Genomic DNA, 144,179 nt, shown 5'->3' with positions numbered 1-144,179 from the left:
AAATTGATCTATAGTAATGGGTGGTAGGTGGTATCACATTGTTGTTTTGACTTGGATTTCCTGTATAGCTAATGACCTGGACGTTTCCTCATCTATTTATTAACCTTTCAAGCCTCATGCCTTTGTGAATTGTCCATTCAGGTCTTTTGTTCACCTTCACAGAGAGCTATGAGTTTTTTCTCTTGTTCTAAGTTTGTAAAATTCTGTAAATCTTACTAATTAGTCCTTTTTCTGTTATATCATTACTAAATATCTTTTACCAATCTGTGAACTCTCTTTTTACTCTTTTAATAAAGCCTTTTGATGTACACAAGTGTTTTATTTTAAATAGGTCCCAATCATCTATTTTTTTCTTCTGCGGAGTGTGTTTCCTTTGTTAATTCTGCTAGCCCATGTATTCCCTGCACTAGGGCTCTGAGATCTGCCCCAATTTTCTCATTGATGATCCTGATCGCTCTGTGTTTTGCATCTAGGTTTTTAATCCACCATGAGTTTGTTTTTGTGCATGGAGTGGGATATTGGCCTAGTTTCATTCTTCTACACATGGATATCCAGCTTTTCCCTCACCATTTATTGAAGGGGCATCTGCTTCCCATTTAATGTTTTGGGGGCCTTTGTCAAAAATCAATCATCTGTGTGCAGGTGTTTTTATTTCTGGGTTTTCTGTCTTGATCCATCAAACTAAGAATGTGTCACTATACCAGTACTGGGCCATTTTGGCAAGTGTGCCTATATAGTAGGCGTTGTGGTCAGATAGTGTAAGGCCACTTACTTTGTTTTTCTTGAGCAGTTCTTTGTCTATCCTGGGTTTCTTCCCTTTCCTATGAAGTTGATAATTCGTTTTTCCATTTCCTGGAAGAATGATGCTGGGATTTGGATTGGGATTGCATTGAATTTGTTGCATTTTCACAACACTGTCTCCCAATCCACGGACATGGAATATGCTCTCGTTTCTGTAAACACCTTTTGGTTGGTTGTAGTAATGTTCTGTAGTTTTATTCATTAGCTCTTTTGTTTTAAGCAAAGGGGAAGAAATTTATTGGAGCCCATATGGAAACCCTATAGGAGTCCAACATACCCTACTGTGTAGGCATGCACAGCAAAGGGTCACACCATTCACGATACCCCCATGTCCCAGAGGGACTCTCCTTGAGCTGAGCCCCAAAGCATATAGGTCTTTTGCTTGTTTGTTTGTTAAGTTTATTCCTAGGTAGTTCAGCTTTTGCTTAGCTATTGTGAATAGTACTAATTCCTTGATATCTTTTTATGTATTCCTAGCACTGATATATAAGAATCCAATTATTAATCGTGTATATTGCTACTCTACTAAACATTTCTATTGTTTCCAGCAATCCTATCATAATAGGATTCTCAATATATAAATTCATATTGTCTATAGATAGTGAAAGTTTCACTTCTTCTTTACCTAATTATACACCCTTGATATCTTGCCATTTCCTTATGGCATTGGCTAGAACTTTCAGCAGTGTTGACCAGAAGTAGGGATAAAGTCACATCCTTGTTGGGTTCCCTTGTTCAGTGGAAATGTTTTCACCTTTCTCTATTGAACAATGTTATTTATTAGTTTTTAGTATATAGGTTTTATTGTGTTTAGGATTTCCCTTCAAATTAAATTTCTTGAGAGTCTTTCTTAGGAATGGGTGTTGGATGTTATCAAATGTTTTTTTCTTTATCAACTGATATGATCAAATGGTTCTTGTCCTTTTTCTTGTTCATGTGGTGGTTTACAATAATTGTTTTTCTAATGTTGAACCATCACCGGTATGAATCCCACTTGGTCATGATGTATTTTTTTATATGTTGTTGGATTTTATTGGCCAGGACTTTGTTGAGAATTTTTCTATCTATGTTCATGAGAGCTATCGATCTACAGTTCTCTATCTTTATGGAGCTTTGGTATCAGGGTTATGTTGGCTACCTAGTTTGAGTTTGGGAGTTTGCCTTCCTTTCTATGTTCTGGAAGAGTTTTGTGTACCATTTGGTGTCAGCCTTTCTCTGAATGCTTGGTAGAATTCTCCTGTGAAGCCATCTGGGCCAGTACTTCTTTTAGTTGAAAGTCTCTTGATGCCCTTTTTTATTTCTGCTTTTGCTATGGTTCTGTTCAAATTCACAATGTCCATATTTGTTAAATTGGAGAGAGTAATTTTTCATGTATTTGTCCATGTCCTCCAAATAATTGAATTTGTGGAAATACAGTTTTTTATAGTACTGTCTAATTAATCTTTTAATTTCATTTGAATCTGTTGTGACTTCCCCTGTCTTATCCCTAATTCTAAATATTGACCTCTGGTCCTTCCTTTCCTTTGTTAATTTTGCTATCAGTTTGTCAAGTTTTGCTGATCTTTTTTCAAAGATCCAAATTTTTACTTTTTTGATTATTTTGCTTTCCAGATCATTTATCTTCACTCTAATTTTTTATGATTTATTTTCTTTTACTCTTAAAAGGATTGTGCTGTTGTTCTGTTCTACCTGCTGGTGCTGAGTGAAGGCATGGCCATATTTATCTTCTCTTTTTTCGTGTCTGCATTTATTGAAATAAAGTTACCTCTGATAACTGCCTTTGCTGTGTCCCATAGGTATTGGTATATTGTATTATTGTTCTCATTGGTTTCTAGTAACTTCCTTTTTTCTCTCTAATTTGGACAAATACCTCTTGGTTTTTTAGAAGTGTGTTATTAAGTCTCCAAGTATTTGTCAATTTGCTGTTGTTGTTCTTTCTATTGTTAATTTACAACTTTATGAAGCTGTGGTCAGAAAAGTTGGTCTGAATAACCTCTATGTGTTTGAATTTTCTCAAGTTTGTGGTCTATTTTCAAGTAAAAGGCATGTACATTGCAGAAGAATATGTATATTTTTATGTTGATTAGAGAGCTCTAAAAATGTGTATTAGGTTGAGTGGTTTGATTGTGTTGTTCAGCTCTTCAGTTTCTTTATTGAGTTTCTTATCTGTTGGTCTATCTTTCTTTGACAGTGGTGTACTGAAATCACCTACTATAATTGTTGATCTGATGATTTCTCTTTCCAGTTCTTTGAGAATTTGGTAGATGGATTTTGAGGGTTCTCAGTGGGCACAAATATGTGTGCTACGTTTACGAGTTCTTGGTCTACTGGTCCCTTGAGCATTACGTATTGCCCATTCTTATCTCTTGTTATGTCATGTAGCATGAGGTCTATTTTAGCTGATGCATCACATCTTGGGTGAGCTGATGATGGAGTTAAATCTTCTGGAATGTGTAGGGGCTGCCTCTTTAGGTTAGGGGAGTATCAGAAAGGTGCTGGGAAATGTACTATGTGTAGAAGAGGAAGTGGTGTTAGTTGGGTGAGAAGGATGATCAGAGTTTGGGTGCTCTGGAGTGGGTTTTAAGTTGTGGTATTATTTATAGGAAACCTTCCTTAGGTGTAGCAATGTTTAATGAGTTGGAGAAGCAGGTCATGGGAGATGTGATTTTACTTGGTAAGTTAAAGAAAGTTGTGTGTTGCCAAGGTGGAGGGAATAGTTTCCAGAGGTTACCGCGGTTGGGGTAAGGGAGGGCTCCCTTATCAACCCTGTGTATTATCTATGGAGAGTACACTACTTTGTTATTGTGCCTATATCAGTGATTCCTGTTCATCTCAGAACTATCTGCTCCTTATGATTGGTCCAAGGGTGTCAATGGGCTATTACAGTGGATTCCCCAGGGAGGAGGATCTTTAAATCAGAGGGGGATCTGCTAGTGTCTGTGGGCATTAGTTCTGAAGGCTACCTAGACTATCACAGAAAAGCTTCTGGGAAACCATTCAATGCAGGGTTCTGTTTCTTCTGGTAGGGTGAGGAATTTTGTGTTCATTTCTCAAAATAGTAACTTTTACCGACCTCTTAAAATCCACTACATTGTGGATTCCTCTGTTTCCCTTGTGCTCAAACTCCTTCCAACTGGCTGGAGTTATTTATCTGTAGGATGAAACTGGGCCTTGGCTAAGGATTATCATCAATGGGAACTCTCTGCCATAGACCGCTGTGGTTTTTTGTGTCCTAGACCTCCAAACATGAGTATGAGCATCAGTGAATTTCTCTGAGGTATAGACTTCCCTGTGCTGGCAAACCATCAAAAAGGGAGGGTGGGGTTTGGGAGACAGAAGAAAAGGAAAAAAAGCTAGGAGTTGCTGCCACATCAGCAAGGTATGCAAAGCCCGGGAGGGCCTGTGAAAGGTACCACAAGCATGACAAGCACGGCTGCACGTTCTGTGGGTGACCCGATCAAAGAGAACACTGTGGTCCAGTGAGCCCTCCACCTCATCTCATGTCCAGGTCTGCCAACATGGGCACCTTACCTGAAAAACTGGTGATTCCACAGTGAGTTGTTCGGGTGGGTGATCCCACATCAGTGCCATCTTCCTAGAACTCTAAGTTATATATTTCTTTCTTGCATTTTAAAAATCTTTTATTTTCTCTTTTCATGTTCTTGATGACATCCTGTAACTCATCAAGTCTTCAGTTATCAGTGGGCAATACATCAAATCTGTTCTTAAGATTAACATCTTTTAATTTTCTTCATCTTCAACCGGAACTTGCATACAAGCAATTTTTCCTTTGTTCCACAGTTTCATCTGATCTTGCTTTGGCTGAAGAGTTACCAAACACTTAACTGTTCTCATTTGGAACTTAAACATGGACAAGAAGCAACCCTACAAATAAAACAATGGATAAGATTTGGAGGAAAGTTTATTAACAGCCTTCATTTTACAAATGATACAACCTTGTTTGTTGAAAGTGAAGAGAACTTGAAGCACTAGATGATGATGCTTAGACTGCAGCCTTCAATAGGAATTTCTCTATCTAAAGAAAACATAAATCCTTACAACTGGAATAATAGTTAGCATCAGGATAAATAGTAAAAAGATCAAAGTTGTCAATAGTATTTTGCTTGGATTCACATTCAATACTCATGAAATTGTTAGGCAGATAGGCAGGGATGGGATGTCATTGACGCATGCCCAATGTTAGGCAGATAGGCAGGGATGGGATGTCCATTGACGCATGCCCAGTAGAGCCAAGCATAGAACAAAAGCCTAGGTTTTCCCGCCAGTGGGCACGGATGGGCGTTAAACCTGGATCAGCCCACCTGGGCCAAGTGATTGCAATTCAACCAGTGGGATCGACCTGGGGTTGTTCACCACGCCTCCCATGAGAATCCTTGAAAAAGCAGGAGCCAGGGGGAAAGAGGGAGGAGAAGCTGGAGGAACTGGGCAATGAACTTGAGAGAGAACTTGAGATAGTCTTTCTTTTTTGGAGGTAAACTTGGGTGAGAGATCTTTGTGTGACCCCGAGCAGTCTCTGCCAGACTGCATGGTGGAAAGGAATCCTTTGGGTGCCACATAAAATATGAAGCTTCTTTTAACTTCTTTTAACTCATTAAATTCACTTGGATCACGAGCCAGGCTTTGGCATGAATTCTTTCTCGTGTGGAGCCAAGGACCGAGGTGTAACTCTAGCCCAGAGAGAGAGATCTTACAGAATCAGAAATCAAGAAATCAAATGATGCATTAGACAAATGTGCAGCACAAGACCATTTTCAAGAGCAGGGATGTCACTTGACTCAAATCATGATATTTTTAACTGCTTCATGTGAAAGTTGCATAATGAAGAAGAAAGGCTACATGTGAATTGATGCATTTGACTTATGGTGTTGACAAGAATATTGAAAGCATTGGGGACTACCAGTAGGAGAAACACGTGTTTCTTGGAAGAAAGTAGAGCCACAATACTCTATGGACATGCTAGTAAGAGAGATTAGCTCTTGAAAAAGGACATGCTTAGTAAATTAGAGGGTCAGCAAAAAATAAAAGAGGAAAACTATCAAAGTTATGGTTTGATACAATGGCTGCAACAGTGGGCTTAAAACATAACAATTTTGAGGTTGGTGCATGTTCAGGCAATGTTTGTTTGTTATACACAGGATTACTATGAGTCACAATCAACCAAATGGCTCCTGACAACAATGAGCTTTTCATTCATCTCTTCCAATGCATAGAGTCATTTGATACAGTTGTTGTTAGTGTCCTTGAAAAAAAAAGTTGTTTGCAATGTAGAAATCAATTGTTTAGCATTTCTATCTCCAAGTCCATATTTTCCACTTGATGATTCCTCCTCCTGACCTCCAACTTTTGCATTCTAAACTCCAGTAAATCTTAATACATTTGATTGTATACTTCATCAATCAGACTGAAAATATGGTTGCTATTGGATATCTTCAAGTTGGCATCAATTCATAAGGTAGCAACTTAATTGGAAGTGAGAAGGTTTGGATTTGAGTCATTAAGTGGGTTCTATGCAATCAAGAGAAGGAGCCCTGGTGGTTCAGTAGTTACAAGTTGGGCTGTGATCTGCATGGCTGTCAGTTCAAAACCACCGGTAGCTCCTCAGGAGAGACTGGGCTTTCTACTCTGGTAATCAGTTACAGTCTCAGAAACTCAAAAGAGGTCAATATGAGTCATTATTGACTCTATGGTAGGCAGTTTGATGTTATTGTTATGTAACCAAGAGAGATATACTGATTCATAGAAATACAGACACCATTTGGGGGTTGGCATGACAATGACTAGTAAAGTTGAGAGTGCCTTTGCATAGCTATGTAAGAGATAACTCCTTTGGTATCCATACTCAATAAAAGCTCTCACTCTCAGCACCTAGCTCTTCAGTTGACTTACATACAGCCAGTAGTTCAAACTAATAAGTTTGTGAACAAATAGATATCCGTGGGATGCCTCTTGAGGTCCCTGGGCTCAGGTCTCCCTGAGGGCTTTTAAGTATCTGCTAATGTGCATTGAGGATGTCTAAGGGTATAATGGTTACTCATTAGGTTGCCACACTCAAGGTTGAAAGTTCAAAACCACCTGTCACTCTGTGAGAGAAAAATGAAACTTTCTATTTGTAGAGAGTTAATCTCAGTAACTCACAGCAGCAGTTCTATCCTGTTCTATAAGGTAATGATGAGTTGGTGTTGACTCTTTGTAAGTGAGTGTAAATATTTGGTTTGATCTTCACTGAAATGGAATACTTTTCCTAAGCGCCTAGGTAAGTGGTGCTAGGTCCATCAGATGCCATTGGTCTCATTTCTGCCTAAATCAGCCAGAAAGCAGAGCTGGATCTGAAAGCCAACGTTCCCTAAGGAGAATATGAGATCTCCATTCGGTGCCACTCTGGGGGAGGATGGATCAGTGCAAAGACTCACTCTTTTTAGGCTAAGTAGAGCCCTCAGAAATTGGCCCTGGTGGCAGAGTGGTTGCTCATTGACCAATGATAAGCACGGTGAACAGTTCAAGAGCACCAGCTTCACCAAAGGAGAAAGAAGAGATTTTTAATTCCCATCAAGAATTACAGTCTCAATTTTGGGTTGGGCCTAGATGGTGTCCAGGTAGAATTACCTGCTTAGGGTTCCTGCTGCCAGACCAGAAAATTAAGAGGTAAGGAGGCCAAGACTGAGAGGCTGAGTGCTAAAAATAGATTCAGTGTTCAAGGATCTGACTCAGATACCACCCTCTTTTGATTTTCGCCCACGAGGCAAATCGAGAACACACTGAAACGCTCTTGGTGTGTTGCATCTGCTGGTGGTTTCCACTGGCCCAGTGCTAAGTCTGGAAGGATGGCCTCAGGAACCTCTTTTGGCACCATAGCCCTGCAGCAAGCAGCGATTACCCCAGACTACTATCTAAAAGTGGTCATAATCCCAGGCTGACAGAAGTCTCTGAGAGCTAGCCACAACACCCCACATTGGAGTTCCCAGTGCTGCTAGTCACCCTGCATGTTCAGTCTAGTAGTTGGCGGATCCCTTCCCCATCCCGGAACAGCGATAGTACATCAGACATCCCCTCCCACCTCTCCCAGCCAGTGTGGTTAGAGATAGATAGTTGGGCAATAGTTTGCAGCCATGGAACAACAACAAGGATATTTACTTGCATCAGATCGCAGTTCTTCAAATGGATTGTCAATAGCCAGGGGAGAATTCAGTTCTAGTGAGCCCAGATTAAAAACAAAAAACCAGACCTCTAATTTGTTTGTCCTCCTTCCCTGGGGGTCAGTGTGACAAAGCCCTGAAACCAGGGCACCCTATAAGCCCAATATAAAAAGGGGAAACATATTTTCTTGGTAAAAGTATCCAATTCCAGGTTGTGACTTTTTGTGTAACTTTGAATGCAAGCCTTCAGAACTCTGCCCTTTAACATATATTAACATACCAAAGAAGACCAGAGCTAAGGTAGCCAGGGGAATCTCCAGAGCCTAGTCCAGGGGCTTTCAATATAGCAAAAAGCCACTGGTGCAATTACCAGTTTCAGAATGAAGTTCCACAGAGCACAAATGGATAGTCCATATCAGTGGGGAATGGGAATTTAGTTCCAGTCAGCTGTAAAAAACAAACAAAACCCACAAGCTAGACCCCTTCCCCTGGGGCCAGCGCAACACAGTCCCAATACCAGGACACCTCACAACCCCAATAATAAAAGGGAAAAATAATTTTTTCTTGGTAAAATTTTCAATTTCAAGCTGTGCTCCATTGTGTAACTTTGAATATAAGCCTGCAGGATCGTTTCCTTTAGCATCCATTAACATAACAAGGTGGGTGACCAGGTAGTCAGCTCAGGCTGGGAGCTCCTTGAAGATCACTGAGTTAGGAGATCTGGGGGCCGAGTAGGGGTTCCAAGACTGTTGGTTAATTCCGACAGTTCAGGACAACTCCTTGAACCAGGAACCAAGTCCTCTCCCATCTCCTGTACCTGCAGGAACTGATTCAACACCAGTTTCTGTGCTGCTGCAGAATCCCACATCTTGGCCAGCCGCAGTGCCCCAGCATCTGCCACCCAGCAGCAGTATGTGCAGCTGAAGCTTAATATCCCAAACAGCACAAGGCTATTCCACTGCCTGTTGTCAGATCCTTCTTCCAAGACTAGTACTTTCTTTCCTATCTTTTCCCGCCCCTCTAACAGACAGTCTGGACCCTATTTCCTGCCAATTCGTCTTTCCATAGTACCCTATTATGGAGCAAGGGATCCCCAACCCCACCTCATCCCCACTCCCAGAGCTATGTGCTATTGCACCAGGGCCAGCACATTCCTTCAGAACTCAACATGCACAGCAACAAAGGACCCATACAGAGGTCAAAGTGTTGATCGAGCAGATGCAGGCTGACCTCAGAGCCTGAATACTGACAGGGCCATCCAACCTTCCCTCTAAACAATAGATTCCAGATAGAATAGGGTGAGAGGGAATCTTCAGTGGAACAAAAGTGAAATTCAACCCCTCGGGGCAGTTGGTTGCTGTCAGCCTACAGAAGCAGTAATACCAACCTCCCAAAGACCCTAGGGCTCTTTGTCTCCTGGGAAAAATGGCACCTAGTTCCTCTAAATCATCCCAGAAAGAGCTAGCTGCCTCAGTCTCAACAAGAAAAAAAAATCCAATATCAAAGGATGACCTGGACTTAATAGCAGTTATAGAAGAGGCCGATGTTTACCTGGCATAGAAAAAAAAATCTTCAGAATTCTGCTTAGAGTCATACAGGATATAAGGGAAACAATACAGGAAAAGGAAGAAATGATAGCGGAGATAAAGTGCATGCACCAAAGGGAAATACATGAGCTAAGGGAAGAGATAGCAAAAACCAGTAACAAATTCACAGACTTAACCAACAGAATGTAGGATGCAGAGAATTGCACAAGTGGCCTAGAGGATAACCAGGCAGACTTCAATAAATAATAAAAGAGTCAAATGAGATAATTAGAGAAACTTAAGAAAACCTGAGAGCCATTTCTGATACTATGAAGAAGAACAACATGAAAATAATTGGATTATCAGAACAAGACATAAAGAACTCAATGGCAAAAAAGGTGAGGGAATTGTTAGAGGAAAACTTCCCCAGCTTAATGAATGATAACCAGACAGCCATTCATTAGGTCACAAGAACACCAGCTAGGCTACATCCCAAGAAGAAGTCATCAAGGCATATAAGAGTTATTTGAGGAAAGGATAAAATTGACCTCAAGGTACAAGCCACAACAAGAGATAAGGAGGGGCACTATGTAATGTTCAAGGGAATAGTAGACCAAGAACCAGTGAACATAATAAATATATAGGTGCCCAATGAGAGACCCATGAAATTCTTCAATCAATTGCTCCTAAAGATGAAAGACAAAATCACAGGCTCAACAATTATAATAGGTGATTTTAATACACCACTCTCTGAGAAAGATAGATCACGGGGTGGGGGGGGGGGAAGCTCAACAAGGAGGCTACACATCTAAACATTACAATTAGACAACCTGACCTGATAGATATTTTCAGAGCTCTCCACCCAAATGCAAAAATTTCATTCTTTTGAAGTCCACGAGGCACTTATTTGATGATAGACCACATGCTGGGATACAAGACAAATCTGTTTAATTTCAAGCACATAGAGATCATATATCCTTCTCTCGCTGACCACTATGCAATAAGGCTGGAAATGAAAAAAAAAAGGATGATTAAGAAAATAAGGGCATCAGAGATAAGATTAGGACATTTCTGGAAATCAATGAGAATGAGAATATGACTACCCAAACCTTTGGGACACAGCAAAGGCAATTATCAGAGGAGATTTGATAGCAATACACATACACATAAAAAAGAAAGAGAGATATATGGTTGATGTGCTGGCACAAACTTTACAGCAATTTGAGCAGAGTCAATAGGACAATCCTACTAATAGCAAAAGAAAAGAAGTAATAAAAATCAGGGCCAGATTCACAAGAGGGAAAATAAGAAAACTATGGAAAAAAATAATGCTGCTAAAAGTTGGTTCTTTGAATGGATTAATAGAATCAACAGATGGTTGGCAAACCTAACCCAAGAAAGGAAGTGACAAATTTCAGTAGCCAGTACGAGGGATGAAACAGGGACATTACAGTGGACCCTAATGAAACAAAAAGGATAATTACACAGTACTAGGAAGGCTTTTACTCCAATGAATCCAACATCTTGGAATACATGGATAAATCCTTGGTAAAACAATCCCTCCTTAGACTATACCAGATGGATATCAAGAATCTCAACAGACCCATAGTAATAAAGAAATAGACAAGGTTATTAAGGGATTACCAACTAAAAATCCCCCAGACCAGATGTACTCACAGGAGAATTCTACCAAGCATTCAGGAAAGAACTGAGACCAATCCTACCTACACAAACTCTTTCAGAACATAAAAAAAAGATGGAAAATTTATGAACTCTTTCTATGAACTATTATAACTGTGATACATAAAGTGGTCAAGGATCCCACAAGAACGGAGAACTGCAGACCAATATCCCCAATGAACACCGATGCAAAAAATTCTTAATATACTAGCCAATAGAACACAAAAGTATATAAAATAAATAACTCACTGACCAATTGGGATTTATACCAGGGATGCAGGGATGGTTCAACATATGAAAGATGATTAGTATTATTCGCCATATTGACATGGAACGTTACACAAACCACAAGATAATACAATGGATGTGGAAAAAGCATTTAACAACGTCCAACACTCATTCCTATTTAAGACACTCAAGAAGATAGAAATGGAAGGAAATTTTCTTAATACAATATAAGCTATATATTAACAACCAACAGCCAACTTGGTAGTCAATGAAGAAAAGATGAATACAATCCCTCTGAACAAGGGGAACAAACAAGGATACCCCTTTTCCCCACTTCTATTTAACATCGTACTGGAGGTCCTAAGTAACAAAATAAGGCAAAGAATAGACATCAAAGGTATTTGTCCGGGGAAGGAAGAGGTGAAACTATAATTATTGTCTGATGATTTTATATAGAGAAAATCCCAAAAGCTTCACAAGGGGAGTGCTGGAAGCAATAGAGGAGCATGGCAGAGTTGCAGGATACAAGATCAACAAACAGAAGTCAATTGGACTGCTATACACATTGGTCAAGGTTATAGAAGAGGGCATCATAAAGATAGTACCCATCACATGATCCAAACATAAAATGAATTATCTAGGGATATACCTGACTAAAAAAAAACCACACACACAAAAATATTTGTATGATGAAAACTACAGAATACTATTATAAGAAACCAATAGTAACCTTAACAAAAGGAAGAATATCCCATGTTCATGGATTTGAAGACTCAATATAGTAAAGATGTCATTTCTGCTTAAGGAACTACATAAGTTTAATGAAGTCCCTATACAAATACCATCATCTTTCCTCAAAGAAGTGGAGAAATTTATTACCAACTTCATATGGACAGAGAAGAAGCCCAGAATTAGCAGAGAACTCCACAAGGACAAAGTTGAGGGCTTTTTTTTACCTGACTTTAACACACATTTCACAGCCACGGTGGTAAAAACAGTGTGGTGCCAGTATAATAACAGCTATTCGGACCAATGGAAAAGAACTGAACCCCCAGAAATAAAATCATCAGCATACAGACAGCTGATCTGCAACAAGAGCCCCCAAAATATCGCCTGGGATCTGTAGGTCCTCTTCAGCTCATGGTCCTGGAAAAAATGGATGTCTACCTGTAGAAAATGAAGCAAGACCCTTACCTAATTCCATGCATGAGAATAAATTCAAGGTGGATCATAGACCTTGAGGTAAAACCCCAAACTATCAGGACCATCAATGAGGGAATTGAGACAAACCTGAGAACTTTGGCTCCAGGAATACATAGGCTATCAGAAATAGGGAAGAACACAAACACAGAGGAGGCAAAAATTGACGTTTGGGATACACTGAAGATAAAACACTTGTGTTCATTGAAAGAATTCACTGAGAGTAATAAGGGAGCCCACAAATTAGGAAAATATCTTTAGCAATGACTTATCAGACAAAAGCCTTATTACTAACATCTAGAATACCCTGCAAACTTACAATAAGAAAAAAAAACCCTAATTGCCAACTGAGGAAGGGGTCAAAGGACATAACAGAAGTTTCACAAGGGCAGAAATCCAAATGGTCAGTAAACATCTGAGAAAATGTTCCCAATCATTAGCCATAAGAGAAATGCAAATTGGAACAATTTTGAGATACCATCTAACACCCTCAAAGATAGTCCAATTCAAAAAACCAGAAACTAACAAGTATTGGAAAGATTGTGGTGGGATAGGTACTCTTGTCCACTGCTGGTGGACCTGTAGGTATGTACAGCCACTATGGAAATTGATTTGGTGATATCTAAAACAGATGGAAATCGACCTACCATATGACCCATTAATCACCCGACTGGGCATATACCCAGAAGAGGCAAGAAACATACTGTGGCTTAACATCTGTGCTCCAATGTTCATTGTGGCACCGTTCACAATCTCAAAGACTTGGAACCAACCCAAATGTCCATTAACAGACGAATGGATTAAAAAACTGTGGTAATACATACAATGGAGTACTAGGCACCCCTAAAGAGCAGAGATGAACATCTGAAGGATATCACCGCATGGGAAGAATTGGAGGAAAATATGCTAAGTGAAGCAAGGCAAGCACAAAAGGACAAGTACAGCATGAATCCATTGAGGTAAGCTTAGAAAATGCAAAAGGGGCATCGGGGAAAATCTACTATATGCACATATTCCTGGGACAAGGTTCAGATACTGTGACAAGGGCCTGACTTAATTCAGGGATACGTATGGCAGCCAACTTTAAAGGAGGAGAAAAGCAAGAGGGGAAAACAAAAGACACGGGTAGCTGGGGAACAGGGCATTGACCCATCCTAGTGGGGAGAGTACTGCTGGTGTCTCCACAGGAGAGAGGGGGAGGGACCAGACTTCAACCTGGTGCTAAGACCTGAATGCAACATACCAGCAGGAAGCAGTGACTTAGCAGAGAGGTCTGTGGGGTTAGCCCCAATCCCAGGTACTTGGACTCCCCCTCCCCTTAGAAGAATGCACTTCAGAGGAAAGCAAGGAAGCTTCAGCTCTGGGAGAGGGGTGCTTCTGATCAAGAGCAAATGAAGAGGGAACGAGAGAGAGTGTGGAATACTTCCTGGCCCATCTGTTCCCAAGGATGATATTCTGCTTCAGAGCAGCCAATGCACAGACAGGACCATGTGGTTGGCCCCAGCAGGAGACATGACATCCTGACTGACCCATAGCACTATGGGGGACAACACTGGAGGCACAGTGTGGGAATTGTGCCAGATCTGACCCCACCACACTGGGGCGAAACACTAAGGGCGTGCAACAGAGCTGCAAGTGGAGAAAGCAATGTAGTTCCAGGGGATTACCAAAATATAGATTTTGGGGCCAGAGCCTAGCACCCCATCAGACTCAACAGACTAGAAAACATTCTTAGGAGTCAACAAACAGACCTAGAACTATTTATAGCCTTTTTCCCATTGTTTTTTGTTTGTTTTCTTTTACTGCTTTGCTCTGTCTTGATTTTGTACTTATTATTGTCTCTGCATGCCTATTTAGATAAGATAGGCGGGATAAACAATCTAGAGAAGGAAACAACAGGACCAAGAGTTCCAGGGGGAAATGGGAGAGGAGGAGGCAGGGGAAAGCAAGGGCAGTATCAACCAACCCAAGGACAAAGGAGAAACAAGTGATATAAAATTGATCACAAAGAGTTTGTAGAAATGCTGGTAGGGCTTGATCATTGGCAATGTAGCTGAGAGGAAATACTGAAATCCAAATGAAGGCTGACCATGATAGTGGAACAAGAGGAAAGTAAAAGAAAATAGAGGAAAGAACTAGGAGGCAAAGGACATTTATAGAGGTCTAAATACATGCATGTGCATATGTAAATACATTTATATTAGATCAATGTACATATATGTATATATTAAGTATTAAGGTAACAGGCAGACATTGGGCCTCTACTCAAGCACTCCCTCAATGTAAGAACACTTTTTTCTAATAACCTGTCATTCTGTGATACTCACTTTCCGGACATGATCGCTGAAAACAAAGTGGGTGCATAAGCAAATGTAGTTAAGAAAGCTTATGGTTCCCAGCTATTAAAAGATATAGCATCTAGGATTTTGAAGGCTTGAAGGTAAACAAATAGCCATCTAACTGAAAAGCAATTAAGCCCACATGGAAGAGGCACACCAGCCTGAGTGATGATGAGGTGTCAATAAGATCAGGTATCAAGTATCAAAGACCCAGAACAAAAAAATCATATCGATGTGAATGAGGGGGAGTGTAAGCAGAGCCCCAAAGCCCATCAGTAGACAATCGGACATCCCCCTACCGAAGTGTCACAAGGAAGAGATAAGACAGTCAGGTTGCAGTATACCGCTGATGAAACATACAACTTTCCCCTAATTCTTTTATGCTTTCTCCTCCCCACTATCATGACCCCAATTCTACCTTAAAAATACAGCTGGTACAGATAAGAGCTTGAAACAGGGGGAATCCAGGACAGATAAACCTTTCCGAACTAATAATGAGAGTAGTTATACCAGGAGAGTAAGTGGAAGGTATGGGGAGAAAGGAGGAACCCCATTCACAATTAGCTACATATAACCCTTTCACAGGTGGATGAACAACAGAAAAGTGTGGGTGAAGGGACAGACTGTGGCTGGGGTAATACATTAAAAAATTATAAATTATCAAGGCTCTATGAGGGAGGGATGGTGAGGGAAGAAGGGGAAAAATGAGGAGCTGATACCAAGGGCTCAAGTAGAAAGAAAATGTTTTGCAAATGATGATATCAACATATGTACAAATGTTCTTGACACAATTCCTATATGTATGGATTGTGCTAAGAGTTGTATGAATCCCCAATAACATGATTTTAAAAAAAAGTAGCCTCATAACCTCCCAGGGGAAGTTCTACTCTGTCCTGTAGGGTTACTATGGGACAACATGGACTCGATGACAAGTCCATGTACTTTTTTGTTGTTTGTTTGTTTGTTTTTGATTGTTTATTAGGACCCTTAGATAGCCAATCTGTTGTGAAGCCTTTTCTGGGGGGAGGGGCTGGGGGAAATTCAAAAGATGCTAGAGCCCTGTGTCTGTGATTTATTAAATGTCATTTCCTCACTCCAGCCATTGGGCTCTGTATACTCTGTGCACAGTTGGGCTTGGGATTTCTTGTGGAGAATCGAAAGTTATCTTGAAAGTAAACTGCATTTCGCCCTGGAAGCAGTCCTGAGGTTTCACCACCATACGTAGAAAGAACAAGGTTTGCGTTTACGCCGGACATGGAAGAAGCAACTCTCCGTGTCTCTTCCCCCAATGACTTCCAATCCTTTTTCCTGTTTCTGTAAAATCACTATGTATTTGTGCTGTATGTTACATGATTCATATTGTTTAAAACTTGTGAGCTTTTCACCTACTCCCAACCCACCTCCACTCTTGCCTCCTCTTGAGTTTTCAGCGCATGTTTAAAGTGTTTAGGTATAAAAACGCTCATTATTAAAATAGTTATTGCATTTTAATATGTGCTTTCAAAGATTTTTGTCCATGAAGAGAAATCTGGACTTTCGGGTTATCTCATTTCTTCTGAATTTAAATATTTTATTTTAAGAAAACCCTGGAGAAAAACTGAGACGAGAACATTCTACTCTGATACAGTAGAATTAATAATTTGCGAAGAGTTATTAAAAATATAGCAAAAAATAGAAATAGAGGAGTTAAAGAAAGGCACTTACTTGTAAGTGAAGTCACTGAGGGACACTATGAATGGCCAACCAGGAGGAAGCACAAGGTCTGTCCCTGTTTCAAGAATTGAATAGGCATTTTCAAAAAAGAGAAGGCCTTTGTAATAACATTTTAAATAACATGAAAACAGCCACAATAGGCTTTTATCACTGAAGCCAGGAGGCTAAAAGTCTGCAGGTCTTGGGTCACAGCAATAGAAAACAAAACAAATATACTCAATATCTTCTTTTTAGGATATATTCTTGAGAACTGGTGAAATTTTAAATACAAGTTCATGACCCAAACAAAACCATAAAAGATTATGGTTTATAATGAAGTATAACCGCAATATGTTTGGGGGTCAGGAGAGATATTGCCTGTTAATAAAACTTTGAATTATACCACCATTGTACAATTAGTCTAGTTTTGCTACACCGGGCAACGTGAGATGAAATTCCTTAGGTTTAGGCTTAGATATATCACTATAGCAGAACAAGGCAGTTAACAAAAATTCTATTATAGCAAATAAACCTAAACAGAAAGCAGCCAGTTTTATCTGATTCATCTAACGGCAAAGACCTACCTCTTCCCTTGGACGGCAGCAGAAACCTCAAAGCCTTACCCTGTATGGGCATAGGGGATGGTACCAGTCAGACCCTCACCAGCCCAGGGCCTTCATTGCTGACCCTGGCCCCTGAGACTCCTCCAGAAGCAAAGATCCAAGGTCCTGAAGCCACCATCTCTGACAGTACCTGAAGGCCTGAGAAGGAACTCAACTCTGGAAGCCAGCGTCGACTGGGTAGAGCAATTCCCTGTAAGTGAGATGCCAACTTGTTTCAATGACGATGGATGAGCCCAAGGGGCTGCGTTTGTTCACATCTCTTTCTCTGCCTTGGGTGTGTGTCGTCGGAAAAAGGATGGAAAGCAAGAACTCTGATGAAATAGCATCGTGGCAAAAAGGAAGTAAAAAGTGAAATGGTTTCCTGACGGGAAAAAAGGCTGTAGCTTGGTAAATGGGGTAGTCCCTCCCTCTCAGAACTTAAGAAAACTGAGAAAATGTTTATGAAGAGCTCGATTCTGCCTCTCGGATATTACAGAAAACTGAGACATTTTGTAAGACTAGCTGACTTTTGCCAAGTGAAAATAACACCGTTTTAGGAGTGATTTTGAGGTCCCTTTCAGACGCTCTCAAAGAGGGGGAATCAACCTCCTAAGAATGAAATCCCACTTGAAAAAGGGGCAGTTAGCACACTGCCATCAAGTCAATTATGACTCATAGAAACCCTGTAGAGCACCGTAGAAAGGCCTTTTGGGTTTCCGTGGTTGCGCATCTTTACACGATCAGAAAATCTTATGTTTCAACCACAAAGAAATTGGCAAGTTTGAACAGCTTCTCCTTCAGCCCTAAAAATAAGTCATTAACTGCCCATACCTTGAATTTGCCTGATACCCAGAAATCCTCAGATGGATGTATATAGTAAGGGAAGGGCAGTGGGCTGGAAGCCCTCACTGCAGACTTGGTGTGCATCCAGGTCTGGAACTTACTTCTTAGGCAGCTTGATGGCACTGCTTAGAGATGACTGGCCTGTTTAAGCTCCAGGCAGTAGCCACTCTTAAAGGGTTACAGTCATGGTTATGTCCAGATAATTGAAGAAGGTTATGACAGCAGGCCATACATAACGGATAGCACCCCCCCAAACCCTCAATGTACTGATCATTACAGTGAAAGTGGCTGCGTGGATCAGGAACGTGGCAAACTGGGGTATCAATGGCAATGCTGACTGGGATTTTGGAGGTTTCTTCCTTGTTCTTCCTCTGGGACTGCAGGCCAATAAGCTGAGTTGGTGGCCCAGGCAAAAGCCCTCCTTCTAGGAAAGGTCAGCATATTTTTGTTTTTGTACCACAGGCAGACGGCGACACTTAGAGGCAGAGAAGGCTGCGGAGAGCAACCCAGCATGAAATAAAGCACACTGCAGAGATCTGGCAGCTATTGGATTCAGTCCAGGGGCTTCTAGCTGTTATATTCTCCCCAAGGTGCCAGAAAACCATGATTTGGGAGACCCAGTGACACACTAAGCCAAACTGACAGCCAAGACGACCACCAAATCTAGTTTGCAAGCCTTGACTTTGGTTCTTTATTTAGGAAACGGGGTGTACCTTTGAGGACCTAAAAGGGGTGTTAAGTGAAACCTCTGCCCACCAGAATTAGGAGAATGACTTCAAAACACAGGAGAAGATGTCCCACTTGCCTTCAGAATAACCCAAGACCACTCCTCTCTTACAGGGCTGGGTCAAACACAGAGGGATGCCTAGCAGTGTGATTAGCAAGCAGACTTCATAGTGAGACCCAGGGGTAGCTGGGCATGCGGAACTTAAAAAGCTGTCAGTATTAATAGATACTATCACTACAGGCGTACCCTTGCAGATATAAAACAGCCAGCTGAATGCCCAAAGAGCTCCCCACAGAGGTGATTCCCAGGTTTGAGCATTATACTTCCATGCAGTTTTGTGTTACCCCTCTGTACACTTTTGAGCCAGAAGACAAGGTCCTGTGAAAGATCTGGAAAATCCTGTACTCCAGAGCTCAAATGGCATCCAAGTAGACCAGTCTCTTTGATGGCCCCCCACCACTCTCTCCTCATTGAAGTTAGCTGAAGTAATTTCCAGAGGACATTCTTCCCAGAGGAAGGGGACTTACCCCCTGTGGCAGTTAGATTCTTATGCCAATGTGTGTTTGTGCAGGGTAGGGTCCACCCTGGCAATCAGGTGGCAGGCTGATGACATCTCCTAGGAGATGTGATCCTTTTATAGCGAGACCCTGGGGATCCCTCCCCTGCTTCTCTGCTTCTCTTCTTCCTTAGAGGAGAGTTTGTGACTGCCTCCAGGGGAAGCCTCATGTGGGCCACTTGACTCTGGGAGCTGTTGTGAGTGCACTGCCTTGCTTCCACACTACTCCGTGCCTATGGGTTGTGATCCTCCAGCACCCCATTTCACCTTTCTGCATCATCAGGCTGCAGCTAAATGAGTCTAAGATGGCTAGGATCAGATTTCCACATCTGAGTTGGATCGGACTGGAAGACCTTCATGATGTAAAGTTACTTCTCGATATATAGTTCTTTCTTCTACATGTATGAGGAGCACTGGGTTTGTTTCTCTAGACAACTCAACCTAGCATAACCCCTACGATCGCAACACGCGAGAGCTCCTTTTACTCCTGTACACTAACAGAGTAGCCTGAAGTATTTCTTTAAAGAAATCAGTCTTGGGTGTGAGATGATTCCTACCTTTATATCTCTATTTGGTCTTGCACATAGCCATTACCCAAAGAGCGTCCACCAAGCCTCCACTAAGCAAGCACGAAGCTCATTCTAACAGTTGGAGGTACCCCAGCTTTACTCTGTGCGGGTCAAGCACTCACCAAGTTGGATGTGTCATTTGGATAGTGTGGAAACCACTCGGCCTCCAAGAGTTTGTTTATAATGAAAGACAATGCCCTCTGTGAGAATCATCCTTATGGCAAATAGCAGTCGAGGAACCTGGCAGTTCCATGTTAAACACTCTGGTAACACTTTCTGATGCAGGGCATACTTTTGTGTAAAATATCAAAAACTTACCACATATGTATAGAAATCAGCCACAAGAAGGGAATTTGGAGCTCTAGACTTGGAAATCAAGAGCCCATCCACCTACCTGATGATGGGACGTCTTCAAATAGCCTGGCTTCCATGTCCCAAGCAATAGGAGCAGGAGAAATCAAGGCAACTGCTGGGTTTGCCACCACCTGCTCCAATGTTGGTCAATGTAAGTCCTGAGATAACCCCAATGTTGGATCATCGTCCCACCATCCCTGATTGCTCCTGAGTGTATCAAGACCCATGGGGCCCAACATGTTTCTCATTGGTCTGATACCCTTTATTTGTCCCGTGTTTTCTACTCACAAGGCTTCATAATTCCACCAGCAAAGATAGTGAGTGGCACATACATTCATAGAGCGAGAAGCACAAGCTTTCCAGGTTTCCCCCTCTTGTAATTGGTCCTTAAACCATAATAGTACAGCTAGTCCTAATGGCAATCTGTGGGCTGTGCTGGTATACCTTTTATATGTGGAGGGAAACCATACCCAGTAACCTCAACTGTGAGCACAGAAGCAGGCCCTATCCCTAGCCTGTGTGGGGGTTAATGGCAATCAACTTAAAGGCTCAGGCACTCATGGATTTTCCTTTCCACTCTATTACACTAGAGAACAGCTTCTTAACATTCAGAATGTGAATGGTACTTTCTGTAAGTCCATCATCCATTTTTTAAACTGGAGACAAATGGAATTGGCTATTTAGAACCTTTCTAACACTATCCACTTAATCACACTAGGCACAAAGAAATCCTTCAAAGACCAGTAGACTTCTTGTAGAAGCAGTCCTTAAACTGGAATTACCTCGAACTGTTTTGAGTCAAATCTGGAGGTGTTTCCTTACTCATCAATAACAGCTGATTGCCTAGGTGGTGTAGTGGTTACACAAGGGCAGTGGTTAAAACCAATAGATGCTCTACTGGAGAAAGAGAGAACTTTCTAATTCCATAAAGTGTTACAGCCTTGACAACTCACAAGGCCGTTCTATACTGTCCTACAGGGGTCCTATAAGTTGGAATTGACTAACGGCGGTAAGCTTCATATATATATATATATATATTTGTTGTTGTTGTCCAGATCAACATCACTGGAGCAGAGTTGAGATTACAAACCATTTACTACGCGTCGTGTCTCAGTGCACCTAGCCCTGATCACAAGAAGGTGAGACAGGAAGATGGATCAGGTTTGGCAACATTTTCCCCACAATAGGGTGGTGGTTGACCTCTTGAATCACTACAGGATTATCTCCCCTTTAATTTGTATGTGTGATAATATTTAATAATTAATTATTATGCAAGGTGAACCAAAGAACACAGATGCAGGAAATATTTTAACACTCACTGAAAACAGTACACTATCTTCGGGGATTAATGATGTTTCTTGTTTAATTCATTAGAGTGTTGCCAACTTTGATCTAAGCAATGTCCTTTTGTTTATTCTGTTTAAGGATTCTCAGGCATCCTCTTTGAGACAAGTTGTATCCCAATGGTCATGATACTCTGTTTCCCAAGAATGGGAATCCTCAAAAAAAGAGGAGAGTGAGGGATGTGATGTCACACCAATCCTCAGTGAATTGCTGTTTTCCTGAGTTTTGCACACCTTTAGTCTCAGTTTTATAATCCTGTTGGGATTCATGGTAAAATTAATTTACCTTTGTTGTTTTCCTTTGGAAGTCAAGATTTAACCTATCCAGGAGTCTGTTGAAACAATACGAACTACTAATACCTGGAGCCAAAATGTTACAGAGCCCCCCAAGTGAGAAAACAGCCCCAAAATCAGATAGTTTGCATCAAGTTTGCAGTGACTACACCAATTTATTCATTGTTCCAGGAAACGCCATCCCTTGATTACAAAACCCTATAAAAACTTTACAGAAAGACTTTCAACTTGCTGCTCAGAGGCCGTTTTTTGTAAAGTAGGTCTGCTTTGTCTCCTTGCACATTGATAACAAAGGCTCTGGCTCTTTTCCTCGGCCCCTGTCTCCCCAGTTGGCTTACTCACAGCAAGTGGCTCAAACCACCACATTTTCCAAACAGAATCTTCCCGATGAAGACAGACATTTTTATCTGAAGAACAAAGACATTTTCTATCTGAGTAGCGTTTATCCAACATCTATAAAAATAAGCTCTTCTAATCCGGGCAGTGATTAAAAATCCCAGGTATATTGGTATCTCGAGATGAGCTTTATTAAGTAAGAAGTTGGACAGACAATATTATAATCAGGAGGTTATCAGAATGAAGACGGGATGTAGTTGTGCCCTCAGTTTCTGGTCTAGGAGAGAAGAGATTAAAGAGATTGAAAGCCAGTGACTCCATGTGCCCAGAAGTTTAATATTGTTGCCCACAGTATATAAAATGAGTTGAGATAGTTCTTTGTATATACAGATGTGAAGGTAGTTGATTCATAAGCGGGCTGTATGTTTCCCTCATGGATTTCTCCAATTCTCAGATTAATTTGTCCTAGAATAGAAAATGGGTAAATTAGATGGTAGACACTCAGGAAAACTGTAGAGATGTGAACAGTGCAGTTATAGATGTGCCAAGAAAAAAAATAACAAACAAAGAACCCTTTAGGCTCCTGCATCTACTAAGAACTCACAGCCTTAAAAATGATTCACGTTTTATCCAACAAATGTTTTCTTTCATCTGGTACCCACTAGTTATTAAAAAGAAAGCATTGCTAAATCATATTTCATTGTTGAAGTGGATACAAAAATCTACATGGCTCAACTCTGCTCTTAAGAACATGTGATTCTTCCAGTAGCCCAAAGAGATATGTGGCATTGCATCATTTCCAATATGAGGAAATTGAGTATTAAAGAAAGTTTAGTGACTTGCCCCAGCCTCACGCGTTGACATTTCTCTAATGCCATTGCTTCCTCTGTCACATTTGATGCCATTAGAATATTGCCAGTTGTCTTCCTTGCCTGACTCACGGATGTAGTCATGAAATCAATATTAAATCTTTTTTTTTAAGTGGGGGAAAAGACCTCACTAAAAAGTCTTATCTTGTTTTTTTAAGTGGAGGAGAGGATATGATGGAACAGTGTTATCATTTTAAACATTTCCATTCTTAAATCAAGTTTGAGATTTCTCTAGGCAGGGTGGCTATGTTTAGCTCAATCCCTGACTATTTTGTCTTGAAATAACTAAGTCATTTTTTGTTTTATAGAGTAATATTGCTATTTTCATTAATATGAGAATTTCTTTCTAAGATAGCAATCTTTTCAATTTATACTATACATCTTTAGAGTATCTGGTTTTCAGAAGTTCCTGGAAAATAAGCAATAATTAAAGAATGTAAGAAATAAACTTGGAAGATTGACATGAGCCCCTAGGTCTAGTACTAAAAACCTTCAGTAAACCATATTATTTCCTCATGACATATTGTCTTTGTATTGGGGAAGATATTGATCCTTCCTTAAGCAGTACTCACGCACTACTTTGAAGATATAATGAGAACACATGCATAAAACAGTTACATAAATTGTAGTCATATTTTAATACCTGTTTTAAATTAGAAAGTTCCATTCTAAATAGTAAGGAAAATGCTCTAGAATCCCTGATCGACTTTTCCAGGAGAGTAGTTAATGCTTATCCATCAGTTCTATCCTTTGAGTTACAGACACTTTAAGAATCTTCTACCTAATAATAAAGTCCAGCTTCTCACCCTTGGGTTACCAACTGAGAACAGACAATAGAGCTAAACCAGGCCAGTCCCTCCTGCAGCATCTGCACCCAAGGTCACCTCACTGGCATACAGAAGAATTGAAAATGTCACTTTTCTGCTCCATTCTCTTGTTCTATTGCTTTGCTTCATTAGAGTATTATCACAAAGAATCGCTTTAATTAGTGCTGTCGGCTACATGATTCTAGGTAAAGGAAAATATCCAAAAGTCAAAAAGAGAAACTTCCTCACAAAAATCTTCATGCTGTACCCTAGAAAGATTTTTCATGATATGATTAAATATATCTTATTTTATGACTCTGTGCCATGTTCCTTATAAGCTAGTTTATGTGTGTGTGTGTGTGTGTGTGTGTGTCTGTGTAGTTTTGCCTAAGAGCAAGAGGATTACAAATAGGGGCGGGGGGAGCTGTAGGATTTGCACAGGGATTTTTTAGGTTATAATTCTACCCTCCCTGTTGTGAACTGTATATAGCCAGGTGTGTTTGTGAAGAGGCAGACTAGCATATTCTACCCATAACACAAAGAGAAAACTATCCTGTTGAATAACAGGAGAGTAACACTGTTCTATTAGGACTAGAACTCTTAAACCGTCTCTTTTCAGGACTGTATAAAGCTGCAGGAAGCTCAGCCGGGATAGTGTTTACAAGTTGGGCTATGATCCACAAAGTCAACAGATGCAAACAACCAACTTCTGTGTGGGAGACAGGACTTTCTGTTCCTGTAAACTGTGCTGGGAACTCACAAGGGAAGTTCTGTCCTCTTCTACAGGGTTCAATTGAACTGGCATAGACTCAGTGGCATTGAGTTTGGAGAAGGTTTTAAAAATTATTATTATTTAATACAGACCCAGGGGTAGGGAGATAATTTGTTAAACTCACAGAAGAAAAATATGGTCTCTTGATTTCATCACAGTATTCTGCCTACGTGCCTTTGAGCTGCTAACGTGAAAACCCAAACACCTTAATATCCTGAGCCTTCGTGTTCAAGCCTTCCCCTAAAGCCTTCTTGAATAGTTCTTTGGATCTAGTCCAGTGTACTTAACCAAGATCACTGTATCGCATAGAATTGTCTTCAATTCCATGATTGTCAAAACCTTTGTGATCATGGAATGGAGTAAAGCTGCTACTAAATTAACCACAGATATCATAATGTCAAGGTATGTCAGCCCTGGAAAGAAACAGTTCACATTCTTCATTTTGGAAAATGGTAACTCAATGAGTAAGAGTCATCAATCTAATTTGTTGTAATCATGCTATATCAGTTAATATGATATTCTAGGTTTTTCAGTAGAAAATGAATATATTGTGTCAGATTTTTTCTATAACTTCAGACTTGGGTCACTTCTATTTTCATAAATGTATACTTTGTTGTCTTAGGCAGAATAGTAATACTGATTATAATAAAGATGACAATTAACGAGGGACTGTACTAAATGCCTAAAATTCAGTGACTACTGAATATTTTCAATAACTCAATTAAGATTTGACTTACAATGTTTAAGAAATTCTCAAAGTTCTCATACCTAATAAATGTAACAATCTGGAAATTTTAAACTAGCTATATCTGATCATCCATGCAAAGAAAAGTCTTTCTTGAAAAATTCTATTATTTTTTTCCCAAATTACATACCACCTGACATGAAAAAGAGATGTCTTAAATTCAATCATCAGGGACCTAGTGATGTGTATTTGAAGCATTCTTTTAATGGTTTCAATGAATTAAGGCAACTTTTCAACTTGAGAAACAGCTTAGTGCTGCTTTAATCTAGCTGTCACTTATCTGGCCTCTAGGTATGCCTCATCGTTTGTATAGATCAGAAATACTGTAGTGTTTCAGCCTATAAAAGTATTAGAATATTAGAGAAATGGCTCATCAAAATCTATTGAACTTATGCAATGAGAATTCTATTTTAAAATGTTAACGCCTATGTTAATAACCCTCCATCTACCAGAGAATTGATTATCTTCAACATGAAAATGGAACCAAATCGGGAGTCACGTGACCTGCATCGTGCGACCGACCCTTCCAGAGACATGCTCATCAGCCAGAGTCAAATAAGAAGTAGGACCCACTTGTTCTAATAGCATTTCCAGGAATGTCGGTGTACTCACAGGCGTCGGCACGCTCACAGGTTGTGTGGCTGGTATGTTCATCTCCTCACACTTGCCCGCACTGCGTATGTGTACATTAGTTTGGCGAATCCTAAAGCAGAACAGAGAACTTTTCAAAAGTGAGAAAATACACACTTATCCACAGAACAACGCGGGTGCCATTTGGACATCAGGCCAGAAGGGAAATCTGGATGAGTGTCTTGGCCTTACCCAGCAGGTCTCATCCAGGTTCACTTTCTCTTAATTTAGTTCCAGGACTGCGCCCTAACCCTAAAGCTACTGTACCACATTTCACTCACTTCCATTTTCATAAAAATACTGAGTAGTAGAAATAATTTGCTACGTGTTAGAAAGGAATCAATTCCAATAATTATTGTTTGGGGAGAGTTGGGCAGGTGAGAGAGGTTTCTCTGTATTAACTATTATATGTCGATGGGTTGAACTTCAAGTGGAACATTACTAGCTATTGTGGGTTTTAATGTCTTTTTAAAAAGTTATGAATCAAGCCTCTACTTGTGCTCAAGTTAAAATTGTGGTGGGTTTTGCATTGGGTTGTCAAGTGCCATGGAAACCATTCGCTCCCCGGTGGCGACAGGAAGATAAGGCTTTCTGTTTTCATAAAGATTCACAGGCTTAGAAACCCACAGGCACAGTTGACTCTGAATGTAAGGGCACTAGGAGTCAGAATTAACTTTATGGAAATGAATTTGTTTGTTTATTTGGTTGGTTTATCCTCCTCTAAGGTCACCATTAATATTGCTCCTTCTTGTGTGGGACAGTATAAATATTCTCTTCTCTAAATTATATACTCCCAGTTACTTTAGCTAAACAACCCACCCTGAAATATTCCTTATTAATCTCCTTATAATTTGAGCTACTGGATCCAAAGCTTCTTTAAATAGAAAATCATTTATTAAGAATAGCTAGAGAATCACTCATTTATATATGTTTTTATAACTAGATATGTATCTATGCCTATGAAAAAAACCTTCTAAAATGTTATCATTTCGGTCCCTATATTTATGATAAAGAGTAATGGAAGGAGCTAGGGGCTGAAGATAAGAGGCATCCAAAAAAGTCTCAGAAAAATGAAATTAGCAGATAATTGAATTTTCCACAAAAATTTCAAGCCCACTCTTAGTAATTGAATTACTGGAAGGTGTTTTTCATTTCTTAAATAAAGATTTCTTAACCCTCAATCTCAATAAGAACCAAGGATAGGTTTCAAGTGTTTCTTGAATGCTTATATACTATGCACATAAATTGTTACCTTTACATTTATTTCCTTTTTTTGAATTGGTAGCTTTATTTATATTATTAAAGAAATGTCAGTCCCCAAATATTTAAGTAACTACTGCCTGGTAAAGTAAGGAAAGAAAACAATTGTATTCCGACCCAGATGAACAGCGCTAAAATCCTGGTTGTGATATGCAGACTTCCTGGACTCTCTGGTACTCAGATTCATTCTTTACACAGAGGAGGTGCTACTTATTTCATAGCAGATTGCAAGGATTTAGTGAAAGAGCACATTTGTTTTCCCCACAGATACATTGTCTTCAGGTGCCATTGAGGTGCTTCATATCCACAGAGACCCTATAGCTCCTATGCTGAGCCCATCTTTGCAGCCACAGTGTCTGTCCAGCTCAGTGAGGATCTTCCACTTTTTGCTGCCCGGCCACTTTACAAAGCACGATGTCCTCCTCCAGGCACTGGACTCTCTTTACAATATGTCCAAAATACGTAAGAGGAAGTCTCGTCATCCTTGCCTCTAGCTGGACTTCTTCCGAGAAAGAGAATTTGGTTTTCATTTTAGCAGTCTGTAATAATTTCAATAAGCTTCTCCAGCACCATGATTCACATGCATGGCTTCTTCTTCGGCCCTTCTTACTCAATGGCCAACTTTCACATGTATATAAGCAATGGAAAAAACACAGTTTGGGTCAGGCACTTCTTAGTCCTCAAAGTAACAGCCTTGCTTTTCAATATTCTAAAGAGTACTCAATACTCTAAAGAGGTCTTGTGCGCCCCTTATTTTTATCTCTTGACAGCTGCTGCTTCCATGAACATTGATTGTTTATCCAAGCAAAACAAAATCCTCACAGCTTCAGCCTTTTCTCCATTTATCCTGATGTTACCTATTGGTTCGGTGGTGAGGATTTCGGTCTTCTCCACAGTGGGTCAGAATCCACACTGAAGGCTGCCATCCCTGATCTTCTTCGACAAGTGCTTCAAGTCCTCCTCACTTTCAGCAACCAAGGGTTCTTCATCTGCATCTTGCAGGTTGTTACTAAGACTTCCTCCAATCTTAATGCCGCATTCTGTCTGCTTCATAGAAGCCAACTTATTTGGTTATTTGGTCAGAACACACGTTGAACAAGTATGGTGAGAGCATGCAACTTTAATACACATCGTGCTTGATTTTAGATCATGCAGGATGGCCTGCTTCTGTTCACACACCTCTTGATCCATATACTAGTTCCATAGGAACAAAGCAATGTGTTCTGGAATGCCCATTCATCTAAAGGCTTCCCATGGTTTGTTTGGTTCACAGATTCAAATACCTTTGCATATGCAATAAACATAAGTAAACATCTTGCTGGTATTCTCTGCTTTCAGCCAAGATCCACTTGACACCAACAATGATAAGCCTTGTTCCATGTCCTCTTCTGAACCTGGCCTGAACTACTAACAATTCCCTGTCAGTGTGCTGCTGCAGATTTTGTTGGATGACCTTCAGAAAAAGTTACTTACATGTAATATCAATGGTATTCTTCAGTAGGATTCTGTTCGGTCATCTTTCTTTGGATCTCTTCCTGTCAGTTGGTTAAGTAGCTGTCTTTCCAATTTCCTGGCATAGATGAGTGAGTGGTTTAGTGCTTCATCAGCTTGCTGAAACCTTTCAATTGGTATTCCATCAATTCCTGGAGACTTGGTCTTGGCTAATGCATTCAGTGCAGTTTTCATTTCTTCCTCCAGCATCATTTGTTCTATTTACAGGCTTCCTCCTGAAATGGTGAGCTGTCCACAGGTCTGTTTCGTACAGTGACTCCGGGTACTCTTTGCATCTTCTTCTGATGCTTCCTGCATCACTGAACACTTTTCCACAGTAGAATATTTCAAAATTACAGCCCAGGGCTTGAATTTTTTCAATTCTTTCGGTTTCTGATATGGTGGGCATGTTCTTCCTTTTCGGTTTTCTAATTCTACATCTTTTCACATTTCATAATGATAATATTTGACTGTCTTCTTGAGCTGCCTTGGAGATGTTCTGTTCAGTCCTTTGACTTTATCCTTTCTTCCATTTGCTTTAGCTTCTCGACAGTTAACAACGAGTTTAAGAGTCTCTTAGGACATCCACTTTGATATTTTCTTTCTTTCTCCTTTTTGATGACCTTTTGCTTTGTTCATGAGTGATGGTCTTGCTGTCCTCCAACAAGTCATCAATCCTTCAGGTTTTAGGTTACTGGAGTTCGGTGCATCAAATCTGTTCTTGAGGTGTCCTCACTACTCATGTGGGGTACAACCAAGCTCATAGTTGGGCTCCTGTGAATTTCTTTTAGTTTTCTTCAGCTTTATTCTAAACTGACAAGTGAGAAATTCATGGTCTGTTCCACAGTAAGCCCCTACTGGATTTTAACTGATCTTAAGCCTGTCCATTTGTCTTCCCACATATGTAGTCAATTTGATTTCTGTGTATTCCATCTAGGCAAGTTGTGTATAGACAATTTTTGTTGTTGTTGAAAATAGGTATTTGCTATGAACAAGTTGTTGCTTCCGCAAAATTCTGTTATGCAATCTCCAGTTTCATTCTATCACCAAGCCCATATTTCCAACTGATGTTCCCTTTTCTTTGTTTCCAACTTTTTTTGCATTTCATCTGCCAACAATTATCAGTGCATCCTGATTGTGCATGTGATCCATTTCAGACTGATGTTGTGATATTATTCTTCCATTTCTTCCTCAGTAGCTTTTGTGGTCGGTACATAAATTTGAATAATAGTTGTATTGACTGGATGTCCTTGAAGGTGGGTAGCTGTCATCCTAGTACAGACAGCATTGTTCTCCAGGATGATTTTGCAACGTCCTTTTGATAATGCATACCACAGTATTCTTCTTGATTTTATTTTGCCTGGCTCAGTAAGCCATGGGATTGCTTTATTCAAATTGTCCTGTTCCAGTCCATTGCAGCTCACTAATACCTAGGATATTGATCTTTCTGTGTTCCATTTCATTTTTGATGACTTCCAATTTTCCTAGATTCACACTTCGAACATTCCAAGTCCCAATCATTAGTAGATGTTTGCCGCTGTTTCTCCTTACCTTGAGTCCATGGCCCATCAGCAAACGAAGGTCCTGAAGGCTCCATTCCCACAGGCTTTACCAGACTCACATCACCATGGTCGACTTCACTCTGAGAAAGCAGCTTCTCCTTAGCCACAATTGGAGTGCCCTCGGACTCGAGGGGCTCATCCTCCGGCACGATCTCCAACAGTTTTCTGCTTACATTCATGATGCCTTCAGTGTCTGACAATGTTTCAAAGCCATGCATAAGATTTTCAGCAGTTCCTTCCTTTGAAGAGGGGAGCCAAGTCCTTCTTTGTTTTCTGATCTTATTCTAGAAGTTCCGCTGAAACTTATTCACTTTGGATGAGCCTGCTGGCATTTGAAATACCAGTGATATAGCTTCCAGCATCACAGTAACATATGACAAGCTGACAGACAAGTGGTAGACCCACATATATCAGAATGCATAAATCATTCATATTTCAATTTTATTATTTTAGGTCTAGAAGTTGAGTATGTATACTACACAACTTTGGTATAAAACTTGCTCTTCCTAAAATTGCCTTTAAAGATAATAAATATGAATTCAACATTTCATTTAGGATTTCAGAGAAGGGTATTGAGTGAGTTCCATTCTTCCTGCTTATTGAATATTTTGAAGGATTGGTCCTGTACTGCTAAGTAAGTTGAGGTGGAGTGGGGTGGAAAGTTAAGATTTGTCACTGTGCTCTCATGTCTAGATAAATGGAGGCTGGAAGGAGCGAGGCATATGTGTAGAGGTGAGAAAAATTTATTATCAAAAGCAGGTATCATAAAAAAGTAGGTGTCATTTGAGCATAAAAAAGTAAGAAACCTCCAAACAATATGTAAAATATTAAAATCAATCTTTTTTTTACGTAGGTTAAAGTAAAACTGAAATATTTTTATGCTTAACAATCCTTCTAAATATCCTTGTGAGATCATTTGGTTCAGAAAGTATCTCTACTTTTCTTATAAAGAAATTGTGTCTCATACTGTTGAGCAAATATGTCTGCAGATACCCAGATATGAATATATCGAAGAAGAGGTGCCAGATCCACCGATTGTTCCATCCCACTTTATCTTTGGAATGATATCACTTTTTCCACTAAGCAGAAGTCTTAGAGAGAATAGACCACCAATGGCTATCTTGTAGCCATAGGACATACTACTGGTCTAAGGCTGAGCTGAGTGTACATAACAGTGATTATCAATTAATTTTTTTTGCTACAAATAGGAAAGTTGAACTTCACATCATCCCCTTTAATGTATACAGGTTTATGGAAATTTTATGTAATTCTTTGTAGCTCTACCATGTTCATCTTTCTCTGCTACTCCCCAAAAGTATCTAACAATGTAGGTAAACAACATATTGAAAGCATAACTTTAACTCATCTCTATTTTATATATGCATATAATATTATATATATTATTAAAGGGAGAGTCTTATATCATCTCTATTAGGGAGTTTCAAAAAGTACATGGAAAAATATCCATTATATTTTAATTCCATTTTCCTACAAACGTTAGAAGGCTCCTCATATTGGATATCAAAACAAGATCATTCACACATTAAAAATGTTTAAGTACTGTGATTACTAAAGGATTCCTGGTGGCATACTGTGTTACATACTGGGCTGCTAAGCAAAAGGTCAGCAGTTTGAAACTACCAGCTGCTCTGAGAGAGAGAGAGAGAGAGAGAGAGAGAGAGAGAGAGAAGGCTTTTGACTCCCGTTATGCATTACATTTTGGAATCAAACAGGGGCAGGTCTATAGGGTCGGTCTGAGTCGGAATTGACATGATGGCAGTGGATTGCTATGAGTTGGAATGTACTTGCTGGTTTGGTTTTGGTGATTATTAAATTACTTGTAACATACACTAAATTAATATCAGTACACTACTTGGATCAATATGAATGGAGAACCCCGAACAGAAGATGCATTGGTGTGACTTGTGTACTTACAGGTTTTCATGACAGAGCATGCAGGGATTGTTGTATGTCTGGCCATCGCTCCCACAGACGGGCTGCAGATCCTTTGGACAAAGGTAGCCCATCTTAGGAAAAACTCGGTACTGTTTGCACATATCAGAATCCTGCACAAGTAAAAAAAGCACACAAACAGCAGATTTACTCAATGACCCTCAAGGCCAAAGATTAGCTTGAGATGGAACACTGTAGTTTCTACAGTCATATTTTAGTCAATGTTCATTATAGCACTATTCAAAAGAGTGAAGGAGTGGAAACAACCCAAATGTCCGTGTCACCTGATGAAAGGCTTTTAACATTTCGGTAGGTGCATAAAACAGATCTTCAGTAATCCTTACAAAGGAAACAAGGAGCTGTGGTGGCGTAGTGATTACATATGAGCTGCTAACCAAAAGGTAAGCAGTTTGAAACCATCACCTGATCATAGGCAGAAAGGTGAGATTTTCTACTCCCATGAAGAGTTAGAGTCTTGGAAACCGACAGGAGCAGATCTGAAGGGTCACGTTGGGTCAGAATGGTCCCATAGGGTTTCCAAGACCGTATTTTTAATGGATATTGATGGTTACATCTGAAAGCTGTAACTTTTCTGTTAGCAGCCATTGTACCATCTAATCTCCTCATGAAATACCCCGTGGAATGAATGTGGCTTCCTTCATAGAAATGAAATATGGATTGGTGTTTGTCAGAGGCTGAGAGGTGAGATGGGGGAGTAACGAGGGAACTGCTGGAAGAACAAAGAAGCCTGTTTCGGAAGAAGGACAAGTACAATAATTCTGAGAAGAGAGGATGGCAAGACTTTATCTCACATAATTTGGACCCATTATCAGGAGAAATCAGTCCCTAGAAAAGAATGTCATACTTGCTAAGTAGAGGGTCAGGGAAAAAGAATAAGACCCTCAAGGGAATATATTGGCCCAGGGATGGCAACGATGGGATCAAACACAACACTAATAGTGAGGATGGAGCAGGAGAAGGGAGTGCTTCATTCTGTTGTACATAGGGTTTCTATGAATTGGAAGAGATTTGCATGGATCTAATAGCAACAAAGTTAATGGCTACAGAATTTTATTTTACTTTAGATAAATGAAAATGTATAAAGGAAAAATTGAACATGTGATCGCACAACATTTTGAATGTACTGGATACTGAATTGCTCACTTTAAAATGGCCAATTTAATCTCAGGTGAATTTCATCTCAAAAATAAAAATACATAAAGAAAATATAAATTTTAAATATAGTACAATGTACACACTTAATTGGAAATTTAAACATAGCTATTTTCATAATTGATAGAATAGCAAATAAATCTAGATACAGAATACTTGATAAACAGCCTAATTTTTATAATATTTAAAGAACTCTGCAAACAACAACTGAAAATCATACAATCTTTTTACTGATGCCCAATCAGACTGTATTTTGTAGAAAAAAGTTATAATTCCTATGAATTGCTGCTTGGTGGAATTGTACAAGTTGAGCAAGCTAATAATAGTCTCAAGATTGGGGGAAAATAAATTGTTGGGGAGAAAGAATGTATAGTGAAGACGGAGGTATGAGAAGTATTTCTGGTCTCCTGAAATGATAAAACCAAGATATCTGAGTAACTAAGCTAACTACCTTAGCTATTTATTTGCCCACTCATCCCACACAATTACTTCAACTTCACAATATACTAAGTGGACTTAGAAAAAGGGCTCACGATTTCAAAGAGCCGAGATTAAAGCTCTGCTGGCTGCAGTGAATGTATGACGGCCCGCCCCGGCCCTCTCCATGGAATTGGAGTTTGTGGGGCAAGTTGCAACTGGCCTCCCACCAAAACGAAACAGAACAACCCCCTGAGTCAATTGATAGCTTTAGAAACATTGTCAGTCTTACTAGAGAAGAGTCTGGGCTCTCTTCTGAAGCTTCAGTGGGAGTTGGCTTTTCTGCAGTTCTGGCCTTGGCCAACGCTTCTCTCTTACTAGAGAAGGAAACAAAACAACACCAAAAATGTCATGGCATTCATAAGAACGAGCTCCTTATATCTGTTGGAAGTTAAGCAATGCTAATAACCATAACACAGACATAAAACATTCTACCAGAGAGTGACCAGAACCCAAAGCAACAAAGCTTAGATAACTAGGAGTTGATTTAGAGATTTCATCCCTTCATCATTTTTGCCTTAATATATCAAACCTTCTCAAGCCTTGATTCCCCAGCATGCCAGATGATAACACTAATTCTTGTCTGAAAGAGCATGCCGTGAAGCACTACAAATCATAGACCGTTATTGCTGTGTTCACTGTTACTGGGTTTGTGACCACCATTATCAGAACTATCCCCATCATATTCATTGTCAACCATTCTATCTTATCTGTTTGTTCTCAGATATCTTCGTCAAAATAACCTGAAGATCGTCATTAAAAAATAGATTCTACAGCACAGAGGTTCTGCTTCAATGTGTTTGTGGATATAAAAATCTCTAATTTTTTATTTTTTCTTGAGTCTGATGGCTTAATGTAATTGCAGAACAAAGATCCAGGATAATTTTTATCACTGTGACCTTAAGAGCTGAAGGGGACTTGTTTTATGGTTTTAAGTGACTCAACTAGTAAGTATCAGAGTTAGAACTTAGATTCAGGTTTCCTGTTTCCAAGTCCAAGAGTACTTTGTACAATGTTGAGTTCTCAGCTTTAGCGTCTTGATTCTACAGACAAAATTCAAGGTCGCTGTGGACTCACAAGTCCACCTACTTGTTCTATCAGCGGTTTCTACAAATGCAGTCTCCCGGTTAGCTGGAAGAGATGAGACCTCTTACTCACAGGATTTCTCTGCACATGAAGCACTTGTTTTTATGTAACTTTCCATCAGCATCACGCACAGGGTCATTCTCTCGGGTGCAGATGAGCTGGTCATACCCAGAATACTCCCGGAAGTTACTGCAGTCATCCTGAAAAATGGGGAAGGAAATGTTAAATCGTCTTTTGGCCTTAAGTATTTTTTCTCAAATTTAATTTTAAGAACACCCTTTTTTAGACTCAGACTCACTGCACTCCTGGCAATGGAGGCCAAGGGACGTCTAGACTCTGTAGGATTTCTATTTGGCCCTTCATTCGCATCCTCCAGGCACTGATCCTGGGAATGCAAGGAAAACACAAACTAGCACTTGATAGACTCTCTTGTCTCCTCCCTCATTTAGCCTTCCCTTCCCCCCACTTCCCACAGGAGGTGGGTGCTCTTGACTAAGGAACAATCTCATGGAAAGCACCATTAAAGGACTGAAGATTTCAGTCAAAAGCAAAGAGAAAAGGCAGCATCACGCATTTAGACTATTAATTCACTGATGTTGAAAAACTAATCTGGAGAAAACAGACATCATTGAGGAAAGAAGCTTAAAGGGACGACTTGCTATTACTCAAGTCATTAAAATTATTATCAACAAGTTACATGAAGCCTCATTTCATATTTAGTCTTGGAGGCAAGTATATTGCTGAGGTGGTAAAGAGCTCTACCCTCTATTTTTCAATCAACATTTTTTCCCAAAGAGAAGAGACTAAAGCAATAAGTGAGACACACTCTAGGAAAATTTCAGTGAAAATCTAGCAAGGCATCACACCTCAAAGTCAGAAATAAGTAAATATTCTTTGAAGTGAATAGGTTAGCACCTTTAGCATTCAAAAACTGGACAAGCATTAAGGATGAAAAGTAAGTTACTTTGTTATATTTTAAGAAATAACCTTTGAGTCATTTGATGGTTTGGCACGTGATTTTTCTTCATCATTCTTTTTTCTTTCACTAGCTTCTCGTTCACTGAAGAAAAATAGCAGGGGTGTTTTCTCTGGTTATTTTAAAATTTTACTTAAATAAGCATGGTTCTAATTTTAAACATTATTTAAGCATTATTTTGTCTCAAAAATCTAAAAAAAAAAAGTTTGCTGAAATTTTCATATATGCACCCAAACCATGAAACCTTAAGAATTCAATTAGTAAATATGATCCAGAATGGTATAATCCTAAAAGATTATTTACTTTTCCTTCATTAAATATATAAAAACTTCTCACATAGAAAGTTGCGTTTTTGTTTCTTTGACTTAGTAAATTGAATTATATCAAAATATTACTATTAGTCAAATACCTAGTTATAGGGTTTTGATAGTTGTAAACTTTTATAAATATTATTTCCTTTAATCTCCAAAAATCTGTACAGTGTTGGTTATATAAAAACCAATCTAGGATCTCACAATTATTCCTACGCTTTTGTGACATTAGAGAGAAGTTTGATGGGTTGACACCACGGCTGCAACAATGGGCGCAAGAAGAGGGACAACCACCGCGAGCATGGCGCAGGGCCCAGGATTACTTACTTCTGTGCTGCATAGGGCCACTACCATCAGACCCAACTCAATGGCACCTACCAACAACATCTATAATGCCCACGACCATTTTAGCAAATTTTTGAACTGCGGAAGCTTGCATATTGCTATGATACTGGAAGCTATGTCAACGGTACTTAAATATTAGTAAGGTCACCTCATGGTGAACAGATATCAATAATGGATCCAGGCTAAGCCAGACTAGGAGAGAAAATTTGGCGATGCATTTCCAAAAATGAAAACTATGGATCAGAAAAGAATCTTGCTTAACTGGACACAAACATGACAGTGATTGTGCTGTGCAGATGACACAAGATCAAGCAATATCTCTGTCTCTTGTCATGTGGTTGCCATGAGTTTGAGGCAATTTGATGACAGTGGGTAGTAACCACAGATACAACATTGTTATAGGGAATTGAGGCTCTGCAAAGTGAACTGAATGTCACTCAAGCTGACAAGTCAGTGACTTAAATTCAATGATTTTGCTGCTAAATACTACCTCTTTTGTGTCCCATTGGCTCCAGGTATGCCACTACTTATCAAAGTTAAAATGCTTTGTGAAAGTGCTTTGGAACCACATTGCCCTTTGTAAAAGTAAGGAGTGGTTTATTCCATTGTTGAAATGTGATACCGTGTGAAAAAGAGGAAGGCCCTCAACGTGATGGGTTGACCCCGTAGCTGAAACCATGGGCTCAAGTATAGAATGATCATGAGGAGAGATTAGGCCCGGGCAGTGTTTCCTTCTGTTGTGACAGCGTTTCTATGGGTTGGAACCAACTTGGTGGCAACTAACAATAACAAAGTCAAGTAGCTTAGGTTTGAAATTTAGAGGAACCATTTTCCAACAACTTGGCACATTATATGTCATTGAGAAATAAATTTCTACACGTACAAGATGCTCTGACACATAGCACATTTGTTGACGTGCATCTTGCCACGTGGGCCTCGAACAGGGTCATTTTCTCTGGTGCAGATAAGCTTGCCTTCTCTCACCTGGCTCCGGAATTCATAACACTGATCCTGCCAATAGGAGCAAAAAGAGGTTATTAACATAGTAGGAACCTTTGCAACTTTAAAATATGGTAGGTTAATGTGAGAGAACCTATAAAAGAAAAAAATTTAGAGAAAATAAAATCCAAGGGCTCGCATCATAGTACAGGAAGGAGTTCATTCAGATCACAGGAGCCCTAGTGGCATAGTGGATTACTCTTTGGACCATTAACCGCAGGCTTGGCAGTTTGAACTCATCGCTGATACGCAGGAGAAATTTAAGGCTTTCTGCTCCCATCAACATTCAGTCTGGGGATCCCACAAAGGCAGTTCTACTCGGTCCTGTAGGGTCACCAATAGTAGGGAGCAACCCAATGGCACTGAGTTTTGTTTGGTGCGGTGCATACATAGATTTAGTTAAGAAGTTTGAATTCTCTCAGCAGAATCCATCTAAATAAGGGTGTACTCCAATGGAATTTTACTAGCAGTTAAGACAAATGATTCTATTTTTAGATAGTTTCCTATCAGACAATTGTGTGCTTGACTCCACCCATGAAGGGTCAGATTAAAGAATCCTGGAACAAAGGGCAAGACTCTTCTGGAAAAACGTAGCAACATGTAAATTTAATCTTTGCTCCTGAATATGTTTTTTTATTGTAAAGTGTATATTATATGTCAAACACTTGTGTGCTCTAAGCAATGCCCATTTATTTCTAGGAAAACCTCATAAGATTGCCACAAAATTATCCCTTTTTTATAGATGAGAAAACTGAGTTTCAGAGAGATTCAGTAGTTAAGTCAATGTGGTGTTCATTACTTAAGCCCTGAGAATAACCAAGACATACTGCTTTTCTTATTCCCATTGGTTTTTACATGACAGGAAGGAAAGTCCCCATCCATTTGCACATATACAGAGTTGGCTGTTTTGTTAGCTGGAGAATGTTGTTGCTGTTAAATGGCCTCAAGCCAGTGTGGACTCTTGTGACTCTATGTCCTGCCCAGTCCAGCGCCAGCCTCACACGTGTTGCTGTGTTTGAGCTCGTTGTTGCAGCCAGTGTCCGCCATCTTGTTGCAAGTCGTTGTTTTTTTAATTTCCATTCTACTTCACCGAGCATGAGGTCCTTCTCCAGGTATTGATCTGTCCTGACAATTTGTCCAAAGCACATGAGGCTAGATTTCTCCATCCTTACTTCAATGGAGCGTTCTAACTGAACTTCTTCCAAGACCGATGTCGTTGTTCCTCTGACAGCCCATACTTTCTTCATTCTCTGCCAGCACTGTAACTCAAATGCATTGATTTTTCTTCAGGCTTCCTTATTCAATATGCAATATTCAAATGCATATGTTGGATTGACCCTGGCTTGGGTCAGGCACACTTTGGCTGTCTGAGTAACCTTCATGCTTTTCATCCCCATAAGGAGGTCTTGCGCCACAAATTTACCCAGTGCAATGTGTCTTTTGATCTCTTGACGGGTACCTTCCACAAACATAGATTGTGGATCCAAGTGAGACAAAATTTTTGACGACTTCAAACTTTCTGTCATTTATCATGATGCTACCTACTGGTCAAGTTATGAGAATTTGGGTCTTTACGTTGAGTTGTAATCTGTACTGAAAGCTGCAATTCTTGATCTTCATCACCAAGTGCTCTAAGTCCTCCTCACTTTCAACAAGCAAGTTTGTATCATTTGCATACCACAGGTTGTTACTAACCCTTCCTCTAATCTGAATTCTTCATATAGTCCAACTTCTTGCATTACCTGTTCAGCATACAGAGTGACTAGCTAAGGTGAAATATACAACACTAACACATACATTTCATGTTATGCCCTTGTTCTCCTTAAATGACTCTTTCTTGGTGTGTGTACAGGTTCCACATAATCACAATGAGTGGTTCTTTCTTCTCAATATTATTTATAGTTTTATGATCCATACCATCAACAATCAATAAAACAAAATTAAACATCTTTATGGTATTCTCTCCTTTCATCCAAAATCCTTCTGATGTCAACAATGATAACCTTCATTTCACATGCTCTCGTGAATCTGGCTTGAATTCCTGGCAGCTCCCTGTCAATGTAATGCTGTAACTGTTGCTGAATGATCACCAATAAAGTTTAACTTACCTGTGATATTAAAGATGGTGTTCAAGTCTTTAAGACCCCAAACCCTATATATTTTGATAACCTTGCAGGTAAACAAGTGGCCAAAAAGCTGAGAAACTACAAAGCCCACATGGAAGAAGGACATCAGCCTGTGTGATCACGAGGTGCCGAAGGGATCAGTTATCATGCAACAATGAACAAAAAAATCATATCATTGTGTGCTCACCTCCCAGATACTATCACTGAAGACAAATGGGTGCAAAAACAAATGTGGTGAAGAAAGCTGATAGTACCTGATATCAAAAGATATAGCGCCTGGGGTCTTCCTGGTACAAATATGGATCTTTTCCAATAAGTTGGTAAAGTAGTTGCCTTCCAAATGTTTTGCTATAGATAAGCAAGTGCTTCCAGTGCTACATCAGCTTGTCGAAACATTTCCATTGGCATTCCATCAATTTCCGGAGCCTCGTTTTTGGTTAATGCTTTCAGTGCAGCTTGAACTTCTTTCTTCAATGCCATTGACTCTTGATTATATACTACATCTTGAAATGGTTAAATGTTGACTAGTTTGGGTCCAGTGACTGTGCATTCTTCCTTCTTTGTGTGTGTGTGTGTGTTGCATCTAGAAGAAGATTTATCAAGAAATGGCTTGTAGAGTTGAGAAATAGGTAAGTCTAGTCTAGTTCAAATCAGGCTTCTACTGACACATGATGGTGGTGAATAGGAAGCAGCAGGAGACTGAGGCTTCCTGCATCATTCAATAGTTTGTCATATAGTCTTTCAGTGAGGTTTGGTTTCTTTTTAGTTCTTTCAGTTTAAGAGATGCTAAATGAATCCTTCCTTTTTGGTTTTCTAGCTCTAGATATTTGCATATTTCATTACAAAATTCCACCAAATCCTACATCCTAGTTTTTGCGGATATCTTCAGTGAAGATTTGATGACTTTCAGTACCGTTGCCTCTTGCTCATATGCTACTTCTAGAAATGCATGAATGCCAACCATTCCTTTCTGCACAGTGATTCTGTGTATTCCTTCCATCTTCCTTTGATAAGTCCTGCATCGTTCAAAATTTTATTATGTAATCACTCAATATTCCAACCAGAGACTTGAATTTTTTCCTTAGTTCTTTCAGCTTGATATGTGCTGAGAGCATTCTTCCTTTTTGCTTTACTAACCCCAGGTCTTTGCATGTTTCATTATAGTACTTTTTACTCTGTCTTCTCAAGCATCCCATTGAAATTCAAAAATTTGTTTTAGAAAATACACTATTTTGCTTCAACCTCTTTTCCATTTGCTTTAAAGACTCTATGATCAAGAACAAGTTTCAGAGTCTTTCTGAAGAACAAAGACCTTAAGAGGAAGCCAAAGGAATTGAGTTCACTGGATTTGATCCCTGTTGGAATCATTTGGAGATTCATGGAACTCTGTCTGCAGCTTCTTTTAAGTCAATGAGCCAAAGTATAAAGGTGGCAAGAGAGCCTTAGCAAATGCCATGAGTGACCTTAATTGTACTCAGCCTTATTTCTATAAAACATTTTATTCATAAACAACCCCAGAATTACTTTTATCTGAAGCATTCAAAATGTTCTTTAGAATTAAATACCTGTCTTTACAATCATCATCTTCTGAAACTACTAGAATTACTACCTTTCAGGGTATCCATGACATTATGTGCATATGATACATATGCTAGAATAGCTCTGCGTTATAATATTTGTTCAAGGCTTCAGTCTCTGGCTCTTCTATTTATTAATTATGTGTACTGCAAAATTAGAACTTTACTATGAATAGTGTGTGAGGAAAATTAAATTTAGTAATGCATTTGATTGTAAGGCTTATTTTAATTTGAATGTGTATATTTACATCTTTTTATCAAAAAATGGATTTTAATGATATATTACTATTTTATACTTTTCTGTTTGAAATTCCTAAAATAGATATCATGAACTTGACTAAGAGTTTAAATAAAATAGATCTTTGATTAAGAATGTAAATAAAATAGATGGAGAGTAGAGATAAGTGGAAACAGCTAAATGATGTCTTTTCTTCAAGTTTTTCATTTACCAAAATGTATACCAGAAATCCTAAGGGTTTTAAAAATAATGATGCTGGCCATTAACGTTGTGCTATATTTTATTATATTATCCCAATGAAAAGTTGCTTTTTTAATATGGAATATTTCCTAAACAAATTCATGGTTTTGCTTTATACATTGGAGTCTATAAACAAATTAGAAGAGCTTGTATTGTGTAACAAGGAGTCATGGTGAAACTGTGGATTAGGCATTGGGCTGTGAGCCTCAACGTTGAGAGGACAAACCCAGCAGTTGCTTCATGGGAGGAAGATGAGACCGTCTTCTCCCATCTGTGGATTTATAACCAAGGAAATTCTCCATAGGGTTTTTCTGAGCTGGAATAAACTTGACGGCAATGGGATTGATTTGAGTTTTTTGATATTGTATAATTTTTTTAAGGTTGGTGCTGCAAAGTTTTGATAAAGCCCTAGATTGAGCCCTCCATGTTAGTGGAGTACTAAGTCAAGATTTTATCATCTGCAGTGCAAATGATACTTACTTTTTCTTAGTTATTTTTTAATGTCTGTTTGCTTGGTTATTTTATTTAAATTTTTAAGAACAAAAATTCATTGGAAACACAGAGAATCCAGGAGAGATGATTCCTTCAGAACCAGTCGTGAGAGTGGCAATACCAGGAGGATGGAGGGAAGGTGGGGTAGAAAGGGGGAACCAATTACAAGGTGGGGTAAAAAAGGGAGAACCAATTACAGAAAAGTGGGTGAAGGGAGACACCAGACCGTGTAAGATAGGACAAAATAATAATAGTTTATAAATTATCAAGGGTTCATGAGGGAGGTGGGAACAGAGAGGGAGGGGGAAATGAAGAGATGATACTAAGGACTCTAGTAGAAAGCAAATGTTTTGAGAATGATGAGGTCAACAAATGTACTTGACACAATGGATGTATGTATGAATTGTGATCACAGTTGTATGAGCCCCCAATAAAATGAGTTTTAAAAATTTATTGAAAGCAATAATATATTGGCAATTATCAGTTTCCAATAAATGTGTCATAATTGTATAACAGATATGCTTAGAGTTTCAATTACTATGGCATTTTCTGTACAATACTGGTCATGCCTTTCTTGCTTACCACTATCTCCACAATGATGGGATTGAATGGCATTCTATAAATAGGCATTGAAGGACCAACTAGAAAAACCAATAAAACGTATTTAAGGTATTAATTTGTCTAACATATGTTACCCCTTTTTGGTTGCTCGTGTCCACCTCTTTCTTCTTCTTTTCAGCTGCTTCTCTTTCCCTGAAATAAAAGATTAAGGGACCATTATTAACTAATGTAAACAAAGAGCTTATTGACTACTACAATGTCTACATTAATATTGTCATCCGTTTCCAAACCGATAACTGATGATTAGTGTGTTTTTAAGACTAAGAAATGCATTAATGTTGAGGATTTAAATATCTCAGGGAAGTTGCTTCAGATCTTTATCCGGCCTGTATGACATTAGAAAGTCTAGAGTCTATGAGAATTGAAATTCTGTCCTGTATTTTCCCTCTTTGGGTCAGAATTAGAGCAATGGTGATGTAATGGTTACGTGGCTGCTAACCACAGGCAGAAGTTCGAAACCACCAGACAGGGTTTTCTACTTCCATAAAGAGTTATGGTATTGGCAACTCAAAGGGAAATTTTACCCTGTCCTATAGATTGACCGTGAGTTGGCACTAACTCAATGACAGTGATTTTTATTGGTTTGGTTTGACCAGGATTAATCTATAGAATATTTTTATCAAAGTGTTCAATAACGGTAACTGGGCAGAATTCAACCCTGGTAACAGGGCAAAGAAGGCAGGGGTTCAAAGAGGCAATTGCCCACATCTTCTATTTCCTTCTCCTCTCCTGACTCCATTGGTCCACGTGAATACAGACCAATTGGTATACCATAGATGATCAGTTACAACCTTTGGGACTCCAGATACTGTGTAATGCATTTGGAGGTAGAATAGAAGCACTATTTGCACTATTAGGCTAATTTATGGGGCTGTCCCATGTGGCCATAAAGGTGCCTTTGAGCATTGTTCTGATTTATGACCTATCTTTATTGGATCAAATTGGCAACAGCAGCTCAAAATATTAGATAAATAATTTGATGGCAGCCACTCTATGCTAATAATGAAATAACTTAGAGAAAGAGAGTGAGGTTGCTTCCATTTCTCAAGAACATAATCAACGTTACTTTATTAGACATATGGAAATTATTGAATCGGTGTATGCTCTGTGTGTATATTGTCAACAATAAAATAAAATAGATTCTATTTTTTTAAATCTTTCACAAAATACTCACAGTGGTTCTTTACACATAGCACACTTATTGCCATGTGTCTTGCCATCTGGACCCCGAACAGGGTCACTCTCCCGAGTACAGATTAGCTTTCCATTTTTCATGTGACCTCTAAATTCATCACACATATCCTGAAAAGGAGAGAATTCATTGTAAATGCCATGGTCACATGGTATTTTATTAGATTTGAGAATTAGAATATTTTGATTGGAGAATTAGAAAAGTTGGTAGTGCCTTAAGCTTGTTATAGACATAATAATGGCCCAATGAAAATGTCCATATTCCACTTCTGAACTTTATGAATATGTTACCTTACATGACAAGGAGGAACTAAAGTTGAAGCGGTGAGTATGCTTACTAATCACTTGTTCTTGGGATGTGATTGTTCTGCAGTATGCGAATGAGCCCAATGTGAGCATGGGTGTCTATAAGGGAAAACTCAAACGCACTGCCATCAAGTTGGCGCTGAGGCACAGCGCCCCTGTAGGACAGGGTAGACCTGCCCCTGTGAGTTTCTGACACTGGATCCCTTAATGGGAGCAGAAAGGCCTGTTTCTTTCTGTGTGATTGCTGGTGGTTTTGAATTGATGCTCTGCAGATCTCAGCCTAATATGTAAACACTCTGCCCCCAGACAAAATTCAGAAAGATATAGAATGATAAATACTTGGGGCATTTATGGTGTGGAATATGGAAGAAGCATGAGCCAAAGAGAGTAGACAACTTCTAGAATCTAGGAAGGGTAAGAAAATGTATGTTATTCCTTATAAACAAAGAAATGAATCCCTACTGACTCTCTGATTTTATCTCAGTGAGATCTAAAATTTTACCTTAGTCAGATTAGCAAACCTGACTGTGTGTGCCTAAGGTCACCATATTTCCAGCAGTTTGTAATAGTAGCATAAAGGATCTGAATATCATTTAACTGCCTATCAAAAAACCACCTATCATTTCACCTGGCTTTTGAGAGTTAAATAAAGAGCTGTTTATAAAAGTGCTTCCTAAGTGTTAGACTAAAGCATTTCCATTTGCTGTAAGATTTTCACATGGACTGAGCTGCTGAAAGGTCTTGTTGTCTAATCAGTTCTTCCTCCATGGATTTCAGTGAAATTGTTCCTCAGAGTATTCAAAGGTTATCTTATTATAGAAACGATCACCAGGCCTTTCTTCTGTGGCACAGCTGGGTGGATCAAAACCTAAAACCTTTCGGTTTGTAGTCAAGCATGACCGTTCTTGCCAACCAGTGATTTTAATCATGACTTCTGATCATTTAAGGGGAAGATCGTAATTGGCCACAATGACATTTTCTTTCCATAGTTTTGATGGCCAAGCATGGATTACAGAAATACTATTTTGACATTCTTGACAAAACAAGCAAATCACTTACCATTATGGATGCTGATTCAGTTCCATTTGATCTAAAGTCAGATTTTTTTTCATCTGCTTCTTTTTGACTAGAAAAGAGCCAACAGACAACGTGTTAATACATACTCAGAGTTGGACAGAGTAGTAGAGTTGATGTATTCTAAACCATCTCCTACAAAAGGACTTCTCTGTATGTCCCAGGGATGGGTAGTCAGCTCAGGAATGACGACCTTTATGCAAGAAGCTGCCTCATCACAATGTATACATTCTAGGTAGAGCAATCCCAGTATCACAAACTCCCCACTCTATACCAGCTTTCTTCAAATGCCCAGCCTTCCCTTGAACATCAGTCATCCCTTTCAGCTGCCTTACATTGTCACATGGTTTTTAGTCCTGCCTTATCCGGCCCTGGTGGTGTGACGATTATGTGCCAAATGTGAGGTCAGTGGTTTGAAACCAACTGCCACTCTGTGAGAAAGATGAGGCTTTCAGGGGAAATAGATCTATGTGTCTATATTTATAGGTTTAGTATTAAGGTGGCAGAAGGACCTTGGGCCTCTACTCAAACACTCCCTCAATGCACGAATACTTTCTTTTATTAAATTGGAACTCTATGATGCTCACTCTCCCGACACAACTGCTGGAGCCAAAGTGGTTGAACAAGTAAATGTGGTGAAGAAAGCTGATGGTGCCCGGCTATCAAAAGAGATAGTGACTGGGGTCTTAAAGGCTTGAAGATAAACAAGCAGCCATCTAGCTCAGAAGCATCAAAGCCCACATGGAAGAACACACCAGCCTGTGTGATCGAGTGGTCCCGAAGGGATCAGTTATCAGGCATCAAAGAACAAAAAATCATATCATTGACTGCACACCTCCATGATAGGATCACTGAAGACAAATGGGTGAATAAGCAAATGTGGTGAAGAAAGCTGATGGTGCCCGGCTAGCAAAAGAGATAGTGTCTGGGGTCTTAAAGGCTTGAAGGTGAACAAGCGGCCATCTAGCTCAGAAGCAGAAAAGCCCACATGGAAGAAGCACACTGGCCAGTGCGATCACGAGGTGCCAAGGGACCAGGTATAAGGCATCATGCAAAAAAAAAAAAAGATATATGTGTGTATATGTATATATATGTATATATATATATATATATATATATATATATATATATATATATATACCATATTAAATGAAGGGGGAAGTGCAGAGTGGAGACCCAAGGCCCAAGTGTCGACCAATGGAGATCCCCTCATAGAGGGGTTTAGGAGAGTAGATGGGTTAATTAGGGTGCGAGGTAGTACCAATGAAGAACACAGCTTTCCCCCAGATCCTGGATGCTTCATCTCCCCAACTGCCATGATCCGAATTCTACCTTGCAGGGCTGGATAGGGCAGAGGCCGTACACTGGTACATATGAGGGCTGGAGGCACAGGGAATCCAAGGTGGATGATACCTTCAGGACCAAGGGTGTGAGGGGTGATGCTGGGAGAGTGGGTTGGAAAGGGGGAACTGATTACAAGGATCCATATGTAACCTCTTCCCTGGGAGAGGGACAGCAGAGAATGGGGGGAAGGGAGGCTCCGGATAGGGCAAGATATGACAAAATAACGATGTATAAATTACCAAGGGCACATGAGGGAGGGGGGAGAGGGGAAGGAGGGGGAAAAAAAAGAGGACCTGATGCAAAGGGCTTAAGTGGAGAGCAAATGTTTTGAGAATGATTGGGGCAGGGAATGTATGGATGTGCTTTTTACAATTGATGTATGTATATGTATGGATTGTGATAAGTGTTGTGTGAGTCCCTAATAAAATGTAAAAAAAGAAAAGAGGAGAAAAAAATGATTAGGACAAAGAATGTACAGATGTGCTTTATACAATTGATGTATGTATATGTATGAACTGTGATAAGAGTTGTATGAGCCCCTAATAAATTGTTAAAAAAAAGAAAAAAAAAAGATGAGACTTTCTACCCCTATAGACTTACAGTCTCAGAAGCCCACAGGGTCAGTTCCATCCTGTCCTATAGAGTCTTTATGAGTCAACATTGACTTGATGGTAGAGGGCCTTTTTGGTTTTGAAATCTTTTATTACATATCTGCTTATCTGTCTTTTACCTGTGTTCTATTACATTATATCATAGTTTCAACATGGGAGGAATATTGCCTTACTCATTTTTGCATTTTCTGTACCTCAGCGACTGTTTTCCACATAATAAAACAGTCAAATAGCATAGATAAAAAATGTTAAATGAGAAAAAGTTTACCATATTTTTCTATGTCTGAGAATCATGTTATTCTGCCACAAAATTATCTACTAGTGTGTAAGACAGAAAAAATAAAAGGCATGAAGAAATATCTAAATTATTTTCATCATAATATTTTTGTGCAAATGTTATATTGTTGTTAAAGCACCATAATATTAGTCATCCAGTAGTAGTATTAATGACAATGTCAAATGTCACTGAATGAACCAAATATAACCAGAAGGAACCTTAGAAAGAAGAATGGTGATCTCCATCTCAAGTACTTTGGACATGTTATTAGGAGAGATCTGGAAAAGGACATCAGACTTGGTAGAATGTCAGCAAAAAAACCCAAGATACTCGAAAAGATGGATTGACATGGTGGCTGTGACCAAGGGCTCCAACACTTGTGAGGCTGACACAGGACTGGGAAATGTTTCTGTCTGTGGTCGCTTTGAGTCAGAACCGACCCAGTGACACCTAGCAATAACAACAACAGTAACTATTTGACTGAATACTAATGTTATCGATAGTGACAGCTCCTATTCTCTATGTACTTAATTTGTGTAAGGCATGGTGCTAACAGTTTCACATACTTCATCTCTTTTCTCTCTCAAACAAAACACCACATGGCAATGTTCACTGAAATCAACCACCTAACTTCCAGCGTGTTGAAGTCTAAGGGGGGGAAATGACTTGCCCAAGAACATGGAGCTGTAGCTATCAGATGCCCACTATGGCATTGCTCCACTCTGACATCTGGCTTCTCTTGAAGGATCTTTCAGATGCAAATACTAGACTAATAACTGGATTTCATTTTCAACTCTGAAGTTTACACCCCATGAGATCTTTAGACTACCAAGTATTCCAATCCTCAGGGTTTTTTTCCACCTGTACATTGCATCACATTTAGATTCTATTTATACACAAGAGCTTTGCTGTGATTGTCTATATTTTTTCCTTCCATCCTTCCTTCTTGCTTGCTTCTCTCCTTCCTTCTTCCTTGCCTCCCTCATCCCACCTCCTCTCTCTCTGTCATTGTCTCTTCAGCTTTCTTAATGGGAGGGAGGGTAGTAAAGAAGAGGTACTGGGAGAAGAGTATTAAGACCATGTCTAATTGATGTCATTGTAATGGAGCTGTTGAGTTTTTGAATTACCAGTATCCTTCAAGGTCACTTAGAAAACTTCCTCCATTTACAAATGAGACTAAGACAGTATGTTACTTAAGGTAAGTAAATCAGAGGTCATTGAGCTGTATCAGAAAACTTTTTGATTCCCTGCCACTTATCAGGGGAATAAAGAGAAGAAGTAGGCCCTAGAATATGCAACACATGAGTTCATATGATGAAAGTTTGTGGGAAAATTACATTATCAAGTAATCCCATCTGTCCATGAACCTTTTCAAGTCCCTTGAACATATCACACACACACAACCAAAATAACTGGTCTTTACAATTTTGCTGGTCAACAATTCAAAAAGGTATTCTAAGGAACAACTATCTACCGTAATGGTAGTTTGAGGTCAGTTATGATGGAAAATAAAACAGAATCAGTCACTTGATCAGTTTTCATTGATGAATTAACAAAAAAATTATAGGAGTAATAAAAAATGAGAATTAGACTTTAATAAGTATGTGATTATCTTTAAAACATGGTGGCTGGTTTCCAAACTTACAGGATCTGTTTGCACATAGTGCACTTATTGTTGTATGATTTCCCATCAGCTCCTCGCACAGGATCTCTTTCCCGAGTACAGGTGAGTTTTCCATCCTTTGCTTTTTCCCGAAACTCAGCACATTGATCCTGGAACGGGAGAAGAGAGAAAGTCTCCTGGGTTACTTAGCTGACCGAAGTCTAAAATTTGTTCAACTGAAGTGAAAATCTTCTCTACCTCCACTACAAGGAGCATCACTTCTAAGGTTGCTCCCATGAAAATAATATTAGATAGAAAAATTCATATTTTAATTATAAGTTAGTTGAGCTTACTACTAACCAAGCTTTTAAGTTTCTACACTGGAATATTATAAATTTGGCTGAGATGTAATAGTGTAAAATAAGGATCAGCAAAGTATGCCAAATATACCCAGAGACCACATTTGGCCCACGGTCTCCGATAAATATGGATATCATGTTATAGGACACAGACTCGCCTGCTCGCTCACTATGGCTGCTTTCACACAGCAACGGCGGCATTGCCTACTTGCAATAGAGACTTGATGGGCCTAAAAGCCTAACACATTTACTACCCGACCAATTGGAGAAAAAATTTCCTGATATATTCTGTAGCTTAAAAGAGGAGATTACAGTGAGAAGCATAAAATTATAAAAAGGAGGTGGGAAGGAAGACATACAATCTTTTTAAGAGTTTGATTGGCATATAATTCACATACCACACAATTAAATGATTTAAAACATTAAAAAGAATTGAGCAATCACCACCAAAATAATTTAAAACATTTTCTTCATTCTTGTATTCGTTATGATTGGCTTACCATTACTCCCCAAACTCACTTTCCATAACCCTAAGGAACTATTATTTTAGTAACTGACTATAAATTACCTATCCTGGGTATAATATTAGTAAAATCATACCACAACCACCACCACCCTCCAACAGGGTCAGTAAAATAGAACACACATACACAAACTCACACGCACAATCCAAGAGAAAACAGAAGATAACAGAAAATAGAACATACTATGGAACCCCCAAATCCATTTGCGTGATCCCCGCATGAATTAGGCCTCTGGTGAATCTCCCCTGAACCTAGTCTAGGCATGTGAATCTCCGTACTATCAGATGGAGAGCATTGTAAAATCAATTAATGAAGATGTTTCCATTTTAATATTTTCTGCTTTCTTTTTAATGGAAGTTTTTCTCTGTTTTGTATAGTCATTGTTGTTGGGTTTCTTTGATTGATTGCTTCCTGCTGTGTTTTGTATGTTTTCTGTATATAAAATTTAGGATCGGAAAAATCTACAGAGACAATAACAGATTAATAATTACCTAGGGCCATTGCAGTGCAGAATGGGGGAGGGGAATGGGGAGCTAACAACACGGGGTATGAGAAGAAAATGTTCTGAAGTTGATTCTGATGATGACTGTGCAACTCTTCTTAATATGATGAAATGATTAAATTGGGTCATATTTGAAGTATATGTCATTAGAATTATATATTTTTCAAAGAGGGAATAATAAAAGGGAAAACAAGTGCTAAAATGTTGAATTTTAACCTCGCATGTTTGGAATATTTTCCAGTGCTGTCTCAGGGTTGACTACACACTTTCCTAGTCAGTGATCTGCAGGAGTTCAATGGCGGCTTAGTCTGCATGGAACCCTTCAAATGGACTTGGAGTTTCACTGTCATCATAGCCTTCTGTCAACTGGGTGCTCAGAAGTTGAACTTTAATACCATTCCCTTCTCTGATCTTGGGTTTTATTATTTACAATTCTTTGATGACAAGGGCTGATGTGTTCCTTCCATGTGAACGTAGCTGGCACTTCACTTAAATGACTGCTTGTTTTAAAACAAGCCTTTAAACCACCATACAATGTTCTTTCTGCTAGCCAGGCACCATCTGATTTCTTCACCACACCTTGCTAGAGCACCAAATCTGCAGTGATGACATCATGAGAGCAAGCATAGAGCAGCGCCCCATATGAAGGACTAACTGTCCTTAGGTTTAACAGATGTTGCCTTTGAGAGTGAGAATTAAGCCCCTTAAAGCAAGGAAGATGGAAAACAGAACAATCAGAGTTTATCAAGGGTAAATGTGTGGTATATGTCAGATCTGGCAAGAGAGATGTTTGAAATCCCAACATCATAAGAAGTGAAATAAGATGTATTACATAGGTGTATTAAATAGTGATCACACTACTAGGGAGTGAGCTCACCGAGAATGAGGCCATGCTGACACTGAAAATGGTCTCAGGAAATAGTTTAAGAACTTGCCTCACTTTTAGTTTATAGTTATAATACACTACTGCCTTAGATCAATAGAAATAATGCCTCCTAAAGGTGATTGCATTCAGTGCAAAGAATAATAATGGGAACAAATGAAGGGCCTGTAGTGCTGATGAGATCATTTACGGACGTGAAGGACAGGTTGCTATTAAGAGTGGTGAGAAGACTAGGATAGTCACCCTGCTTCTAAATATCTCCATACTTAAAGAAAATGAAAGGGACCCAAGAGAGGCCAAAAATCCCAGATAGTCCCCAATTTACACCATATTCAAATTATGGTGAACTGCACTTACTATAGTGCATGTTTTGTTTAATCTCTTGTCCATCTTTTCAGCAATATGTAGTGCATACAATATTAAAGCACATAATTTGCTGTTATTCTCATGTATGTTTTCAATGTCAAAAAACAAAGATCAGATTTATAAAAGTACTGTTAATAAAAGATCGTAATCATGAAAACTAAGAATAAGAAAGCAAAGATTTTCACGTATGCCAGAATGAACATGTCCTCAGAACAGAGCAGTCCTCAGAACTGAAGCTCATTCAAGGTTGAGAACCACCTGTTGATCTTACCTACAGTATCACTAGTGAAACTCCTCCGATCTTCCAAAGATATTCTTCAATCGAGCACTGTAGACACTTAACTTTTCCCAGTGCCATGTGACTGTCACATCGCCAAGTTCAACCCACTGAGGTGACACCCTCAGAAGTTGCTCTCACCTGAGCCTGACCATCTTCTCCTCCACCATGTCCTGAGGCAAGTCTCTGATCTTCCTCCTCTTTCTTCTTTCTCTCTTCATCTTCTTTCTGACTGGAAATTAGAAAGCAGCAAACAGGAAATAATAAATTGAAGAGGCTGGAATGATTCCTATAATTTTTTAATCATATGAGTATATCAAACTTGTCCAGATTTTGTCAGGCTTTATTGAATATTTATTATGTAGCAGATCCTCGTCTCAGAAGTAAAATAATTAGTTATGTGAACTTCTTTGTATGAAATAACTTCATTCTTTGAAGAAAGTAAAGATCAAGCTACACATGACCAGGTGCAATATAATGGGAACAGTTAATAGCTATTTCAAAAATCTTCACTGGACACCACCTGCACAATTTCTCACAGAACTTCACATTCACAAGGTTCACAAATAATTATCTTCTATTTCAAGTGTATGTTTCCTTCTGAATTTTCTCTTTCAAAGGACAATATTTTTGAGTGATATATAACTGCTTCTAGTCCTTCGGCTCACAGCTGTTGCCACATAACATTGATTTCACCTTTACAATGCCTCCCATATGGTCCATCTACCTCACATCCTCCTTCCCTCCTTCCCAATGCTCCAAATATTTCTCAGTGAATTAATGGCAAACCTCCATAGTGTCAGTAGCATTCTGAGTCTTAGTTCCTTCCTGCATATTACCTTTTTTATAATACTATCTTGTGAATGTTCCTGGAAGAATGACAATTATGCTACTTTCTTCTCCCACCTAAAAAACCTTAGCAGCTTCTCACTGTATATATTTTAGAATTCTTGGTCTTGATGTCAAAGGTAGTAAAGCTACAGAGTTCTAACTAAAGAAAATAATTTTCTCATTTCTGTACTTAGATACAGTTTTCTTAATTTTAGATATTCCACTGATGGTGTTCTCTCCTTCCCAATTCATACTGCACTGCCCTATCACATACTTACCAAATCAAAAGTTTAATTTATTCTCCTCCCATAAAACTTTTCTATCCCTTGATGTACCATATCTCTGTAGACATCAGTTTGCTTTGAGCAATTCTTCCTATGTACTATGTTAGCGTGTGTGCATGTCTAATCTCTGATGGACCACATGATCTCTGATAAGAGTGCTTATCATCTGCATTACAGAGTCTTCATTATACAGATTTTACATTTCAGATGCTCAGAAAAAAATAAACAAAACCATTTCTAAACGATTCTTTTCCTGTAAGGGTGATGGTATCAAAAACGTCGGTAGATTAGCAATAACATATGGTTTTGTTCCCAATTGGAATTCTAACCTGAACCAGAGAATAAATCTTATTTCAAAGCAAAGGATCTAGACTTTTATCCAGAAAGATGCTGTGATCTGTGATTCTCTAACTTTGGAACTCTTGGCGAAGGCAATAGCCTACTTATACAGTATCTTTTCCCTAGAATTGTGAGCCTTGGTCTTTTGAGAGAATTTGTCTAAAAATGCTTTACAGATTATGGTGTTTTATATGTAATGAAATATATTCTTACAGCTCTGACCCCACCCCAACTCTGCTACCCACTGCGGTGGATTCATCTGTGCACTCACAAGACTGCCTTACACATGGCACATTTGTTGCCATGGGTCTTGCCATCTGGGCCACGCACAGGATCATTTTCTCTTGTGCAGAAAAGCATTTTATTTTGCATAAGACTCCGAAATTCACTGCATGTATCCTATAAAAAAAGAAGAAAAGTCAAGTGTTTGGATATTTTCCTGGAAATTATGTTTGCTAGGTTTCTACTATGCTGGAATGAAGTGGGGAGGAAATTTGTAAAATTCCCAACCCCCTACCTCAACAACCGCATCATTCAATTGTTATTAAACATATAGGCATCAAATAGTGTGAAGCGGGGCAGGGCGGGAGATGTGTCTGTGCCTGTTTGTTTCTCTTGAAATTTAACCCCCAAATACAGGCTACGCCTGGATTCACACAGAAGCAAGACTCTTAAACTGCAGTCTCTATGTCGGGCTCAAACAGTACTTGGTTTTATTGTTCAATACTATTACATCAAAATGCCATACAAAAATCAACCAAGCGACCAATGAAACACTTCATGTGTCACAAAATCAAAAGCTTCATGTTTGGATAGAGTCTCTAAATTCATTTTATTTAACTACCTATACTGCATCTTAATCCCTTTACATCATACCTGCCCAGAAATCATTGGCTGTGAAGGGACTACTTTACAAGATAGTCCACACTGAAATAAACTATGCATGCGTGCATGTGTGTGGGGTAAACCAAACAGTTAACATGGTTGACTGCTAATGGAAATACATAGATTCAAAGTACTCAGCAGTGATTCAGGAGACTAATAATAATAATATTTATCAAAATCTGGTGTATCACAGTTCTACTGTGACATACCAATGTTTGGAGTCAACTTGACAGTAACTGCTTAGCCATAGCCCTACATTTGGGAGACCCTGAAAAATAATAGTAAGTCCTATATAGGAGCTACTTTAAGGATAAATGTGTTTCTGACACAAGTCATGGATTTTTCAATCACCTCTCACAAATGTGAAAGTTGGACAAGACATTGGAGGGCTGAAGAATGGAAGTCTCTGAGTTATGCGGTTGCTGAGGAATATTAAATATACCATGGCCTGCAAGCGGAATGGACAAATCTGTTTGAAAACAACTTAGAAGTGAGGTTGGTGTGACTTGATCTCATGCACTTTGGAAATGTTATCAGAAGGAGCCTGTTTCTGGATGGGACATCATGCTGGGTAAAGTAGAAGGCAAAAGAAGAAGAAGGCTCTAAAGATATGGACCGAACAGTGGCGGTACCAATGAGCTAAAAGATATGAACGATCGGGAGAATGCTACAGCATGGAGCAGTGTCTCTTTCTGTTGTACAGAGAACACTGAGTTGGAACCAACTTGATAACATCTAACAACAGCAAAACATAGATTTACTTTTATAAATTGTCCTAGAAAGTAGATCATGTTTCTGTTCTTTCTTTTTTTTTTCTTACTGTGCAAACCTCTTCAGTGCCTTAAGCCCACTGGGTAAATCCAGGCAATGGTTCGGGGTGACACTTTGTTTTAGCATGGGACACTGTGAGAGGCCCGTGGGATCAGACCTGCCACAAATCCAAACCCATGCATGATCATGTTTCTTTAAATCAGTCGATGAAGATGAAGTGTTTCAAAACCTCCCTCAGAGAAACAGGGTATTTATTTTCTTTCATGTGAGACTTTTATCTTTGGTAATATTTTTCTTGGCTTTCTTTGACACCTCCCTTGCTCCGCTCCAGAATCTAAACATTGCCAGATTCTGCAATTACACCATCCGCAAAAAGATTTCACTCTCGTTCTCATTCTGGAATGTTCTCTGTTCTTAAAGACTTTGGAATCTAGTCCACATGGTCAAAATAATATTGATGAATATAAATTAGATAGTCAATATAAGCCCTGAACTCTGGTGAGAATAAGGTGAAATAATATATCAGCAATTTATCACCATGTAGACTACATTTCTACAAAGCACTCCAATTCCCACCGAGTTGATTCTGACTCATAATGACTTTATAAATATATAAAGATGACTTTAGTGAGAGCAACTTAATCACTTAGGATCATAGAAATGATTGAATTTTATCTTCTTTTTCTGAATCTATTAGTTAAAGTTGATAATGTGAACTGCAGTGTGATTCTTTTTCCTAACTCTGATTCAAGGTTCATTACCAGAACTCCTAACTTATCAAATTTAGTGGAAGAAATGTGGTTGGTGAGACAGTTTGTTTTTACTAACTAATGTGAGATTAATAATTGGCCATTACCAGAAAATTTTCTCTTAATATATTGGACTAACATTTGTTCAAACAAGGCACTCATAGTATTTTTATTTCAGATCTGCAATTGGGTAAATACAACCACACAGAACGTGATGTTTCTTTGGAGATCATTTTTTTACTATCAAGAGTCTTTGAAGGTGAAAATAAGTGACCCTAACTCTGGAGTAGTCTACATGGTGTCAGTACTTCTGAACCCAAGAAAATATTATTTAAGGATACCTCTTTTCTTTATTCCCCCCCCCAAAAAAAAACACTGGCACCAAAAGAAAACTAAATATAAAGCATGGCATACGCGGGTTTTGAACAGGTGCGGTCACACCAAACAAAACCGACTCTTAAATGAGAATGAAGCTGGGTTGGATGCCAGGAAGCAAGGGTTTGGATGCATTCTTCCCACTTTTCCCTGGGAGAACTTTGAATTACGAGGATACAGGTTCGAATAGGAATGCTCTATAGTCTCTGAATTTTCTATCTTCTCAGTTGTAAAAACATGAGAGGGGTCATATTGGACTCAGCAAACGGAAGCCTTTGGGGAAAATCCAGGCCATCTTCTGTTTGCATAAAGCTTTATTGGAATACAGCCGCATATTCGTTGACGCACATCTTTGGTTGCTTTGGAGCAACAGCAACAGGGATGAGCAGTGTCTGCACCCAACTCAATGCCCCGAGGCCTGAAATATTTACTCCCTGTAAGAAGCCCTTTCGATCCTTCATAACGGCTGTTGTGAGATGCACCAAGTTGATTTCTTTACTTATGTGAACTCCATGTGACGGAGTTGAACTGCCTTGCCAGGATTTTCCTGGTAACAATCTTACACATGCAGCTTGCCAGGGCTTTCTCCCAAGGAGCCGTTGAGTAGGTTTGGAAAAGTCAGCATCAATAATTCCATGAGTTGTTTTTAGAGAGAGAATGCAAACCTCCTCCTTTCTTTATTTAAAAAACAAGCGTTTTATTGTGAATTGGGTGAAAGTTTACAAGGCAGAAGGTCAGTTATACATTCAACAATCCATGCACAATCCAATGCACCCATTACGATCCCCTCAAGGTACCATCATGCATCCCGCTTCCTCCCTGTGTTTCCTGCTCCCTTTCCTCCTCCTACCCTAACTCTCTAAACTTTGTCCTTGGGGAAATGCTGCTCTTTTGATCTTAGATGGGTGATTACTCTGAACGGGGGTGAGTTCAGGTCCAGAGCTGAGGATGACTAGGAACTACAGTATCAGGAGTTCTACAGTCTCTATCAGAATAGCAAACCTGGTCTCTTTTATTTTTATTTTTCATCCTTTCATCAATTTATCAATATTCCAGGACAACTACCTTATCAGCTTCTCTTTTAACTTTTGTTCTGGAATTAACTTCATTTTCTTTTGCTTCTTGTTGGCTGCAAGAGAGGGAAAATAGATAATTAGTCCTCGTACTCAATGTATTAGAAAGAGGAAACCCTCTCTAGACGGAGACCACCCATTGCTTCTGTACATCTGCCAACTTAGTTTGGAAGTGGGAAGGTGAATGCACACCTTCTCATATTGTTTTAATATGCTTTAGTAATAAGACAAACATGCCATAATACTCCAGAAAGTAAATTTTCACTATTCCTTTTCTCATAGAAATTACAGGTATTCTCCTTTTTGGCCTGGTAGCATAGTGGTTATGTGTTGGGTTGCTAGCCAAAGGTTGGCAATTAGAACCACCTGTCACTCTGGGATAAAAAAGTGGCCTTTTACTTCCACAAAAAGTTACAATCTTGAAAACCCACAAGAGCAGTTCTACGCTGTGGTATAGGGTCACTATGAATTGGAATCAACTTGCTGTCAGTGAGAGGGAGTGTGCTGAAGGACACGGTTTGTTCTCAGCTACAAGATGAAGGATTGGTGCTTGGAAAGGTCTAGAAATCAGCTTTCATAAATATTACAGTCAAGAAAAGTCTGTATAGCCCAATTGTAGTCTGTAAAATATGTGGTCACCATGTCCATGATGGCATTGGACAGAATATATATATATATATATAGTTTTTAGAATCTTTGGTCCTTCTCCTCAGAAAAACATCTGAAATATTAAACATATTGACTGTCCTGTCTAGTTGTTAAAAGATTTCCAACCATTAACATCCAATGAGTAGATTTTTGGATTATCTGTGACGTGACCCACATATGCAGTGACAGAAGTAATTCCATGTCACTGACTAAGGAGAATTAACCCCCAGCAAATAGTCTTCCCTTGATACTGCTTCAAGCACCTATCTGAACAACAAGAATAGTAGGATAAATGTTGTATGAGTTTAATAGAAACTATAGAGAACTCAATAGAAAGACAGTGGTCCTGACCTCTGTCTTAGAGAGAACCTTCGATAGTACTCCTTCACCCCCTCTACGTCTGCCTTCGCATTCTGCCTGCATTCTGTAGCCATGATGGAAGCACTACTCACAAGAAAGCCTCACACATGGAGCAAGTATTGCCATGCATTTTCCCATCAGCACCCTCGATGGGGTCATTCTCTCTGGTACATGGGAGCCTTCCATTCCTTACATAGTTACGATATTCACTGCACAGTTCCTAGCAAATAAAGGGAGGATTCAGGAATCAGAAAAGAAAATGCGAACAATTATGAAATAATGACCCAAATATAATGAACAGATTGAGTACATTTGGAGTCAATATATGTGTATATGAGACACTGTACTGTCACTTAGGAGTGAGTTCCTTGGGTTTTTATAGAAATCATAGACATAACAAGTATAATTATTTTATAAATAAAGAAATGTAGACACACAAAAAATTAACTGCCTGACCTTACTGGGAGGGGACGGGGCCAAGAATGACCCCTAAATCATCTGTCCTAACCATAGATACCCCTGAACAGCATGCTTGGCATGTTCCAGAGGCAACAAGTTGCCCGGCGTGGCTGGCACAAGGGAATAATGGGTAGAATCATAGAAAATAAGGACTGAATGTTGACAAAGTTTAGATTATGTGAGGTGTGATAAGCCATGACATGGACATTGGTTCTTACTGTTGGGCATCTTGATATTCCTATGTGTTTAAATAATTCCTCGAGGCTCATAGCTAAGAATAGACTGTAGGAAGCCAAAATAAGAGTGCAAAGAGGAGACAGGAATAAACTTTTTCAAAATAGGGAAAACCATAGAAGAAATGATTCTGGAAGTAATGAAAACCTGAGACGTGGCCTGAAGAATGTCCCAAGCAGCAGTAGGCACCAATCTAGAGTGCTCCAGAAGCTTTGAAGCCACACTGATGGCTTGGTACTGCTTTCAAACTACTGTTTGCTTCATCATTGTTCTCTGAGCTCTGAGTCATCATCTATACAATGCAGATAATACTACATACTTTGAATAGTTACCGCAAAGATAGTTATAAAGTGTTTACACTATCTGGCATATGACAGTAACTAAATAATCAATAGCTTTCACCATCACCATCATCGGGTGAAAGTTTACAGAAAGGAAATGAAGGGCTCAAAGATTTTCTTAAGCAAGAGTTTGCCAAAATTTCGCAGAATTGTGGTCAAATTGGGACTAAAGCCTAGTTACAACCAAATATGTAGGAAAATCCGAGCACCTCCCTCTATTGGCCTGCCTGCAGACCGCGAGACAGAATCTAGGTCTCGTTCTTAGAGGGGCCAGTGTGTCAATGACTGAGCTCCTCGCTAATGCTTAAGGAACTAGACCAGATTGAAGCCAACAAATTGAAGAACAAGGACCTCATATTGCACACGGTGATGCTCGTTGTCAGTTTACAGAGGCACAAAAGAAGCTGGGGTGAAGAGGAGGAAGTAGGAGCTGTGCAAAGTGAAAGGATGACGGAACATTTGCTAGGTTGTGCTGATCTAAAGCAACTACCTGTATTGCTTCTCTCTTAACTTTTTCAGCCTCAACTGTTCCCTTTTCTTCTTTGTCATTTTTGTTTTTCTCATCTTCTTCAACTTTGCTGTAATAGAAAAGGAAGATACAAACTAAGTATAAATCTCCATTCTTTTTCATAGTATGATTTAAGAAGGAATGAGGATCTTCATTGCATTCCCATTCAGACATACATATTCTATCTACATCAAGATTCAGTCTTAAGTGCACATTATCCAGTCCAAAAGTTCCTATTGCTTTGGCAAATCATGTAGATTATTGGAGATAATTACTGTACAATCTCTCAGCCTTTAAAAATTAAATGAAACGTATAGTGCCTATGATGCTCACTCTTTTTCATGGTATGTAGTGCCCAACTGATATTTTTCTGCAGGTCAGTAATTTTTACATCAGTGATATAAAAGATGTGACAATTATCGTGATTTCATTTATTATAAAACTTTTTTCCCTATCTGAAAAGCTACCATAACAATGATGAAATCAAGGTTTGATAATGATACTACAAAACCAAACTCGTCATAAATCATGTTGAGAAAAATGATATATATCTAAAATATTAATAAAATGAAAATTAAAGTCAAAATTTAAGGTTGGAGCGCAATACGGTTCAACCAATTTTTTTGGAAGTTGATTTTGAGTCTAATATTCTGGCATTCTTACCATGTTGACTATCAGAGCGTGAAAAGTCCTCAGCTTGTATTGTCTAGTTATTTCAGTAACCCCCCAACCCATTGCAGGTTAGTCCAATTCTAACTCATAGCAATGGGCACCCTAAGACAGAGAAGAACTGTCCCATAGCCTCTCTAAGGCCATAAATCTTCACAGAAGCCAACTATTGGGTTCAAACCTAAAGCCTTTTGCTCAACAGCTGAGTTTTTAACCATGCGCTAGCTGGGCTCCCTCACATTTTAACAGCACCAACAAATCTATTAAGCGAATGAATAATCCTTGTTACTTGAATCTCAGGTCACCATATCGTACTATCATAATTATTGCACCATCAAACTCTCTTTTTGCGAAACTAAGAGAAAACTTAAATTTGGACCAAAATATGTGAAAGCTGAGGAGTAAGCGATAGTTAGGTGCCCATTTAATGAGATATTGTTTAAATACATTTCAATACTTATTTTAGGAGGAGACTTGGAGGTCCAGATGGAAATTAAAATGAGAGCGAGCCAGCAGCCATAATAGTAATCAACTTCTGCTCTACTGTCCAATGAGATTGAGTCCTGGCCCCAAGATCATGCCACTGATGGCAGAATGATACGTTTGGTTTCGAATCAATTTGTGCAAATTTATGAGTTGGAACCGTAGTAGCAATATTCTTTTACTTACCTTTATGTGTATATACAAGGGCGCTTCAAAATGTACATGGGAAAGTGGAATTAAAAGGTAATGGAATTTTTCCCTGAAGTTTTGTGTGTATATGTATACTTACATACTTAAGTATACACATACATATAAATAAACATACATACGTATGTGTATGTTTACACTCAGACACATGTATAATATTGCTGTTGTTAGATGCCAACAAGTCAACCCTAGAGAATAGGTTAGAATTATCTCCTAGGGACAGCCTAGGCTGAAGTCTTCGCATAGTGCCTTAGACCTCCCAGCCACTACCTCATACTAGGTTGAACTCTTTTTTATTATTATTAAATCATTTTATTGGGGGATCATTCCGCTCTTATCGCAATCCATACTTCTATCCATTGTGTCAAGCACGTTTGTATATTTGTTGCCATCATCATTTTCAAAACATTTCTTTCTCCTTGAGGACTTGGTATCAGCTCCTCATTTCCCCCCTCCCTATCACACACTTCCTCTCTCATAAACCCTTGATAATTTATACATTGTTTGTATTTTTCATGCCTTACACTGACCTATGTCTACCTTCACCCACTTTTTTTGTTGCCCATCCCATGTAGATCATTGTGATTGGTTTCCTCTTTCTCCCCCCACCTTCCCCTTCCTCTCCTGGTGTTGTTACTCTCATTATTGGTCCTGAGGAGTTTATCTGTCCTGGACTCCCTGTGTTTCCAGCTCTTACCTATACCTATGTACATGCTCTGGACTAGCCGGATATGTAAGGTAGAATTGGGATCATGACCGTGGTGGGGGGCGGGGGTAGCATTAAAGAACTAGAGGAAAGCTGTATGTTTCATCTGTGTTATGTGCACCCTGAACGGCTCATGTTTTCCTTGTGACTCTTCTGTAAGGGGATGGCCAATTGTCTATAGATGGGCTTTGAGTCTCCAGTCTGCACTTCCTTCTCATTCACATTGATATGATTTTTTGAATTGCTAAGACTTTAAGCACTAGTAGTAAAGTAACTTGTGCATTTGGCTGCTAATTGCAAGTTCAGCAATTCAAATTCACCAGTCACTTCCTGGGAGAAACTTGAATCCTGTTGTGTAGTAATTCACAGCCTTGGCAATAGAAGAAGAAAGCTCTATACTGCCCTCTAGGGTCACGAGGCGTCATAACCATCTTGAGGCAGTGGTTTGATTGGCGAGTGTGTTTACTGCAGAGCAGCTGGGAGGGCCCAAAAGGCCATCTTTCAGGTGGCAGCACAGCCATGGCATCCAGAGGGCTTTCTCTCGGGACGTCTCTATGTACTGGCACACGCGGTCTGAGCATACTCATAGAGCAACAAATGTCGGAGATGGAAAACAGACCAAGCAGAATATTTAATCAAACACTAAGCGGTGACCTTCTTGATGAGTTAATTAGCTGACAGAAGGATAATTAAATAGAGAATAGCATTTTTTTATCATTCTATAGGGGCTCATATAACTCTTATCACAATCTATACATGCACCCATTGGGTCGAGCACATTTGTGCATTTGTTGCCATCATTGTTTTCAAAACATTTTCTTTCTACTTGAGTCCTTGGTGTCAGCTCCTCATTTCCCCCCTACTTCCACCCCTCTCCCTCCCTCCCTCCCTCCCTCCCTCCCTCCCTCTCTCCCCCATTAAGTCTTGATAATTTATAATGTATTGATTTCTCATGTCTTACACTGACCGATGTCTCCCTTCACTCACTTTTCTGTTGTCCATGCCCCTGGGAGGGAGTTATATGTGATATTAACATTCTATGTGATTCAATATCACCTAGGTTTTTTCAAACAACTTTTAAGTTGTACTACAAATATCCATGATATACATTTTAGACCTTTCTGAGAAATCTGAGTCTCAGGAATAATAAAGATATTTCGAGGGAGAAAGACACTCACAATATGCTTGCACACAGGGCACACTTGTTTCCATGCATTTTGCCATCGGGGCCACGGATGGGATCATTCTCCCTGGTGCATATGAGCATTCCATTTCTCACTTGATCCCGAAATTCACTGCAAATATCCTAGGGAATAGGAAAATACGTGCTCAGGATGAGTTTCCATATTCCCAGCTTCTTTCCCTCTAATTAGGTAAAACGTAAGCATGGAGAGTAAGTAGTAAGAAGAAAAATACACAGAAAGGATTACCCATACCAGTTGCCTTTTGCATTTTAAGAATGTAAACAGAACAAGATGGAATGAAAACAAATATTGTTCATGGAGACACTGACACATTTCTGGCATTACATTGATATAGTCCGGGCACTGAGGGTGCTGACTTTGAACCAAGAGAGTAACAGTGGGGGGAGGAACTAGAAGATGGTGTCAGGACCATTTAGAAAGCCCAAGCGATTTGGCAATACAGAAAATTCTAATCAAGAACAATTTTTCAGATGAAATGCTTTCTTCACTTCAGGTGTGAAAAGTTGGCAGGAAAAGCTATGTTTGGAATGCTTTTTCGAGGATACTGTGTCTAGGAGGAGCATCAGTATCTGTGTGAAAATTACCTTTGAAACTTCTCTTTTAGGCTTTACTCTCGCTCTTTCTTGCTGTTGACTGTAAGAATAGAGAAAAGGAGGGAAAAGAACTGAGTCATAATGGAGTAGAATCTTCATACTGACAGGTGCACTACTCATCTTTTTAACCATTGTCAGGAAATCTCAAAGCTCACCCATGTTGTTGTGGTTGTTTGTTGTCAAGTCTGTTCTAACTCACAGCAAATTATATATATATATATATATATATATATATACACACTCACAGACACATACACACACACACACACACACATACACACACCCAGGGGCTGCGCCACCCTCACAAGTGCGCCCACGTTTGAGCCCACAGCTGCAAGGACTGAGTCCATCCGTATTGTTGAGGATTTTTTTGTTTTTCTTTGCTCTTCTACTTTACAAAGCAAGACCCCCTTCTCCAGGCACTGGTCTCTCCTGATCACATGTCCCAAGTGCATGAGACCAAGTCTCATCATCCTTGCCTCTGAGGGGCATTCTGCCTGTGTTTCTTCCAAGACAGATTTGGTTTTTTATTTGGCAGTCCCTGGAACTTTTAATATTCTTCAGAAGCACCATAATTCAAATGCATCAATTCTTCTTTGGCCTTCCTTATTTATTGACCAACTTTCACATGCAGATTAAAAGTATCATGGCTTGAGTCAAGTGCATCTTAGTCTTCAAAGTAGCACCCTTGCTTTTCAAAATTTAAAGATTCACCAAGTGCAATGCATCTGTTGATTTCTTCACTACTTGTATTGTGAATCCAAGCAAGATGAAATACTTGATAGCTTCAATCTTTGATTCATTTATAATGAAGGTATCTATTGGTCCAGTTCTAAATACTCGTATTTTGTTACCTTTACATTGAGTTCTAATACATACTGAAGCCTGTAATCTTTGACCGTTGACAGCAAGTGCTTCAAGTCTTCCTCACTTTCAGCAAACAAGGTTGTGTTTTTTGCATATCTCAGGTTGTTAATAAGACTTCCCCCAATCCTAATGCTGAAGTCAAACACATATGAGAGTATACAATCCTGATGCGTGTCTTTTCTTATTTTAAGCCATGCAGTGTTCCTTTGTTCTCACACAAGTGCCTCTTGCACCGCGTACAGGTTCTTCATGAACACAAGGAAGCGTTCTGAAATTCACTTTCTTCTCATGTCTAGCGATAGTTTGTTATGTCCATGCTGTCTAATGCCATACCGCAGTCAATAAAACACAAGTAAACATCTTTCTGGCATTCTCTGTTTTCAACCAAGATATGTCGGATAGTAGCAATGATATGCCTGGTCCTATGTCCTCTTCTGAATCCAGCCTGAACCTCTGGTCAATGTGCTGCTGCAACTGCTGGATGATTTTCAGCAATGTTTTGCTTGCATGTAATATTAATGATTATTCTATAAATTTGCACATTCTTCGAGGTCACCTTTCTTTGGAATGAGTACAAATATAGATCTCTTCCATCGGCTATCCAGGTAGCTGTCTTCCAAATGGCTTGTCTTAGAGGAGTGAGTGCTGAAACATTTCAACTGGTCTTATATTAATTCTTGGAGCCTTGTTTTTAGATACTGCCTTCAGGGCAGCTAGGACTTCTTCCTTCAGTACCATGGGCTCTTTGATCATCTGCTATCTCTTGAAATGGCTAAATGTGTACTCGTTTTTGTTATAGCGACCCATCTCCACAAATTATGAGGCAACTAAACATTCTTTTTATGAATAATTATTCTATTTCATTGAAGAAACTTATTGAAGCAGCTTCAAAAATTGTGAGTTTTTCTTTATTTTTTTAAAATAGGAAAGCTGATTTAAGCTTTACCACAAATTTCACTTTACTGAAAATTCTAAGGAGCATTTTCTTTCCATCCTGAGAATTATGAGAGGATGAGTGCTTCTCACCACTAGGTGGCAGAATTGCTTTTTTTGACCGAACGTGTCCCTTAGAAGTAAGACAGTAAAAGCCAGCCTTCTCTAAAGGAGGGAATGATATCAGAGTTTCAAGAGTGAAATTCTGGTTTGCGGAAGCCTGTGGATGACAGTTAGGAGCCCTGGTGGCATCGTGGTTAAACACTGGGCTTCAATCTCCATAGTGAGAAGCTTAAAACTCCCCGCAGCTCCAAGGGAGAAAGACAGGCTTTCTGCTCCCATAAACAGTTACCGTCTCCGAAGCCCACCGTGGGCTGTTGTCAGTCTGCATTGACTCGACGGCAGTTATTTTGGTTATGGATGGCAGTGGAAGGCCAAAATATGTTCACAAGATGTACATGTGGAATAAGCCTCAGGTGAGTCCCCTCTGACCATAACTGTAGGATGGGAATATTGGAAAGATGCTTATAGTAGATTAAAATGATAAATCTGAGTGGTTAAACCTTGTTCATTTGATATCCCTTTTGATACACTTTGAGGTTGTTCTTGTTTTTAATATTTTCTGGGGTGTGTGTGTGTGTGTGTGTGTGTGTGTGTATGAAGTCAGGGCTGATCTGTGTTGTGTTTTGTTGTTGTTGTTAGCATTTTTGACCTTCAGGTATGTATGCTTTCTGATATATGAAGCCCAGGTCGGGTGAATCTAGGACTATAACTAGAACAGGTTTTCTCGGGGAGCACGGCAGAGAAAGTGTTGCAGAAATGGGGAGCTGAAATCAAGGAGTACAGCAGGAAGAAAATATTTTGAAAATGATGTGGTAGTGATTATACAACACTGCTTGATATGACTGAACTATTGAATGGTATGATGTCTGTATTATGTCCTAATAAAAATGTTTGACTACTACTAATAATAATAATCATTAAAAAAAGAGCCAGCCTTTAAGCACAGGCAGGAAGAACTATCAGAAGTTCATGAAAAATCCTGAAAAATGATTGTGCCCTGCCTGTACCATTTCCTTCATCTATATTGCAGATATCCTGTTCTGACATGTCTATCGTTTTCTGGTCCTTAGCTTTTTTCATCTGTAACTTGTGATAACATAAAGTCTACTTTATATGGCTGTTGTGACGTTTCAAAGAGCTAAGACTGAAGCTCTTAACAAATACTGGAGAATTAAAAATACTTGATTAACATTTGGGTTGTAATGATAATATAGAGTCATTGTCTTCATTTCCGTGAAATAGATTTTTGATGCTTCAAAAGATCAAAGTTATACCACAACGTGCATTAGATTCCTGTCCAGGAAGACTGAATAGTTGAAACCCTTTAGTGTAGTCAGGTCACATAGAAAATAAGTCAGGATTGCTCATGCGTCAAAGACCAAAAGAGATCAGAGACGTCAGAGCTGCATATTTGAGACACATGTAGCTATTCTAAAACCATCCTTGAACCTCTCCTGGAACAAAATCATCATTCCCGAAGCAACCTCACCCAATTCTATTACAAAACTTATCTTCATTGTAATCCCAAATCTTTCTTCCTACCCTCTCCTCCATTTTCATTCTATTGCTTGATGTCTCTGAGATGAGTAAGAAGAAATATAATGAACTGAAAAAAGTCCCATAATCTTTGCCAAGAACTATTCTGATGTTTTTACTTGACATCTGCGATGATTTTCAATTGCTTCACATGCATGCAAAAGTGTGTCAATGAAGATGGAGGACCAAAGAAGAACAGTTGACTTTGAATTATGATGTTGGCAAAGAATATTAAATGGTCCTCGCATGGACTTCCAGAAAAATGAATACGCATGCTGGGAGAGGATAGGCAGGGTGTTCCAGAGATTCAAGGAGAGTGAGATTTCACGTTGAGTGAGATTTCTCTGCACGTTGTCCAGAGACCAGTTTGTAGAGAAAGACACCAAGCTTGGTAAAGTAGAAGGTCAGAGAAAATAAGGAAGACCTTCAAGAAAATGGCCTGGCACAGCACCTGCAACGATGACTTCAACTAGCAAAGACTGTGAGGATGGTGCCAGGCCAGGCAGGTCTCTGTTCTGTGGTACACAGGGCGGCTGTGCCAGAACGGATTCAATGGCACCTAACAACAATTCGCAATAGCTCACAATTCAGCTGTTAATCCGGCAGAGTCTGAAAACATTTTGTCTGATTATCCTGAAGTATTTTCTTCTCTGGTTAAAAGACTGAGTGTCTTTAATGTCCTAGAATGATTATTTTGATGGTTTTTTGTTTTGTTTATCAGCAGATAGTGTCTGAAAACTCTCCATTTTTGACTGTGGGTTGTTTTCCATTTGTTTGTTGTTGTTGCTGTTAGTTTTGTTCTTTTTGTTTATTTTTAATTTCTTTAAATGTTATTATACATCTGAAATTGAATGCTGTACATCAAAACTTCTTTAAGTAATCCCTTCTCCTGCTTCCTCAGAAGCACTGTGGCTGAGCTCTACTTACAAGAGGGCCTCGCACATGGAACAAGTGTTTCCATGCATTTTCCCATCTGGGCCTTGGATGGGATCGTTCTCTCTAGTGCACAGCAGCTGTCCATTCTTCATGAATTTGCGATACTCGGCGCACAACTCCTGGGAAACAGAGGGAGGAAATTGGAGGAGTTGAATAGATTGCAAAAAGGAGTTGCAGAGCTTGAGGGTTCCCCCACCCCCTCTTAGGTGGAAGCCAATCATTGACTTATTTTAGAATGATTCTTCATTTTAGAGGTACTCGCATTTTTGAGTACCTGATAAAAGCTATGGACCTTCAACCTCAAAATAGTCGCCCATGAACTTGGTAACACCCATGTGAACACACACATACTGGAAAGGTTTACTATTGCTCCTGAGAGTTATTCAGTTAGCTACATACCATCCACGGAACTCCAGACACATGTGTCAATGATTTGTTCAATGACATACACTCACCTCAAACGAAGCCGTATTTTCAGACTGTCTTTTATGTCTCAGTTCAGCTTCTTTCTTTTTCTTTTCCTCTTCTGCTTGGCTAAAAGAGGGTTATTTAAAATGGGGTGAGTCAGAATCAGAATTTCCAGATTATCAGTGATCTCAAATATTATTTAATAATAATGTTTAATATTGAGTAAAATCATACTTCGTGCTGAGTCATGTGCACATATTATTAAATCCTTACAATTTCTTGTAGCTGAAATTTTGGTGATAGCTCCACTTTAAAGATAAGAAAACTAATCTAAAAAGGATACATAACTTGCTCAAAGCTAAGTAGCTATTAAGTACAAACTAAGCATTTAAAGTCTAATTCAGATGATTTGTTTTTTTAACTTCCAGTGTTGCTACAGTAACTCTGCTGGCCATCAATTCTGTGTTTTCCTGTAGAATTCTCGAGTCCTACTACCTTGACAGAAGCCCTAGTGGTGGAGTGAGGTATACAATGGGCTGCTAACTCCAAGGTCGGCCGTTTGAAACCACCAGCCACTCGAAGAGGCTGTCTATCCTGTCAAGAGTTGCAGTATCAGAAACTCACAGGGGTCAGTTCTCTCTTGACTTACATGGTCACTATGAGTCAGAATCGATTCATGGCACTGAGTTCAATTTGGGGTTATCATCTTGACAAATATGGTAGTTCATTTGTTCTCAAAAAGTCTCAAACCATGCAAATGTCTTCTTGGCATTTTCATAACTTTAACTCATTGGACACATGAATCCATGGAAATTGTCTAGAATGATCCTTTGCATATATTTAAAAATGAAGACTGCTTTGATATCTAATGACTGAGCTTCCTTCACCTAAGTATGCTCAACCCTTAACACGCTTCAAGGGACGCGAGTCACTGTTTCTCTCATTCTGACCTTCCTCTAGATGGTTTCAGTGTATTAGCCTTCTACTACAGCGGTCACCTCAGAACGGAACACAGCAATAAAATCGAAAAGGCCAGACCCGGCCCGGGTCCTCAGCTGGAGCACAACTCACAAGAAGGCCGCACACATGGCACAGGTATTTCCGTGCATTTTCCCATCGGGGCCCCGGATGGGGTCGTGTTCTCGAGTGCAAGGGAGTCTTCCATTCCTCATAAAGTTGCGGAATTCACTGCACACTTCCTGACAAGACAGAGGGAGGAAGTTGGAAAGAGATTTCATTTTTATTTAAATTAGAATTTTGAAGTAACCGTATTGGATAAAGCAAAGACTACAGTCTTCAGGATGGATTATAACTTGCTATAAAACAAAAATCCTTGACACTGGGCTAATAAGTAATATTATAATGAATAAAGAAAAGTGTGAAGTTGACAAGGATCTCATTTTACTTGGAAACACAGTCCATGCCCATGGAAACAGTAATAAAGAAATGCTGTCCATTCCATGGGCAAATCTGTTGCAAAATATTTATTTAATATGTTCAAAACCAAAAATGCCACTTTAAGTCTAAAGTTTGACTGACCTATGTGTGAATTCAAGAGATGGACCACAGTAAGTAGGATCAAAGAAGGGCTGACTTTAAAGGTTAGTGTTTGGAGACATTATTAGATACACCATGTACTTCCAGAACTTGGAAGAAGTCAGCTAAAACTCTTCATAGAAGAAGAACCAAGACCTTGTCCCATGTGCTTTGGATGTTATTAGGAGGGACCAGTCCCTAGGAAAGGACTTCATCTTGGCCAAATAAGGGGTCAGTGATAAAGGAAGACCTTCAATAAAATATATTGATGGTCACTGCTACAACAGCAGTATATTAACAAAACGTATGCTATGTCTCGTGAGCCTAAGATTTCGTTGTGCTTCTCCCACACACAGACTTTAACAAACAAAACTTAACATTCACTACAAGATAAGAGTACTTAAAGCAAACTAAGATGCCCCAATACAATAGAACGTAGACTAGTAAATTCTGCAATAATCTAAACAAAATAGGATCAATGCAAAATACAGGCAAGTAGGAACTCGTGATTTAAAGATTAAGGGCACAATTTTGTATTGTGGCAACCACAGGAAATAACAGGAGTAAGAATTATTTGAGTAGGATTTTTCGGGGTTAGAATGTGTTTGGAAATAAGCGTAAAAATGAATTAGGTTGAGTCACAGAGGTAAGAAGCATATCAAAACATGAAATTTTAGATGGACACAAAGAGAGAAACAAGGAGCGAGAGGGATACGGAGACTGACATTCATCCAGTGGTTGATGATAATATGTGGGATCCTACGGGGAAAAATACAACTGTTCAACAGAGTCTCCAAGGCTGTGAATCTTTATTGAAGCAGCTTTGCCCCATGGAGCAGCTGGTGAATTCAAACTGCTGTCCCTCTGGTTGGCAGCCCAATGTTTTAAACCATTGTACCAACAGGGCTCCTTCCTTATCTGAACTAGTAGGTGTTGATGATTGATATCAGACTATAAATATTAACATTTGTAATTAAATAATTAAGAGGGAAAAAATCATGTTTTTTGGAGGGCTCAAAATATTTTTCCCTAATTCATATGTAAAATGGCAAAAAGGTTTGTAGATTGAAAACATACACGTCGACTTTCTCTGGAAAGTGGTTACCAAAACATAATGGTCTCTAATTGCAAATGACAGTATTTATGATGTCCTTTTCTATTGAAAAAGCATCACAAATCGGTTTGAGGTGGCCTGGCTATTGATGACATGCCATTGTGAACCTTGGATATTACGGATACTGGTATTCTCACCGGATCTGTCTGGGAATTGGATACTCTGTGCAGGTGGTTTTGTTTCAGAGAAGTCAAAAGCCTGGGTCTACTCTCAGGCCTCTGAGAATGCCAAGGAGATAAGGCACTTCTGAAAGGCTAAGAACTTCTTGGATTCTTTCCTTGGCTAGTATGTCATAGGATGGAGGATTGACAAGCTTTTCCCTTTCCAGATAGTGATACAATTTATATTCCCATCATGTTTTACAGTTTGCAAAGTGCATCATAATTAATCTCTTAGTTCTTTCCAATTGTCCTAGAATACAATGGACAAGAGTTATTAGTTCAATTCAATAGGATATAAGAATGAGAATAATTGGATAATTAGCTCAAGAGAATAGTCTGTAAAAGATGGAACTGGAACTAGAATTTATTTTTCTAATTCCCAATGAGTGTTCTTTTTCATATCATGTTAGTTCTAAAGTAAAACAGCTCAACATCATCCTTAGATTAAAGTGTTACAATTTTTCTGGAGATTTTTCTGGGCAATGTTTCAGGGGTTCAAATTTCAGTGTCTAATAGATTTAATTGGCTGGGTTTACCCACTTCATATGATGGTGCCTTTTCATCGTGTCTTTTATTTCTTGATTCTGCTCCAGCTTTTTTCCTTTCTTCAGCTTCTGCTTGGCTGCAGGAGAGACAAAACAAGAGAGGCCCTTTAGAACTGAATAAGCACACTGTAACTTTGCCTTCCCGGCTTAGGAGGAACAACATTGAGCCTTCAACATGGCACCATCAGCGAGAAGTAATAAACCACCTCATGATGGTTTCCACATATTCATCTTACATAAAGCAGCCAGTCATTGCTCTTTTATCTAACAGGCCAAGTGTGCAGGGAAACTGAAAAAGACCAATCATAACCATGCATTGATCATTCAAATGAACACTATTTTGCTGTGTGAAATAACTTTGAACTGTATACACAGTTAACTATAGGCTTTCCAAGCATTTCTAATTGTGAAACAAAACAATAAGCCATGGATTGTAACTGCAATCCACTTATGAGAATGCCAAGTAAACGGTTCTTCCAAATTCTGAGATAAATTGCCAGTTCTAACTTACTGAAAAATGTCACATCATATTAATTCTTTCTGTAATTGATTTGCAATTTCTGCATGTTTTATGGGAACTGTCTACTAACCAATGTTTGTGCTATGTGCTAACTCTTTCTCTCTGTCGATCTATCTATTTATGTATCATCTTCAACATCATCTATCATTATCTGAGATTCCTATAACTTCTAAAACTGGTTCAGAAGTGGCTTTAAGTAACCTGAAAGCATCCGATTTGGGCCTAAATGCATGTTTGCTCCAGTGCTAAGTATGTCCCAGTCCCAAAAGAAGGAGTTCCAGAAATAAATGTATGGACTAAATAACTGTTGGTACATCATCCAATACTTCAATCACTGTGCACTGTTTAATTTCTTCAACTCTTCCTTATTTTGAACCAGCTTCCTCATCTGTGAAACAAGTTGGCTTGAATAGATTATCTTTTTTTAAAAATCACTTTATTGGGGGCTCGTACAACTCTTATCCCAATCCATACATCCATCCATTGTGTCAAGCACATTTGTACTTATGTTGTCATCATCATTTTCAAAGCATTTTTTTCTACTTGAGCCCTTGGTGGCAACTCCTCATTTTTCCCCTCCTTCTCTCCCTCCCTCCCCCCTCCCTCATGAACCTTGATAATTTATAAATTATTATTTTTTCATGTCTTGCACTGTCAAATGTCTCTCTTTTCCTCCTTGTCTGTTGTCCATCCCTCTGAGAGGGGTTTATAGATAGGGCATTGTGATCGATTCCCCTTTTCTCCCCCCACCTTCCCTTTCTCTTCCTGGTGTGGCTACTCCCAATATTGGTCCCCAGGAGTTTATCTGTCCTGTATTCTCTATGTTTCCAGCTCTTATCTGTACCTATGTAAATGCTCTGATCTAGCTAGATTTGTAAGGTAGGATTAGGGTAATGATAGTGGGAGGGAAGAAGCATTAAAGAACCAGAGGAGATCTGCATGTTTCATCATTGCTGTACTGCACCCTGACTGGCCCATCTTCTCCCCACTACCCTTCTGTAAGGGGATGTCCAATTGCTTACAGATTGGCTTTGGGCCTCCACTCTGCACTCCTCCCTCATTCACATTATGATTTTTTGCTCTGGGTCTTTGATATCTGACACCTGATCCCATCGACACCTCATGATCTCACAGGCTCATGTGCTTCTTCCATGGGGGTTTTTTTGCTTCTCAGCTAGATGACCGCTTGTTTATCTTTAAGCCTTTAAGACCCCAGATGCTATATCTTAAAGGGCCCTTTCCCCTTACAGTTCCAGAGTCCTGTGTCTCTCTGTCATACTCACTAGAAGGCTTGGCAGAGAGAGCACAAGTTGCCATGCATCTTCCCATCTGGACCACGAATAGGGTCATTTTCTCTGGTACAGAAAAGCGTGCCATGCGTTGCACGATCTTGATATTCACTGCAGAGTTTCTAAGTAATGAAAAAGTAAGGCCATTTAGATATAGTTCTTAACTCTCTACTTATAACTTTAAAGTGATTTTAATAAATAAATTGGAAAAGAAGAATTAAATTATTTTTAACAGAACTTAAGACCATACCAAAATTGCACAATTTATCTCCTTATCATATTGGCCCATTTATGTATTCAACAAATGAATTAAATTAAGGAGCTAAAAATATGATTTGGCTCCTTTATCAATCAAATAGAGAGGCCAAGTATGCGAAATATGAACTGTTAAGGGATGTGCCACAAGTCAGCAGTAAGCATGTTTACTCCAGAGGGAAGTTTGCTCCATAGAAGATTCAAAGAAGAAGTATGCTGCCGTTGTATCTTTGAAGGTGTGTACACCCAATGTGGCAAAAGGGTTCTCTAAGAGAAATTATGCATAGACAGAGACGTGTGAAAGTACATGTTATTTTGAGATTTTTCCAATGGATCAAGGAGTAGAGGTAGCAACAGAATCAATGGAGCAAAGAGAGGACTGTTTCAAAAGGTCAAAAGGAAGATCTTAAAGGTTGGTCAGATCGAATCTACTAAAGGCTTCTTTGATCATTTAGATTCTGCTCGGGGCATTGACACATGTCAGCTGCTCACAGCAGAGAAGAGCATAAGGAAATGCTCATCTGAGAGCGATTGCCCGCCAGCTGTGTCAAAGAATGGAGTGAGCGGAAGCTAAGATGAAACAAACTAGTCATGCTGTTATATAGAATAAATAAACAATTCGGGTTTTTAATTGAAAAATAAAATAAGCAACTGAGAACCATTTGAGAGATCAAAGTAAAAGGATTAAGACCGAGGGCGAAAAAATGTAAAAAAAAAAAATAAGGTCTAGGCAATAAGGCAAAATTATATGAACACACAAGACTTAAAGTGGATTACTTTCTGAAACTCTGAATTCCTCATCCAGGGAGGCTGAGTAACTCTCCAGATCAAAACAAAACAATGTTAAAGAAAGCTTGCATTAAGTAAAATGGTCCAAATAATCAAACCTTTAATTTTATTATATGATGGGGCATAAAAACATTTGCTACTTTATAAAGTCAACTCGGAACTCCAAACAAAACTTATTGACACGGAGTCGAATTTAACATATGCCAAACCTATAGGACAGGGTAGAGCAGCCCCCACGGCTTTCTGGAACTGGAACTCTTTATGGTAGTAGAAAGCCTCATCTTTCTCCCGCATAATGGTTGGTGGTTTTGAACTGATGACCTTGTGCTTAGCCAACAAAGGAGTAAGAGGGAGGATGACTTGAGTCTTATAGGTGGTGACCAAAAGGTAAGAGACAACATAGGGTGCTAATGAAGCAAAACAGCTATTAATTGTCTGAGTTAAGATAGTAGCAATTGGGGGACAGAGGGCGAGGGGTGGAAAATAAGTAGTAAAGATGAGTTCTGAAAGATTGCAGCATGGTTTAAAGGCAATATATTAAAATATTGATATTGCTTAAAATTAAAACCACCAAAATAATTACTATAAAGTCAATGATTGGTACCCAGCACACATTGAATTCAGATAATGTTTTGAGATAGCACCTTCTTGTAGGAGGATGGGTCCCCTAATGTACAATTTGATTAACTCCCTACAAGGAGAGGTAATAAAACAATAAGTATAAAACAGACCCCAGAAAGTCCACTGATACTGGAAAACACGTCGTCAATACTGAGAATGTATGTGAGAGCTAGCTGTACACACAAAAACAAAATGCACTCAAAAATCCTCACAATGGCTCTGGTCCTCACCTCAATTTCTCTTTTGACTTTATTTTTTTCGTCAGCCCTTCTTAGGTTCTCATCTGCTGCCTTTTTTTCTTCTGAAAATCGTCGTTGGCTGGCGAGGGAAAAAATTAAAATATGAGCTGTGATAGTTAAGGTGTATTGTGCCAACCTGGCCCATGAACACATGTGAGATTAATTGAAGGGCAGAGAAATAAATGGATTGCTGAGCCTCGCCTGTCTGGTCTCTTGCTCTGTGATGGTCAGACCAGTGTGGAACTGCCTTAGCTAGTTCTCTCCCTCAGCTGGCAAGATTCACTTCCTGTGAGACATCCCTGAGGAGAAGCCACATGGACCTAACCTGGTGCAGCTCTGGGTGCTGGAGCAGCCTTGTGGAGGGCACTGCCAGCGCTGAGATGCTTACACATTCACTGACTTGGCTTTCCTCATCGGCTTTCCTCCGGGCATCATTGTGAGATTGAGGAGGATTTTGTAGATCGGCGTTGGACATATGGGCTAATGTCGGACTTACAGTCTTGAACTGGACTGGGTTGGGATGCTTTCTTAATGTTTCTGTGGAATTGTTTATCTAGTCTACCTAGACTAATACATGAGCAGAGAAGGGGTGCTTCGAACTGTCATGTTATAAAGAGCCATTTGGGATCAGGGAAAAACACCTGATTTTTTTTTTACTCTAGTAACATTGTCAAATCACCTTCAACATCCATCCACGTAATTTTATTCAATTAAACGCTTTAAAATTTCCTCAGAGATAATCCTTGGTTTTTATACTATTGGCATACCATTTTCTTCTACTTTAATGTTTTTTTTTCATTTTGACTTTCTATATTTCTTCTCGCCCAGTCCCCAAATTGGCACTACAACTCCCACTGTATTTTTATCCCTAAATGTTTTTCTCATAAAATAAATTTCATTTTGTCTCACACTATGTTTATATCTGTGTCTCTTATTTTTGTTCTTACAATCTTGGAAACCCACAGGGCCCATTCCATCCTGTTCTATAGTGCTATTATGAGTTTGATGTCAGTGAATTTTGTTTTTGGTTTATCTATGATATGAACTTTAAGTTTTCAGAATGTTTCCTACATTCATTTATTTACTCATTTTGTCAACATTTAGTTATTGTCTATTTTCTGCCAACTATTAGCCTAGGTCCTAGACATGTAGTGGTACACAATACCAACCCATACCCTGTCCTTTGGATCTGATAGTCTGCTAAAGTCAATCAACAGTCATGAAAATAAGTATATAATAGCAAACTATGGTAATTTTCATTAAAGAAATTAAGTGATAAGGATGGAATGTACCATGTTTTTACACATATAACAGGTTTTCTACATTTGTTAACCTCTCTTTCACCAAAGGACACATTTTTGAAGTTTAACATGCTCTTTTCGTAATATCAAAATTTTAAAATAATCTGCAAGAGGGAGAGAGTTGTTGGCAAACAAGTGTGGAAGCCTTACAAGTTTGCATAAAAGTACTGTGGCCTGGGAGTTTCAGCAGATCTTGTCCAAGGAAGAAATCCTCTGCAAAAACCTCTATAAAGTATTAAAAAGCAGTCCTGCCACCTAGAGTCGGGGGCACCTGCCCAAGCCATGGCATCGTCAATCCCTTTTCTGCAGGTGAAAAGCTGGGCAGTGGACAAAGTAGACCGAAGAAGGACTGCTATGTTTGCATGGTGGTCCTGGTGAAGAACACTGATTACCAGAAGGATGGCCAATTCTATCTTGGAAGAAGTGTAGCCAGAGTGGTCACGAGACGGGAGAGACTTCATCTTCTGTACTTTTAACATGTTACCTGGACGTGTCTGTTTCTGGGGAGGGAGATTCTACTTGGTAGAGACTCCGTGAAAAAGAGGAAGACTCTTAACAGGAAGGATTGACATAGTGGCTGAGACAATGAACTCAAACACAACAATGATTGAGAAGAAGGCACAAGGCCGGAGAGTGGTTTGTTCTGTAGTCCACAGGGTCCCTATGAGTCAGAACCAAGCCAACGGCACTTGACAACCTCCAATGAAGGACGATTTAAGATCCAATCTACAAGGGGAAGAAACACTAGCTACCAACACTAAGGCTTGGAAGCGGGGGGTGCAAGTGCATGGTAATATTGACCCTTCTCTGGGAGAACACTGTTGGATGTCCCTGGTAAAAAGATAAGAGCTATCCAATTAGTGTATGAACATGAATTTCTTGAGCGAGTGCCATCAACTCTGTCAAAATGAGATCCCTACTGACTGAAGAATATGAAAAACAATTCATCTCCTGTATTGTGACTAGCTCACTGAGAGACTTGCAGACCACTTGATAATGCTAGGGGCAGTGTTTTGTAAGCAGTATTCCAATTGCAACATGAAGCGTTTGTACTCAGAGACAGACACACAATCGTGTGGAAAAACATGCACATCAGCACCTATTGATCAGACAGTATTATGATTCGGCGGAGGGGGCATCAAACTGTTCAAATGGCTCTCAACAAACAAAGCCTCCCCAAGCATCCATTTTACTCATGATTCCAAGCAATGTCTATTTCTACAAGGTAGGTCACTGGGAAGAAACAGGACCTATGACTCTATACTCACAAAAATTCAGCACACAGGGCACATTTGTTGCCATGCATCCTGCCATCGGGGCCGCGCACTGGGTCACTCTCGCGTGTACAATACAGTCTTCCACTCCTCACTTGGTTCTCATATTCCTTGCAAAAATTCTGTAAAAAGATAAATATTTTTAGTATTTTCTCCTTCTTAATCCCGAAATGTTAGATGGTAATTTTATAGTGAGAAGGGAGCTAGAAGGTGCTGGCATAAATATTCTCAACATATTACTGAGAATTATTAAGAAGTAGTCATTGTATTAATCATTACAATATTACTTGGTACTTGTTATGTGACACTCTTATTGAGATATGAGATTCCAGGGAAGAATAAGGCGAGGTTTTCAAAAACTAGATAACTCTTGTTGACTTCAGCTACATGAAAAAATAAGTAAAAGCTTCTTCAAGGGGCTCCCTCAAACAAGAAAATGCAGTGACCAGTGTAAAATGAACACCTGTTGACTATGGGCAGAAGATGGAATCAATGAGATAAACTGTTCAAAAGCTACTAAATATGATCAAGTCAAAACAATCCAACCTAGATTGCAAAAGAAAAGGATGAAGGCTGTATCCAACTACATTATACTAATTTGTGTGTGTTTTCCTTTCTTGGATTTCCTGTGGCTCTATGGGCCATTCTCTCTTATGTACTCAGAAATAGATACACAGAATTTCTGGCATTTCTCATATGGTAGGTGAAAACATGAAAAAGAATGAATCTAATAATCTTATAGTCCCCACTCAAGAAAGATCATTAAGCTTAATATGTATTTAGAAAATCTGCAAAGATTGCGACTTCCATTAGGAAAAATCCAAAGGAGGCTTGCTTCCAACATTTATGTTTTTTTAGTTTAGGACTTCATGTTCTTTCTGTGTTTTGAAATGTCTAATTAGGGAACAAGAGCTAACCTAAAAGTACACCAACTACTACTCTAAGTATGGAGAGCCCGGTGCCAATAAGAATACTCTGTGGCAGAGCAATTATATAATTCTACCTCCATTTCAGCTAAGAAGACATGAATGTCAAGAACGGGACCTGGGAGTCGAGAGGCCTGGGCAGTAGGGTGTGGTTCTTGATCGGTGAAGACTGCAGCAAAGCCCACCCAGTCTCACCACAGACCCAATGAGCTCATTGGAACAGATGCTCTTTAGAGCCTTTTCTATGGAGCCCTGGTGGGGTGGTGGTTCAGCATTGGGCTGTGATCCTCATGCTTGGCAGTTCAAAAGCAGTAACAGCTCCACGGGAGAAAGACTGGGCTTTCTAATCCCACAAACAGATATAGGGTCTCAGAGACCGACAGGGGTCACTGTGAGGCAGCATTGACTGGATGACAGTGCTTTGAGAACCTTTTCTGGATCTAGAAGTCTCTAATTTTTTTAATCCTTTTTCATACTCATATTCATTAGTGCTTTAAAAGAGACTCCTACGTACTTCTTAGCAAGAAGATAATTTGTTTTGGGAGGAACAAAGGGTGTGCTTCAAACTTCCTGGTTATAACAATCTAGGGATACAGAGGCAGAAGTCACGCACAGGATACCCATAGTACAGTAATAAAATTAATGCTCAATGATTCTCCTACAGAAACAATGATAATTTCAGTTTATAAACTGTGATTCATCTGAGGAGAGTCTGAGGAAACACTTCTGTGAGCAACCCACTGACAGGTTAATTATGGGGCAGATATTGAGGCATCACTATGAAGTTATGCTATTCAACATGCTGTCGTGAGTCGTCACCAAGTTAATTTGCACTCACGAGGAGCCCACGTGACATAGGAGAAGTGTCCGGTAGGGTTTTCTTGGCTGTAGTCTTCACAAAGCAGAACACCAGGTCTTTCTCTTGTGGGACCACTGAGTGGGTCCAAATGGCCAGTCTTTCAGTTAACAGGTGTTTAGGGAGTGTTGCTAGGACCCCATCCTATTTACCATAACCAGGTCTAGTGACCCCACCAGCACGCTCACCCCAGTCCCTGAAGGAAGAAGAAGACCTGATGAAATACAAAGGAAATTTCCTTTCTGTGATTGTAAAGTAATAATATGCTGACTACCCCTGGCTGAGACCTGTTAGTGCTGTGGGCTAAACATTGGGCTGCTAACCTCAAAGTTGGCAGTTCAAAGCCATCAGCTGCTCTGTGGTAGAAAGAAGAGGCTGTCTGCTCCCATAAAGATGCACAGTCTCAGAAACCCTACCCTGAATCACTAAGAGTTGGAATCGACTCGATGGTACTGAGTGCTTTGCTTCAAACCAAAGATGAAGGCTGAAATTGAACAACCATCACAAAAGAATTTTCTTTCCAATCTTTGGTGAATATTCAACAAATTGTAGACAGTTTGAATACTTTATTTTTCTTATTTCAAACTCTGAACACATTCTGTAGGGTGGAAACTTTGCTTCATTGAATGGCATCATGGGGTAGGAGGTCAACTCGACTGTGAAAAACTGGGCCTTATTGTTCTCTCAGGATAATGTATGCTCGACCATCCAAATAATACAAGCCCGCATCACAGTCCGGCAGGGAGGGAGCGTCCAGATCATTCATCAACCTCTTTATTTTGCTGATAAGAAAACAAAGCTCCAAGCGAGAGGATGACACAACCGTTTCACCTACTGGGCACAGGCCAGATCTGAAGCTTGTCACGCTCACGCGTTCTGACACCTAAGCCGGAGCTGTGCCGGTGAGCCAGGTAGTTGTCGCTCACATTGAAAGTAGGATTGACTAACCTTGATCATTTAAGAAATTCTGGGTATATTATTTATAATGCTTCATCAATTAATAAAAGGGAAAATATAGAAATATTGAAAACATGAAATCATCGACTTATTAAGAGTGTTCTTAAAGCCATGATCTCATGATGTGTTTGAGATTCTCATTAAGCAGAAATAAGCTGTTTATAAATTCATATATCACTCAACTAGAAAGGAAAATATATAACTAGAAAGGAAAAATGATGCGCTGCAATGTATACCGATGGGATTTTACATGAAATTTAACAATGAATAAAGTGTTTAGACAAGTCTGGAATTATCTTTAAATTATCACCTATAATTTATACGATATTGAATTTTTTAAATTATCAGACAAAATCAATTTATGGTAAGTCAGAGGGTGTGTGAATAGAAATTAAGCAGAATTTAGTTCACAGAAACATTCTCACTTACATCTTCTATTTCATGTTTTCCCTAAATTATTTGGCCTACCCCATCCTTTTCAGGAAAAACAAAATTACTCAGAGAGTAAAAGGGGATGGGGGGATAACATATTTTACCTGTGTGTTTTGAACCTTTGGTAGGGAGCGATGTTTTAAATCTGAATTTAATGAGTAATAAGAATAGTCCATTTGAGGAATTTTGAAATTTAAAAATAAGGACATAATAATAAAGGACAGTGTTAATATTGCATTATTTCATAGGTCCAATCATTATTATGTTCATCAATGGCCATGAAAAAACACATTGCGTTGGTGAGGCGCTTACCTTTTCAGCGTTTCGTCGAATTCTGAATTTAGCTTCTCGCGTGGCATTTTCTTGAGCTTCTTGTAAACTGTGAAGGAAAGTCCGCATTTGGTCAGTCGCGTGCTCCGCATTCGATCCTGGGTTAAGTGCATATTCTTTCTGTTGTAACTTGTTGACACTGATCTACTTACAAGACTAGCATTTCCCTGCTTTGAATGTCTAAGACAGAGAAATTGCCAAAGATAAGGAAGGGTGTCAAGCTGACTCATGGACAGTCAATTAGAAGCTTTGTCTGTTAAAGTAACGATGGGCGGAACGCGTAGACTGACAAACAGAGATTGGCAGGAAAATTCCCTTCAACAGGCAGACCAAAGGTTTCAAAGCAATGCTTTGAGGAGGGTGAAACTGAACATTGGAGGCTAGCTACAGCCTTATGTGAGGCTTGTAATACCATCTAAATATTTTTTGCCGTCTTAATCAAGGCTACATGTGAATCCAACTTTCACACCCTTTTTTTGGCGGGGGGGGGGGATTTTTGTCATGTGCTTTTATTGACCCCAACAGTTTATTGGCAGAGAATCCACAAAGCGTGCAACCCAGTGGCTCAATCGCATCAGGAGGAGCTGCACAATCATCACCACAATCAGTTTTAGAGCATTTTCTTCATATTTATACTCATTGTTATTAGCTCCCCATTTCCTCCCAACACCCACTTCCATACTGACAAAGAACCATGAAACCAGCTAATATCTCTATAGTAGTACCTCCCCTGCATTTCACATACAGAAAACAACAATTTAAAAGCTAACGATAACAATGTTAAACAGATTTAAAGCCTCAATCGAAAAGAAAGCAGAAAATATCTCGCTGTCATTGAGTCAATGCTGCCTCACAATGAACCCCTGTGGGCTTCCAAGCCTGTACTGTCTAAAGGAGTAGAAAACTCTGTCTTTCTCCCCCTGACCTCTTGGTGGTTTTGAACTGCTGATCATTAGGATCACAGTCCAATGCATAAGCACTATACCACCAGGGACCCTTAAATGGATCATAGGGGAGATCTATGAATAGGGTGCTAAATTTTAGCCTAACATCATCTACAACAATTTACTTTCCAATGCCTTTTGTGTAATCTTATTTCAGTCTCACCCTGGGATAGAAGTTACTTCTTCAGTTTGACAGAGAAAGAACTAAGGGTTAAGAAGTAAAGGATTTCCTTGGTCAGGGAGTTCAAGAACTGAAACAGGAAACCACAGGATCAGGGCATGTTTAAGCATTGAAAGCACATGCCTCCTGGTAAGACAGAGACCAGGCTAATTTCCTGTCTGGAAACCAGTTATAATCATTGTTTTGTGAACATGAAAGAACTTGCCTTTGAATTCAACAATAATTAATGGTAGTTTACATTTTTGAGAGTTCACAAATGTGCAAGATTTACTAATCTGTTAAATCTTTCTCTAGCCTGCTTTTAAAGATTCTGCGATTTAAGTAAAAGAAAATGTTTACTGGTATGCTGGCCTGAGGACTTCAGAGGTTAAAACTTTTTAAAGGTCAAAATATTAAGGTCACGGAATCTTATTTAGAGAGCCCTGGTGGCTTAGAGGGTTAAGCACAGAGCTGTGAGCTGAAAGGCTGACCCATTGAATCCACCAGCCCCCCCCCCTCCCCCCGTGGAAGAAAAATGAATAGGTCTGTGCCCAGAAAGGTTTAAAGCCTCAGAAACTCTATGGGCCAGTTCTATTCTGTCCTGTAGGGTCACTGTCAGAGGATGCATTTTGAGGGCTCTTATTCACAACTGGGTCTTTATAGTGCCCAGCACAGTGTTAGGCACTCAGGGAAAGAGTGGTAAGTGAGAGATTAGCCCAGAAGCACTAGTCTGTCTTTTGTACTAATAATGAATTCTGCCTTGTGGCATTATTGTAGACAATGTTTATTCTGCAGGAATCTCTACAGAGGCCCAAATTAAGCCATGCATGTCAAATGACTGACTGTCATTATTCCATAGGAAAGTGCTTTCTAAAATTTAGATTTCTATACCATGCAAATGCCGTGCATTTTCATATCATTATTAGATAATTTTGTGTTCTAATTAGAATCATTTAAGAATCCCAAATTTAATTTAACTACCATAAGCAATGTCAGGCCCCTGAATGGAATACTCACTTATACTCAATTCCTTTCCCAAAAGTTGGCCATTCAAACCCTTTAGTGTCAGCGCAGAAGAAAGAAGTGTAACCTAAAAATTTCAATCATGAAAATCCTACAGAGCAGTTCTATTCTGACCACATGAGGTTGCTATGCATTAGAATCGACTCACCAGTGGTTTTCGTTGTTAAGCTTTAGTTCATCAACCTTAGCCACTCCTTTCTAGAAGCTTTGGTAGATAACACAAGGAAAAAGAAATCACTCTGAGAAGAAAATCTTCTACGCAATATGAAGGCACGGATGCTCAGGAAAGTTAGACATTGAATAAGGAAGACTGCAAAAGAGTTGATGCATCTGACTAATCATGCTGCCAAAGAATATTAAATGTCCTCGCATTGCCAAAAGAATAAACATATCTGTCTGAGAAAGTACAGCCAGGATGCTCCTTAGAAGCGAGGATGGTGGTACTTCCTCTCGCATACTTTGGACATGTTGTCAGGAGAGACCGGTCCCTGGGACAGGGCATCGTGCTTGGTAAAGTAGAGGGGCAGTGAAAAGAGGAAGGCTCTCAACAAGACGCGCTGGAACAATGACTGCCGCAATCGGCTCGAACAGAACAGTCGTGAGCATGGTGTAGGACGGGGCAGCGTTTCAGCCTGGTGTGTGCACAGGGTACTTAGGAGACAGAATTGACTTGATGGCACCTGCCAACAACAGGCTTTCATGTGTCGTGAAACTGTCTTTCTCTCTCCGCAGACTGGTCCTCAGGGCACGGACCCGGGGCATCGTCATCAGGTTCACGGGTTCGGGCACGAGGCTACTTACAACAACTCAGCGCACATCGCGCATTTATTGCCATGCGTCCTTCCATCGGGACCGAGAACAGGATCATTCTCCCGTGTGCATCCAAGTCTTCCATTTTTAACATACGGTCGAAAAGCACTGCACACATCCTGAGGGGCAGAGAAAAGAGGTGGGCACATCCCATCGTTACTGTCATGCTCACAACTCGGTTTTTTAAGAACTGAGCACCTTTCTGCCTGATGAGCTTCAGGTCCTAGAATAGCGCCATCCGTGTGGTAGGGACTCAGCAACTTTTGTCTAACGCTTGTTAGTATGACATTCCTTCGCTCACTGACATTCTATTATGTAGGGTCATAATAGACCCTTCATAATATGTAGGGGCTATTATAGGGTCAGTACAGTTCTTGCCTTCAACCTGCTCACAATCTACTAGGCAACGAGATATTAAAAGTAGTTTGGGCTATGTGTTCTGATGGTGGTAACAGCAAACATGATACGAACATATAGAAACCTGACTTAGGGAAAGCACCTGGTTGGGAAAAATGAAGTCTGGCGTGTAAGGATCACTCATTTCCCACTTTCATAGGCTCGTATAATTTTAGCAGAGAAAGAAGATCCACAATTAAATATCCTGTTTGGATGTATTACCATTAATCAGGGAACTTCCCAAGAGCCTGTGACAGTGGCGGTGCTGCAGCTTCATTTCAGGTTCATTGATGGGAATTTAATAAAGAGTACTTTGAAAGTGAAATAAAAACTTAGCTGGAGCTGAATTATTTTCTACTACAGATGCTGTTTTGGTTTGATTCTCCCTGTCTTTTTATTGTTGTTGTTTTGAATAGAAAGTAGGAAGAAAGCAGAAAGGCTTAAAATTTGAGTTTCCTGCCCAAGTCCTAGGAGCTTCTTCACAGAAACAAGGTAGTCTCCCACTGCAGGGCCAGCAATGAGTTGGCAACAATCAACCCCACAGGCCCCAACAATAATTACTTTCTCCCCAGCAGCCCGCCCACCAGGAAGGGTGAGTGCTTCTGTTTCTCTTTGAGGTGAACCCCCTAATTGGCCCCCAAGCTCCTCACCTGCTCAGGGTTAGTATTCGTACACTCCCCTTCACTCTGGACACTGACTTGGGATCTGGTCTTCCTGGAAGGAACATCAGCAGACACAGCAGTTTAATACCACAGCACTGCCCACCATTCACACCTAATTTCTCTTCATGTGAATGAATCTCCTTTGTTCCTGAAAACAACTAACAAAGAAACTCCAAGGGGAGTTTGAAGCTCATTGGCCAATAAAAAGAATTACATCAGAATTTAGAGGAGATAAACTTTCTCCTGGTCTACAGATTTAGATAATTTGGGGATTACACGCAGCAAAATAAAATATAAACTGTGACCATAGCTGTGTTATAATGTAAAGTAAATTAAATAAAACTTTTACATCCTTCATAAGTCTATTTTTGCTTTTCTTACTCATGACTCTTGTTGAGAGTTTGGGGTAGACTTTGATCCTGTTTCCGAAAATGCGGTCATGTGAGGGGCAAATGAGATTCAAATCAGTTATAATTTGGTGAAGTTTTTTTTTATTACAAAGATAGATAAAATTTTCAGAAAAGTCGAAGAGTGAGCATGTATCATATTCTTTTCTATACTTCTCATCCAGTGTTACAAAAACTTAAGAGCAGACGATTCAGATTGAGGCCACAGTGTAAAACCTGCAGAGCAGGTATGCTATGTTGTTGGCATTGAGGGTGGAGAAAGACCAGAATGAGGGCAAAATATAGGACAGTAAGGTACTTTAGTTACTTGGCAAAGGTTACATACATTGGAAGAAACTCAAGATTAAAAGTGCAAATTGCCTATTCTAATATAATAAATTACTGTGTACTTAATAAATATCAATTGATGATGAAACCATTCTCTGTGTAAAACCATATGGCGATTGACTTATAAATGATAGATAGACAAAGACAGACAACTTGGAAGATGTGTATGCCTGTGTGTTTGTATATATTCCTATCTTTTCCTAATGGTATCTATCTGATAAATTACATAAAATAGTGTTTTATGGAATATAATGTATCATCTTATATGTCCCGATACACATGAAGGGGCTTCAAAGTTTGCAGAGCAAATACATCATCTTTCAATTTCCTCTAAAAACTTTTAAAATCATATATACATATAATATATAATATTTTAAAATTCTATACATGTATAATAAATAATCTTGGTCATTATCTTCAAGATTATTGGCAAGGAAAATGTGGCATTACACAGGGGATATGCTTTCTGCAAAAAGTCTGCTTTAGAGAATACTCACGCAATCTCAGCGCACAAGGTGCATCTATTGCTGTATGTTTTTCCGTCAGTGCCACAAACAGCTGCATTGTCAAAGGTACAGATTAAGTCCCCATCTCTCTCGCCTCTCTTGAATTCATCGCAGTTCAGCTACAAGAGATGGAATCAAGAAAGGTCAAAATATAAGAGATCAAATGCTCCTCAAATATGGAAAGGGATTTGAAGACTGACAATATAACTGAAAGAGAAAAACATTTGAAGGAGAAAACCATGGATAAAAACATCACCCCCCAAAAGAAGATAGACACCCTCTCCTCACTGAATGACTAGCTCATTATTTGACTCTTCATAGTTACGGCAAAGGTTTTCAAAAATCTATCTGACTATTTTACACATCAATGAGGAAAAATCCATGTGAAATCTGACAGTAAGGAACATTGGGTAATTTGGGTTGTAATGGTTAATGATCTATGGCAACGTGGCTGGGCCACAATTGTAGGAGGCTTGCCAATTCTGTGATGGTGTAGTTTGGAAGTTATGCAAAGATGCCCTCACCTTCTATTTTGTGCTCTGATGTGGTCATTTTTTGCATAATTCAGATTTTTGCATAATAACCTGTTCTCTTAAACCTAACCAGGTCCATAAGTAAGAAGAGGGTGTAACTAGTTTCAGAAGAAAGGATCGGTACATTTCAGTCACCTGCTGCCTGTAAGCCAAGTCACTCCTCTGAAACTTAGATGTCTGTCAAACTCTGAGGAAATGATTGCTGTGCACTATGATTCATAATAAAGTAGTATAGGCTAGCCCAGGAGTTAAGAGGCAGACTTTAGATTCATAATTCCAACTCTGACTTTTATTTCCTGTATGATTAGGGCAAGTTACTTAATTTCTCTGCACTTTAATGTCAGTGAAAAGTGGGCATAATATCACCAACCCCAAGATTTAAATATTAAAATAGTAAAACATATTGATAGATGTACAACATTTAGAACAACATGTGGCATATCATAGGTATTTTTAGTTGCTGCTGTTAGTGTTTATGTTAAATGTCTCCTTACTGACAATCAAGTCGTGAAAAGTCTCCCTCTTCTCTGGATGATGAGAGAAATCCCTAAATCGCAACTCTGGGAATATGACACATGCATGAGGACAGACCTGTACAGTGAGCACAACAACTGCACCAGGAACCAAGTGAAGACTCGTGCCTGGATCGCAGGTCAGCCACCCACTCGTCTCACCTGTGTGAACACCACTTTCCTCATCTGCAAGGTGGGAATTCACACACTGTCTGCATTCTAGACTAGTGACGGAGCGCAAACGGATGCTAATAAATGTATTTGATTCTTTGAATATAACATTTAAAAATATTGGAATTCATTGTGACATGGATGATATTTTAAAAGATGTACAGTCAAAAAATACTGATTGCTACATAAAACAGAACTTTATAATGAAATTTTTTCTATAAGATATAATATTGCAAAATTAATCCTATATTATCATAGTAAAATGTTTTCAACATACACATATAACAGTTGTTAGACATTCTGCTCCACTATTTGTAATGTATGACTAGGAAAAATTTTAAATAAAGTGAAAATGGAATAAGTGATGGCCATCTATGCTATTTTATTCATTCCACAAAATTTTATCACACATTTATGAGGTTCTGCGTATTCTAATACATTCTGAGATTACCTTAGAATAGAATGCATGTTCAAAGACACATGTATTCTGCTAGGAATAGACACAGCCAGTGTAATTTTAGAATAAGTACGGACTGTCCATAATTGAGTACTAAGACCATGCTTAGAATGACAGTCATCTTAAATGGCAAGAAGGTCACTCTGAAAGGATGGCGTGCGAGGTGAGGGGCGAGAGGCAATCATTGAAGAGGAGGCGGCCGTTAAGGGTCTGAGGGGAAAATATTTGGGGTATCCACCACCACCCCGACTTCCTGTCATCTTAAGTCCCTCACAGAGTGACCCTGTGTCTGAGTAAGCCATGCACTCTGTAGAGCTTTCAGAAATGGATAGTCAAGTATTTCTCCCAAGGTATCTCTGCGTATGCTCAAACCTTCAAACTTTCTGTAAAGGATTTGTGGTCAGAACGACACTGTTCTATTTAAGGAGAAAAAGGAAATATGGCTGAGACAATCAGAATTAAACAGAAGAACTACTGGTTTTCTCTCTGAAATCACTTCTGGAGAAACTCTAGAAGCATTAAGAAGTTATGGACGGAACTTAATACAATTTACTTCATTTGGGACAAACTTATTTAACTTGAGACAATTACTACAGCCCTCCACCAGTAAAACCAATAGCAGCATGCCAGGTCACAGGTGTTGACAGACTGCAAATAGGGCAGATCAAAAGTCCAGCTGGCAGGTGATGACAAAAGCAATAAGTATGTATTACTTCATCTCTTCCCTGCAGTGAATTGGGTTTTTGGTTTTTGTCTCCTACCTCTCCAAATCCTGAGGGCGGGTCATAAGCAATAAAGGACACCTCCTAATGTTGACAGCGCATGAGCCCTTGAAGATTAATTTCTGACCTGATGGGGTAACTGCAGCCAACTGCAGTGGATGACACTGGCTCTGGAAACTTCAACTCTGGGCCTTATCTTTTCCCTTCCTTACACTGACCAAGGAAGACATGTCTTTCTCACTGTCATAACGAGTTCCAGTCTCAGAAACTTAGGGGCAGTTCTACTCTGTCCTCTATCGTTGCTGTGGCAGGAAGAAGAAAGATACACTCAAGCTTATCCTAGAACATAATCTAATACACTTAACCAGGGAACAACTAAAATCATTATGAAAACTGGCTGTGTAAATATACAGATATCCAAGTAGAAATAGAGCAAACGAAACGACATATATTGACTGATGAATTATTGGAATAAAAATAAACAATAATTTGCAAAAACTGTAGGTCTGTTTTAAAGAGATTTAAAAAAAAAGAAATCCAAGAGCTGAAACATGAAAAGCAATGTTGCAAAGACCAAAGCAAACATTTTTGATTGGTAAAATATTATAAATAAAATTCAGTAATGTAAAGAATAAAACTAAGATGGATACAAATATATGATAAATATGTGGGCCATCAGGTCAAAAACTCTCCTTTAGGCAATGAAAAGAGAGAAAGATAAAATAGAATAAAAAAGAAATGTAAAAGGAGGAAAGACGCATCTAAAGAAAAAATCGACAAAATCAGGGAGAACAACAACAAATCACAGAATTAATCAAAGTGGAAGAGCAAAAGAAAGAAAAGAAAAATATCCATAACAATTTGAAGCTAAAGTTCTAGTCAATATCAATCAATTATAGACATTTGGGGTTTTCAGAAAATGAATTGAGAATGGGCCATAGAAGAGGAGATCCAGAAATTAGCAGGTGATAATGTGATTAGAAATAAAGCTTTTGTTTAAGGATAACTACAATGAGAAAAAAAAATAGACATGTAGCCGTTATTTAATTATTTTATCTTTCTTTTCTAAGAACGGGGTTTTTATTTTGTTATTGGGAGCTTAAAATGTTAACTACAAGCCATATGTAGCCCATAGAATGAAGCAGAACTGCTGCCAGAGCCATCCAGACTCCAGTCTTTATGAGCGCAAACTGCTGGCTCTTTCCACCATGGACAGGTTAGCTGGGTCAGAAATACCAGCCTTTCAGTTAGCAGTCTCCTGCTTAACAACTGTGCCACCAGGACTCTTGATACATCACATTTACGTCATCGTAAAAGATAAGTTAGAGATCATTGTAATTTTTTAAAAGCAAGTATATTAGATAAAAAAGAATCAAGTCTTTTTTTCCAAGTCTTAATATAACATAAAAAGCAACAAATGTAAATGGTTTTAAATGTAATGTTGCAAATTAAAACATAATATCTGGTTAGAATTTTTTAAAGCAGTAAATGATGTGAACACAGGAAAACAGTTAAAATAAATGGTTACACAAATATTAAAATAACAGGGTAGGAGACAATATACTAGACAAGTATTGATAAAACAAGAGCAAGACTAATGATATCAACAACTGGAAAATAGAATCTGGTCCAAATCAAATCATACACAACTACACAAACACATAATGTTATGCAGAAGGAATTAGAGAGTGAGGAGATATAAAATCAGAAATATTGAAACATAGGAGACACTGATTCATTAAAACGAGTTAATGAATCTTAAAAAAAAAGATGTTAAAGACTGAAACTTATGCAGAATTAGGTTGAGGTGACAGAAATTGAAATGGTGAAGGAGGCTTAAACTTGGGATCTAGTTTAGAGGCAGAAGCTCTAAGAATAAGGATCCCTGATGGCACAATGATCAAACATTCAACTATTAGTTGGAAGGATGGTGATTCAACTTCAGCCAGTAATGCGAAGGGAGAATGACCCTGAGACGTGGTTTTGTAAAGGTTAATGCCTAGAAAACCTGATGGGATAATTTTACTCTGTCACAGGGGATCCCAGTGAGTTGAAATCGCTGGACAGCACGTACCTACATGACACAACCACTTCAAAAACGTATTCATAGAGTGTGTAGTACAAGAGTAGCAGACTGATGAAGGGGTAGTTGACAATGCAAGAGAGAAAGGCTATCTATAGAGGAATGTTTTAATCGATAGTGCTTCTGACACTGAGAGTGATTTGCTGGCTTGATTTTTTTTACAGGAATCTAAGCAGAGAAAGTGGATTGTGTTTGTAATGGAGAAAACAATGACAACAGAAACACAGTTTGATGGCTCATACCCATTAGGAGTAAAAGAAAACTTCAATTCTAGAAATTACTTGAAATGTGCACACCAAATATCAACTGCCTAATTTATAAGTACTTTCTGTTGTAGCAAACATCTAAGAATTTCATGTAGAGGTCAAAATGAGAAATCAAACGTATACCATGAATAGGGAGATATAAAGTATTACAATTCTGTAAAATTATTGTTAAAAATTCTATTACACGGATCTACATGTGACCTCCTCCCCGGGGGATGGACAACAGAAAAGGGGGTGAAGGGAGATGCCGGATAGGGCAAGATATGACAAAATAATAATTTATAAATTATCAAGAGCTCATGAAGGAGGGGGAAGTGGGGAGGGAGGGGAAAAACGAGGACCTGATGCAAAGGGCTTAAGTGGAGAGCAAATGCTTTGAAAATGATTAGGGCAAAGAATGTACGGATGTGCTTTATACAATTGATGTATGTATATGAAAAAAATTCTATTTTGGTTACCGTCTAGATATGAAAACATCTGACTAGTTATAAAGATAGATATCAATAGATATTTAATAGAAAGTGTGTCAATATTGGCTTACATGTATGTATATTTGATTGATATGTTTGATTGAATGGTTGATTGGTTTGCATTTTATCTGTTTACAAGCTTTGATCCATCAGTTTTTAAGAAAGGCCACAAAGGTGAAAGATAAGAAAGGATATGATAGAGTGCACCTCTCTCCAAAGGCAACAAATACAGGAAGATTTGAAAGTTACTAGTAAAATTTCTAGCCCCTACAAATTTGCCCCACAGAAGCATTTGCTCTTGCTAGAGACCAGGGATTTCTGTAACTGAGATTTTCCAGGGTACTGTTTTAATCCTGAGACGGAGTGAGCCCAAAGAATTTGGTTGACTAGTTTGACTGTGGAAGCTAAGGTTCCCAGGCACCGGCATTCCAGGGCAGCGCTGCCAGGGAAGAAGGCAGCTTCTTTAGATTGAGGATTCTATAAGCAATTTGAGTGTGCCTTGCCCTCATCATTCTAAGTATGTATCATGGTCAGGAAAGGAAGAAGAGGAGGAGACTTGGGAAAGAAGCCACAGAGGCAATCTGTAGTGATGGAAGTGCTATAGCCAGGATGATTGAGCTCAGTCAACACTGTACCAGATTACTTTCCCCAATCTGAGCCATAGTTCTCACTGATACGGTGAAATGTTATATGGTGGAATAAATCTACGTGGTTTTAATTTCTCTCTGTTAAAGATAGCTCTCTATTTTCTACTAAACACTTCTTTCAATGACCACTCTGAATCCCAACCTGCAAAATTGACATGGCATGTAACTCTACTGAAATAGAATGTGAAAGAAGGAAAAAAGATAGGAATGAGGTGAGAGCCTGCTAGTATATATTGCACCTTATAAGTATTTTTTTAATTAGCTTCTCATTTGGCCCCCACAGCAAGTCTTCTGTTTGAAACTCAGAGATGGGTAAATTGTTCATGTGACAAAGATAATAGATAAACTCTAAAATTTAAACTTAATGTTAGATGCCCACAAAAGCTCTTGTCAGAAGCAATAGTAGAGCAAGAATGAGAAATGGCCGTGAAAGGCAGATATCACATGAGCTCCACCTTTCAGTATCTGTCAGGCCCCGAGTCACTTTGGAGAGTGGGGTCCTGGGTTTGGCAAAGGGACACGCTGTGCCAGATATTTAGCCCACCCCTGGACTAAGCCAGGTCCTCTCCTGCTAGGTAGTCTAATTCACATCATATATGACCTAATACATTTTAAAAATCGATAACCCTAACGAGAATTAAGCATAATATCTAAAGCCAACATGAAAGTTTTTTATCCAAATTATCTCACCGCTGCTGGGGCAGTAGCTCTTGCCAAACGCCTGGCCCTTTTCTGAGATTCTGCTTCTTTTTCCCTGAAAGTGGGCAAAAAAGAATATAATTTGGTCATGCTTACACAATGTTTGTAATCACTTACATTATGACATGAATGGTGCCTTAAGAGCCACAAAGTCAGGCACGTTACCATTAGATGGAGGGAGTGCATAGTACCACAGGTCTCTGTGCAATGCTCAGCAATAATGCAGACAAGGCTCTATTCATCAATGCAAGACTCGCTATAGGTACCATCTTAACCAGCTATTGCCTTCCCTCCTTCAAGCCCCCTAGTGAATCTGCTGGCTTGCGTTAGATCTAGAGTGAACATTCTCTTCTAAATGAGGTTCTTCAGAAATGTACTCCTTGAACAGCCTCCTCCTTTTCATATTAAGGTACTTAGTTGGTATCAGCAGAATTTACATAGATAATAAAAATTATAAACAATAGAATCAATGACCTTCAAGATGACAAACTATCTTATGTGTTTTGTTTTAAAATATAATTAAATGCCATTTATTTTCCAGTATTATATTCACAGTATGAGTCTCCTACTGAAAGCAACAGCCAACGGACAAGGAAAAGTTATAGTTCATAATCCAACTGTTGGTTTATTGTCAACTTTCAAAGAGTTCAACAAAGGATGGCTCGCATGTCCCTGTATCGTCCTCCCTCAGCCTTGCTATGCCTTCTTTCACTTTCCCACAGTCTTTGCACTCGAGACAATGCATGTGAGTAGATCTCCATCATCCCAATATTATTGAATCTGCCAGATTAAATCCCCTGACACATACCGCCTGGCATTTAAACAGACAATTATCATATAATTATCTTAAATGAGTAAGCTTAGCATTGGCTTGACACCAGTGTTAAAGTTTTGTCCAATGTCAGAAATGGAAGATAACTTCCCTGTTCAGCAAATAATTATGCTTAGAGATTTTTAATTGATAATTCAAGTCCTCGTCCTTCTTTAGGTGTCATTGAAGAGCGCGACATCAAAGTAAGCAGCTTTGGATAGACATGAGGAAACTCCACCTTCCAGATCCTAGTTCGTTCCAGCAGACTCGGGCGTTTCCAGTTAGCTTCGGTCTAGCTCACCTTAGCATTTATTTCTAATGGCAAAACCACTGGCAGCGCACAGAGACAGCGTGTATCTTGCTTAAAACCCTTTGAGAGTTGAAGGCGACCAGGAGTAGCTGGTATCATTCCCAGGAGCCTCTTCTCAGCCACGAGGGAACAACAGAGGCAGGTTGTAACAGGCCTAAGGAGGCTTACTTTCTCTCTGAAGTTTTTTTTTTTCTTTCCCAGAGCCAGGAACCACAAAGTGGAACTACATTCACAAAAGACACTTGTACTGCTAATACCATACCCTCTAGAATGTTTTTGGATTACCAATTCAGTGATTTTTTAAAAGTCTTTCCAAGTGGTTGCCAATTATCCAACTTTGCCTGATGGGAGCTGTCAGAATATGAACTGCGAAGCACTTGTGTTTAGCTTTACAGGTTTTGAAAATCACATTTGAAAAGAATACACACACAAATTTGATAGACACTCACAATAAAACTTTGCACTTGGCACATTTTTGGATGAGCATCATTCCATCGAGGCTTTCGAAAAGATTTTTATCCTGGGGGCAAAATAATTTCCCAGTTTTCATGAATGCTCGAAATTCATCACACGTTTCCTGTAAGATAAAAAAAAACACAACTTTTGTTTACTTAAATCTCATGAAAGCAAGGTCTTGACGTTCTAAGAAGAAGTTTCTTGAGCAACCTAACTTTTGATTTCCTGCCTTGATATGGATGGTATTTACTCAGATGATAGAAATACACAAAAAAATAATGCCTATACCTTTTCTGTTGAAGATTTCTTGCTGAGCATTAAAACAATTAGTAATAGGAATTGGTGTCCAAGGGCTTGGAGTCAAAAGCTAGGAACTTGCATCTCAGAGTCCTCATGTATTGATCCTAGAGCCTTAGCACGCTAGCTGTTCAAGGGACCACTTATCCTATCTCCAATAGCAGGGCATGTGGACATATACATTTTATAGGTTTTCTGAAAATAAAATATTATAAGTATATAGATGCTCAGCAAGTGTCTGATATATAGTAGCTATTCAGCAATCAGATTTTCTACTTTCTTCTCCTTTATTATTAAAATAGAGTTATTTTTGTTACTACTGTTGTCATTATTACTATTACTAAACATGCTAAAGAATACAGATAAGAAACAAACAAAAAGAATGAGAAAATCAAAAGAATACAAAAAGCTACCTAGAACAGTTATCCCATAGCAAATGCCCTAACAATGAACAAGAAAAGGTTGCTGGAAGACCAATGCGAAGAACGTGAGCATAGAGAACTGAGTAGTTCCTCTGGAAAATTTCCCAAAGGGGATTCTGCAAAATAACACTGAGAAATATTTATAATTGATCAATGAAAAATCAACCATTCATTGCTAATAAAAAGAGGACTCCTTGGTTAGCTATATTTTGAAAATATGTTTCCACATGTCTACCATAAATGACTGCCAGCTGTGATGATGAATTTAACAAACATGGTTCTTTAAAACTGGGTACCTTTAAAATTGTGATTTATGTAACCTGGTAAGATACACACTTAAAACACTATATTTATTATAGAAAATTCACTAGGTGTTTAGAGCAAGTCTTTAAATTGAAAGTCATTTTGTTTTGTTTTGATTTTGCCAAAAACAGTCTGCTTAAAAATTTTCTGCAAAATAAATTTTTGTTTCAACTCTGAAAAACACTAGACTTCTAAATAATTCATTTATAAAATTCTGTGTAGTTCTATAACACCATTATAATAACTAGCCAATACATTAACACACTTTTTTTTATCAGATTGTCTTGTTCCAGGCACTTTGCTAAGTACTGTGGATGCAGTAGCAAATAAAACAGGAGGGTCCTTGTGCAAGCACTTACTGTTTAATCGCTAATGATGTACCTGACCTTTCCTTTTATACATAGTCGATTAATCAGAACATTCACAGAATTATTCATGGGGAAGTAGAATAACTAAATGTATCAGAGACTAGTCATGGGAAAGTTTTCTAAGGGTGATCTATTAAAATATCTCCAAGTTAATTATTGTCACCTAGTAATTTAGTCTGAGTAGCACAGTAGTGATTCTAGCAACAAATGGGAACCTAGACCTCATAAACTGATTATAATATCGTATGCTAAATACACACGCTGCTGCCTAACTTGCCAGCTATAGCTGATTCTGGAATTTCTACATAAAAACTTTGACATAGAATTAAAGATGAGCCTAATGTTTTTATGATAGCAATATGACTTGCGGGAGAGGTATTAGGGTGATACTGAGAACAAAGACTCATGATATCATTGGAATGAAGCTCTAAATCATTTCTGCTGCCTGATAAAAATGTCATAGATGAACCAGAGTAATTCCGGGAATGGAATTTCCCCACTGTTATAATTGGTTGAGACCTTAATTCCTAGAAAGACTGATTCATTTTACAGATAAGAAACCTGTAGCTCAGAGAGTTGGTTAAGAACCTTACAGTGTTACACGAGTGATTTATAAAAATGGGGTTCAGTAGTATTGTCTCTGTGTGTCATGAAATTATTTGATTTATTCTTTGGGAGAATAGGATAGGACCATGGAAAATGGAAATGGTTGTTGTTTTTATTGTTTCTGTATCCTGTGGGAAACGGTATGCTCTCCCAGTTATTAGAATAGAGTAGGATGAAAATATAAAGTTTAAATGAAAACAGGGAATGTGCGGATGTGCTTTATACAATTGATGTATGTATATGTATGGATTGTGATAAGAGTTGTATGAGCCCCTAATAAAATGTTTTTTTTAAAAAAGAAAAGGATATCCTGGGGTCATGAAATGACTTTTTAGCAATTGTTTTCTGGCATTCTAACATCCAGCCTCTGGTTTATTTTTGTTTCATTTTGCTTAGGGTTATTGTTGTTATTGTTTTTCGCTACATGTCTCAGAAATGCTGGAGCCAAGATTTTTCTCATTGGTTGTGATCAAATTTGTTGTCGTCTGCCCAGGCACTATAATGATGTCCCTGAGTGGCTAGTGTCCCCAAACACAAATATTAGGAAACCTTGGGGCTTCCCAATAACTTTACTGTGATGAAATCCTTATAGGGTTTAGCATAACACTTTTCTGTGCTATCTTGGTTCAGGATTAAACATGGATTTTATCATGCCTGAAAGATTTTGAGATAATAAACTTGAAAAATAACAAAGATTCCAACACTTAAAAAAAGACCAAGTCAAGAATTTTCTGGTATGCCAAAATATTCATAGATAATCACAGTTTCTGAGAAATCATTTTCTTTGCTTTCTTGTTTATAACAACCCAAGAGATAGCTAACGTTATGTTTCTAGAGTATGTTTTCCATTGAAATACACTTTAGTAGTAAAAAAAAAAAATGGCGCAAAAATTTCAAGCACCCACCAGAAACCATTATCCTTTATTATTGATCTAAAAGAGACAACGATGATGATGCGCTGTGAAATCCACACCAGCCCTTCGTTTTGCTAATCTATTCCACTTGAGTGTGCTCTCTGGTCCCCCAAACTCCAGTCTTCTCTTCACTCTGTGATACTTCCTATACCTCTCCGTAATTAGCAAACTTAGAAGAAACAATATTGACAGAATTCTGTGGAACATTCCAATAGAAAATCCCTGCTTTTAAAAAATGATACATTAAAATGTAACATTATTTTTCTCATGGAGCAAGCTGTTTTTCTTTAGTAGTCCCATTTCCCTTTTCCGTATGATTTTCCTGTCCGTGTCCTTTGAGAGCCCTGCCACTGCCCAGGAGCAGACTAACTCATGGTGACCGTAGAGAACTCTTCTCGGACTGCAAATATCTTCGTGGGAGCAGGAAAGGCTCATTTGCTGTGGCGAGTGGGCTTGAACTGCTAACCTTTTGGTTAACAGCCAAAGCGCAACCTACTAAGCCGCGAAGGCTGCTTTCTATACACCTGGCACTGCATTAATCAATGAGTGTGTGTGTGTGTGTGTGCAATTGGTACATTTAGCTTGTCTTTCAAATAGAAAAACTGAAGTCTATAGAATATGATTGATTCTCAAAGCAAAGCCCTATGAGAGCTGATAAAGCAGTCTCCTGCCCTAGTCCCTCTGCTGCAGCTGCTCCTTCTGCCTCGTCAGCTCTAGGCGGAAGGCATCTGTACAGCTCATTGCCTCATCACCTCCAGGTTGTTGTTCTCATGCCATTCTGCCAGGGAGCATTTCCCTGACTGTCCCATTTAGAACTGATACCATCACCATGCTAAGCCGTCTTTATCCTCCGTCCTTCATTTCTCCCCCTCCAAGTACAAATCATTATTTGATATGGCAGATATGTCCCTGATATCCTTATTAACTTGTCTGTTTTCTCTCACTAGAATGTAAGCTCCAAGGAGGTGGAGATTTTCTTCTTTTTACTTAGCATGTCCCCCAAATCTCAAAATATGTCAGGCCCACAATAGATCCTCTATCATTGGCCCAATTCCAACTCATAGCAGCCCGATGTCTGCCGTTAGCAGACAGGCTCTTCTTTCCCCCAGGGTGGACTTGAAATGGGTTGCTGAGTTTAAACCCCTAACCTTCTGGTTAGCAGCGCAAGGCTTACCTGAGAGCCCCACCAAGGCTCCCTAACAGATATCCAATTCATCGAAGGAAATGCATACATTGACTCAAAGTTACAGTTAATCCTGCTTTACAGTAACACTTCCACAAGATTCGTTTAGCTTTCTAGGTGTGTTCTGGCTCTTTCAGATTTAAGCTGAATGACAGTCATTCACCAGGTGGTTTCGCTTCTCACTTGATTATGGAATGTAGAATATTCTTCCAGGATGGTGGGTTGTCTCTTAAAGACATCCACCATCAGGAACTCATTGGTTTTACTGGGTGAGTTATACATGTCTTGATAAATGAAAACCTGTTTCTGTGAGGGGATTTATTTTTTTAGTAAATGTTTTTTATTAGTTGGGATTTAATACATGTATCATATTATTCCATATTTCAATCACATCAAGCAGAATGTACAATTGCTACCGCAGTTTCCAAATACTCTTTTTCTACATGGACTCCTTGACATTTTCTCCCTGGTAACCCCCCTCTTCATGACTATGCCCCTCCCCCCTCCCCTTTAATCTACTTGCTGTCCCCATAGGTTTACAAGTCCTGAGTTTCATACACCAAATAATGGGAAAGCACCTGTGTTTTTAATAACAGTGATTAGCACCCATCAAGATAATATGGGCGCATTATTAACCATAGGTGTTGGCTACAAACCAGCTCTCTTTAGGGATCACGAATGGAATCAATGCATAGAAGAAGCAGGACTAACCTGATTTTCATCCTCACTGACAGCATCTGGGATTCAAATACAGAAACCAAAGTTAAGGGAATGTGAAATATTTAATAAATAAAAGAAAGAGTTCACTCGAGCAGGGCCTTAATTGCTTTGTAAATCACAAATTACTTTTGAAGACATTACAATTTACACGACAAATAAAAGGGGAGCACTGGTCTAGCTGATCAGTGTGTTCACCCACAAAGGTCCAATAACACATAAAGATAAAAGTGTCTTGAAAATAGTATTCATCGGCTTTCTGAATTTCCAAAAGGCCATTTGAAATTAAAATATGGCAATTCCTCTTTTTAAATGATAATGTAATGTATGACTACTGACTAAAAATTTTAAATACACAATGCTAATTGCAATATATTTAAATATATAATATAATATTATTTTATATGTGTATATACCCACATAAAATTTATTTTCTGGACTCTGATGACTCTACTGCCTTTTTAGAGCTAGAAAAATTATGGAGAAAATGAAGATCATTCAAAGTCTCTAAACTACTATACTCTCATTAACAGACTCTTCTATATCTACCTACTTACATTAGGAAAGTGAATAATTATGTATGTAATGATCTCACTGACTCTCCATCTATGAGATTCCCTTGACAATATTTAAATGCTTCAGAGAAAGGTAAGTTCAAGGAAGCTTTATTCCGCTAAAAATCAAATAGCAGATGCAAAAAGGTAGCTCCAGAACATACATGCCCTTCACCCCTTAAGAGAAATGCCTATAGTTTGTTTAGAATTTCAAATCACATGATTAGGACATACTATAAGGTACCACTGCTTTAAAAAGTAACAAATTATTTCATATTTTAGAACTATGTGTACATAGGATAATTCATATGCCACTTATAGGTATAATATTAAAATATGTCTTGCCTGTATATCAATAAGCCTGCAAAAGGGAAAATAAAAATGAATCTATTCAATTTTTTAGGACTAATAGAAAAGTAATGGAAAGATTTCTAATGACTACATTTCAATGCATCTCTATTTGCTATTTCTAAAGAGAGCAACATGGTTGTAGAGTCATATATAATTATCCCAATAATTATTCTAAACACCAACAGGATATTTAAGTATCTACTTTACTTTTATTTTCTTTTTTGTAGTACAAGTCCCTTCCTCAAGGCTTGAGATGTGTGGTAAGAGGCTTAGTCTGCATGCAAATTGCTCACCTTGTATGAGGCAGAGAGCCAGGGTCACAAGCATCGCCACTGTAACCGTCTTCATGGTGAGGATGATGTCAGTTGGTTACAAGTCTGCTCTGTGGATTGCTCAGCTGGTGTTCTAAGACTGAACCTGTGGAGAGGGAGCTCATTTTTATATTAGGAATGGTTACACCCACACCCCACATTGCAAAACCAGTTGGACAAGGTCGTGCTCTACACCAGGCTATGTTCCATCCTATAGGGATCCTGTCATGGGAGTAAATTTGAACAGAACATTTCTACGCCTAAAATAGCAAAGTGTTTTCATGGAACCTCTCCCAAAGGGCAGCAGCTTGGTTCCAAAGACCCTTCTTATAGTTGAATACCCCATAGTCTTATATGACAACTGAATTTCTCTGTAACACCAGGAGCCAGGTGTGTTTCTAGCTGGGTTTCTTCATAATTGGAAAGGGAGGGGGCAAAGAGAACAGAGCAGGCATCCTATCAGTTAGGTAAAAATGTCCACACCTTGAGGAGAGAAAGCCTAGGGCTCTTTTAGAGAGAAAGCCTAGGGCTCCCATTGCTGTTGCGGAGTGTCTGATTTCAGGATCCCAGACTCATCCATTAGTTAAAATTGGGTGATCTTAGGAGACAAGCTAGCCATAGTCTCATGGACTATGTATGAAGAAGTAGAGGAAAGAGAACAGTTTGAGTAGAAAGGGCAGACCTGGCATTTGAAAGTAGACCACATGTGCAGTATTGTTTCTCTTCCATACCCTTCTTCACCTTCACACATTAATAAAAGTAGACATGCAATGGAATCAAAGCTTGCATATAATAAAATATTTTCATATCTCCATCTGAATGATATTGTACACCCTGAAACCTAAACTTATATTCTAAGCAAAACATTATTAGTCGGTAATAAGATGATAGGCTCAAGTATTACATTTTACAGTCCATTTTTTTAAATGATGTCTAAAAACTTTGCCTCAATCAGTTTTCCCCAATACAATTTTTGTATTGCCTTATTATCTAGCTGTCACGGAGAAAAAGCATAAATAAAGGAATTAAACTGTAAATATAATTTTTTTCTAGAGAGAGAATCCTCTCCTTAATCCATTCTTCATTTCTGCTAGTAATTCCTTTGTCTGCCTCCTAAGTTTACTCTACCTGTGAGAGGCAGATGAAGACCCCCATCAAGGCGACTCAAGTTGCAGCCAGAGGTCTGTTGGCAGTGCTTTTCAGGACATCTTCACACATGTAGGAAAAACCATGTAGAAAACATTTTTGAACTCAGAGATCAAAGGCCTTTTAAAATTTGTACCTGGAAACTGATCAAGACTGGTCGACTTTGGGATTTTCAAGATTTTGAGAAGCATGAAAGCCAGGGTATTTCCTGTCCTTTATCCAAGATATAATTTGCTTATTATAAAAATGTTATCACTCATCTCAAGATCTGCCTTACATAACAAGGAAATGGACTGTTATTTTCTCAGGATTCTTTAAAAGTAGTGATTATGGAAAGCAAATTCAAATTGCCGTAGAGGTTAGAAAGTTGAGATCCATGATACCTTACTAGAAAGAGCATGGGACCGTGAGTCAGGAAACCTAGTTCTCTTCTGTCATTGTAACTATTCCTTGCCATGGGAATGGGTTTTGCTTTCCAACTAGGTATAAATAGTTACAGATCTTTCACTGATTAACTGCATTGCTTGGGAAAGACCCATATTTTCTCTATATGCATATGTAAGCCCGTTCTCACTGTTCACTATGGCTATGTCCCACAGCCAGGTTGTTAAACGGAAACCCAAGATGCTGTATCAGGTCACAAAATGGAGGATAACTGGGTCATTACATCTCTGAACCCAACTGAAATCTATGCCCCAGTCCAATTAACACGCAGTGTTAACCATAACAGCCCCCCCCCCTCACAGCTTGGTGCTTGTTAGTGGTAGGTTTACATCAGTAACGCACAAAGTAGCTGGACAGTAGATTGTCCACTATTATCTTAAGTATGAAATGTCAGGAAACGATATCATTGATAAACAGAGTGTTTCTTGTGAGCTGCTACTGACCGGCTTTCAACTCACAGAGACTCTAAAGAGTAAACTGAGGCAGACCCTGGTCGTGCAACCTCCGCACAATTGTTGCTAAGCTTGAGCCCGCGGTGGCTCTGTCTCGCTAGCTCCTTGATGGTCGCCCCCTTCTCAGTGACCGTCTACTCTTCCACACACGTGTTCTTCTCAAGGGACTCACCTCTCCTGATCATTTGTCCCAAGTATTGCCATCTCAAGTTCAAGGAGCATGCTGGTTGTACTCCTTTGCTGCCAAGATATATGTGTTCATTTTCCTGGCAGTCCACGGGATATTCAATGATTTCTCACCGATGCTGAAATTGAAAGGCAGCGACTCAGTTTTGTCCATCTTTTTTACTGATTGTCTGGTTTCCCGTGAAGGAAAAGGACATGGCCTGGCCAGTGCTGCTTAAACCTCAAAGGGTCATCTCAGTTTTTTAACATGTCATAGGCTTTCTCATGGGAGATGTAGGCATGTTTCTCTCCGTTCTTGTGCTTAGGTATCATAGAATGATGTGCTTATACGAAGGTCTGAGATCTAGAAACTGTCAACATCTGGTCTTGGGCCTTAAGCACAGATCTAAGTTCATTCAGGAAAGAATAACTTCTACGACATGTTCTGAAGTGATGATGAAGAGCAAAGATTAAGCCTCCATGTCCACTCTAATCATATTCTAAAATACAACATAAAAAATAAATCAAAGAATTAGCTATTTAAAACTTGGCAAAATCTTTGGTCATCTAAGGTTCACTCAATCAACCATTCCTTGTGTGTGCCTGTAAAAGGCTTTTCAAAAATATTGGCATCTTAATACTAATTTTTAGAAGAAATGTTTTCATTTGCTTTCCAGACCATGTGGGATGCACTACATTTGTACTCTCTGCTCTTGGTGGCAGAAAAGTTTCATGCCTAACAATAGACTTGATGGCTATGTAATATGTTCTGATGACCCCAAATCTAGCCTAAATGGGCATTTCTAAGATAGGAAGTGGTGTTAGGGCGGAACAAAAGAAGCATGTGATGATGCTTCTTTAAAGAATTTCTGCTATGAGGAAAAGATGAAGGAGTGAATTGCCTTCTGACAGGAAAAGAGCTTCCCATGGACACACTCAGAGTCTTCTGAAGTTTGCAATTAATAATCTTTTCCAAGAGGAGATGGTCCAAGAAGAGTTCGTGAACATCCTCAATAATGGAAATCCCCCACAATGGATTCATAGCATCGGGAATTTCTTCTGATTTTAATTCAGAAATATTGTAAATATAAGTTCATCTCTATTAAGTGCTCCTTGATTCATATCCATTAAGATACTTCATCTCTATTAAGTACTTTTTTGTTTCTAACAACCACATAATTTATACAGAAATGAATGGGATTCGGGTTTCGGAGATCTGATGTTTGGGTCAGACTTAGGTAGAAAATTACTGCTCTCAAATCCAAATTCCATGTTTGTTTCAGCTTTCAGTTACTCATCATGCACATAGAATAAGCTTTCCTCTCATTAAAGTGGGGCGTGATTTGAATCTGAAAAGTATAAGCTTTATAATACTACCGATGTGACAAGTGGCCTTGACTCTTTACTCACATGAAGGATATTGACAGTGGACGAAGAGATAAGAATATATTCTGGTAAAAAAAAAGTGTCCGAAGACCAAGAACTTGACTGAAGGTGAGCCTTGGTAGAGCAAATGGTCAACTGCTCCGCTGATAATGAAAAGAGGGACACTGTGAGCCTTCCCATCTGTTCCCCACGAGAAACACTTGGTGGTTTTCTGTAAAGATCGCAGCAAAGAAAACCTTCTAGCGTAGTTCCACTCTGCCCCATAGGGTCCCTGAGGCAATCACGCCATTGCACCAGGTAAGAGCAATGACATCACTGAAGAACAGGTGGTTGTTCATTGTCTTATTCTTATTTTCCACGCACAGAGATCTTCGGAAGTAATATTTTAATAGTTAACTGTAGTGCCTTACATTAACTGAATGTCTACAAGGTTCAAAAATGATCTGTTGTTAACTGGCTCTCAGGCACGGTAGTGCCTGTCTGGCCATTCCCTCGTTTTGTGCGCTTTACTTTCTCTGAGTCCCTGAGAGCCTTCCAAGAGTTTCATGGAGAATCCAGACACTCTATTGCGAGGGATTGCAATTTCTCTCATCCTGTATATGGAGAAACTGGGGTCATGAAAAGAGCAGCTTGGCTAAAATTAAATGACTGATAAAAATCAGAATAGTTAACAGAATTCATACTTCATTATTCTGGAACCAGGTCTCTCCTCGTGCCAATATAGTTCTTTGCCCTAATATGCTCTTTCTTGTTTTCTCTTTAGATTACCTCCATAAATTACCTATCCTCCTCCCTCTCTTTTTCACACCACACACACACACACACACACACACACACACCTAAATACACAGCATGAACTCATAAATCACATGGGCAAAATTTAGGTGATATAATCTTGGCTGAAAAATATATGTTCTTTTTTTAAAATCATTTTATTAGGGGCTCATACAACTCTTATCACACTCCATACATACATCAATTGTGTAAAGCACATTTGTACATTCATTGCCCTCATCATTATCAAAACATTTGCTCTCCACTTAAGCCCCTGGCATCAGCTCCTCATTTTCCCCCTCCCTCCCTGCCCCCCCATGAAGCCTTGATAATTTATAAATTATTATCTTGTCATATCTTGCCCTGTCCGACATCTCCTGAAAAGTATATATTCTAATAGATTTTGGAATATGAAAACATGTATGTCTTGCATTGTACATTCATTTTATTCTCTTTATTATAATTGCCTTTTATTTTTGTTTTGCCCCACTATTCCAACCTAACTGTATTTGAATTTTGAAAAATACTAATTGGACAACAGCCATTATCCACCTTCTCATCTTGAAATGCTCCATGAGCTACTAGCTTCACTCCCTCCATGAGACTTCTTTTCTGTTTTTGCTGGAAGGACCTAGACTCTATGGAGATAAGCATCTCATTATATTTAATATTAGAGTGGGATGGGTATTGACTTGATCATTAAGTATTCAAGCTCTGCTATTAATAGATATAATTGCTGCTCTCTTTAGATTAAGATTTTGAAAACATGAAAGTGTCAGTGTCCAATTTTAACTCTATTAATATTTATGGGTTGAATTATATCTGATTATGAATACAATATACAGTTTCTTCCTACAATTAACATTATTTTAACCTGTCCTATCACTGACACTACTCTATCCACTGTGGATTTCGTGCATTCGAAACTAGGTGCTACAGTTAAAGTGCTCGACTGCTAACCAAAGGGCTGAAGGTTCCAGTTTCCCTGTAGGCAAGTAGGAAGATCTACTTGCTATGGAGCACAATTCTACTCCACTCAACATCAATTGTTCTTCTGTTTTTCTTTTTAAAATTGACAAATATTTGCCCTGACTGTAGAAAAACATTGAGGGTGGAGTTACAGCCTTTGGGGCGGGGAAAAAAAAGCATGATGGGTTAATTTTGAAGTAACTAAGAATATAATGAGTTTTGCCAAAAGACAAATATGATTTTAACAGGTTTACTCACATATATTTCATGTACAATATAATTCAATGATTTAAATATATTAAAAAGAGTTATGAATTCATCACCACAATTGAGTTCATGACTTTATTTTCATTCTTGTGCATATTATTATTGGCTCCCCATTCCCCCTTCCAACCTTTCCTACTATAACCCTAGGAAACTATTAATCTAGTTATCCTCTCTATTGATTACCTATCCTGAATTTCATATAAAGAATAGCATACAAAAAGATTCCAACAACAACAAAAAAGGACATAGAGAAACCTCAACATAAAATAATAAATAAAACAAATTAAAAATGAGTCTACCTGTGAAACAAATGGTCCGATGTCAAATTATAAACTAGATCTACAGCAGGGAGCCCTGGTGTTGTAGTGGTTAGTGTTGGGCTTGATCCGCAAGGTTAGCAGTTCAAAACCACAAGCAGCTCTGTGAGAGAAAGACTGGACTTTCAATTCCCACAAACAGTTACAGTCTCAGAAACCCATAGGGGGTGTCTAAGAGTGAGCATCAACTTGATGGCAGTGAGTTTGGGCTGGGTTTTATGTCTTCAGCAATCTGCTTGTTCTGTGGACAAGACTGTGCACACCTTTGGTCAATGGACCAAAGCACTTCAATGGAGGCTTAATTCATGTTGGGGCTTTGTAAATGGATTTTGGCCTTTCACTGACATATCCATATCTTTTTGCAAGTGGGAGCTCAGGATTTAAACTCTCATTGCACCCTCTCACTGTGGATTTTGTTATGAATCATCTCTTGACCACACTGGATAGTGTGCTTCATCCATCAGGATTTAGTTGACACCTAACTTAAATGGCTGCTAATTTTAACACAAGATTTTCAAAGGGATTCTGAAACTTTCTGAACATCATAAAATCTGCAAGCAAATGAAGACAGTCAATTCAAATAAAAGCAGTTGTGGTCGTTGCATAATTTCATGTCAACTGAAAGATAAATAAAAGTGTAGGGTTGGAGTTTGGCCTGTAAATCAAGTCACAGACTAGTGGTGACTCCTGATGGGCGTGGACTTCTGATAAGGAGAGCCCTGGGGACTTCTCCTTCTCTCTTTGTCTTCATTATCCTGTTGGAAGGCCACTCTGAGACTTGATGCTCCCACGCTGTTGAACCCACACTCCTTTGCATCCACCAACCTATGATCTTCCTGCATTCTGCATCAGTACTTGTGACTCTGTGAGTCTGAAGAGGGTCTTAGGATCTAGTATTGTATTTATGGACTTTGGTTGAACTGGGCTGAGACATTTATAATTACTTCTTTCTAAAACACTCTTTCTTACACAGATATGAGTGTCACTGGATTTGTTTCTCTAGCCAAACCAGCCTAACAAAGCAGTCGAACTAAATACTTGCATCCTTAAATAACATACATTTTATCGCATCTGTAATTTATCTCAGACTTTCAGCATACCTTGTGATATAGTTAGAAGTGATAGATAGATGACAGATAGATAGATAGATAGATAGATGGAGTTATAATTTACGCACACTGGGTGTAAACATATGTTGTTGTTAGGTTTGTTCCAACCTATCGCAACCTTGTGTACAACAAATTGAAACACTTTATGGTCCTGTGCCCTCCTCACAATTTCTCCTGTGCTTGAGACCATAGTTGCAATCTCAATGTCAATCCATCTCCTTAAGGACCTTGCTCTTTTTCGCTGCTCCTCTACATTACTAAACATGTTGTCTCCTGACAACATGTTCAAAGTCTATCACTATTCTTGCCTCTAAGTAGCACCCTGGTCACACTATTTCCAATGATAAGATTGATTTGTCCTTTCATCAGTCCATGGTGCTTTCAGTACTTTTCTCCAGCATCAATATTCTGTGCATCAATTACATAAATATATGCAAACAGTTATACAGTTGAGAATCCAGTCACACACACAATTCCTTCCCTTTACGTGAGCATTGTATTAAATTGTGAACCTGTAGAATAGATGCAGTGAGAAATAACTGATGTTAATAAACTTTAAGGGTAGAACTGAGCTCCTGCATTTGTTAACCTCTCACTGATTTTTCTACAGGCGTTACCTCTATCCATTGGTCTTGTGTATTTTAGTTGTGTACATTCAAACCTATTGCAACTCCTAACCATTCTATAGGACACAAGAGAACAGTCCCATAAAGTTTCCAGTTTTTTAAGGAAAAAGATTGGCACATCTTTCTTGCAGTGTGGCTGCTGAGTTCAAAATGCTGGGCATTCCATTAGGAACTGAGAACTTAACATTGTGCAAAGGCTCCTTAGGAGTAGGTATTGTTGTTAGGGGCATTTGAGTTGATTTAGAAATATACAGACACTCTATACAAGAACAATAAACAACAGCCCTGTCATGTCTCTTCCTCACAAATATGGTTATGTTTAAGCCTATTATTGCATACACTGCATAAATCCATGTCATTGAGGGTCTTCATCTTTTTAACTGAAATTATACTTTACCAAGCATGATGACTGTTTCCAGGGACTGGTCTCTCCTGACAGCACTTCCAAAATATATGCTGAAACCTTGCCATCCTGGCTTTACTTCTTTCAAGTCACGTTTGTTTGTTCTTCTGGTAGTCTGTGGTACTTTAAATATTCTTAGCCAATACTATAATTTAAAAGAAGCAATTTGCCTTTGATCTTGCTTTCCCTTATTTTTGTCCAGCTTTGAGGAGTATATACAATTATTTAAAAATAGCATGGCTTGCACCTTAGAACTCAAAGTGATATCTTTACTACTTAACACTTTCTAATTTCTGCAGCAGATTTGCCCAGTGCAGTGTATCATTTGACTCTTGACTGTCACATCCATGAGCATTGATGGTAGATCCAAGTAAAATAAAATGCTTGACAACAATCATTTCTCTTTTTTCATTACGTTGTCTATTCATTCCAGTTTGAAGATTTTACATTGAATTATACATCATACTGAAGGTTGTAGTCTCTGATCTTCATAAGTAATTTCTTCCAGTACTCTTCATTTTCAGCAAGCAAGGTTGTGCCATTTATAAATCATGGGTTGATAACAAACCATCAATCCTAATACCCAGTTCTTCAGATAATATCGTTCCTTGGATTATTTTCTAAACATAAAGACTGAACAAATATAGTGAAAAAATAACAATACTAAAACAAACACCTTTCCTGATTATAAACAATGCATGTAAACATTTTTTGTTCAAATGACTGCCTCTTAGTGTAGGTTCATATTCCACATGAACACAAAGAAGCTTTCTGGCACTCCCATTCTTTGCAATGCTATCCCTGGTTTATTATGATCCACATAGTTGGATGCATTGCCAGAGTCAATTATTCACAAGTAGAGATCTTTCTGGTGTTCTCTGCTTTCAGCCAAGATCCATATGATGTCAACATCAAGTCCATTTCTAAATCCAACTGGAATTTTGGGCAGCTCCCTGTTTCCTTACTGCTGCTTTATGTACTGTTGTTGAATTACTTCAACAAAATTTTATTTGCAGATGATATTAAAGATATTGTTCCATAATTTCCATAGGTTTTCTTTTAGAATGGGTATAAAGATGGATCCCTTCCAGGCAGTGGATCAGGTCGCTCTCTTCCAGATTTCTTGGCATAGACCAATGAGTGCTTCCTGAGCATCAATGTGTTGAAACTTTTCAACATCATCACTTTCAATCCCATCAATTACTAGAGGCTTGTTTTTAGCAATGCCTTCAATGCAGCTGAGACTTCTTTCAATACCATTGGTCCTTCATCCTATGCTACTGCTTGAAATGGCTAAACGTCAGCCAATTCGGTACAGTGACTTTGTGTCCTCTTCCCATTGCTATAGATGCTTCCTGCATCAATCAATATTTTACCCACCTCTTTAATTCTCTCATTGCCAGACAGACGATTCCCAGCTAAAGTGACCCTATCTGACAGAGCAGAACTGTCCCTGTGTGTTTCTGATTGTAGTTCTTTATGGGAAAAGAACGCTTTGTCTTCTTCCTGAAGAGAGGATGGTGTTTTTGAACTGCTGATCTTGCAATTAGCAACTCAACTCATAAAGATTAAGCCACCAGGGCACCTATTTTGCCCACATATGTATGCTTCAGTAGGACCAGTGGTGCCACAGTGGTGATGCACTGGGCTACTAACTACAAGGTTGGCAATTCAAATCCACCAGTTGTTCTGTGAGAGAAAGATGAGGCTTTCTACTACCATAAAAAAATGAATTTTGGGGGAACCCAAAGGGATGGTTCTGCTCTGTCAGCAGAGTTACTCTGACTGGGAATAGACTCTATGGCAGAGAGAGTGACCGAGATGGCTACAGTAGTGGATGATGTGGGAAGCATGGCAGAGAGAGTGACAGAGATGGCTACAATAGTGGACGATGTGGGAAGCAGCAAAAGGCAGTGAAAATAATGCCCAAGGCCACTGTGCCACAAAAATAAAAAAAGAATTGGCTGAAATGTAACCACTTCAAGCAGTAGAATTTGATAAAGGACCAATGGTGTTGAAAGAAGTGTAAGCTGGTCTATAGGGTGACTATAAGTCAGCAACATCTTGATAGCAGTGACTTTGGTTTTGATTTTGGTATCTGCATCAATATTGCAACTCAAGGCTTAAATTCGTTCTTCGGTTGTTTCAGTTTGAGATATGATGAATATATTCTTCCCTTTTGGTTTTAGAACTCCAAGTTTTTGCATTTCTTATTGTAATATTTTACTTTGTATTCTACAACTGCCTTTTCGATTTTTTCTCTAGTTCTTTTATTTCTTCCAATTGTTTTAGCTACTATATGTTAAAAATCAAGTTTCAGAATCCCTTCTGACTTCAACTTTGATTTCTTCTTTCTTTCTTGTCTTCTTATGACCTTTGCTTTCTTCGAGTATGGTGTTATTGATGCAGTCACATAGCCCATCTAGTTCTAGGTCATGGGTACAGTGCCACATAGATTCTTGTGATATTCTCTAAATTATGTAGGATAGACTCAAGGTTGTATTTTGACACTCCTAAACTTGTTTTCATTTCCTTCAGCTTCAATCTGAACATCCATATGAGTAATTGATTGTTCCACAGTTACCTCTTGATTTCCATTCAACCAATGATATTGAATCTCTCCATTTTCTCTTCCCACAGATATAGGTAGTTTGATTATTATGTCTAGCAAGATCCAAATGTATCATCACCAGTTGTGCATTTGTTACAGATGAGTCACCCACCTTTGTGAGGCAGCCACCTTCTAATTCTTTTGATGTCAGGGTGGTAGAAGTTATGGTCCATGTGATCTATTAGTCCTTTGGAATACGTCTTTCCTTGAGTCTTCTTTTGTTTCACGCTTAGTTGTACCTGACAGAGAAAGACTAATAGTTATATCCCAGGTGGCAGAACATTGTCAGAGATAGTGCCAGAAGATGAACCCTCAGGTTGGAAGACACTCAAATTATGACTCAGAAAAAGCAACCTTCTCAAAGTAGAGTCGACCAGAATGACATGGATGAGTTATGCCTGTGGGAATAAAGCCTTCAGTACCTTCATTTGACTTTGGAACACAACTCAAATGAAAAGAACTCGCTTCAAGTACAAATTAATAAGAAGAAGTTGAAGTGTATGAAGTATGAATGAAATGGAAATGGAACCCATAAAAATCAACATTGTAGGCATTAGAGACCGGAACTGGATTGGTATTAGGCATTTTGAATTAGAAAATCATATGGCTTACTATGCTTGAAATGAAACAATTCAGAAGAATGTTGCTGTATCCATAAAAAAAAAGCAGAACATTTCAAGATCTATCTTGAAATACAAAGCTGTCTGTGATAAGATTATCTATCTCTGCATTAGAGGAAATCTAATCAATCAAACGTATGCACCAACTTATCCATTGTTCAAACGTATGTACCAACCACCAAAGCTGCATTGTTAATACGCCTTCATCAATCATGAGGTCACATTCTTCTTTCTATTACCCAGCTTCTCTGGTTATTTGCTTAGCATTGAATTATTAGGGTGAGAGGCTGCTACACCTTTCCTGATTTTAAACCATGCAGTATATTTGCTCTATTCTCACAATTGCATCTTGGTCTATTTACAGATTCCACATGAGCACATGTAGTACACTGGGATCCCCATTCTACTCAAGGTTTTCTATAGTTTGTTATGGACCACACAGTCAAATGCCTTGGCATAGACAATACAAGTAAACATCTTTCTGGCATTCTCTGCTTCCAGCCATGATCCATCTGATGTCAGCAATGATATCTCTTGTTCCACATCCTCTTGTGAATCCAGCCTGAACTCGTGGAAGTCCTCAGTCAACTGTCATACTGCTGCAACTGTGTTGGATGGCATTCAGCAAACTAGTGGTGCACGTTGGGCTGCTAACCACAGGTCAGCAGTTCCAAACCACCAGCTGTTCCTTGGGAGAAAGATGAGGCTTTCTAATCCTGTAAAGAGTTACCATCTTGGAAAACAACAGGGGAAGGTCTACCTGGTCCTGTAGGGGGCTATGAGTTGGAATTGACTGTAGGGCAGTGAGTTTGTTTTATGGAAATATTAATTAAATTGTCTGTAACTTAAGCATTCTGTTGAGTCACCTTTCTTTGGAATGGGCACAAATATGAATTTATTCCAGTCAGTTGGCAAGCAGTTTCTTTCCAAATTACTTGGCATAGATGAGTGAGTGCTACTAGTACTTCATCACCTTGTTAAAATATTTCAGTTGGTATTCCATCAATTCATGGAGCCTTGTTTCTGGCTAATGCTTCAGTACAGCTTGAGCTTCTTACGTCGGCACCATTCGTCCTTGGCAACATGCTATCACTTGAAGTGGGTGGAGGTACTATTTGTGACTCTGTGAATTCTTCCCTTCTTTGGATGCCTTTTGCATTATTTAATATTTTTCCCATAGAATCTTTCAATGTTACAAATAGAAGCTTGTTTTTTTCCCCTTAACTTACTTGAGTTTAAGATGAGTCTGTTCTTCCCTTTTGATTTTTTAACTCTAGGTGTTTACATATTTCATTATAATATTTTACTTTATAATTTTATAATATTTTTCTTCTCAATTTACCCTTTGAAAATTTCTGTTCTGCTTTTTGAGATCAACATTTCTTTCATGCGCCATAGTTACTCTACAATTAAGGACACATTTCAGAGTCTCTTCTGGCTGCTGACTTTCTGTCTTGCCTGTCTTTTTAGTGGCTTCTTGCTTTCTTCATGTATGATGTTTTTGGTGTCATCCCACATTTCCTTAGCTCTTCTGTCATTAGTGTTCAGTGTATCAAATCTGTTCTTGAGATGTTCTTAAAGTTCAGCTGGGATAGAGTCACAGACATATTTTGCCTCTAATGGACTTATTTTGATTTCCTTCAGCTTCAACCTGAATCTACATATGATCAGTCAATGGCTATAGTCATCCCTGGGCTGGTTTTAGCTGCTAACATTGGGATTCTCCCTGGCTTCTTCCCAAAGCAGTAGTAAATTTGATTGCCATGTATTCCATCTGGAGAAGTGTTGTTAAAATTATATTTCCAAAGAAGAAGTCGTTGTTCTTGCCTGATTCTAGCATGAAATCTCTGGCTTCTTTTCTATCACAAAGGCCATGTTTTCCAACTACTCCTCCGTCCTATTCCCGTTATTTCCAACTTTTGCATTCCAAGAGTCAGTTACTATCAATGCATCTTGATTGCATATTTGATCAATTTCAGACTGAAGACCTTAGAAAAAGACCCAAGGGCAGAATGTGCCCAGGGAAAAGCTCAGAAGGCGGCAAGGAACAGAGAAGAAAGGCAAATGGAAACAGTTGGCACCGGAAGAGAAGGAGAGGAGCACACTAGCATTGTGGGAACTGCAATCAGACTCATAACAAGGGGCAGATAAACTGTTGAGTGGGAGAGCAAGTGGCTTTGCAAACTTTCCCTCAAATAAGAATAAGAAGTAAAAAATTAAAAATGTCCAGCATTTTGAGTGTTTTCTTTTGGGTACCTGGATATGATATAAATAAAATGGCACTCTGCCTTCCCCAAGTCACATCATTTTATTTTTATCATAAAAAAACATTACACTAATTCTAATAATGGGGCATCCTTAAAACTTAACTAGTGTTCATTAGAATTGTCAATGCCATTGTCAGTGTCATCAAAGAATTGTCAGTGTCATCAAAGCAAGGCAGGTGTGAGAATCGGCCACAGCCAGGTGAAGCCTAAAGAGACATGACAACTGACTTCAGGGTGGTGTCCTCAATGGTATCCTAGAACACAAAATGGACATTATAGTAACATGAAGGGATTCTGAATAAACCAGCACAAAATAATAGTAATAATACTCACTGTCATAGAGTCTATTCCGACTCATGGGGTCCTATTAGAACAGAATAGAACTATTGGGTTCTGAGAAATCTCTTTAAAGAAGTAAAAAGCCCATGTTTCTCCCAGAGAGTGGACCTTGCAGTTAGCAGCCCATTATGTCACTAGGGCTCCTAATAAGGAAAAACATGACTACTGCCCTTGGATTTCGGATACTATAAATCTTTATGGAAGCACAAATTCTCATCTTTCTCACACAGAACAACTAGTGGTTTCGAACTTCTGACTTTGTGCTTAGCAGCCCAACACACAACCCACTATGCCACTCTCACTGCCATCTAGTTGATTCTGAATCAGAGGAACCCTGTAGGACAGGGTGGATCTGCCCATGTGAGTTCCCTCTAACTCTTTACAGGAGTAGAAAGCCTCATCTTTCTCCCGAGGAGTGGCTGGTAATTACAAATTGCTAACCTTGTGATTAGCAACCCAATGCAGAACTACTATGCCACTAGGGGTTAGACTGTAGTAAATAATAATTATGAAAATTAGTATATTCATTATAATAAAAGTGTCCTAATATGAAGAATAATGCACAAATGCAGAGGACACAATCTTGCACCTAATGTACTAATGTAGATGGCACAACCTTGCTTACTAAAATTAAGGAGAATTTGGAGCACTTGCTGTTGAAGGTCAAGGATTGCAATCTTCAATATGGATTATAGCTCAGTGTAAACAAAACCAAAATCATCCCAACTGGACCAGTAGGTAAAACCATAATAAATGGATAAAAGTTGAAATTGTCAAGGATTTCATCTTACTTAGATTTACAATCAATATTCAAGGAAACAACATTCAAGAGATTAAATGACTCATTACAGTAGGTAAATCTGTGCTGCATAAGTGCTCATTAAAATGTTGAAAAAGTAGGGATGTTACTTTGAAGACTAAGGTGAGCCTGACCCAAGCCATGGTATTTTCAATCACTTCATATGCTGTGCAAATTGGACATTGAATTAGGAAAATTAAAGAAGAATTGGTGCATTTGAGTTATGGTGCTGGCAAGGAATTTCAAAAGCACCATGGACTGCCAAAAGAACCAACAAACCTGTCTTGGAAGAAATATAGCCAGAACGCTCCCTGGAAGCAAGGATGCCAAGACTCCCTTCCGTATATTTTGGCCATGTTGTCAGGGGAGACCAGTCTCTGGAGAAGGACATGATGCTTAGCAAAGGAGAGGGTCAGACAAGGAGAGGAAGGCCCTCAGTGAGATGGACCGACACAGTGGCTGCGGCAATGGGTTCAAGCGTAAGAAATATTGTGAGGGTGGTGCAGGACCGGGCAGCACTGTGTTCTGTAGGATCACTGAGTCGGGACCAACTCAAGAACACTTAACAATAACAGCAAAGGCAACATGGTAATAAGGAAAATTTGTGCAAGATATACAGAAATTCTCTGTACACTTTTCTGGTTTCTCAGTGAGTTGTTACTAAAAATAAAGTCTTTTAAAAAGGTACAGATTGCAATAAACTATTTTCCAACAATGGATTGGTATCTAGAATTATAATGAATATTAAAGATTCAATATGAAAGCATAAACAATTCAACTAGAAATTAGACAAAAGCATAGTGACATTTTACCTAATAAAATAAGCACACATAAAGATATTTCAGAGCACCAACCATCAGGTAAATGCCATATGAGATACTACTACTCCCCTCTCAGGCTGTTGTATTGTTTATTTGTTTGTTTTTAAGTGATAATGCAATACTAAGTGATGGTGGGGATCTGGAGAAGTCTAATCTCTTACACATTTAGAAAACCATGCTGGCAGTTGTTACAAGACTGAACATACATCTGCCACAACTGTTCAATTATCCTATAAAATAATAACTTTCATTTGTACAAAAACCTACACTAGGATTGTTGACAAAAGCTTTGTTTGTAAAAGCTCAAATTGAAAACAACTAACATGTAATTGCATTTTTTAATTGAAAACTGGTGATAGCCCTATGTCAAATAAAACTGCATCACATCTTGGCCACTCTCATAATATCTGAAATTGTGTCACAATGCTATTCCAGATAACTATGGATTTAAATTTATAAATTTTACTTTCATTAGGATGACCCCAAGCAGGACTTGAAACATTTGCTGATGAAGATAAAGGATCACAGCCTTCCATGTGGATTACACCTCAGTGTCAAGAAGATCAATATCCCCATACCTGGATCAGTAGGTAACATTATGCTAAATAGAGAAAAGATTGAAACTGTGAAGGATTTTGTTTTGCTTGGATCGGCCATGGATGCTCATGGAAGAATAAGTCAAGTGATCAAAGGATGCATTGCACTGAGTAAATCTGCTGCAGAAGACCTCTTTAAAGATTGAAGAAATTTTCACACATTTGAACTATGGCACTGGCAAAAAAACTATTGAAAGTACTAAGGATTTCCAGAGCAAATAAATCTATCTTGGAGGAAGTAAGCCAGAATGCCTAGAAGCAGGGAAGGTGAGATTTCATCTCATGTGCTTAGGAAACCATGGTAGCAGACACCAATGCTCGAAAAAGAACATCATGCTTAGAAAAATATAGGACCAGTGTAAAAGAGGAAATTCCTCAGTAAAATGAATTGACAAAGTGTTTGCAACAATGAGTTTAAACATAAGAATGCTTGTGAAGAGGGGACGGGTGTGGATAGTGTTATCAGATGTACAGGGTCACTATGAGTCAGAATCCATTCAACAGCACTTAATTTTACCAGTAAACCTGTTAATAATTTTCTATTTTGTTCTTTCTACTATACTTATCTTAGTGTTCTGAGCTAAGGAAGGATTGTTTTTAAGAGAAAAATACTATTAAAAAAATAATCAGGTATTCCAGTAAGAATATCCACTAGCTGTGGATAGGACATTGAGCTGTCTAGTACTTTTGTTTGGGGGGCCCTTGGGTGTGGCAAAACATTAAGCGGGCCGCTCACGGAAAGATGACATTTGGTGATCTACTTCCATAAAGATTGTAGCCAAGGAAACCTTACGGAACAATTCTATTCTGTCACATGGGTTTCGGAGTCAAACTTGACTGGTGGTGGTAGCACCCCCTGGCAACAACGGGACACTCAGTGTCATACAACTTGCCCTTTTAGTTTCAGATGAATATATGAAACATAGTTCATTAAAGTGACTTTTCCTTACAATGTTCCATTTAGGACTAAGCAGCCAAACAGTTCCCTTTGAGTTTGTCCTAAGTTATGTGACTCTCTGTATCTGTCCATAAGGTTTTCAATGACTAATACTTTGGATGCAGAGATCTAGGCTTTCTTCCGAGACAGTGGCTTATCTCGAACCTTAAAGTGAGCAGGTGGACACATGAGGCTTTTATGCTAGTGGTGCGTGGGTTCAGGGTTGGGCTGCTCACCAGAAGTCAGCAGTACGAAACCACCAGCTGCTCCACAGGAGAAAGATGAGGCTTCCTACTCCTATAAAGAGTTCCGGTCTTGGAAACTCCCAGAGGGCAGTTCTACCCTCCCCGATAGGGTCACTGCGAGTAGGAATCAACCTGATAGAACTGTCAGGCATATTGAGAGACTTGTGTGACAAAGCAGAAGCAGCTATTAGCAAGTTTCAACTCACATATAGTGAAGCCTACTCAAGAGTCACAATTCCGTTTAATTCAAAGGTTAAGTGTTATACTTTGGAGCAATGCTACATGATTTTAATTTTAGCTTAATTTAGCTGCGTAACCATGGACAATTTACCTAAACCCTGTCTGGATTTATTCACCACTGAATGGAATAGAGTAACAGTTGTTTCCTTAAGAATTACATGAGTTCTACACAAAAAACGCTTAGCTGGTTCATGCACCTAAAGAATGTTGCCTGTTGACTGTTATTAGAGATGAATTCTGGTCAACCTGCTGGTTACATTAGAATACAAGGCTACAATGGGGATGTCCCAGCTCTGGGTTTAGAAACTAGTCAATAATTATGTTGTAAGTGTCAAAAGCCGGTGTCGTATTTTAGGAATGCAAACTATAGTCTCCAGGACTGGGGGAGTCATTTTCTTGCCAGTTCCCTTTCCTTTGGACAGTTTATGTTCCCTGCTAAGCCTTTGCAAGGAAATGGGTCACTTTCATTAAGAAATTATAGGCACACATGCTGGACAGATTGACAGATCATCAGAGCCATGGAAAAGTGACATTGCAAATAGAGCAGAAAAATAAACTGCTCGTAATAAGCATACATTTCTGAACACCTTTTCTTCTATAATACAGAGAAAAAAAATCTGACCATCTGAGGAGAAAATGCCTTTTCATGCGATTAGCACTTTTCATATGCCTCCAGCCAACTGACATGATCATTAATGTTCTCTAAAGAGTATGCGATGCAGGATTTGGAGATCAGAAGCCTCAGTCCAAGAACCCTGTGGGCTCAATGGATAAGGTGGTTGGCTGCTAATAAAAAGACTTGTAGTAGAAGCTACCACTCTTTTCATGGGAGACAGACAGCCCTGCACTGACAGCTCTCCGGCTGCTCTCCTCTGTCCCCGGGGCTCTGTGAATAGGCTTGGAGGGGACTGCAACAGTTTTGGTTGGCATCTCCTCATTCCAGCCATCACGTTCAGTTTAAGTGAGTCTGCGAATGCAGATTAGATTCCTAAATTACTCATAAGGTGAGGTATATTGAGAAATATAAAAAGGAGATTTAAAAAAAGGAAGACCAGTTAAATTTTACTAATCAAGTGTATCAGCCAATGAAATAAAAATATTGCCTTATTTGGCACAGAGCAGTACTCGATATATATTGGAGTTATGGAGAGCCTCTTTGAACCGAACATTTTGACATTAAGTTCATAAGGGGATATTGCAAAAAAAAGAAGATTTTTAAAATTTTTTAATCATTTTATTAGGGGCTCATACAACTCTTATCACAATCCATGCATACATCAATTGTGTAAAGCACATTTGTGCATTCATTGCCCTCATCATTCTCAACACATTTGATCTGCACTTAAGCCCCTGGCATCAGGTCCTCATTTTTTCCCCTCCCTCCTCGCTACTCCCACCATCATGAACCCTTGATAATTTATAAATTATTATTTTGTCATATCTTGCCGATGTCTCCCTTCACTCACCTTTCTGTTGTCCGTCCCCCAGGGAGGAGGTCACATTTAGATCCTTGTAATCGGTTACCGAAGGAAAAAAAAGGTTTTTCAAGAACGAAATTAAAATCAAAAGTTTGGACCCATCATTTTCTGTGTAATTTTAGATGTGTTTCTTTATTGCTCTGATCCCATTTCCTCATTCATAAAATATAAATTATAATACCCATACACATCAATTTTCCATGAATATAGTTAAATAATCTAGGTGAAAGTTCACCATGAGCTATAACATGCTTAGAAAACTGAGTTCGTTTTCCTGCTATTCCAAGGCCTGCTTTATGCCTCAAACTTCCTGAAACATACATTTAAGGCATTTATCAGATTCTCACCATGCTAGTTCTTCGTCTCAACCTCTAATCTAAGGGGGAGAGGCTAGTATCCAGAAAGGCAGGGAGCTGAAACTTTTATTTTTCTCCTAAGTGAATTTGTATTTGTAATTTTTATTTCATGGAAGCCCTTAGCAGATACAAGTTATTGTCGTCTGGGTGTGGTTGCAGTGTAAGATGCCACTGCCGTGAGGGTTGCTGAGGGCACCAGGCCAAAGCACTGTGGGTGTAGACACATCCAGAGTCTAAGTATCACTCCACCCTGCTGTCGTGTTGCCTAATTAGCTGGTGTGCTATGTAGTTGAACTGGAAAATAACTCTGGGACTCAAAAAGTAATCTCTCATCTCAGAGTTGTGGTGCAATAGGAAAATGGCAGCCCACTTATGGAGGAAATGCTCCATGTCCTCTGACGTCCACTTCCTGGGAAGAGAGACAAGTGGGGAGATAGGAGCCCGATGACTACCGCGGGAGTTTACACTGCTTCATCACCCACTTAGCTGATGTTTTGGAACTCAGGAATAAGTGCTTGCCTAGCCCAACCTGATTAGCCCAAGTGCCCTTTCAAAGGAATAGGACAGGAGTAGAGGATGAGTAAGTAATACGATAAAAAAAGAAAGAAAAAACTGCCTTTAGTACATCACATTATCTTCCTTTTCAGCGCTTGGTGTTAGTGAAGGTGGACACAGGGTAAAAGGAGAATCTGTCATGCTGAGCACTGGCTAGAGAACGCAGCCAGCCCTCTTGTGTACGGAAACTTCAGTGATGTGCAAAGCACAAAGCTCCAGTTATAGATTTGCAGTCACTTTGAGTAGGAATTGGCCTTTGTATATCCTGTTATATTCAAATCCCTTTGTCTTATCAATAAGGCCCAGTAAGAGGAAGCCATTTAATGATACATAGCAGAAAGAAAGTGACAGAGCTGCACCAATTCCAGTTGTACGAACTCAGCCCAACGTGCCTTTTAAAATCACACCTTTTAAAACCACCCACTCTCGCCTGACTTGAGGATTGAACCTTGTGTCAGCATTCTGTACTCAAATAGAGCAGCCAGTCTTTTCTCATGTAGATCATTTATGTAAGGGGGTTGATCTCTGGTTTGAATTATGTTAGCTACGCTCTATGCCTGTGTTTCTCAGTCAGAGTCACTTCCCACTCCCCCTCCCCAGAGGGTATTTGGGAATACCTGGAGACACGTTGTGTTGTCACAGCTGAGAAGGGACCATTGCCATCAAGAGAGTAAATAGTCCACAATGCATCGGATGGTGCCTCACGACAAAGAATTTCCTTGCCCTAAATGCCCATTGAGAAGTTCAGAAAACCTGCTTAATGACAGAACTAGCCAACATGAAGTTGATTCTATGGAGTGAGTGATGGGAGAGAAGAAAAAAAGTTAAAATAAAATTCTGTGATCCTCAGAAGAGCTGCAGGGACCGATGAGAATAAACATGTCACAATTGTCAACAATTCCCTAGATTTTCCATGTCCGCTTGTAAAATGAAATCGTCATTGAACTGAGTGAAAAGCACATGGACAAACCATGGATCGATTTATTTACCATTTTAGCGATTTTCAAAAGAAGATAGAGGAATACTGATGATTTCATCTTGTCCTTCTTTTGATCAATTTCCTCCAGATTTACTAATCAGTCGCTCTCTAAGTAGTTGCTTGCTAAAAACACCACAAGGTCTGTAATTTAAACCCACCAGCCAATTGCTGCCTGGGAGACAGAGCAGACGGTCTTTGATAAAGATTTACAGTCTCGGAAACTCAATATAGGGTGGTCATATGGGTCAGGGTCAACTCCAAACCAGTAGGTAGCATCATCCTAAAAACTGAGCTCTTTTGAGATATAATATTTAAATCTTTCCTTTTCCAAGAATCTCTCTTTGGAGTATCTTTTCACATTTGACAGGCTACTTAGGCACTTGCAGTTGGCCACACTTGGAAGCATTACTTGCTGGCCCTCTGTACTCTTATAACCCAGGTTTATCCCAAGGTGACTGTCTCAACTTAGCCTCTCCTTCTCCTTTAAACTTTTCTTGGTGTTCTGCCCATCCTCTGGAATTTTCTATGTTCGGTTATGCTGTATATAATGTATTGCTTACACAATAAAATATACTCAGTAAGATCTTGAAAATAATCATCATCTATCTATTTTTTAAAATAAAATGTTTATTTTTTTCTAATAGGGATGGTATAATTAGAGTGCCTCTGTTGACATCTCTTTTCATCAAAAATGATTGGACCATAAATTTTTAATTGCTAGTATATACGCATCATCTTGTACAGTGGGTGGTGCATAAGGAAAAAAAAGTATGTACAGGTGATGGGTGAGGCCAAGGCCATGGTGACCCAACATGAGCTCTGTCTGTCAGCAGTATGTTCATGGTAATTCAGAGATTGTGGGACCAGCCAGTCTGAGTCTGCTTACTTTCAAAAAACAAAGCAAAACACACACACACACACACACACACACACACACCTCACTGCCATCAAGTCAATGCCAACTCATAATGACTTTATAGGACAGAGTAGACCTAAATTTGTGAGTTTCCAATATTGCAACATTTTACAGGAGTGTAAAGTTCTGTGTTTCTCCTAAGAAGCAGTTGGTGGTTTCTAACTATTGACCTTTTAGTTTGCAGTCCAATGCGTAATCACTATATCACCAGGGTTCCTGATTATCTTCAAAATCTATCCAATTCCATAAAATCAACCTAAATAGGTGAGGAGCAAAGCCACTACTTGAAGGCAACATTTCACATTTCTGATACTTTTGCAAGCCATATACAAGTTGTTATCAGGAAATATACCCCTACATTAAACTTAAAATTTTAAGTTTGTTCATTAGAGGATAGATAAATATTAATATCTCCAAAATGTACCTACTTACTTTCCCCCAAGATTTGGTACTATTGGTTTGCTGGCATTACTGGACTCCTTTTTTGGCTAGAGGTTCAAAAGTAAAGAAGTTGTTCTATCGGTCCTGATTAGAATTGGCTGCTTCTATTATTCACAACTCAAATTTTAAAATATCAAAACTCTCACAACTGGACCGATAGATAATATTATGATAAATGGATAAAAGATTGAAGTGCTCAAAGACTTCATCTTTCATGGATTCGCAATGAATGTTGACAGAAGCAGCAATCAGGAAATCAAAGGACCTATTGCATTAGACAAATCTACACAAAACTTTTTACAATTATTAAAGAGCAAGGATATTACTTGGAGGACCAAGGTGATCCAAATCCAAGTCTTGCTATTTTCTATCACCTCGCATTCATGGAAAGGTGGACAGTGAGTAAGGACAACTGCAGTAGAAGAGTTGCATTTTGTTTATGATGTTGGCAAAGAATATTTATAGTACCGTGGACTGCAAGAAGAATAGACAAATCAGTCTTGGAAGAAGTACAACCAGAATGCTCTTTAGAGAGGCTAGCGTGACTTCATCTCCCATTCCTTACACATGTTATTCAGGATAAGCCAGGCCTGGAAGAGAACACCATAGCTGGTGGAGTCCAGGGTCAGCGAAAAGGGGGGAGACACTCAATATTCTTCCCCAGCACCATAATTAAGTGAATCAGTTATTTGGGGGAATTCTTTATACAATGTCCAACTTTTACATACCTTTGAGATTATTGAAAATAAGATGGTTTGGACCAGAGGAATCTTAGACTTCAACTGACATCCTTGCTCTTCAATATTTTCCTTGGGTAGCAAATTTGTCCAGTGCACTATACCATTTCATTTCTTGACTGGTGCTTCCATAAACATTGATTGTGGGTCCAAGCAAGATGAATTCTTTGACAACTTAAATATTGTCTCCATTTTTTCACAAAATTCTCTATTGGTCAAGTTGTGGGGAGTTTGTATCAGGTATGAAATAAATTTACCAATGAATCTATCTATCTCGATGTAACTCCATCTATCAATCTGTCCTCTATCTGTCTAGCCTTGATAATGGTTACTAAAAGCACTATTCTGAAGAAACATATAAGATATTCTTAATACATTATTTTTTTAACAAAGTTTGCTGTTCTATGTTTGAAAATCTGCCATGGAAAACTTATTTGGCACATAAGTAGGAATCCACTTGATGGTTTCTGGTTGATTTGTTTTTCCTTAATGTTGTTAATTGCTACTTAATAATATTGAGTATAAGAAAACAGGCAAATTCAAAATCCAGAAGCTAAGAATATAAAGTTAGCCCCAAGCTACGTTTATGTTCAGGACCTGAGATTCTTTATTTTACCTAGGTCCCTGGGAGGCACAAATGGCTAAATGTTCAATTTGTGTCCAGCAGAGGTACATTTGAAAAGGCGTCTACTTAGGACAATCAGCTATGGAGAATGCTATTCCTCACACTTCTCCCCTGACACATACGGGTCACCCGAGTCAGAACGACAGCAACTAGTTGCTGGTAGTAGATGTTGTTGCTGTGTCAGATGCCATTGTGTTAGCTCCAACTCATAGTGACGCTACGAACAACAGAACAAAACAACCACCAGTCCTGCATCTTCCTCATCGTTGTGCTCATGTCTGAGCCGACTGCTGCAGCCACTGTGCCGATCCTTTTCAGGGAGGGACAAACTCTCGGCCGGTTCCTCTACTTTACCAGGCATATGTCCTTCTCCAGGTAGTTTTCTCTCGTTAAACCTTAACCGAAGAACCTAGACGATGTCTTGTCATCCTTGCCTCTAAGGAGCATTTTATTAAATTGCATTTATTTATTTTAAACATTTTATTAAGGGCTCTTACAGCTCTTGTAACAATCCTTACATCAATTATATCTAGCAAATTTGTACATATGTTGCCATTATTATTTTCTAGAAGTTCGTTTTCTTTTTTTAATAATTATTTTATTATTTTTGTTTTAATCGTTTTATTAGGGGCTTATACAACTCTTATCACAATCCATACATACATCAATTGTGTAAAGCACATCTGTACATTCTTTACCCTCTTCATTTTCAAAGCATTTTCTCTCCACTTAAGCCCTTGACATCAGGTTCTCTTTTTCCCCTCCCTCCCCACTCTCCACTCCCTCATGAGCCCTTGAGAATTTATAAATTATTATTTTGTCATATCTCGCCCTGTCCGATGTCTCCCTTCACCCCCTTTTCTGTTGTCCATCCTCCAGTGAGGAGGTCACATGTAGATCCTTGTAATCGGTTCCCTCTTTCCAACCCACCCTCCCTGTACCCTCCCAGTATCCCCACTCACACCCCTGGTCCTGAAGGTATCATCCACCCTGGATTCCCTGTGTTTCCAGTTCCTATCTGTACCAGTGTACATCCTCCTGTCTAGCCAGACTTGCAAGGTAGAATTCGGATCATGATAGTGGGGGGTGAGGAAACATTTAGGAACTAGAGGAAAGTTGTATTTTCATTGTTCCTACATAACACCTTGACTGGCTCATCTCCTCCCCTAGACCCCTCTGCAAGGGGATCTCCAGTGGCTGACAAATGGGCTTTGGGTCTCCACTCCACACTCCCCCTTTCATTCATTATGGTAAGATTTTTTTTGTTCTGATGCTGCCTTATACCTGATCCCTTCGACTCCTCATGGTCACACAGGCTGGTGTGCTTTTTCCATGTGGGCTTTGTTGCTTCTGAGCTAGATGGCCGCTTGTTTACCTTCAAGCCTTTAAGAACTCAGACGCTATACCTTTTGATAGCCAGGTACCATTGGCTTTCTTCGCCATATTTGCTTAAGCACCCATTTGTCCTTAGTGATCCTATCATGGAGGTGTACACCCAATGATATATTTTGTTCTTTGATGCCTGATGACTGATCCCTTCGACTCCTCATGGTCACACAAGCTGGTGCGCTAGTTCCATGTTGGCTTTGTTGCTTCTGAGCTAGATGGCCGCTTGTTTATCTTCAAGCCTCTATGACACCAGACACTATATCTTTTGATAGCCGGGTACCATCAGCTTGCTTCACTACATTTTTCAAAATTCAGTTTACTGGGCTCATACAGCTCTTATCACAATCCATGCATTCATCCCTTGTGTTAAGCACATTTGTACATTTGTTGCCATCATCATTCTCAAAACCTTTTCTTTCTACTTGAGACCCTTGATATCAGCTCCTAATTTTCCCCTCCCTCCCCACTCTCCCTTCCTCATGAACCCTTGATAATTTATAAATTATTATTATTTTTTCATGTCTTACACTGACCAATGTCTCCCTTCACCCTCATTTCTGTTGTCTGTTCCCCTGGGAGGGGTTTATATGTAGATCATTGTGATCGGTTCCCCTTTTCTTCCCCCACCTTCCCTTTACCCCCCTGATATCCCAAGAAAAAATTGTTTGTTCTTTTGGCAGTCCATGATAAATTCAATATTTTTCATCAGAATCATAATTCAAACACATGAGCTGATATCAAGGGCTCAAGCAGAAAGAAAATGTTTGGAAATGTTGGTAGCAACATAGGTACATGTGTGCTTAATACCATTGAATGATGGATTGTTATAAGACATGTAAAAGCCCCCCCCCCAATAAAATGACTAATTAAAAAATAATTCAAGCATAGATTCTTCTTTAGTCATTTTTATGTTTTGTCCAATTTTCACGTGCATATGAGGCTATTAAAATGCCATGATTTCAGCCAGGTGTTTCTTAGTCCTCAAATTAACATACTTGCTTTTCAAATTTTAAAGATAACTTGTGTGGCAGATTTACCCATGCAGTCTAGCACGTGATGTCTTAACTGCTGCTTCCATGAGCATTAATTGTGGATCAAAGCAAGATACAATTCTCGAAATTTTTTATCTTTTCTCCATTATGATGTGTCGCTTTGGTCCAGTTTCAAGGATTTGGGTCTTCTTTACATTGAGTTGCAATTCATACTGAAGGCTGCAATTCTCGATCTTCATCAGCAAGTGCTTCAAATCCTCTTACTTTCACATTGTGTTATCAACATGTCACAGGTTGTTAATCATCCTTCCTTCAATTTTGAGGCTGCATTCATCTTCATATCATCCAGATTCTCAGATTATTTACTTAATATATTGATTGCATAAGCTTGGCAAGATGATACAGCCTTTATGTACACCTTTCCTGAATTTAAACCAAGCAGTATTCCCTTGTTCTGTTTGCACAACTGCCTCTTGATCCATGTTCGGGTTCAAGTGAGCACAATTGGGTTTTCTGGAATTCCCATGCTTCTCGTGGCTATCTGTAGTTTGTTATGGCCTGCACAGGTGAATGTCATGCATAGTCAATAACACACAAGTAAGCATCATTCTAGTATTCTGTTTTTAGCCAAAAATCCATCTGACATCAGCAACTTTAGCTCTTGTTCTACATCCTTTCCTAATACAATCTGAACCTCTGGCAGCTCCCCGTCAATGTGCTGATGAAACTGTTGTGGGATGATCTACAGGAAAAAAAACTTATTTGCACGTCATATTAATGATGTTGTTCTTTAATTTGAGCATTCGGTTGGGTAACCTTTCTTCGGAATGGATAAAAACATGATCTCTTTTAGTAAGTTGGTCACGTTTTGTCTTCCAAAATTCCTAGCATAGAAGGGTGAGTGCTTCCAGTGCTTCATCTGATTGTTGAAATATTTCGATGGTGTTCTTCTTGTCAGTTCTTGGTGCCATGTTTTGCTTAATGCTTTCAGTGCAGCTTGGACTTCTTCAGCATCATTAGTTCTTGTTCGTATGGTACCTAATGAAAGAGTGGAAAGTCCACTAGTGATTCTGTGTACTATTTCCATTTTCTTTTGCCCATAGAATCTTTCAAAATTGCAGCTTGACGTTTGAGATTTTCTTGAATTCTTTCAGCTTCAGAAATGCCGAGAATATTCTCCCTTTTTGATTTCCTAGTTCTAGCTCTTGTTATATCTGACTTTGTCTTCTCAGGCTGCCCTTTGTAATTTCTGTCATTTGTATGTACTTCATCATTCCTTTATTTACCTTATCTAAAATTAAGAGCAAGTGCCAGAGTCTCTTCTGGCATCCATTTTGATCTTTTCTTTTTTTCTTGTCTTTATAATGACCTTTTCCTTTCTTCAGGAGTGATGTCCTTTATGTCTTCCCAGAGCTCATAAGATCTTCCATCATTAATGTTCAATGAATCAAATCTGTTTTTAAGATGTTCACAAAATTCAAGTGGGATAAACTCAAGGTCATATTTTGGCTCTTATGGACTTCTTTCAATTGTCTTCAGCTTTATCATGAATTTACATATAAGCAATTATTGGTCTGTTCCCGGCCTCATTGAGCTACTTATAATGAGCTTCTTTAGCTCCTCTTCCCACAAATGTAGTCAATTGGATTTCTGTGCATTCCATTCAGAGAGTCCATGTGTATGTACACTCACCATTTGCACTTTTAAATAAAGGTATTTGCTATGAATAGGTCACTGGTCTTGCAAAATTCTAGTATGGAAATTCCAACTCATTTCTGTCACCAAATACATATTTTCCAACTACAGTGCCTTTCTCTTTGTTTCTAACTTTTATTCTGATTGCCAATAATTATCAACACATTTTAACTGCATGTCTGATCAATTTCAGACTGAAGATGCTCATAAAATTCTTTCATTTCTGCATCACTAGCTTTACTGGTTGGTACGTAAATGTGAATTATGGTTGTATTGATTGGAATTTCTTCAATGTAGATAAGTCTAATCCTATCACAGACAGCATTGTGCTTCTAAAGAGGTCTTTAAACGTCCTCTGTGGCCATGAACTCAGTGCCATTATTCTTGCTTGTGTCAATCCCAGCACAGGAAACAATAGAAGCTTCTCATTCAAAATAGCCTACACCAGTCCACTCAAGCTCACTCACTCCTAAGAAACTGATTTTTATGCGAGCCTTTTATTTTTTATGGCTTTAAATTTCGCTAGGTTTATACTTTATACACTTCATGACCCAATAATTAGTTGATTTTTGCAGGTCTTTCTTCTCATTTTCAGTCCTGCTACGTCAGGAAATGAAGATCCCAAGGACTTTACCCCCGCAGGCTTTACTCCTTCACGTCATTACTGCCCCACCTGCTTTATTTGAGGAGAAAGGTAATCTCATCTATCCTTTGTAATTAGAGAGGGTTGCCCACTAATTAGGCTAGAATGAACATATTATCTAAAGGCAGTCAATACGTGGGTTGACCGATCAATATGAGGAAACCTTGCAAAGAACCTGGCTTAATACAAATTAACTCACTGCTTTTGAGTCAGTCTAGACTCTTGGGGACCCTACAGAGCAGGCTAGAGCTGATCCTGTAGGTTTCCAAGACTGTAGCTCTTTAGGGGATTAGAAAATCTCCTCTTTCTCCTTTGTAGCGATTGCAGCTTCAAATTTGCAGTTAGCAGCCCGGTTAGGGTTGTGCATTATTTTAGGTCAATGAGCTCCTCTAAATAGTGCAACGTGGAGAGAATTAACAAACCACCAATGGAAACTGAAATAAGACAGCAGAGATTTCAAACATTTTCTGTAGATTCACTAACCCTAAAGGGCGAAGTCGTAACTTTCTACTTTTGGGGTGTGGGGCACATACACATAGTGACCGCCTTCCCCACACCACAGTGTTGGAAGATGGCTATAATTAGGCAGACACACCGCACATACACCCCTAAATAAAGACATGAGAGACCAAATAAAACAAGCACAGGTAGTCATCCTGACCTGTGAGCTTCAGAGGAGAAGATTAGTGGATTGAATACCTAATAGAGGTTGACCAAAAGTGGGAGAGAGAGAAGACAGGTGGGTGAATTGTAAACTGCTTTGATGAGATGCTGCCATCTTGAACTTCTGCAAGCAGCATTCAATTGAGACAGCAGCCTGGCACACCTGTGGTCGACAACTAGAAAAATGGGATCCTCCCTTGTTCCTCACAATTTCCTGGTAACCAGACGTATCACCAGCCCCACCCTCACCTCTGCAATGGCTGGTGACACCTCCCTGCACAACGTTGGCTGTGCCTGAGGTCAGAGCTCTGCCCTTGTGGATCAGGCACCACTTGCATTCTCCCTACATCTGGATGTATGTGAGATCCACTGCATTAGACCAACAGAACATACCGTTTGGGGTTTCTGGCCACTTGTGGATAGGCATGACCCCTTCAATAACCAGCAGTTCTGCCCCTAGCCACTCTTTGAACCCGACAGGATTTTATCCTGGAACAAGCACCCTGATCTCAGTCACCATCTGAAGCAGCAATGATTACTTCTGATTCAGTTCACTAACCTCAGACCACAGCTAGGCTTATAGAAAGTCAAGTAGGAATGGACCTCCTATTTCAACTTTTCCCCTTTCCTTCTTTCTTTAAGCTTAGGACCCCTGGTGCCATAATGAGCTAAGCATTAGTCTACTAAGCACAGAGTCAACAGTTTGAACCCTTTTGCCACTTTACAGGAAAAAGATGAGGCCATTGGCTCCTGGAAAGATTCACAGCTGGGAAAGCACGGGGCAGTTTTCCTGTGGCTGCTCGGATCGGTCCAGGTGAGAGCACGCTCAATGGCAGTGAGAGCTTGTCCTTCTACCGGTGTCTCTTCTTACTAGTCTTCATTTTGTTTTCTCCCCACTAGTTTTGTCTACTGCGTGCTTCTCTTCTCTTTCCCCTTATGTTTCTTTTCCATTCTAGTTATTGAATACTTTCCATCCTGATTTTCTTGTACTTTCCCTCACTTGTTTTATTTTATATTATTTTCTTTTTGTTGTTTTTTTTACTTTCTCATGTCATTTTCTTCTTCTTTTTTTCATTTTCACCTGAAAGGAGAGGACAACCATCCCCACATGGCCCAGCCACTCATATATCTCCTGTAGGCCCACTCCCTGGACTAGGGCTACTTCCTCTTTCTGTACTGCATAGTCACCTCTGGACCGTTATCAATACCAGGCAAATCAACCCTAGACAATGCTAAACACACACAAAACAGAGAACTGCACACTCTCCAACACATCCACCAGGCTATAATTAACAAGTGCCTTAAAGTATACCAACACACAATCATTGATTCAATGCAAATACAACATCAGAATATCTTTTATATTAAAAGATCATTTTATTGGGGACTCTTACAAATCTTATTACAGTCCATACATCAATTGTATCTGGCATGTTTGTACATATGTTGCTGTGTTAGTCTGAGTAGACTAGAGAAACAAATTCATAGACACTCATATGTGTATAAGAAAGAGCTTTATATACAAGAGAAATTGCATATTGAGAAAACATCCCTTCTCAGTTAGATCAAATCCATAAGTTCGATATTAGTCCATATGTCTGATAGCAAGCTATACATTTCTCTTCAGAGTCATGAAACACATGCAATGATGCTGAGTGCAGGACAATCACAGGCCAGTGGGTGGAAAGTCTTGTGGATCCAGTGGTGGGGTAAGCATCTCAACACTGGCCGCCTAAGCATAGCTTCATGTGGCTTCTCCTCAGAAATATCTCCCAGGAAGTGGGTGTGTGTCCCACCTCCAATGACCTATTTATCTCCTTAACACCTCCAAATGAGGTTATTAAGCTGTGACGTGATAGACAGGTAAACTCCACCCCTTCACTCGTAAGTCTCAAGTCGACGACATCATATGTGACTACCACAGTGGGCATCATTCTTTTCTAGATATTTACTTTCTATTGAGAATATCACAATGCCTTTCAGAGAGAAAATGTCATTGCATATGATGGAATAAAATAGAATAGCTCAAACAATCAACCAAAACAAGGAACCAGAAAATAAATGGCATTGGAATTCCCTGGTAGGGAATTCAAAAGAACGATATTTAGATCCTCACGAGGGACTGAGAAAAAGACTAAGAAAGCCTTATAGACTTTCTAGATTAAGTACTCCAATTAAATATATATGTATTTGTGTCTACATATGTTTGTTTGTTTGTTTGTTTACAGCTGCTTGTCTATCAGTCTGGTACAGTGTGGTGACTGGTTGCTATTATTCTGAAAGCCTTATTACTGTTATTTAAAATACCTGCAGGGTCACACAAAGTGACCGGGTCTCAAGGGAGCTTCCAGACTAAGAAAAACCTGTGAAGAAGGAATAGGCTTTCTACTGTATTTCAGAAAGATAAGCCATTGAAAGCTTATGAGTAAGTAGTTGTAGACAATGTTGTGCTTCATGAATAGCAATGAACCATTGTGTGAGATAGGACCAGAAAACTAGTCCCTCCTGTAGAAAGGGGCTCCAAACAAAACTCAATGCGAGCTGCCTCCTCAAAGTACAGTTCACCGCGAGGCTGGAGGTGGAGTAAAGCCGTCTGAACCTTCATTTGCTGGTGGGGTGGTGATTCAAAATTAGAAGAAACAGCCAAAATGTCTATTAATAATGATAACTTGGAATGTACAAAGTTTGAATCTAGGAGAACTGAAAGTTATCAGAAGTGAAGCAAAGCACATAAAGATGAATATCCTAGGCATTAGAGGGCTGGTATTAGCCATTTTGCATCAGATAATCATATGATTTACTATGACAAGAATGACAAATTCAAGAGGACTGGCATTGCATTTATTGCCAAATAGATTTCAAGATCTATCTTGAAGTGCAATGCTATCTGTGGTAGGATAATAGCTATTCATATAAAAGGAAATTCATCTAGTACAACTATTATTCAAATTTGCATGCCAGACATTAAAGCCGATGATGAAGAAAGTGAAGATTTCAACATCTTCAGTATGAAATTTATCACATATGAAATCAAGATGCATGGATACTTATTGGTGACTGGAATGTGAAGATTGAGAACAAAAAGGAAGGAACAGTAGTTGGAAGATATGGTCTTGGTAATGGAAACATCGCTCATGATTGCATGATATAATTTTATAAGACCAATGATTTATTTTTGTTTTATCATTTTATCGGGGCCTCATACAGTTCTTATCAAAATACATACATTGTATCAGGCACATTTGTACATTTGTTGCCATCATTTAAAAAACATTTTCTTTCTACGTGAGCCCTTTGCATCAGCTCCTCATTTTCCCCTCCATCTCTCCCTTCCTCCCCACTCCCTGGTGAACCCTTGATAATTTTTTTTTCATGTCTTACACTGACCAATATATCCCTTCACCCACTTTTCTGTTGTCCACCTCCCTGGGAGGGCATTATATGTAGATCATTGTGATAGGTTCCCTCACTACTCCCCACACCTTCCCCTTACCTCATTGGTCCTGAGGGGGCTATCGCTCCTTGGTTCCCTGTGTTTCCAGTTCTTTTCTGTACCACTTACATGCTCTGGTCTAGCCAGATTTGTAAGGTACAATTGGGGTTGTGATATTAGGGTGGAGGAAGCATTAAAGAACTAGAGGAGAGTTGCATGTTTCATTGGTGCTATACTGCACACTGACTGGCTCATCTCTTCCTTATGACCCTTCTATAAGGGGATGTCAAATTGTCTACAGATTGGCTTTGGGTCTCCACTCTGCACTTCCACCTCATTCACAATAATGTGATTTTTTTGTTCTAAGTCTTTGATGGCCCATATCTGATCCCATCTAAGCCTCATGATCACACAGACTGGTATGCTGCTTACATGTGGACTTTGTTATTTCTCAGCTAGATGGCCACTTGTTTATCTTCAAGCTTTTATAGCCAGGCACCATCATCTTCTTTTACCATATTTGCTTCTGCAGCCATTTTCTCTTCAGCAATTGCGTTGGGAAGGTGAACATCATGGAATGCCAGGTTATTAGAACAAAGTGTACTTGCGTTGAGGGAGTACTTGAGTAGAGGCACAATGTCCATCTGCTACCTTAATACGTAGTATATAAATATATGTACATAGATCTATTTACCTATAATTATATATAAATATATTTACACATGTGCATACCTGTATTTAGACCTCTATAGATGTCCTTTGCCTCCTAGTTCATTCCTCTACTTCCCTTTACTTTCCTCTTGTCTCACTATCATGCTCAGCCTTCCTTCAGGTTTCAGTAATTCCTCTCAGTTACATTGCCCTTGATCAAGCCCCACCAGGCCACCTATACTCTCCTCACCATCGTGTTTAGATCACTTAGTCCCTTGTCCCTGCATTGATTGTCACCCCCCTGCCTTTCCTCCACCTCCTCCTCTCTAGTTTCCCCCGGAACTGTCAGTCTTCTTGTTTTCTCCTCCAGATTGTTTATCCCACCCATCTTATCTAGATAGACATGCAAAAACAATAATAACCTCAAAAACAAGACAGAGCAAAAAAAAGCAACAAAATGAAACAAACAAAGAAAAAATAAAAACAAAACAGCAATAAAAGAAAAGCCTATAAATAGTTCCAGGCCTGTTTGCTGACCTCTAGGAGTGATTTATGGTTGAGCATGATGGGGTGCAATGTCCTGGCCACAAAGTCTGATTTTGTTACTTCTCAGGGACTTCATTGCTTTGCTCCTCTGACATCTCTGTTGCATGCCCTTAGTGTTTCACCCCGGTTTGGTAGGGTCATATTGGGCACAATTCCCGCACTGTGCCTCCAGTATTGTCCTTCATAGCTCTATGGATTAATGAGGGATGTTGTGTCTTGTTGTGGGGCTGGCCTTATGGTCCTCTCCGTGCATTGGCTGCTCTGAGAAGGAATATTGTCTTCAGGGCTTGGTGGACCAGCATGTATTCCACTGTCTCTCCTTCCCTCTTCATTTGCTCCTGTGTGCTCTGATCAGACAAGCCCCTCTCCCTGAGCTGTAGCTTCAGTGTTGTCCTTTGAAGTACATTCTTCTGGCGGTGGGGGGGTCCATTTATTTGGGAATGGGGCCAGCCCCTCAGACCTCTCTATTGATTCCCTGCTTCATGCCAGTATATTGCTGTCACATCTTAAGGTCTATGATTTCTTCATTGCAAATATGTTTTTCGACAACCTAAATGTCCACTATGCATGTGGAGTTCATCAAATGGAATGCAGAGGAATCAAATTGACCACATTTTGGGGAAGAGGCAATGGAGAAGCTCCTGATTAGCAGCCAAAACAAGGCCGTGGCTGAGACCACCCATTGCTTATATGTAAATTCACTTTAAAGCTGAAGAAAATTAGAAGAAGTCCATAAAAGCCAAAATATTACACACACACCCATATATCCCACCTGAGTTTCTAGAATATCTCCAGATTGGATTTGATTCGGTGAACACAAATGACAGAAGACCTGAGTAGCTGTGGGATGTCAAGAATATCATATGCATGAAGACGCAAAGAGTCATTGCACGATGGGAAAGAAAGAAAATGATAGAGTGCATGTCAGAGAAACTCTGAAACTTACTCTTGATTGTAGAGGGACAGAAGCATATGGAAAAATAATGAAGTAAAAAAATTGAACAGAAAATTTCAAAGAGCAAATCAGAAATGCAAAGAAAAGTATTATACTGAAATGTGCAAAGACCTATGGTTGGAAAAGCCAAAAGGAAGAACATGTGCAGCATATTTCAAGCTGAAAGAACTGAACAGAAAATTCAAACCTCAAGTTTCAATATCGAAAGATTCTATGGGCAAGATAAGTGAATGGTGCGGGAAGCATCCCAATGGGAGGAATACACAGGTGTTCTTACAGAAAGAATAGGTCAACCTTCAACTATTTTGAGAGACAGCAAATAACCAAGAACCAACGATACTGAAGGAGCAAGTCCAAACTGCACTGAAGACAGTGAAGAACAATGCTGCAGACATCGATGCGATGAAAACAGAAGTGTTTCAACAAGCTGATGGACTCTGGAAGCATGGACTGGTCTATGCCAAGACATTTGGAAGACAGCTACTTAGCTAACAGACTGGAGTAGATCCATATTTGCACCAATTCAAAGAAAGATGTCAGCACAAAATGTGGAAATTACTAAAATATCATTATATCACATGCAAATGAAAATTTCTGAAGACAATGCAATAATGGTTGTAACACTACAACAGGGAGCTGCCAGAAATTGAAGTGGATTTGGCAGAGGACAAGGCATGGGGAATATTTTTGCTAATTTCAGAAGGATGTGGCCCCAATCAAAGTATTCCAGAAAGATGTTCATTTGTATTTTACTGATTATGCAACAGCATTTGATTGATTGTATCCAAGAGACTACAGGTATCATTGAAAAGAATTGGCATTCCAAAAGACTCCATTGTGCTCAAGCAGAACCTGTAAATGGCTCCAGAGGCAGGTTTTCAAACAGAAGGGAATAACAAGTGGTTTGAAATCAGGAGAGGTGTGAGTCAGCTTTTTGACCTTTGACTGTACTTAACCAATGTGAACGCTGAGCAAATAATCCAAGGAGTTCAAGTGTTTGAAGAAGAATGTGGCATCCGGTTTGGAGAAAGGCTTATTAACAACCTCTGAAGTGCAGATGACAGCCTTGTTTGCTGAAGCCAAGGGGGACTTGAAGGGCTTGTGGATGAAGATCCAGGATGGCAGGCTTCAGCGTGGATTCTAAACCAATGTAAAGTAAACCGACATCCTTACAACTAGGCCACAAAAACCATCCCAATAAATAGAGATGTAAGTTTTTAAGTATTTCTTCTTTGGGCCTACAAAAAAATATCCATAGAAACAGGAGTCGAGACATTAACGGACTCATTGCATCAGGCACATCTAATTTACAGAACTTCTTTAAAGTGATGAAAAGCAAGTAGATAACTTTGGAGACTAAAATTCCCCTGACCCCACAAGCCGTGATATTTTCAATAGCCGCTTATGAGAAGGTTAGACAATTAATAAGGAAGACTGAAGAAGAATTGATGCATTCAAATTAGGGTGCTGGCAGAGAATATTAAAAGTACCACGGACTTCCGGAAGAACACACAAGTCGGTCTTGTAAGAAGTACAACCAGAAGACTTTCTAGAACAAGACTAGCGAGACTTCATCGCATGTACTTTGGACACGTTGCCATGGATGGATACCTGTCTCTGAAAATAGTATGCACGTGCAAGTGGAAAGGCAGCAAGAAGAGGAAAATGATCAAGGAGAGAGAGTGACGCAATGACCGCAACAGTGGGTTCAAACATAAAACTATCATAAGGATGGCTGAGGAGTGGTCAATGATGCATTCTGTTGTACATGGAGTGCCATGATTTGGAACCAAATTGATGGCATCTAATAACAGAAATTTAACATAAAGTATCACTATGATTCAGACTAAACTAGATTGCAGTGAGTTTGCTTTTAGAGTTTATTATAATGATTAGATGCACAGAAGTAAATTGCCTACTTTTGAATCTAACACTAACATTATAAATGTGGGAAAGTTATTTTTTCCTTACTTCAACTTACTCACATATACATTTTAGATAATAACAATACCAATCTCATAATTATATAGCTAAATTAAATAAGTTATTGTGTGTAAAAGTACTTGTAGTTCCTGGCGATCTTATTAATTTAATGTTCTTGTTCTTATGGGTTGTTCCATGAGTTTTGACTCATAGCAACCCTGTGAGTCAACCAACAAAATGGACAACAAAATGAAACACTATCCATTCCTGGCCACCCTCACAATTGTTTGTGATCATTGTCGAAGCTACTGTGTTAAACCATTTCATTTACAGTTTTCATTTTGTTTACTGACCTTCCATGGTACCAAACATGGTAACTATTTCCAGGGACTGAGTTCTCCAAACAACACGTTCAAAGTATGTGAGATAAAGTCTCAGTGTCCTCTCTTCTATGGAGTGTTCTGGTTGTACTTCTTCGCAGGCAGATTTGTGTGTTTCTTTGACAGTCCCTGGTGCTTTCTGTATTCTTTTCCAACACCGTATTGGAAATGCATCTATTTTTCTTTTGATTATTCTTATTCACTGTTAAACTTTCACATGAATTGGAGCCCATTAAAAGCACCGTAGCTTGGGTCAGGGGCACCTTAGTCCTCAAAATGATACCCTTGCCCCTCATACTTTAAAGAGGTGTTCTGCATCAGATGTATGCAAGGCAATGGCTCATTTGTGTTCTTGACAGGGCTTCCACAAACACGGACTGTAGATCCAACGAATATAAAATACTTGAGACCTTCCGTTTTTTTCTCTCTTTATCATGATGCTACCTATTCATCCAGTTGTGAAGATTTCTTTTTTCTTTTTCTTTTTAAATTCAAAATCATATAGAGACTCTATAATACAGGGTAGAACTCTCCCTATGGGTTTTCAAGACTGTGTTTTTTTTATTTTGTAATCATTTTATTGGGAGCACTTGTAACCCATATTGAAGGATAAAATCTTCAACTTCATCAGCAAGTATTTCAAGTCTTCCTTGTTTTCAGCAAGCAAAGTTTTGTTACCTACATAGCCAACTAGAAAAAAACAAAATTTACTGCCTTTGAGCCTAGCTGATGCATAGCAATGCTACAGAAGATAATAGAATCATCCCTTGAATTTCAAAGACTATAACTCTTTTTAGGAGTAAAAATTCCCAACTTTCTCCCAAGGATAAGCTGGTGATTTCAAATAGCTGACCTTGTGGTTAACGGCCCAATAATACATATCACAGGTTGTAAATATACCTTCCTCCAATCCTGATACAACATTCTTCTTCATGTAGTCTAGCTTCTTGGTACATAGATAGATTAGATTTGGTGATATAATACTACCCTGATGCACACATTTCATGATTTTAAGATATTTCCTTGTTCTGTTCATAGGATTGCCTCTTGATCCATGTACAGGTTCCACATGAGTACAATGAAATGCTCTGGAAATCCCATTCTTCTCAGTGCTACACATACCCTGTTGGGATACACACTGTCAAATATTGTTTGCATAGTCAATTAAACACAAGCAAACAGCTTTCTATTATTCTCTACTTTCAGCCAAGATCCATGATATCAGCAACAATAGCCCTCATGCCATGTCCTCTTCAGAAGCCAGTTTGAATTTCTGACAGTTCCATGTTGATGTACTGCTGCGACCATTTCTGGATTATCTTCAACAACATTTTGCTTGCATATGATGGTATTTAATAATGTCTGCATTCTGTTGGGCCACCTGTCTTTAGGATATGTACAACAATGGATTTCTTCCAGTCAGTTGCCTACATAATTGTCTTCCCAGGCATAAATGTGTGAGTCATCCATTGCTTCATCAGCTTTTTGAAACATTTCCATTGGTATTCTGTCAATAGCTGGAACCTTGATTTTCTATTATGCCTTTGATATAGTGTGCACTCCCTCCTTCAGTATTATTTTAAATCATTTTCTCCTGCAAAGTACCTGGTGGTTTTGAACTTCTGACCTTGCAAATAGCAGCCCAATGTGTACTCTGTAAGTCACAATTATATCTAATCTACTCTAGTTTCCTCATTTGTTTTCTTGATTAAATTCCAATTCTGATGCCAATGAGATTTTTACACAAGAGGTTGTGCACCTTCTAAAACTGTAAATGAGATCAGTAAAACCCTACCTTCTAAAACTTCCCTATTGTCTTCCATCAAATCTCATATTTAAAATTAAATCAAAACTCAGAATTGTGGCCTATAAAGTGCAAAAGAAACGTTCTAATGTATACTTATGATACTGTTTCTTCCCCACTCTGAAAATTGAATGCCATCATCCTTCTTTTGTTTTCCTGGAATATCAAGTGAATTCCCAAATTAGTATCTCAAAGTGGTTGATTCGCTTGATTGAAACGTCTCTCCCTAGATTGAAGAGTAATTGATTCCTTTTCATTGTACAAGATTCAACTCCGCTATGGTTTTGTTTCTGTCATTTTTTTTAGATACTTTTCTTTATAACCATGTCTAAAGTGGACCTCCTTCTACCACACTTCTAAGCCTAGCTACTTTCTATTAAATAACTTTATTTTATTTTTTTCATTGTCCAGTGGCTATCTGGAGTCTTCTTTTTATTTCAGTTTTGTAATCAGTCTTGGAAGAAGTACACCTAGATGCTCCTGAGAAGTAAGAATGGTAAGATTACGTCTTGTGTCCTTTCAGCATGTTGTCAGGAGAGACTAGACCTTTAAGAAGGACATAATACTTAGTCAAGTAGAGAGTCTATGAAAACAAGGAAGACCTTCAACAAGATAAACTGACACAGTGGCTGCAACAATGGCGTCACACCTAGCAGCAACTGTGAGGATGAAACCATTGAGTAAAGGGTCACTTTGAGTGACTCAAGTTCACTTATATGACTCAACATAACCTAAGAACAACTATTTACTACTTGTCCCTCTCACTAACATATAAACTCAAACAAAAAACAAAATCCATCGATATCAAGTTGACTCCATGAATCAAACCCTGGAAGCCCCATAGACTGTCACCCATACACTGCAAGTCCATATATAATCTATAGACTGTGATGTCAAGACTCTAATCTTGACAGAAGCAGGCAGCCACAGCTGTCTCCCAGGAGAGGCTGGTGGGTGGGTTCTAACCACCAACTTTCTACTCGCAGCCCAGCCTACAACTAGAGGTACCGCTAAAATATACACGAGGTAAACCCTCATCAAAAAAATCACTCTGAATTCTTCCCTAGAGAATACACTGTGACAATACAATTCCTTTTACTGTTAATTTGAAAGAGTTTACACTCGTTTGCTATTTTTGTGTGTGCAACATCTGTATCACTACCATCCAGATCCAAATGCATTGCTTCAAAAATATACTTTCTCATTCAAAGAAAAATATGAATTTCTGCTTGTTTTTCCTCCTCTCAGAGAAAAATTAAAAGTATTCCTTTGGAAAACTATGACTTTTTCTGCTAATTTTTTTACTGTAGTTTTTAAAATAGCAAATCAGTTAACTTTCTATTAGTAGTTTTTATTGTTCCTCAAATCTTCTCATATAACAATCCTACCCTTTTTTTAATCTATTATATTTATGTGGCAACAGGACTTGAAGTATTATTAAAAGTTTCATAACAAAAACCGTTTTAGCAGTAATTTAGGGTATGCACTGTTTCAAGTAAGTTAACCTAACCTTACCTTATTTAAATATCCACAACAAACTGAAGAAGTAGGTATCTTACCCATTTTAGCTAGTTAGCATTTGTTCATTAACTATCCTGGCTGAGGTACTATTAAAGATCCTCCTTTGCTGTTAAACAATCTTTATAATAATAAATTCTACAAACTGGAATTCAAGAAGAAAAAAATGTAATTACCTTGCCCAAGATTTCACAAAAAAAAATTTAGTGGCAATTTGAGATTGAAATCAAATTCATATGTGGACATTTTCATGTGAGTAGATTAGCGAATGTGAAAATAAGCAGGAGAATATAGTTTTTTTAATTAATTAATTAATTTATTTATTTTTTTACATTTTATTAGGGGCTCATACAACTCTTATCACAATCCATACATATACATACATCAATTGTATAAAGCACATCCTTACATTCTTTGCCCTAATCATTTTCTTTCTTTTTTTTTTAAATCTTTTTATTGGGTCTCATAAGGCTCTTATCACAATCTGTGCATACATCAAATGAGCAAAGCACCCTTATACATTCGTTGCACTCATCACTCTCATAATTCACCTTCCACTTGGGTTCCTGGAATCAGCTCGGTGTCCTTTTTTTTCCCCCATCCCCTCCCTCCCCGATCCCACCCCTGGTCCCTTGATAGTTTATAAATAATTATTATATCTTATCTTACACTCCCCGGCGTCTCCCCTCACCCGCCTCCCCTTTGACAATCTCCCCGAGAGGAGGTTACACATAGATCTCCGAGATCGGTTCTCCCTTTCTACATGCCCTTCCCTCCTGGTATCGCCTCTCCCACCGCTGGTGTTGAAGGGTTCGTCTGTCCTAGATTCCCTGTGCCTCCAGATCCCCACTGCACCGCTGTACATCCTCTGGTACAACCAGGTCTGCAAGGCAAGGTAGGATTGGGGTCATGATGATTGGGAGGGGAGGAAGCGTTCAGGAACTAGAGGAAGGTTTTGAGTTTCATTGTTGTTACACTGAACCCTGTGTGGCCCATCTTCTCCTCACTACCCCTCTGGAAGGGGTGTTCAGCTCTCTACAGGTGGGCATTGGGTCCCCATCATGCACTCCCCCTCTTTCACGGTGATGTGATTCTCACCACCACCCCACCTTTGATGTTGGAGACCTGGTCTCCTCTGTCCTTCATGGTCACCTATGTTGGTGTGCTGCTTCCGTGTGGGCTCGGTTGCTTCTGGGCTAGATGGCCGCTTGTTTGCTTTCAAGCCTTTAAGTCCCCAGACACTATATCTCTCAGTACCCGGGCACCATCTGCCTTCTTCACCACACTTGCTTATGCACACTTTCGTCTTCAGCCATTATGTGAGGAAGGTGATCACACAATGATTGTTTTTGTTCCTTTGTATCTGCTACATGGTCCATTCAACACCTTGTGTTCGCTTAGGCCGTGTGCTTCTTCTCTGTGGGCTTTGTTGCTTCTGAGCTAGATGGCCGCTTATTTGCCTTCAAACCTTTAAGACCCCAGACGCTATATCTTTTTTTGATAGCCGGGCACCATCAGCTTTCTTCACCACATTTGCTTACACACACGGCTGTCTTTAGTGATCATGTCGGGAAGATGGGTATCCTGCAATGGCTGCTTAGCAGGGCGAGGTGCTATTGTATTGGGGGATTATGCATGAGGAGGCCCAATGTCCATCTGCTACCCTACTACTGAACCTATAAATATATGCATATAAATCTATTGCCCCCATAAACATAAATATATTTACATATGTACATGTCTGTATTTAAAAATACATATGCTAAACCATTGATCTACTTCATTAAATTTCCAAATAGATTTATTGCTACCATGGAGATCATGAAATGTTTCATGACTAAAGAGGTTATTAGAAATTAAGTCTCTCATCCACAAACTAGTGTTTACTCTGTTTCTTTTAACTGCCTCACTCCATTCTCTTTGGAAAGTTTCCCTGTTCAAAGATGGATGGGGGGAAACCCATGGCTGATAACTACTAAGTTCTTACCTCCAACTTTTCCTCAGCAAATGTGAACAAGTAGGACTGATTTAGATTGGAAACTTCAGTGAGAAAATGCAGAAGCAGAAGAAGAGGGTGGTACTGTGCTTAACTGAGCAGTGCACATGTTCCAGACCCTCAGAGCGCTTTGCGTGTATTATCTGTTTCTGTTATTACTACAACCTATGAGCTACATTGACTGCTGTTCCCAAGTAAGGAAATAAAGAAGCAACTTGCTCAAGGTCACACACAGAGAAATAAGGCACCAGAAACTGAATTCAAGTTGGCCTGCCTCCATAAACTAGTCATAAATACTGCACATAGAGTTTGTCAAACAAAATTGAGTGAACTTTGACATGGAATCTTATGTTTGGGATACCAACTGGCTACCAACCAGACTGGCTACTAATGTTTGTTTGTTTGTTTTTTTCTTTCATCATTGCAATAGTGACAATTCCACTTAGTAAGTCATACAGGAAGAATGCTGGATGTGGGAGGGTGCAGAAGTCACTGGGGGAATCCTGAAGCAGAACATTGTGCCTTTCTTACATAACACAGCTGCATATAATGCACCCTGCCCATCAATGCCCTCACAAGATTGCACATTCAAAGCTAATATTCCCAATACTGTTATGGTGTCATAGCAACTAATTCAGGTCACCATTCCTGCATT

General features: G+C 39.1%; 1 protein-coding gene and 1 non-coding gene across 2 annotated transcripts; both read right to left on the bottom strand.

The window, feature by feature from the left end:
• Positions 1 to 24,094: 24,094 nt before the first annotated feature.
• Positions 24,095 to 101,353, bottom strand: SPINK5 (serine peptidase inhibitor Kazal type 5). Its single transcript, XM_075542704.1, has 33 exons — positions 101,299 to 101,353; positions 100,095 to 100,120; positions 95,284 to 95,411; positions 93,705 to 93,768; positions 87,145 to 87,272; positions 85,902 to 85,965; positions 84,847 to 84,974; positions 81,901 to 81,967; positions 78,412 to 78,539; positions 75,834 to 75,921; positions 73,933 to 74,060; positions 72,125 to 72,206; positions 69,845 to 69,972; positions 68,821 to 68,899; positions 68,357 to 68,484; positions 64,022 to 64,070; positions 63,411 to 63,538; positions 60,150 to 60,237; positions 58,718 to 58,845; positions 57,610 to 57,673; positions 54,036 to 54,163; positions 52,452 to 52,542; positions 49,442 to 49,569; positions 45,550 to 45,616; positions 44,168 to 44,295; positions 43,068 to 43,125; positions 37,584 to 37,711; positions 36,056 to 36,128; positions 35,141 to 35,268; positions 34,215 to 34,299; positions 32,315 to 32,445; positions 26,010 to 26,139; positions 24,095 to 24,121 (listed from the first exon to the last, which is right to left on the bottom strand). The coding sequence occupies exons 1-33, from the start codon at positions 101,351 to 101,353 to the stop codon at positions 24,095 to 24,097; spliced, it is 3,180 nt and encodes a 1,059-aa protein (XP_075398819.1).
• On the bottom strand, positions 55,467 to 55,600 carry LOC142442186 (small nucleolar RNA SNORA42/SNORA80 family). Its single transcript, XR_012783416.1, has one exon. It is a non-coding gene; the product is annotated as a small nucleolar RNA SNORA42/SNORA80 family (small nucleolar RNA).
• Positions 101,354 to 144,179: the final 42,826 nt, after the last annotated feature.

The sequence above is a fragment of the Tenrec ecaudatus genome, chromosome 2 (genome assembly GCF_050624435.1).
Source record: "Tenrec ecaudatus isolate mTenEca1 chromosome 2, mTenEca1.hap1, whole genome shotgun sequence".
NCBI classification, from domain to species: Eukaryota; Metazoa; Chordata; class Mammalia; order Afrosoricida; family Tenrecidae; genus Tenrec; species Tenrec ecaudatus.
This window is presented reverse-complemented; position numbering and strand designations above follow the sequence as displayed.

Bases quoted from the DNA above. Each gene is read 5' to 3' on its own strand.
- SPINK5 (XM_075542704.1), bottom strand. From the start codon at position 101,353: ATGAAGACGGTTACAGTGGCGATGCTTGTGACCCTGGCTCTCTGCCTC. The intron at 64,071-68,356 runs GTAAGTAGAGCT...CTATTCTTACAG, and splicing joins TCCATGTGCGAGGCCCTCTT to TCAACAGCAAGAAAGAGCGA. The intron at 60,238-63,410 runs GTGAGTGTCTTT...TTTCTATTACAG, and splicing joins GCCCTGTGTGCAAGCATATT to CAAAGTTGAAGAAGATGAGA.